Raw genomic sequence first — 144,179 nt, forward strand, 5'->3', positions numbered from 1 at the left:
TCAGCATTTAGTAATGCATTATTAAAATCACATGTTGTATTTGTTAACATTAGTTAATGCACTGTGAACAATGTGTTAACTAACATAAACAAACAATATTGTATTTTCTGACTGTATTTTTACAGTAAATTATTATTAATAGTGTAATAAATAGTGTAAAAAATCTATTGTTAGTTAAGTTAACACATTAACTGATCTTAACAAATGACACCTTATTATAAAATGTTACTGATTTTTAAAATGTATTTGAAAGAAGCCTCTTCTGCTCACCAATACTGGATTTATTTGATAAAAAATACAGTAAAATCAATAATATTCTGAAATATTATTACAATTTAAATGATGTGTGTTCTATTGTAATATATATTAAAATTTAATTTATTTATTTATTAATTTATTGTAATATGCTGATTTGCTGCTCAAGAAAAATTAATGCTACTTTATTATATATATATATATATGAAGGGTTTATTTGCAAAACAGATAAGATAACAGATAATGCCATTTTTAACAGTTTCCAAAAAGCATTCCAATTAATCTCAGTTAAACTGCGGTTGGGTTTTTTGATTTAAGTAAAAATAACTAAAAGAAAAATACAGCTAACTAACACAATAAAGCACTGTAAAAAACATGACTTTTGTTAAATATATTTAAAATATGTATATATATATATATATATATATATATATATATATATATATATATATATATATATATATAATCAAAATTATAAACAGTATTATTTCAAATATATTTGGTCATAATTTTGATTAAGCATTTCAGACTTTTGACTTTTTATGTGATAATTAAGATTTACTACAGTATAATTTTATTATGGGCTTCCATTGTTATAACTATAAGATTTAAGTTTTTTTTTAATTTGGTTATGCACACCTAGAAAATATTATGTCAAATTTATGTCAATAGTTGTCATAAGTCAAATTATTCCATAATTAAAACATTTAATAATAATTGTACATAATTGTAACAGTTTAGTTGTGCCACTTAATTTTGTTAAGTTATAATTATGAATTACATCAATTTTTGTCTTCATTATTTTGTTTTTTTTTTGTCATAATTTTAATTAAGCATTTCATAATTTTGATTTTTATGTGATAATTAAGATTTACCAAAGCATGATTTTATTATGGGCTTCCATTGTTATAACTATAACATTGAAGATTTTTTTATATTTGCTTATGCACACCAAGAAAACATTATGTTAAATTGATATCAATAATTATGCCGTAAATCAAATTATGCCATAATTATAAGAGCTAATAATAATTGTACATAACTGTAATAGTTTAGTTGTACTGCTTAATATTGTTGTGGAAACTGATATTTCTGTTGATTCTTTAAAGAATAAAAAGTTCAAAATAACAGCATTTATTTGAAATAGAAATTTTGCTTGCACTTTATTTTACAGTATGTGTACTTGTTAAAAAGAATATCCCAAATATTTAAATGTTGGAGTCTATTATTTCAGAATTTTTATAAGATATTCTATATACCAAATGCTTACATTTTGTTTCGAATCACAGTTTCTCAAAGTGGTCTCAAATCTCACTGTGTATGTACATTATTTATTACATTGGATATATAACTTTGTACACTGTGAAAAAAACTTAAAATAATTTGTTACTCTGCTGCATTAAAATTTTAAGCTCAGTCAACTCAACATATTTGAGTTGATACTTAGATATTTGAGTTGACTTAACAAAATTTTGGTTTGTTAAACTTAAAAGCTGGGTAAGTTACTCAGCAGCCTTAAAATTTTAAGTTGAATCAACTCAAATATCTAAGTTGTCACTTAGTACAACTTAACATTTCAAGTTGACGAAACTTTTTTGAGTTGACTGAACTTAAAATTTTAAGGCAGCAGCATAACAAATTATTTTAATTTGACTCAACAAATTGTGTTTTACAGTGTGCTGGACATTTTTAGTAGAAATTCAAATCCGAATTTTATTTTTATGTTCTTTACATTCTATCTGTTAACTATGTAGTTAACATTTTACAGTAAGGTTCATTAATTAACATTAGTTAACATGAACTAAGAATGAACAGTACTTCTAAAGCATTTATTCATTTTAGTTAATGTTAATTTCAGCATTTACTAATGCATTATTAAAATCACAAGTAGTGTTTGTTAACATTAGTTAATGCACTGTGAACTAACATGGACAAACAATGAACGACTGTATTTTTAATAACATTAACAAAGATTAATAAATACTGTAATTATTGTATTGTTCATTGTTCGATAACTTTTGTGACCCTGGACCACAAAATCAGTCTTAAGTTGCACAGTCAAAATTATCGATTTTTCTTTTATGCCAAAAATCATTAGGATATTAAGTAAAGATCATGTTCCATGAAGATATTTTGTAAATTTTCTACCGGAAATATATCAAAACTTAATTTTTTATTAGTAATATGCACTGCTAAAAACTTCATTTGTGCAACTTTAAAGGTGATTTTCTCGATATTTAGATTTTTTTGCACCCTCAGATTCGATTTTCAAATAGTCGTATCTCAGCCAAATATTTTTCTATTCTAACAAACCATACATCAATGGAAAATGTATTTATTCAGCTTTCAGATAACGTATAAATCTCAGTTTCGAAAAATTGGCACTTATGACTGGTTTTGTGGTCCATTTGTTAACAAATGGCTCCTTATTGTAAAGTGTTATCACAATATTACATAAGTAAGAAAAGGAAAGTAAGTAATGGGGTAATGGTATGATTTTGTAAACCTGCAAATTAAAGAGTTTATCAGCATGTCTAAAGATGTTGTTTTTGTAGAAAAGGAATTTGAATCTGGTGGAGAGTGTGGGAAATACAGTCGTAATGCACCATCTGGGACTGTGTTTAACCACAAAAACATACAAAGAGATAACAGGCTTCAAAAAGGGGAAAATCAAAACCAGGATAAATGAGATTTGTAGACTATTTCATAGCAGTGCAGTTACAAATGAGTTCTACATGTGTAGCTTTCACATCAAAACAAATGGCCTTCGAAATATGTGAAGTTCTTTGCTAATAAAACATTCCGCCGAAGCTTGTTTGCACTGCAGTGACATAGCCAATAATCTCAAACAGGCACAGCGGGGACAGGCAGGGTTTGATGTCACATGGGGAGGAACAGGGCAGCTGAGATTGGCTTTTACATGTCCATCAAAGAAAATGCTCACCCTTCTAAAACAAAATGGCTGCCAGTGAGGCTATGCCCAAATGCCCTCCTCATCATCCTATTGGTTAAGAGATGGCAGGGTTTTAGCCAAGTGCAGCATGGGAAAAAAGATCAGGTTAGTATGCGAATATATCCAAGTAGAAGCGACCCGTAAGCGCAGACGCAGGATCAGCTTTCAGCGGCACTGATGCGAGATACTGCGTTATGAGGTTTAAAGGCAACTGATCCTGGATCTGCGCTTAGGGGCGATTTCTACAGTCATGAATAATAGAAATCCATAGGGTTATGATCAATATGAAGGCAGTAAGAGGAAATGATGGCGTCTGCGTTGGAGATGAGGGCAGCTTCATTTCAATTACGACGCGACTGCAGTGGAAATGGATGACGGAGCGTCCGTTTCCAATTCAGTTTCTAATATGAATATTTTAGTAACAAGTAATGAAACTGGCCACACCTCCAATTTGTCTTTCTTTGGCTTGCTGTTAAGATTAAGCTCCTATGAATATGAGATAAGCAAAATACAGCAACGGTACAATTACTGAATATTCAGCCATATTGAATTTCCACTGAAGAAAACAAAAAAAGCTGATGACTAACAAATTTAAAGAGACAGTTCACCCAAAAATGATGATTTGGGGGTGGACTGTCTCTTTAACGCATGTGCTGATGTTTGCAGGAGCGGATTGTGACCTGATCGGGTGATTTTGGAGGTTTGTGGTTGGTCTGGTCAGGTGGCGTTTTCAAGTATCCGTCGTCGTAATTATCCGCCATGAGCTTCATACGGTTCTGTGTCTAGGAAAAAAGAGGAGGCGCAGATTTAAGGAAAGATTGAGGGGTAGAGAAGGATGAAGACAAAAGGTTGGGGCGGGTGGGGGTTGAGAAGAGATCAGTTAAAAGCACATCAATAGAGCTTGTTTGCATTCAGTAAACCCATCAGTCAAAACAAAGATGTTTTTTGTCTAGCCCTTTTAAGTTCTCTGTGATCGCTGATTTAAAGCAAACAAACAACTTGACCTTGATGACAAACAGACATGCCCGGTCGGAGCTTCGTGACGCAGTCCGTACCTGCTGCTTGAGCTGCTGCACCAAACGGTCCTTCTCCCTCCGCAGCTGGGCCACTTCCTCTTGTGTCTTCTTTTTTTTGGACGAAGACAGCTCCAGCAGGGCTATGTTAGCATCTTTCTCACTTATGGCTGCCAGCAGAGCCTCCTGTCTGTGAGTTACAATTGTTGAAATCAAATTATGTAACATTATTTTTGTTAGCTAAATTAAAAACATTTATATAACAACAACAACAACAATAACAATAATAATAATATTAATAATAATAATTATTATTATTATTACTATTATTATTATTATTATTAATAATTAATAATTTAATAACTATTTAAAATGTAAAAATAGAACAAAATTAAATGATAAAATGATAAAAACTAATAACTCTGGTTTAAATTATTATAACCCTAATCATTATTTAAGTCAACCGCCAATGTCAAACTGAATTTATTATTATTATTATTATTATTATTATTATTTGGACACTATCAAAATAATTACAATTAAAAATATATATATAATTACATTTGCAAAACTATATTAACCTTGGCTGAAATGAGTAGAACTCAACAACAAATGTCAAGCAGCATTTATCATAATGATGATAATAATAATAATTATTATTATCATTATTACTATTATTAAAACAATTAAAAAAAATAGATAAAACAAAAATAAATTGTTAAAACTATAATAACCCTGGTATAAATTATTAAAAGTCAGTGTCAAACTGAATTTATTATTATTATTATTATTATTATTATTATTATTAGGACATAATAAAACTAGTTACAAGTAAGAACAAAAAACAAAAAAATATTATTTTTAAAACTATGTTAACCTTAGCTGAAATGAGTAGAAGTCAACAACAAAAGTCCAAAGCCAAACAGCACTTACTATTATTATTATTATTATTATTATTATTATTAACTATAATCATAATAATTATTGCAGATTATTAAAGGTAATTAAATTAAAATTTAATTACATTTAAAACTATAATAATCCTAGTTTAAATGATTAGAAATCCAATCCATTATTATTATTATTATTATTATTATTATTATTATTAAAACTATTTAAAATGGAGAAGAAAAAAAATTACATTATCAAAACCCAGGTTTAAATTATTACAAGTTAACTGCCAATGCCAATTTATTATTATTATTATTATTATTATTATTATTAATTATAATCATAATAATAATTGCAGATTATTAAAGTGATTTAAATTTAAAATTTAATTATATTCAAAACTAAAATAACCCTAGTTGAAATAAGTCCAGAGTCCAATGCTAAACAGCATTTATTTATTATGATTATTAATATTAAAACTATTAAAAAATTATATATAATAAATAATTAGAAGTCAAAAGCCCATGTCAAACAGAATTTATTATTATTATTATTATTATCATCACTATTATTATTATTTGCATATATTATATTATTAATAATAACAATAATAATATTAATAATGCTAATAATAATAATTATTATTATTATTGTTATTATTGCACACTATTGAAACTAATTAAAAGTAAGAACAAAAAATAAAATGAAATTGCATTTTCAAACCTATAATCATCCTACCTGAACTGATTAGAAGTCGAAGCTTAATGTCAACAGCACATTATTATTATTATTTTTATTATTAATTGTGCACTATTAAAACTCATTAGTAGAGAACAAAAATAGCCAAAAATAAAATAAAACACATTTTTCAAAACTATAATATCACTGGTTGAAATTATTAAAAGTCCAAGCCTAGTGTCAAAAAGCATTTGACTATTAGTAGTAGTAATGGTGGTGGTGGTGGTAGTTATTGCACACTATTAAAACTACTTCAAATTAAGAACAAAAATGCAAAAATAAAACAAAAGTTTCAAAACCGTAATAGCCCTGTTTGAACTGATTAGTAGTCTAAGCTTGATGTCAAACAGCACTTTACAGAAGTACTGTGGAAGTGCTCTTCAAAGTGATTGACCTCACTGACAATGACCAGGAGTCTTCCAACACTCAGCGGAGCAGGTTAAGGGATGTTTGCTTTCACAAGTACAAAACATCTCAGGGGAATATGGATTTTGTCAAAATGATTGTGCATAATTGTCTCGGTAAGACTGAAATAGCTAGCTTATTCTCGGTGTTTCGACAGATTCCCAGGAGCAGGGCTGAAGTGTGGAGACAGAAATAGCAAACAGAACGAGCCACGTGCAGAATGAATCATCCTCTGCATTTATTATCTGCACAAATACATGACACTGGCACCAAAACATATACCGAGTTAAAGTTTTACAGCCTATTTTTCTGTCAAGATGTTTATCCCCGTTTGCTCTCTATTAATTGATTTATATCAACTACAGCCTGCCAAAATGACCTCAGAATGAGCTTTCTTGTGAAAAACGGTTATTTTAATGATTTAAATATGTCATCTGAAAAAACTATTTATTTAGATCTTAAATTCATTATATAACACAAAGCAAATGTGTCTCCTGCACAAAATGTCATTTGAAGATGAAATATATTTTAATGCATGTTGTTGATGTTTGACGCATGACACTAAGGGACTGCATGTGTTCAAATAATGAATAAGTAATGAAGATTATGATTGCAACTAATTCTGTTAATTACAAATAGGTCAAATTCCACTGTATCAATTTAACAGAGCACTAATTTTCAATGTAGATGCTCCAACATCCTATATAAATAAATATATATATATATATACTGCAAGTGAGCAACACAACAAAACTAGAAAATATGTTGTAAATAAGAGATTTATTATTAATTATTCTGCATTGTCAGCAGCTTTATTGATTATAATGGAAGAAATCTGAGTACGGACAGTCAACGAGCTCATGCTGTACACAGATGCATGAAACTATGTAAGCTAGCAGTGACAGCTTCATTTATTATAACAGAATGGAAGCACTCTTCTATTGTTATGTTGCCCGCTTTCTGTATATCATTTGTTTAAAATCTGAATAACACTTTTGTTTTTCATGCTGCTGTGAAGGCCAACGCGAAGTCGGTCGTTTAGTCACCGCCTTGATTTATTAAAGGGGTCCTATTATGCTCTTTTACAAAGTCTTGATTGTGTTTTTGGGGTGTACTAGAACGTGCTCTCAAAAACACATTATTTTCACACAATTTACATTATTGCAATACCTTTTTCCCAAGCCTGGCACAAATGGCTCGTTTAGTTCCGGGTTTAATGAAGCCCCGCCTTCCAAAAAACGAAATGTATTGTGATTTGTTAGCCGTCCCAGTGCGTTGTGATTGGCGAACAGCTTAGACGGTGACCGTTTCTCAGTATGCGTTCTTGTCTGTACTTTTGTTCTGGTGGACTTGTGAAACGTCATCAGTTGTCGCCCAAGTACTGTTTCAATTCAAAGTTCACATCTACCCAAGTACAGTTCAAATCCCTGGATGTGTTCTTGCTCCACCCTTTTATCAAGGATGCATCAAGAGGTGACTTGTGCGAACTTGAGGCAGCCAGGTATCCCAGAATGCATTTCACACCAACCAGCGAGCGCTAATGACGGAGGAGAAAACCCGCATAATTTTAAAATATTACCATTATTGAGTCACGAAATGTAGTTTTAAGAGTATTTCAGGCAAGAATTTAGTTGTTTAAATGACAGCGCCTATTTGTAAATGTGCTTTGCCGATTTCGGAGATCCAGGCGATCACCAGATGCTTAGTGCTTATCTATCTGCCAAGAGCTTCTGACCTCGACTAGTCCTTCTGAGATTTGCCGCTGGCTCTGATGTGTCTGTAGTGGTGAAACATGAGGTACAATTCATTTTGGGTCATTTTTGGTCTTGTAAATCTATTATTTGTTCCAGGTCATATTGTTTTGGTTGAGGACAAAACTATGTTTCATAAATGATTTATTTATCGAACTACCAAGGACGCAAGTCCGAACTTTGCGTTCTTGGTATTGAGAAACGGCTACAGTACTACCACGCCCCTTGCCAAAGCATCAAGTTCTGTGTACAACTGTTAGCGCAAGCTAGATTAAAGTGATTCTTACGTTTTAAATATAGATATTTTTCTCAATTCGCTACAGGAGGCCTTTATGGACCCCTCCGGAGCTGTGTGAGGCACTTTATTATATGGATGCACTTTATTGGACTTGTTTTGGACTGATGAAGAGAAACACCCATCTATGACGTTCTAAAGATTGGGAGTGCCAGGATAATTTGTAATATAACTCTGATTGCATTTGTCTGATAGAAGGAAGTCATATAGGGTGCATGGAGGTTGAGTAAATAATACACTACAGTAGTGTTGGGTCCTATCATCAGCCTACAAGATCGCCAAAACATGATATTATCGTGCTAATTTATTTAATTATTTTCATACTTAGTTTCATTGCCCGAAACCAGCTCCAACATAAGGCTACAAACAGTCTAATGTTTTTTTATTATGACTTAATTTGTATTTAACATGACAACAATTGAATAAAAACATTGTAAGTTCCTAATTATAATGCTTACATTTCCTTAGTTATTCAAAAAGCAGCTACAGAAAATGCGCGAAGAATATCATCACTGATTAGCCTAGTCTAGTGCAAGTTTATGCATTTTAAAAAAACACTTGCGTTATAAGTGAAGCTATCTACACTGTATGATGAATAAATCTCTTACCACACACTGCACACACTGACACGGCCATCGGAGCAGATCACGAGCACTGGAGTCAATGCTTGTGTTTATACCCGCTGCCCTGCGGCTCGCTGAAGCATCCCAGAAGTGGCTCTCCGTGCCGCATCACTAAAGTTAGTCTAATCCCCCACCTCGTCCCTACCCACCCCCCAACCATTTGAATTTCTGTAGGCGGGATTTATTTTAATCATATTCTAATGTGACATGCGTTGTGAATATCCGAGAAAACAAATGCTGTAGACCAAATGAGCCATTTGTTGTAGTTCTTGAAAAGGTTTTTTTTAAAAAACAAAATATCTCCCTTTGGAGTGGACTTTGAGATTTGTAACTTTGTAGATCTTTTTTATGCCCAAACATACACAACCACACACTGACTAAAATTCAAAAAGTTAAAAAGCATAATAGTACCCCTTTAATGTATAAAACAGGATAAAATAATTCAGGAACAGTTTGTTTTAAATTTACAACCTACATATGGAATATGGCCTGCAGATTCCCCTTGCAAAATAATTTTACAAATCATCCTTTTAGTCTCCATTTGGTTTCTTTGTGAGCACTGTTATGATAAGATGTACAAAGAGAGTTCATAACGTACTTCATCTCCAGCACCTCCTCCAGGTGTCGCCTCCTCTCAGCCCTCAATGTGGTCAGATGGGCTTCTTTCTCTGCCAGAGACTGCTGGGTGGACGACATCTTGGCCTTCATGGACTCAAGCTCCAGCTTCACTTTCTCCATGGCTCCCAACAGCTCTTCCATCTTTTTAAGACATAAACAGAAGGTAACTTATGCATTACAGTTTATTCTGTACTTTGTTTATTGTGATACTCTCCATAATGGAGGCAGAGGGTGATGCAGAAGAGAAGAATTGTTGAATAAAGACTTTATTTTTGTTTTCTTCGCACACAAAAAGTATTCTCGTAGCTTCATAAAATTAACCACTGATGTCACATGGACTAATTTAACGATGTCTTTACTACCTTCCTGGGCCTTGAACGTGTCGGTTGCAAGCTCTCGGATTTCATCAAAAATATCTTTTTTTGTGTTGTGAAGATGAATAAAGCTCTTATGGGTTTGGAACGACATGAGGGTGAGTAATTAATGACAGAATTTAATTTTAGTGTTGTTTAGCAGGTGCCAGAAACTAATTCTAAACATTTTGATAAGAACTCTGATAAATTCTACTGGAAAATTCAGGTATAACTGGATTCTGATGGTATTTTAGCTGGTCCAAGCTGGTCTAGATGGTCCACTAGCTAGTGGGGCAGAGTTCAACCTGGTTTAGCATCTTGCTCAAGCTGGTTAGTCCTGGTAGACTACCTTCGACCAACAAGAAACTGACTACCATGTCCAAAAAAGCAGCTTGACCAACTTACCGTGGTATGAGCTGCTTTTAACAGTAGAGAAATACAAGTATGAATGACCACTTTTATTTTTCTAGTCTTGATATTTTTTGCATGCTAGCACAGGGGTTCTCAACTATTTTTGACTCTAAGGCTGCATTTACACTAGTGTGTTTTCATTTTAAAACGTTTTCGACCCCTAAAAACAGAGACTTTCAGAAACGCTGCAGACCCCGTACTAGTTTGAAAACTCTGGGTTTGCGTTTCAGTGTAAATGGACCAAAACGGAGACTTTTGAAAATGATGACATGGCTGCCCACATTCACTCTGCGTATCCTTGACAACCGTGTAAAAAATAACATCATGCTCATTATTCCTGCATTAATGATCATGTGACATGCGTTTTCGGTTGTGTAGTGTGGACAGAGTTCGTTTAAACTCAGTTAAAATGCCAGTGTAGACAAGGATCGGTTACATTTTAAAATGCCGTTTTTGAAATGAAAACACACTAGTGTAAACACTGCAAAAAATGCTTTTCTTACTTAGATTTTTTGTCTTGTTTCCAGCCAAAATATCTAAAAATTCCTAAATCAAGAAGGATTTTCTAGACAAGCAAAAATTATTGTGTTGTTTTCAGAAAAAAGACATAAAATTTAAGTGAGTTTTTGCTTGGAACAAGCAAAATAATCTTATTTCAAGCAGAAAACAAGATTATTTTGCTTACCCCATTGGCAGATTATTTCGCTTGTTTCAAGCAAAAACTCACTTAATTTTGACTTGTTTTTTTCTGAAAACAAGACAATAATTTTTGCTTGTCTAGAAAATCTGTCTTGATTTTAGAATTTTTTTTATATTTAGGCTGGAAACAAGAAAAAAAAAATCTAAATAAGAAAAGGATTTTTTTTGCAGTGAACAGGGCCTAAGGCCCTGCATTGTCCACAACATAATTTGAAAACCCTGTGGCTTTTCTAGTTTCCTGCTATTAACTGGAAAATGATTAAAAGTATTACAAATATTTTTACTTACAATTTGTTCCCAATAAAAAAGAGATCATAAAATCATCATAAAAATTTTATTAATTTACTTTTATTATGTAGACTAAAATTTGGCTTTATTATATATTCAGGTTTTTCAAGACTGTGGGAATCCTGGTTCTTCAAAGAAAAATAAAATATCTTGATTTTTAGTTGTTTTGTTGCACTTTAATACTCGTTTTGTCTTATTTTAAAGTATAGTTCACCCAAAAATTTAAATTCTGTCATTATTTACTTACCCTCATGTCGTTCCAAACCCGTAAGACCTTTGTTTATCTTCAGAACACAAATTAAGATATTTTGGATGAAATCCGAGAGGTTTTATCAAAAATATCTTAATTTGTGTTCTGCATAGACAGCAACACAACTGACATGTTTAAGGCCCAGAAAGGTAGTAAGGACATTGTTAAAATAGTCCATGTGACATCAGTGGTTCAACTTTAATGTTATAAAGCTACAAGAATACTTTTTGTGTGCAAAGAAAGAAAAAATATTGACTTTACTCAACAATTTCTTCTCTTCCATGTCAGTCTTCATACTTTGTGAAGACACATTGAAAACTGACCCAGAAGAGAAGAAATTGTTGAATAGAGTTGTTATTTTTGTTTTCTCTGTCCATTGTGTATTCTCATAGCTTTATAACATTACAGTTGAACCACTGATATCAGATGGACTGTTCTATCGATGTCCTTACTGCCTTTCTGGGCCTTGAACATGTCAGTTGCATTGCTGTCTATGCAGGGTCAGAAAGCTGTCAGATTTCATCAAAAATATCTTAATTTGTGTTCCAGGGTGAGTAATTAATGACAAAATTTTCCATTTTTGGGTGAACTAACCCTTTAAATCATATGAAGTCATCTTGGAAGTTTGCTTTTAGACAGTTTTTACAGTAAACCACTCTCTAAATTCATGCCCTTAAAAGAACTATCACCACATAAACATGGAGACAGGCGTCTTTGACAACTACGTCACGACTGTTATTTTGAGCATCTTGTGTCAAGAACATTTTTAGGGTGCCATATCAGTTTTTGTAGATGCATCGAATAGTCACCTCACTGAATAGTTGATTCTGAAATACTAAGTCTTGTAGTATTGACCTGTTTCTCCTGATGATTTCGTGCGGCCTCCTCCTGCGCCAGCACCATCTCCCTCTCGGCAGTGATTTGAACGCTCTCTCTGAGAGCCTCCTCCAGCTCCTCGATGCGCTCTGCCTTCTGCCGCAGGGACTCCTGAGGTAGACGGGGCTCAGCTCATCATTCGCACCCCGGCACAGTTTGACAATGTTTAAATACACAGCGATCTGTCAGAACAGAGGAGCTTATGACAAAGCTGTCATAACTATCTCTCTGTACGTCTCACCTGCTGTGGGCCGTCATTGACATTTCTGCCCTTCCCCGACGGCTCCTTGTGTTTGCCAGAGGACTTCTTACTCTGCTCTTTTATTTGCCTGAAACATAAACATGAAGCACTTGTGAGGGGAACTCTCTGGGGTTTAATAGTTAAATAAAGAGTTTAAGAGATTCGGGGTGAAGGGGATTATTCAACAGCTGGAAAAAGAGCTGGTTTTATTATTGGTTAATAAATATCACCAAGATGATCACATCAATAATAGCTTCCTTGTGCTAGTCATAAAGCTAAAACAGCGAAGAAAAATACATTCCCTTTCTTTCTTTTTATTTACAACCCCATGAAATCAATTGACGAAAACGTGTTTCTGTGGGACATAACAAAGGGCTGATTTTTGTTTGTTATTTTTTTTATTACCTTTTTTTTATAGACAGTGTCAGGTGGGATTAGGGGGCGGGACAATCTTATTCTAGAGAGACTGTGATCGGACGAAATGGATGCAATAGATACCATATCGGTTAATAGACTTGTTTTATTTATTTAATTTCAGATAAATTATCAAATATGTAATTTTATTGTATAATGTAATAAATATATATTTTAATATTAATAATCATTCATATATAATTTTTTTTTGGCTGTCACCTAAAACTAATTTAAAGTTGTTGTTGTTGTTTTGACCAATAATTTAGTAACACTGTTAAATACAATCTTTAGCAAATCTCAAAATGAACAGCAAAGTATATATTTTTTGTTTTTTACTTTTAAATTATTTTGGAAATACACTGTAGATCAGTTATTGGCCATAAGATAAAAAATAATTAATGGGCAGAATTTTAATATTGGTGCATCCCCAGAAAAATTACCTACTTCAGGATGTGTCATTAATATTTTTGGCCAGTTTTCCTGGAAGAAAAAGACTGTACATTTTAAATGCACGTCCTTAAAAATAGTTTTCGTCTTTTTTAACTTTTGAGTATACACTAGAATAAAGATGACTAAAAGCTACACAACATTGATTATAATAAATATAATTTTTTAATATCAATATTAATTTCTATACTTTTTTCATGATTGTTTTCTTTTTCTTTATATATATATATATATATATATATATTTTTTTTTTTTTTTTTTTGTAAAACAGTGTAGAATTTATCAGTTATTGGCAATAAAATGAAAATAATTATTGGCCAGAATTTTAATATTGGTGCATCCCCAGAAAAATGATCTACTTTACAATGTGGTGTTAATATTTTTGGCCAGTTTTCCTGTAAGAGAAAGACCGTAAATTTTAAATGAACATCCTTAAACAGTTATTTTTGTCTTTTTTCAATTTTATGTTTTCTCAACTTTTTAAGTATACACAAAACTTTGATTATAATAAATATCATTTTTTATATTAAAATTAATTTAGATTACTTGTTTTCCTTATTTTTATATTTATATTTAAAACTCGTTTGAAGTTAATCTTTAAAAAACACTTAATCATTTAGTAACACTGTTAATTATAATCTTTTAGCAAATCGCAAAATAGCAATTTTCATATTGTACATTATATTGTTGGGATGCCTAACTTCACTTGTAGCATTTAAGAATATTTATTTAAATTGGTAGTAATTTCTATTAGTATATATTCTTTAGTTTTTTACTTTTAATTTATTTTGTGAAGAATATATCAGATATTGGTCATAAGATGAAAATAATTAGTGGCCAGAATTTTAATATTGTTGCATCCCCAGAAAAATGATCTACTTCAAGATGTGTTGGTAATATTTTGGGCAATTTTCCTGGAAAAGACAGACTGTAAATTTTACATGCATGTCTTTAAAAGTTATTTTGTTTATTTATTTGTAAATTAACTTTTAGGTCTTTTTAACTTTTAAGTATTCAGTAGTATAAAGATGACTAAAAGATACACAACTTTGATTATAATAAATATAAACATAATAAACATACATTTTATTACTAATATTAATTTATATTCCTTTTCCTGCTTGTTTTCCTTATTTTTATATTTAGATAATTTTTGCCCTCACCTAAAACTCATTCGAAGTTAATCTTTAAAAAACACTAAAAATGTAATAACACTGTTAAGTATTAATCTTCAGCAAATCTCAAAATGAACATATATTGTATATTATATTGCTGGGATGCCTAACTTCACTCGTAGCATTTAAAATTAATTCTTTAAATTTTTTGTAATAATTTTTTATTAGTATTTTTTTTTTTGGCAAAATAGTGTGGAATTTAGAATTTGTTGGGATGCCTAACTTCACTTGTAGCATTTAAGATTATTTATTTAAAATGTTAGTATATAGTAAAAATATAGTAAATTTTTAGTTTTTTACTTTTAATTTATTTTAGCAAAATAGTGTAGAATTTATCAGTTAGGTCATTTCAGCTTTTAAGTATCCACTAGTATAAAGATGACTAAAAGCTACATACTTTGATTATAAATAAATATAAAATATAAATACAATAAGCATACATTTTATTATTAATATTAATTTAGATATTTTTTCATGATCATTTTCCTTATTTTTATATTTAACTTTTGCTATCACCTAAAACTCATCTGAAGCTAATCTTTAAAAAACACTAATAATTTAATAACCCTGTTAAGTATAATCTTGAAATAAATAGCAATTTTTCATATTATACATAAATTGTTGGGATGCCTAACTTGTAGCATTTAAAATGATTTATTTTAATTATTTTAGTATACTTTTTTGTTTTAATTATTTTAGTATACTTTTTAGTTTACTTTTAATTTATTTAGACAAAATAGTGTAGAATTTATCAGTTATTGGCCATAAGATGAAAATAATTATTGGCCAGAATATTAATATTAGTGCATCCCCAAAAAAATGATATAGTTCAGGATGTGTTGGTAATATTTTGGGCAGTGTTCCTGGAACAGAAAGACTGTACATTTTAAAGGCACGTCTTAAAAAAGTTATTTTTGTCTTTTTAATTTTTAGGTCTAAGTATACACTAGTATAAAGATGACTAAAAGCTACAAAAATTTGATTTCATGAGGTCTTTAACAGATTTTAGTTCTTGAAGACTCCATTTATGTGTGTGGAAGTACACATGTATTTACTAACCTGGAAGCCACACTAGGTACACATTTCCAGGTGAAAAAGTGAAAAGAGGGAGACAAAAAGCAGAAGTTCAAAGGCCACTCAGCGTGAGAAAAAAACACTTGATCTGTGCTTCAAAGCAAAACTCAAAGGGAGGGGAAAGAAGCCCAGTCAAAACATTGACCTTGTCAAACGCAGACAGTCAAAACGTTTTGACGGTGATGCTTAAACACGGCAGCAAAAATGGATAAAGACGTAACACGCTTGTACTGCTTCACCAACGAGACAAACAACCACGATTTTAAAAGAGGGGACACCAAGTCAAGCTGACTGACCTCTCCAGCTCACTGATTTTTCTGTCCTTGTCATTCTTCTCATTCTCCATCTGACGCAGGATGTCCAGTAAACGATCAACTTCAGCCTGGGCTTTGGCCGAATCTTCTCTGTGTCTGGCCACATCAGCTTCAAGTGAAGAAATCCTCTCGGATATCTCTGCGTTGGCCTGTGCATTGGCTGCGGCACTCTGGACCTAATAGTTTGCCATGATAAAAGCACACACACACACACATACATACACAAACTCACATATGTTCAGCTTTGCTTATACTCCCATTTGTTTTTTGTCTTCGCAGTTTATAATAGCTACTCACTGGTTTCCATTCCAGTTTCCCGAATCATGGTAAATTAATTGGATTTCTGTTTGTATATAAGGTACTAATCTTTTGGATAAATATGCTCTTGCTCACCTTCTTCAGTTGGTTCTCAAGTTTAATGCATTCCTCCCTCCTCTGCTCAAGGGCGATCTCTAGGCTTTTCAGTTTGGAGTCCTTCTTCAGGCCAGATGAGGCCAGCGACGATGCATGCTCTTTGAGGTCCAGCAGAGAAGTCTGAAACCAAACTTAGCATTGAGGTCTCGGGTATACAGCCAACAAACACCCGTTTCGAGGTTGTTCACCTTACGTGTCTTCATGAGCAGATTTCTTTTTTTAAATTTCTCCAAAGTATTTTATTATACATGTTAGAAAAAAAAAATGGAATATACAACAAATCATTTTCTTAATCAGTATTTTGTCTCTTGTTCCAGTAAAAACAAAAAATCTAAATAACCTTAAGAGAATTTAGCATGTTTAGTATTGTTACCTAAAACCATTAAAATAATTTTGTCAGTTGAAATATTTAAATCTAAAAAATATAAAACATAACATAAAGCACATAAAATTACTAAAAACTTAAACTAAAATTAAAATGAAAGCTGAAAACAGAAAAGACTATTTAAAATATTAATAAAAACTATAAATAATCCTAATATAACACTCCAGCATAGATTAACTTGAAATGCAAAACTGTGATGACTTGTTTCAGATATCTTGAAAATATCTGAGTTTTATTTTATTTTTTGAATATCTTTAATATTCATATTTTAAGATTTACTTAAGGGCAAAAATGTATTAGATATGAAATGTTTGGAATAAGTAACAAAAAATAAAACAAATAAAAATGAAGTAAAAAAAAATAATAGCACATAACAAAATCAAACTAAAACTTAAACTAAAATTAAAATGAAAGCTGAAAACAGAAAAGACTATTTAAAATATTAATAAAAACTATAAATAATCCTTAAATAACACTCCAACATAGATTAACTTAAAATGCAAAACTGTGATGAGGTAGCTTGAAAATATCTGTTTTTTTTAATTATGTTAAATATTAATATTTTATATTTAATTGAGAGCAAAATTGCATAAGATATTAAAACGTGCTTTCAGAGAATCTTTATAATTAAGTTTTATAGAGAACATGAATATGAATAGTTGAGTCATCATATCTATTTTTATTCATTTATTTATTTTCTTTGTTTTATTAATATTAGTTTTAGCAGTAGTAGCAGAAGGAATTGTTTCTCTATTTCTCTATTTTATTTTATTTTATAAATATTTTTTCAGTTTTATTTTATATATTCTTGTTATTGTTGGTGTATGTTTGTTTGTTATATATATATATATATATATATATATATATAATTACTTGTGTGTGTGTGTATGTATATATATATATATATATATATATATATATATCAATGTCTGATTTACATCCTTATCATTAGTTTAACTGTACTAAATATTAATTAGGTTCTCACAGATGCATATTTTATGTACAGCATGTTTTTTTTAAATAAAAATTAATAAAACAAAATAAATTGTACTATTTAACAAATAATAATAATAAAAAGCACATAACAAAATTACTAAAAATTACTTACAATTAAAATTGAAATGAAATCTGAAAATATAGAAAACATTTCAAATTATTAATAAAAAAAACTATTAAAAAAACCTAATCCTAAAATAACACTGCATTATAGAAGTTAACTTGAAATGCAAAACTGTGATGAGACTTGTTTCAGATATCCTGACAATATCTGATTTTTTATGTTTAATATTAATATTTTAGATTTATTTGAGAGCAAAATTGCTGAAGATATTAAAATTTGTTTTCAAAGCATCTTTATAATTTTCTAAACTTATAAATAAGGTTATTTATCTCAAGCTCATTGGCCAATAGTACGTTCTTATTCTTATTTTTACTTCTTTATCTATCTACCTATCTATTTATTGAACAAAAGACAAAATACATTATTCTGAGTAGTGTATTTTGCACAGATAATTTGACTAAACATTTATCTATAGCTGAAAATATTTTCATAATCTTGTTATGTGCTTTTAATGGTGTTTCCAGTCATCCTTCAGGACTGTTTGGTGATCTCTAACCTCTCGGTCTGACAGATCTCCCTGCAGCATGCTGACTTTCTCCTTTAACTCCCTCAGCTCTTTTTTACTGTTGTCCAGCTCCTCTGCCTTCTCTCGCTCCTCGCGGTCACGTTGCTCTTTCAGGCGCTCAATAATACGTTCCTGTTTACAAGTGGACACATTAACACGGTGCCAGAAAGAAAGCATATACAACGAACATGAGATGTTTATAACTAAGAACAGACATTTCGACTCCAAGATACGACCATGCTGATGCCATTTGGAAGTGCACCAGCGATTGGTCCTGTAGTCCGGTGGTGTAGCGTCCTCTAGAGGTGATGCTCACCTTCTCAGCCAGTGAGTCCTCCAGTGTAGTGAGGGCCGTGTCTGTATTAGACGTGTCTGTCTGCAGGGACTTCACCCGCTCTCTAAGGCTGCTCATCTGCTTCTCTTTATCCCTCAGCTGCTCCTGCAGGTTTTCAATCTGACACACAGGAGTTGATATAAGATTTATGTGAATTGACCTTTTCTTACAAATATTCATGAAATGTAGTGAATGTTCAACATTTTCTAAGAGTGCTTTTAATAGTATTTCTTGCATTTGAAGAAAAACAGTTATTAGCATTTTGGGAAAATACATTCTAATAATTCTTTAAGATAATTAAGTGTTAATTTTGACAGCCATTTTTAATTTAGTCTTAGTCTTTTGAATTAGTCTTAGTCCTGTGTCACTTTTTAGTTATTATCATATTTAGTCAAACTTGTCCTGTTTTTGTATAGTCAAGTTTTAGTCAACTAAATATCTATACATTTTAATTAATAAAATTTTATTCATGAAAATCATATGAATACTTTTTTGTCATGCTGTATAATGGTTAAACTAATTATAAAATATATATATACATATATATTAATAATCGTAATGATTGTTGTCATTTGAGAAATTTATTTTTGGGTATCAGGTATTGCACTTAACTAATTACCTAAATACTAATATTTTGTGTCCTTTTTTATTTTAGTTCATTTTGCGACAAAAATAAAAATAGGTTTTGGTAAAGATTTTAGTTTCGTCTTTTATCATCAACGATATTGCATGGTGATAAAATCACAGTTATCGTTTATTACTACCTTACTGTTTTCTCGTCATCGTCTCGTTTTAGTCATGGGAAAAAAGCTTGTCAACTCACATTATTCGTCATTGTTTTAGCTAATGAAATGAACACTAAGATACTTCATAATAAATATTAGTATTTAATTGACATCATACTTTTATACTTTTCTGGATCGTTTTAATTTAAAACTAGTATTTTAATAGTTAAAAAACTGCTATTCTGGACGCGTCCATATCAAATTCCAGAATGGTAATAGTTAGTTTCTGCTAAAATACCATGAATAATTTTTTGTTGTATAAAAAAGCCCAATATTAATTTACTTTGGATTCACAATAGCAATAACTGTAGTTTGTGAGAAATTGTATTGGTAAACATCCAAATATCATTTTACTCAGGATTGCTGTCTTTATTATTTTCATTCTTTGTTCATGCTTAAAGTTATATGGGGAACATGAATATGTATAAGTTGTAGTAGTCATAATTTGTATTTTTATTCTTTTTTTTTATTAGCTATTTTTTACGTTTGTTTTGTTTATTTTTGTTTTTAGCAGCAGTAGAATTACTAGCAGCAGTAATAGTATTATTAATATTAATATTATTATTTGCAGTAGTATTGTTGTGTTTATTTATTATTATTTTTTATCTATCTATCTATCTATCTATCTATCCTTTTCTATTTTATTTTATATATTTTTGTTATTGTGGTGGTATGTTTATTTATTTATAACTACTATATATATAATTTTTATCATTTGTCTATAATCTCTAAATCACTATCTGTCTGATTTATGGCTTTATCATTAATTTACCAATATTAATTATTTGTTATTAATTTTTTTATGACATGCATGACTTTCGCACCTTCAATATTTTTAAAGGGTAAGTTCACACAAAAATTAAAAATCTCTCATTAATTACTCACCCTCTTGTCACTCCAAACCCATAAGAACTTCGTTCATTTTCAGAACACAAATTAAGATATTTTTAATGAAATCCGAGAGAGAAATTGTTGAATAAAGTCATTATTTTTTGTTCTTTGCACACAAAAAGTTCTCTCATAGCTTAATTTTAATAATGTCCTTATTATCTTTTTGGGCCTTGAACGTGTCAGTTGCGTTGCTGTCTATGCAGGGTCACAAAGCTCTCGGATTTCATCAAAAATATCTTAATTTGTGTTCTGAAAATGAACGAACGTCTCATGGGTTTGGAACGACATTAAGGCAACATGAGTAATTAATGACAGGATTTTCATTTTTTGGATGAACTGTCTCTTTAAGGATAGTGGATATGGTGACTAAATTCTGACAAATGTAATAAAAGAACATTTCTTTCATTGTTATCAACAGTTCCATGTAATGAAAAGTAAAATAAAAAATAAATAAATCACTGTATTGCTGAAATCCAGTCCTCACTTTTTTCTGAAGTACGTTGACTTTACGTTCCTTGACCTCCAGCATGTCCTTCAGATCATGGATTTCTCCATTGAGTGTGCTCTTTTCTTCGGACATCTCCTGGATTTGCTTACTCTTTTTGTTTAACATGGTCTCCTTCTCCTCCAGACGCAACCTCAGAGCGTCCACCTGCAAAACAATTGTATGCAACGCTCAGAGAATCTGCTAGTGTGATGGGTGAAGCCCAACCACTGGCCTGATCTCCTACCTCTGTCTGTAGAATAGCAGCACGTTGTTCTTTGGCAGTCAGAGACTCCTTGAGCACCTCAATATGCTGTTTGCTGTCAGAGAACTGGTTAGTCAGGGTCTCAAGCTTGGTCTGCAAGCCAAGGAGCTGGGTGTCCTTCCTGGAAAGGTCTTGCTTGACTTGGTCCATCTACATAACAGAATTATTCAAGATTTGTTTATACATATTCACATATAAATCTAATTCGGATGTGTTCTTCTAAAGCAGTACCTTGTTCTTCATGAACTTGGTGTGGTTGCGGTAGACCTCCATCTGCTTGGCCTCCTCCTGCCGTTCCTCACAGCTAAGCATGCTACTGGAGCGGAGCATCATGACCTGGTCCTCCAGCTCTCTGAGGCCCCGCTCTAGAGAACTGATCTGAGAATCCTGAGAGACGCATCAAAAATATGATGTTAGACATTATTGGTGTCTATGTCAGACATCATTGGTGTCTACCTTCCTTGTCTGGGGGTGGATTGGGCTGTTCAATGAACGTCTAGTGAGAACATCCCTGCTAACACCTTACCAACACCACCCGCATCACCTGAACTATCTATGTTTAGGCTATGGTGCAATTTTGGGGGCAGACATGGCCTAATGGTTAGAGAGTCAGGCTTTTTATTTTATTTTTGAGGAAATTTTTGAGGAAATCCGAGAGCCTTCTGACCCTGCATAGACAGCAACAACTGACACATTTAAGATGGGTGAGAAAGCTCTCGGATTTCCTCAAAAATATCTTAATTTGTGTTTTGAAGATGACCGGAGGTCTTACGGGTTTGGAACGACATGAGGGTGAGTAATTAATGACAGAATTTTCATTTTTTGGTGAACCTTTCAAAGCATATTATTTCCGTAATAAGCACTACCTTCATCTCAATTACAGTCTGAAGAGCTTTGGTTTTCGTAGTCTCTGGCGTCCCCTCGAGGCGACGATGCAGCTCCTGGAAATTAAAGACACATGGTTGGCACTTCCTTCACACCAGAGCCAGAAATAGAGCTCTCAGATATTTCATCATACCTTGAGGGAGAGCAGCGCTGTTTAGTTTTGGCTGAATTCTCTATTACATTGCAGGAGCTGTACTCTATTATAGGTACAAATAGGGTCTCCTGCTATCTAGTTCAATTAAGTATCCTAGTTTTTTGTACTTCGAGGAGAATGGCTGTGGTCATTATGCGACTGAATGTGGTCTAATGGACCATGAAGAGAGAATAGTCTTTCTGCTTTAATTCACTGCAGTCGGTTGATTGTATATGGCACTTATCACAAATAGGGCCTGAAACTTTTTTAAAAATGTCTTTTTTATGTCTTTTTTGTTCAGTGAAAGGAGGTGCTTAACCTTCAGAAAATGTTGCTTGTCAACCTCAGGAGGTCATAGTTAATATTGAATGAGCTGTTTTATTTCCTATTCATTTTATATGAGGTTTGTCATTTCAGCAACCATTACCCAAGTTATTCAAACTCTATTATCTTAAAATACAGTTTAAACATTTAACTTATTATAATACACTGCCCTCCAAAAGTTCGGAAACACCCCTGGCAAATTGTGGTTTTGGACGATATCAGCATAAATCCTTAGCATTTTTTGGTGCAAATACATTAAAGTAACTTGACATTATCATTGAAGACCAGCAATAATAATTTTCATTTTGATTACATAATAATGGCAATATATACATGTCAAAGTCAGACATGGCTCTTTGCCAGCTGTGATGTCTGGTTACTGGTTTAAACTTAGCCCATGTTTTTAAAAGATTTTTGGGTCGGCACACCTTAATAGCTTCAACAATCGATTGGCAATTAAGTTTAGTATACAATGAATTTAGGCCCAGATTATGCAGAGCTGTAATAGCTGCTAATGGTGAATGTTTTGATGAATCAAAAATGTAAGTTTTTTCTATGTATAAACTGTTTCTGTAATAAAATATGTTTTCGTAGTTTGTGTTGTCCCTTATCAGTGCAAAATTATCACAAATTAAAAAGGATTTATGCAAATATTGTCCAAAACCCCTTTTCTAGGGTGTTACCGAACATTTGGAGGGCAGTGTATATATATATATATATATATATATATATATATTATATATTATTTTTCACATATATTTTTTAATTTAATAAAACATTACCCTACTACTACATAGAGTAATATATGTAATATAAAATATATATAAATATATACACTACCAGTCAAAAGTTATTTTAAGATTTTAAATGTTTTTTAAAGAAGCCTCTTCTGCTCACCAAGCCTGCATTTATTTGACCCAAAGTACAGCAAAAAAATTGAAATATTTTTATTATTTAATTTAATTAATTTAATTTATTCTGTGATTCAAAGCTGAATTTTTACCATCATTACTCCAGTCACATGATCCTTCAGAAAAAAAAAAAAAACAACACACATGTAGTATTATTATTATTTGAAAAACAGCTGTGTATAATTTTTTCAGGATTCTTTGATGAATAGAAAGTTCGGAAGAACAGCATTTGTCTTAAATATAAATCTTCTGTAACATTATAAATGTCTTTATCATCACTTTTGATCAATTTAAAGCATCCTTGCTAAATAAAAGTATGAATTTCTGTAATTTCTTTCTCAAAAAAAAGAAAAAATTGAACTGACTCAAAGCTTTTGCATGGTATATAGTGTATAATGTTACGAAAGCTTTTTATTTCAGATAAATGCTGATCTTTCTATTCATCAAAGAATCCTGAAAAAATGTACTCAATTGTTTTAAATATTGATAAAAAATAATAATAAATGTTTCTTCAACAGCAGATTTCTGATGGATCGTGACACTGAAGGCTGGAGTAATAATGCTGAAAATTTAGCTTTGATTACAGGAGTAAATTACATTTTAAAATATATTCAGATAGAAAGCAGTTATTTTAAATAGTAAAAATACTTCACAATATTACTGCTTTTGCATCAAATAAATGCAGGCTTGGTGAGCAGAAAAGACTTCTTTAAAAAAAAACAAAAAAAATTTTACTGTTCAAAAACTTTTGACTGGTAGTGTATATACAATATTACCCTATTTACATTTATTTATATTTTAGCTTATTTGTGCACCATGCAACACTGTTTGTAGCATATTATATCATTTAATTCATTTATATTTCAAACTAGCTAGCACACACCTCTCTCAAAGCCGCTAGCTCTTTATCACGCTGTTCTAGAAGGTTCTCCAGGTGGTGTGCGTGCATCTCTGCATCTGCGAGGCGACGTGTGCGCTCATGATCCTCTTCGCTCGCTTTAGTGGAGGGTCCCTTGCTGTGCAACATCTCCAGGAGCTTTTTGACTGACTCATCGCGAGCAACTAGCGTCTGCCGCTGGGTCTCCAGGCGAACCTCCATCTCCTCCAGGGTACGGCGGAGCAAGAATACCTCTCGAGCCTGCCGCTCCTGCTCCTCGCTAGGCTCGCAGGCCAGTGGCTCCCCAGGTGGCTGGAGTAGCTGGTTCAAGTCGCGCTGGATACGCAGTTCGGCCTGCAGCGCCTGCACGGTTGTCTGCAAGTGCTACGATGGATAGAAGAGAATAATATGTAATATTACTCACAATGCCTTCAGAAATGAAGTGGATCATTCAGAGTCCTTTGAAGCTGCATTTAAACTGCATTTTGGACGTTCAAACTCACGGACACCATTGAAGTCCACTATATGGAGAGAAATCCTGAAATGGTTTTCTCAAAAAACATAATTTCTTTACAAATGAAGAAAGAAAGACATGAACATCTTGGATGACAAGGGGGTGAGTAAATTATCTGTCAATTTTTGTTCTGGAAGTGAACAGCCAAGAAGTTTCACATGATAGTTTATCAGCTGTGATGCTATTATTTATAATGGCATCTCATAGAAAGCTTCTCTTTATTCATCAGTGAACACAGTTCAATCTAAAGCATCATCTTTCATAGAAGCAGTAATACGAGTAAGTACTGAGAACAGTTATAATGTAAACATCTCATTTGTAACTACTACTACTACTACTTTTTCAGCAAATAACAGTTTATATTTCAATCAGTTATTCACATAAAGCAATCATATGGCTTCAGAAGAGTTTTTCAAGTCATATATTCTTATATTTAGCTTAAAGTGACAGTTCACCCAAAAATAAAAATGACCCCATGATTTATTCACCCTCAAGCCCATCATAGGTGTATATGACTTTCTTCTTTCAGACAAACACAGTTGGAGTTCTATTAAAAATGTCCTGGCTCTTCCAAGCTTTATAATGCCAGTGAATGGCTGTTGAGATTTTGAAGCCCAAAAAAGTGCATCCATCCATCATAAAAGTACTCCACACAGCTCCAGGGGGTTAATAAGGGCCTTTTAAAGTGAATCGATGCATTTTTGCAAGAAAAATGTCCATATTTTAAACTTAGTAAACCATAATCTATAGCTTCCGCTAACTGTTGTATATTTTTACACAAATGCGTCAATTTGCTTGGATGAAATATAACTTTTCCTTTTGGGTTCAGGTTTCCAACAACAACAAAAGTGAATAAATAATGGCTGAAATTTTCATTTTGTGGTGAATTGTGCCTTTAAAGGAGAAGCTCACTTCCAGAGCAATATAATATACTCACCCCTTGTTATCCAAGATATTCATGCCTTTCTTTCTTCAGTCGTAAAGAAATTATGTCTTTTGAGGAAAACATTTCAGGATTTTTCTCCATATAGTGGACTTCTATGGTGCCCTGAGTTTGAACTTCCAAAATGCAGTTTAAATGCGGCTTCAAATGCAGTTGTAAATGATCCCAGTCGAGGAAGAAAGGTCTTATCTAGCAAAACGATCGGTTATTTTCCTAAAAAAATAACATTTGTATACTTTTTAATGTCAAACGCTCGTCTTGTCTTACTCTGCCTGAACTCTGTTTTTTTCCGGTTCATCACAGTTAGGGTGTGTCAAAAAACTCCCATCTCATGTCCTCCCGCAACTTCAAAATCATCCTACATCGCTGTTTTACGTTTTTTTTAAGGGTGTTTGATCTTCGGTACTGGGTTGGTACTTCTGTAGCGATGTAGGATGATTTTGAAATAATACGTTGAGGGAGAAAATACACTGGGAGTTTTTCAACATACCTTAACTGTCTTGAACCAGAATACACAGAGTTCAGGCAGACCAAGACAAGACGAGCGTTTGAGGTTAAAAAAGTATTTAAATTGTATTTTTTTAATTAAAATAACCGATCGTTTCGTTAGATAAGACCCTTCTTCCTCGGCTGGGATCGCTTACGACCGTATTTGAGATTGTTTGAAGCTCATTTAAACTGCATTTTGGAAGTTCACAATCGGGGCACCATACCAGTCCATTATATGGAGAAAAATGCTGAAATGTTTTCCTCAAAAAGCATAATTTCTTTACGACTGAAGAAAGAAAGACATTAATATCTTGGATGACAAGGGGGTGAGTACATTATCTGTAAGTTTTTGTTCTGGAAGTGAACTTCTCCTTTAAGAAGCTTTTTATCTACAGTCCATTACACATTTGTCCTGAGCACCAGTTGTAAATTTGGCAAAGACAAAAATACATGTGTGCTAAGACTCAAACTTTCTATATTCTAAATTCATCCTTTCAGATGTGACTACTATGCTCCAAACTTGATGTCAGCCAAAAGGCGACTGAACAACAATAATTATACATTTTCTTAATCATACACACACACATACTCAACTGTGCCATAATTAATGGTAAGGTCTCATTAAGCCCAACAGGCACAAAACGACTTGCCAAGAATCACCAAATAACACATACAGAATCAGAGCTCTCTGATGATTCGCGTGTTAATTTCAATCTCGAGCGAACGGTGTGAGGAGCGTGATAATGCTGATTATGCTTAGAGTGAATAACCAAGCCGTCATTAGCTTAGTGCTGTACGCCCCTTCGTCTGGAAATCTGTCATGACAGCCATGTTGCAGTGAATCACAGTTTGAAGCTAATCATTCAAATAAGGGATGGAAAATAGATGGAGGACACCACTGTCACTGCTATCAAAACTCATCCCAGTATATTTAAAAGAGCAGTTGAATATCAGAAAACAGAGTTTCATCCTTAATTAGCTCAGACGTATTGCACATTGAACATATTGTGGCTTGCAGGAATTCAGGCAGTCAACTCAGCAGTGAGCCGCACGCAGCAGGACCAGGATGTCCATTTCGGGATTGGCCATTAGCGTCACCTCACAGCGGAGGTAGACTTTTCCTTCTCGTCTGAAGATGAGCTGGTTCTTTAATCACGCAATTCTCACTCCTAGAAATCTATGAAAATGCAGTGATGCAGTGAAAATGTGATGATTATATCATCGTTGTCTATAAATAGTTAGCAGCACCCAATTTAAGATGGTTTGCAGGTTTTAGCTGGTTTAGGCTGGTCTAGATGGCCAGTTCTACCTGACACATGCATATCAGGATCAGAATTAAATACTATTATATTAATTACTAAACACTGTTTACCAGTATACTTCTTACTATTAAATTAATATCAAGTTATCATCTCCATTTTTTTCATCTTGAATAGTTATCAAAAAGATGAAAAATATTTGTGATTTCACAGATATTACACTACCCAACACAGTGTGCTCTGTATAATACATATTTTACATATTACATATTGCACAAGTAGTATGAGTAGTGTAGTAGTGTCCATTTCAAACAAAGCCCAGGTCAAGATTCTATTTATGTGCTGATAAGTTGAATAAGATGTGTCCCAAATATTTTACTGTACACTATACATTATGCACTGTGTCATCTACTGTACTTTATGAGTAGTTAATTGAACATTTAGCTTTCTTATTATACAAAGGTGTTTGAATTTTTAGACTTGAAAGAAATGCATCTGATGTGCAATGCTATTTTGTTCTTAGCTATTTTGGTATATATTATAGATATATTATAGTATTATAGTTTTTGATTTTTATGTGCTTTTGTCTTTTTTTTATTTCCTTTTTTAAAGGGGTCATAGGATGCCCATTTTCCACAAGTTGATATGATTCTTTAGGGTCTTAATGAAAAGTCTATAATGTACTTTGGTTAAAAATTCTCAATGATTGTGTAAAACAACACCCTTTTTACCTTGCCAAAATCAGCTCTGCAAAAATCATCTCATTCTGGTCGAGGCTGCTTTAAATGCAAATGAGCACTGTTTGCCCCGCCCCTCTCTTCTCTCTGTGGAGTGACGAGCCTGTTTACTTTAGATGCATTTAGCCGCTAAACTTGCTAACTAGCACATTATTAGTAAAGACAATCGCAAAGATTCATAAAAAAAAAACCTATATACTCACTTCTGCTGTAAGTGAAGCTGGATCAGGAATGATTTGCGCAAACATAGACGGATATATGTAGATCGGGAGGCGCATTCCCTTCACAAACAAACGTAATCTACTGCATCTTCAGCAGCTCGGATGTAAATGATTCAGCTCGGATTCAGCAGATCGGGAGTAAATGACGACCACTATGTTCATTATTACATTCAACACCTCAATCGCTCAATCGGAGATGTTCTTGTCTAATTTACATCACTGCTCCGGCATTGAAACAAAGAAGGCAGACTGTTAAGTTATAATATTGTGCATCCCTAATAATTTGCATATATATGACATATGGCATAGCAAAAGTAGTACAGCCATTTAAAGTCAGATTCTGATTGGCTGTTAATTGATGTCAATGTTTTTATCGTTCACCTGCTTGGGTGGAAAAATAAAATGTTTTGGAACTGGTTTCAATGTCATTGTTCTTTTGTGTCATTATCGTTACAGTTGAGATGTGGACTTTCATATGCTAAAAAAAAAATGTATAGTTACCCTCCTTGCTGTGAACAGGCCTTACATCTAATTCTAGACAGAAGTACACTTTCATAGATATACAGTGCCTTTTAGTACTTATCTAGGATCCTAATTTAAAACTAGATTCCTTTAAGCACACGCTTTAATCCTAAATCCCATTGAAACCACAAAACAGCTCTCCGACCAGCAATAAACGTCCACTTATACTTAAAAAACAAGCATATCCTGCCAGATTTACCCACCTGTGTCTCGTCTTGCACAGCGCGGTACTGCTCCTTCCACACTACTATTTTGGACGCCTCGTCCTTGCGCAGCGCACGTTCCTTCTTCAGCTCCGGGCTCCAGAAGCTTTTGATGGAGCTCATAGAGGAGCTGAGCTTGCTCTCCTTCACCTCGATCTCTTTCCGAAGGAGCTCGTTCTCCCTCAGCAACTCTTTGAGCTGGGCTTGGAGCTCCATAATGGTGTTGTCCCTCGCCTGGCGTAGCGAGTGAGGGACGGTTGACGCCGCGTGGATCTCCCCTCCAAAGCCCATGGAGTCGGTGGACACCGCTGGCACCATGGCCATGTCCGGCGTGCTGCCCGTAACCGTTCCTCTGACCCCGTAAGGAATGCTGCCTCCAAAGCGTCCCGTCGCTACACCGCTTTTAGGGAGGTCAGAGGAGGTGCCAATCGCGACCTCGTTGTCGCTCATGTACATCGGGCCTGATGTGGCGTAGGCGGCATTGAGAGATTGAATGTTCTCCATGGACAACGTCTTGCCTCCAGAGCCGCCTGGGCCTCCACCGCTGCCCCCCATGCTGTTGGTGCGCCGGTGGCCCATACGGGGTGAACGAGGCAGCCGTGGCGAGCGTCCAGAGTTGCCCTGGTTGTTTCGACCGCCACCGTGATTACTGTCCATTTTGCTCACCGAGCGTGAACTTCCATACATATTGGCAGGCTTAGAGTGCAAGCAAGGGAACCCACCAAAAATTTTATGTGAAGGAATGTGCTAATAAACAGGCCAGGTCATCTTCGTCTCAAGTGTAAGGAATGTGTCTTGTCAAGCAAAGGCGGGTCTTCTCTATCTTTCTGTCAAACAGAGCAACTATGGTGGCCTGTAAAATGAAATAAAAAGGCAAAACACACAATAATACTATAATCACATAAGAGATGATGTGACAGTCTCTGCCATACGACATACATCATTTTGAAGCTAAAAATTGCACCAAACATTTAAAATGTGGGTGTATTCGAACATTTTGAATTCATTACATCTACTGTTTGATATATTTAGACATTACCAGTCAAAAGTTTTTGAACAGTAAGATTTTTAATGTTTTTTAAAAAAACTCTTCTGCTCACCAAAGTAAAGCAAAAACAGTAAACTTTAAATATTTTACAGCTTTCTATTTAAATATATTTTAAAATGTAATTTATTCCTGCGATTTCAAAACTGAATTTTTAGCATCATTACTCCAGTCACATGACCCTTCAGAAATCATTATAATATTCTGATTTGCTGCTCAAAAAACATACATTATGTTGAAAACAGCAAAGTAGGTTTTTTTCAGGTTTCTTTGATGAATAGAACGTTCAAGAAGAACAGCATTTATCTATCTAAAAAAAAGGTTTTTTTAACATTATAAATGTCTTTATCATCACTTTTGATCAATTTAAAGCATCCTTGCTAAATAAAAGTATTAATTTCTATAATTATCTGAAAAAAAAATGATACTGACTTTAAGCTTTTGAATGGTATAGTATATAATGTTACAAAAGCTTTTTATTTCAGATAAATGCTGATCTTTGGATCTTTCTTTTCATCGAAGAATCCTAAAAAAATGTACTCAACTGTTTTAAATATTGCTAATAATAATAATCATTAAAAAAACAGCAAATCAGCATATTAAAATGATTTCTGAAGGATCATGTGACACTGGAGAATGGAGTAATGATGCTGAAAATTTAGCTTTGTCACAGGAATAAATTACATTTTAAAATATATATTTAAGCAGTTATTGTAAATAGTAAAAATATCTCACAATATTACTGCTTTTGCTGTATTTTGGATCAAATAAATGCAGGCTTGGCGAACAGAATTCTTTAGAAAACATTAAAAATCTTTTGACTCGTAGTGTATTTTATTCCAGGCCTATCTGAAATGGATTTAGTGGCTAAACAAACCCCAAAATGACCTGTACCTGTCAGATATCTGTCTCAGATGTCAGTTTTGAAGTCTTTTTGATTAGAAACACTAAATTCTAAGATGATAAGTTCTGCAAAAGGTGAATGTTACTAGAAATCTAGAAACTAGATGGTAGACTGTACTGTGTATTTGAATACAGTATTAATGTTTATTGGTATCTTGGGCATAATTTACGAATATGTAATGCTAATTTGATTTAGTAGGTATACTTACAGCTATAATTGTTCATTTTGAGGCCTGCCATGTTTAAAAATGTTTTTAAAAGCCAGCAAATGAAGTAAATCCTTAACACTGATTTTAACAATAAGCAAAACAGCTATATGTTCAGTCAGTCACTATAACATTACTATTGTTCGTAATAGAAATCTGGCTCCTGCTATAGACAATTCCTCTCATATACAAAAATAATTCACAAGCTTGATAATGTAATAAGGCTTCTCCCATTTACACACCGAAAGAGTGAATCGAAGGAAAGGTGGGATTTTATTGTAGGCTCACACTCCAAGGTTATCAAACATCTAATGTCAACGGCTAAGCCAACGTTATAATGGGATACTCAGTAGATGATATATATTTTAAGACAACAGATATTCAGTGTTCATCGCTGTCGATTTAATAATGCTGTGTATTTAGGTGAAGGCTATTCACAGCGCTGACAATCCAACCAGAAGCGTCGGCATTTCCCACACACCTCGTCAATAAGACTTGCAAATGCGCAAAATTACAGCCTACAATTTCTATATCAGTACAATTTAGATTACGGATATACTAAACCTAATGTTCCGTAAAATTCAGCCCTGCAATCGCTCAGCCACAATCCTGAGCATCCTCCCTCAATGTCCTTCTTCTCCACCATTGCATGGCTTAACACATTTGCCTTCTCTTTTGTTAGTAATAGCTGTCCAGCAAATGCGACAGTAAATGAGAGGCGCTATTTGAATATCACTATATGTATATGTTGAATAACCGTAACATATACGAGCATTTACTATTTTATTATAAACCACAATAGGGTTTTTTCCAAAAAGAAATCTTTTTACCTTGTGCAGCTGGTCTGTTTCATCCAATATGTAACGACCGTCTGTCCACTAGATGTCTGATAGAGAGGAAGCGGCCTATTTTTCTTTGTATTGCTTTATGATTTTATTATTTGCAGACACACACCAGCATCTTCCCAGAGCTGGAGGACTTCAGTGACGTAACGCCTACGCTGCGCGCTCACAACACTCGCCTCTGAAATGCCAACGCCATGCTACGAAGGTCATTTTGTTTAAAAAAAAATCGTAAAATACTTAATCTCACAAAAATTACGTTAAACTGCGATATTCTTTATGTAGTGTACATTTTCAGAACTTGTATTATTTAAATATTTTTAAACAAATATGTTCGATTTCTTATATGCAATTCGTCTAAATTTGACAAAATGTGTATAGTTAATTAAAAATAAATAAATAAGTCAGTTTCATGCATATGCCATGCTATGCCCTATAGGCTTATGATATTATCTTTGTTTGCATCTCTGAATAGTCATCCTGCTCTGAACCATGTAAATTTCTAAGCCACACTTTATCACCTCCCAGTCAGTTTATAGATAAAGAACCGAGATAAACGCCAGTTGGTGGGGTTTGATCCCTCTTAAAGGGACAGTTCACACAAAATGGACATTCTGTCGTCATTTACTCACACTTATGCTAGGTGTAGTTATATGCTCCCATGTGTTTTATTCAACCATGTACTTTAATTTAAATCACAACACACTTCCATGCTTAACATAAGTCTACTGTATCGTAACTTAAAGTTCTATTTTCATTTGGCTTCTTAACCCTGTAAAGCCAAACAAACAAAATGGAATATTTTATCAAACATTTTACAAAAAAAAAAATAATAATATTTGAATATGTGTTGTGTTTTGTTTCATATTTGATACATTAAGCTTTTATGACTCATATAGTATCCTGAGAATACTAAGGAGGAAAAAACACATCAGTTTTATGCTGAGATTATGATCGCTTGTAATATGAATCAATGATTTTTATATAACAGACTACTTACATAAAATGCACAATATCACTTGCACATAAATACCAATAATAAATGCTTGGTTTTATGATCAAAGCTCTGTAGTTTTTATAGTGAGGGCAATAGAATGCAATAGAATACATTATAACATGTTTTTGTAAAAAAAAAAAACAAGAAAAAGAAATAATGATGCATTTATGTTTCAGAATATTGTATATATTAATATATATGCATAAAAGTAAACAAATAATAATAATAAAAAATTTCTAAGATTTTTAAGATTTTATTTTTTTTTAATGTCTCTTCTGCTCACCAAGCCTGGTTTATTTGATCCAAAGTACAGCAAAAACAGTAAAATTTTAAAATATTTTTACTATTTAAAATAACTGATTTCTATTTGAATATATTTTAAAATGTAATTTATTCCTGTGATTTCAAAGCTGAATTTTTAGATTTGCAAATTTATATTTATTAATTTTTAGCAAATTTACTCCAGTCACATGATTCTTCAGAAATCATTTTAATAATCTAATTTGCTGCTCAAAAACATTTATTATTATTATTATTTTGAAAAGAGCTGAGTAGATTTTTTTCAAGTTTCTTTGATGAATAAAAAGTTCAGAAGAACAGCATTTACCTGAAATAGAAATCTTTTGTAACATTATAAATGTCTTTATCATCATTTTCGATTTCTTTAAAAAAAAAAATTATACTGACTCCAAACTTCTGAATGTTACAAAAGCTTTTTATTTCAGATAAATGCTGATCTTTGGATCTTTCTATTCATCAAAGAATCCTGAAATAAATGTACTCAACTGTTTTAAAATATTATTAATAATAAAAATTTCGTGAACAGCAAAAAAAAAAAAAAAATCATAGAAACTGGCATATCAAATATGATGGGCTTTATTGGGTTAATATAAAAATAAAATGCTTTAAAATAAAATATTTTATCTGATTACTTTACAATTTCTTTTTTTCCTAGCAAGCTAGAAGCTTACATATTCACTTCCAAAAAGGTGAATAAAATAATAAAACCTGTTCTTTTAGCAATGACATTAGTTAGGGCAAAGTGACCAGGTTCCAAATGACCTTTTAAGAAGTTATCATGACATGTACACTGAGATTAAAAACAGTCACTTTCATTTTATGAAAAAGGATGCAGTGAAAGTGAATGGTGTCTGAGGCTTGCATTCTGTCTGACTTCTCCTTTTGTGTTCCACGGAAGAAATAAAATAATGCAAGCTGAGTAAATGTTAACAGAATTGTTATTTTAAAGTGAACTGTTCCTTTAAAACACAGTAGGAACATACATGCGGTCGATGTTTCAGCAGGCGGCGCTATGTTCTAACTGTAAGACATTACTCGGATAAAGACTAGCAGGGGGGAGTGGACAGAGTCCGGGGTTATTGTTGATCACGAAACCGGTTTGTTGTGTAGCATGTATTTCTGCAATGGCGAAAATGTAGGGAATCGATGGCATGCAGATTACGTAGCCTTGAACCCTGCGCCTGCAAATCGTCTACATCTGTTCGGGATCTTTCGCTGTCAACAATAGACCCACAAAGCGCTCGGGAGCGCGCTGCACCCAACGCCAAGTTTCGCGTCGGTATAAATGCATATAGTCTCAAAGCTTAATTTCAGATGTTGTTTTGCATCCTGTTGAAGTAAGTACTGTAACGTCAACTTGATCGGCATCTTTTGCACGCACGACGTCATGCAGGAGATGAGTGTACAAGGAAGATGAATCGAGGTCAGTTGAAAGGGAATAACAAAGAGAACCTGCTCTGCAGTCTCGCTAGCAACCATTAGCGGAAGCGGCACGTTGTTGTAGTGTTTGACATTCGAACTTCGCAGTTTCGCTCCGGACGGTTGAGAGCGCAGACACGGTAACCGACGTTTAGCCATTTTGTCCGACTTTTACTGGATACAAATTACGTTAAGCGACAGACGTTGGGCTTTTCATTTGCTTCGCGCCGGATAAACGTTATTTCAAATACTGAGCACGCGCGTTTGGGGAATTACCGGTTAAACCTGGAGTTGGCCGTTGGTTATTCACCGATAACTGAAGAAGATGACGACGACACACAACATTATGGTAAGTTTTGTCCTAAATGTGGCGACAAAATGGTTAATAGTGAATCTAAACGGATTCGTGACTAATATTTATTTATTTAGAAGTAGTTAACCTTGGTTGTAGCTTCTTTATGGTTAACCAGGTATTATAAGTGGAAAGAGATTCATTTAAAGGGATAGTTCATCTAAAAACTATATTCATTTACTCACTATGTCTCTCCAACCAATACAAAAGAAAGATACTGGGAAAGAAATCAATTTCGTCCTTTTCCATGATTGTGAATGGGGACGGAGTCTTTCAAGCTTACAAATGACGCGAGTTACCATGAAAGTCATAAAATCATAAAACTAACGTTAATCCACAAACGAACAAAACTTATTACATATTCACATTCAAAATGTGATTAAAATAAAATAAAACCTGTTCTTTTAGTTTAAGAAACTGACTTTGACGTGAAAATCACTTTGACATCTCAAATCATTCCTTCTCACTATATGAGAGAAAAGTCGTCGGATTCTTTAGCGTTTTACTTTTTCATTTTCTTGAAAGATAAACTATATAATACTATTGTTTAAAATGTTTTTCTTTTTATTATTTGAAAGCTTAGACTATTTTGTGTTCACACATGGCAGGGACAAATCTAATTTACTAATCCCTCAACATATGTTCACTGTCCTAAAGACCTATACTGTTTCTTAAGAGCATAGATGTATTGTAAATTACTTTGTTATTTGTTTAAATTGGATTAGAGTTCTATAAATTATGAAAAGTCAAACCAAAAATTACTCGGATACCAGATATATTTTTACTAGTGGGTGCATTTAAGTGAGAATAGCCAATCATTGGGACCAAAAATGATTCAGAAACTTTGACCTGAACATGTTTTGCTTAAGTGTTTATTCTTTAATTGCTAGTGCAATTATAATGTAACCTTTTTACACCACAGACTGAACAAAATTAAGCATTGTTTGGAAGTTGATAGTTCTGTAAATATTGTCGTACTAACACTTGTCTGAATTTTTGGTTGATTGTAATCTACTACATACCTTTCTATTAAAGTTATTTGACATTATCAAGATAAATTTGTTCTGACACAGTTTAACTCTGATTTCTTGTCATATTTTTCTTGTTATATTTTAAACTGGGATAATGTGGAAAATGTTGAAGGTGTCTGAATAAATTTTGGTTTGGAAATTGTTTTGAATTTGCCTTGAGAAAAAAAAATCAAAGAGTTACTTCCTCCTACTTGGTCTTTATCTAAAAGTTTCAGTATGACTGGTCTATTTTTACAATAATAAAAAGTTACATGTTGTCTTTTTAGTGAGTGATAGTAAACTCTTATTAACCCCTTTTGATAAGGTTAATATTTGCCAGGATGTGGAAAAGCTGTTGTCTTGTGTACATGCAGCCATTTACGTTGAGTGTGGCTAACCACCTTGGTTAAATTATATTTTGTGTCTCTTTCAGTGAATCAGACGCACAGTTAAACTTTGTGCTCTGGCACGACCTTGGGATTGAAAGTGATCATTACGTTTATCAGCAGGCTACCGCCCTGCCCCCTCAGGAGACCCCCTATGTGGATTGAATTGAAAACAACCTACAGTTTCACACAGGATGGATGATCTGGATGTAAGGTCTCCTTTTTGTCATCATCATCAGCAACAACATATTTTGATTTGTGCATGGATCCTGCGGTACTTTTATCACCAAGCACTTCCTGTGCTGATCTCCAACACTTTAGTTTGTAAGAGTATTGACTTTATCTGAACTGCTGTTTTGAGAGGAGAGAGGTTTTGCAAGTTTTAACTTGGTTTGAAGCAACCTTTTCTCGTTATCACATATTTATCCTGCTTTTTTTTCCATGCATGGATAGCATATAAGCTTTGACCCGACTTCTTGCTCCACTCTGTGGTGAAATGTCAGAAAATCTCAACGACAATATGGTCAAGTTCCTTTCCCCCCCTTCGAAGAACATCAACGGCTCCAGCTCAGACACGCTGGTGAGCGAGCGGCTGGGTGTCGAGGTCCGCCGTCGCCACCACACCATGGAGCGTGATCTGCTGAAGGGCGAGCATCGTTTCTTCCGTCGCAGCGTCATCAACGATTCCAATGCTACGGCGTTGGAGCTTGCTCTTGTTTGTGAACCTCCTGTCTTGGAAACCAAAGCCGCTTCAGTGCCCATACAATCTGAAGGATTGGTTGCACCAGAAAAGAAGGAGGATGTCGAGACAGCTGTAGAGTCAGTGCAGGTGTCGATTGTGAATACCGCACATCTTCTTTCTGCAGAAGCACCACGTTTGGTTGTGGAGTTGAAGTGTGGAGATAGCCTTGATGGAAAACGAGAGGATGAGAAAGAGGAGGATGAAGAAGGTAAAGAGAAGGCACGGGTTAAGGCAGAACTGCGGGATGCAAAGGCAGAGCCGGAGGACAATGAGGAAGTTGAGACAAATGCTGTCGGGACGTCACCGGATGGCCGTTTCTTAAAGTTTGACATTGAGATTGGACGTGGCTCTTTTAAGACGGTCTACAAGGGTCTGGATACAGAAACCACAGTGGAGGTGGCATGGTGCGAGTTGCAGGTACGTTTCTTGTATTTTGTAGCTGCTTTTTTACTGACTTTTTTCGGTCCATGTTAAAGCATTAGAGGCCATGAACCAAGCCAACAAGTTACACATTATAAACTTTTATTTAAGCAAAAAAAATTTAAATATTGGACCAGTAGACAAATGTAAACACTATGTCCTTGATGACTTTGAGGAAAATAACTACAAAAACTACATATTTAAGTATCTTGACAACATCGCAAGCTTTGATTGCACCATTTGTGGTAATTCATTCTATACAGCATCATGGGTAATTTCATTTTTCACTGGCGAAATGAAACGTTGAAATAATGCAACGTAGTCTCATGATGAAAACGTACCTGTGGAAACTTTTTCGCAAGAAGTGAAATACTTACTAAGAAGTACATATCACTGCAGTTTCCAACAGAAATGAACACTAGAGCCAGTAAAACAGCACTTACAATCATTTTCGTACAAAGTTATGATTGCAGCTCCATATGTTTGGCTTTCCGGATGTTACAAGCTTGCTTGATAGCTCAGCCTGCATGTTATTGGACAGCGAAATCCCGTACGAATCCTGTGAAAAACATGACTCACAATGAAATAGCGGATAGATGACAGATTAAAAAAAAACAAAAAAAAAACACTAAAACGGCATGCTTGCTATTATGTTTTTACGTCAAATTCGCTTTTGTTCATGCTATTAGGTAGGTTTAGGTGTAGTGCTGATGGTAACGTTATTTTAAAACGTCACGGAGCATTGGAGTTATACCGCCACTCAATGGACATTTCATTTCAGAATTGCGGTAAAACGCACAAACCCAACGTTACAAAAATCTGTTTCGGGGAAAAAACTGAATACTTTTTTAGCACCATTTCAGATAATTTAATTTCACATCGAATATGTGACGAAACATACGTGGCGATACGTATTTTGCATCTTGCGAAAACGTTTCCACAGGTACATTTTCGTCATGAAATCAGGCTCAATAATGTGAGCAGATGGCTTTAACCGCCACAAATAGATTCACAGAAATTTCTCCAAAACTCATGTGAGAATCGCAACATGGCAGGATTAAACTTCAAAAAGCTATGATTTTGTGGAATAATAGCATTTATGCCGATGTCTCTCTGAAGGTAACCAACTGTCTTCAGAAAAGTATCGATGGTTGATAAAGGTTTATTTGTGAGCGCAGCGCTGCTTTGTGTACAGCCGTTATTGAAGAAAACGCTGAATTTCTGCCATTCCAGAAGTGCCACCTACTGGCAGAGAATGAATTAGCATTTTTAATCAGCTTGTCTGCTATTTTTGTGTAGAGCAGTGTGAAAATCGACACATATTTTTAAGCAGCAAACACACAGTTGTAAATGTGAACCAGTAGATAGCTAATATCCCCTAATATAAAAATCCAACCAAGACAATTAAGATTTGTTTATGTTTGAATTAATATCATCGATGCTTTGACTTCATCCTTTTTCTCCAAAATGGTTAAAAGGCTAAAATGTGAGGTTTTTATAGATGTGAAGAAGGTTTTTGTTAACTTTTTTTTAAACTTTCAATGACTGCTCCTTCGATCCAGTTGAACATTAAGAAACATTTTACAAGAATTTTTTTTTTTCGGAAAGCTCCCTAAAATAACATGTTCAAACATAGGGTGGTAAATGTTCTATAAAAAGTAGAGATGTTGTGTGGTGGAGATGTTTGATTATGTTTTTAAAGGTTTATGAGTTATCATTACATTTCCCTATGGAGAAAATAAACAGGTTTTGCTTCTGAAACCCGAATGTTACGCTTTATGAGTAGGATTTCACAACTTTTGACAGCTTGGATAACAAAGTGCAACATTTGACGTTGTTTGCACTCTTGATCTGTCCGCTGACAGTGATAAATCAGTATCTGATCTGCTTATTTAGGGCTAAAGTAAATATCTAATTCTCTGAAACCTACAACCCTGTCTTGAGGCCTTTCCGGTACAGCACCTTTTAATGACAGTCTTATGAGTAGTCAGTTTGATTTTAACTTCAATGCCCCACCTACAGCTTTCCAAGTGATGTATCATCTGCTCGTGTTGTTCATGTTTAATTTATCTGTATAATCTCTTTAGAAAAAGGAAACACTTTTTCTAGTCCTTCTGTCACACCTTTGCAGCGTCTCACCTCTGAAGCGTTTCAATACACACCCCTGACACTTTACTCACCTGGCATTTGGCCAGTGTTTTTGTAGCTGTTGTCATCTTTGGCCGCAGCCTCGGCATTGTAGTATTAGCATCCTCGAATAGAAAATCTTCATTTCCTAATTTGTTTATTTTAGACCACCAGGTGTGTATTGAAAGATGTGTGGTATATGCAGTAAATCATAGATAGTGTTTATTTAAGGCATATTTTGAGACCATCTAATTCCTGTAAGAGTGGGGAAACAAGATCATAATTTGCATAATTTTAGATTTTACAGTGATTTACACTACTGTTCAAAGGTTTAGGGTTGGTAAGATTTTTAAATGTTTTTTTTTAACAAATCTCATGTGCTCACAAAGGCTGCATTTACTTGGTTTAAAAACAGTGTATCATATAGTTTTTATATATATATATATATATATATTAGTAAGAAGTAATACAAATAAATACTTTAATTTAGCAAAGTAGTAATTAGTGCATTTGTAACAGTTTTTCTGAAATTTCTATTCATCAAAGAAACATGAAAAAATCTTCTAAGCTGTTTTCAACGTAATAATAATTTATAATAAATGTTTTTTTGAGCAGCAAATTAGAATATTAGAATGATTTCTGAAGGAATGTGCTAAAAATCAGCTTTGAAATCAGGATTAAATTACATTTTAAAATGTATTCAAATAGAAAATGTTTATTTTAAATAGTAAAAATATTTCAAAATTTTACAGTTTTTGCTGTACTTTGAATCATATAAATGCAGCTTGGTGAGCAGAAGAGACTTCTTTAAAAAAAAAAAAAAAACATTAAAAATTATACTGTTCAAAAACTTTTGACTGGTAGTCTATTTTATTTTTTTATTTTGTGACAGGCTTTTATGAATTGCTGTCTTCAGCCATTTACATTTTTTCTTCTTATTATTAAAAATTGATTTTTGATAGTTTATGAACTGTGAGAACCATGAGCTTTTGCACTGGTTCCACTTTTATTGGTTTATGATATGATAAAGGCATGAGTAATGAGGTGTGCTTGCACAGAGAGTATGCTGACGCTGGCTAACTACATAGCAACAGCATTTCTATTGGAAAATCACTGGCTCATAAGTTGTGTGGCCCACTTCTAAGAAGTCTGTTTGCATACAAAAGAAGAGACGTTCTTCATTTTGTTTTCAACCTGTAAATGAAATTTTTTTTTATGTACCGTTGTGCCACAGAGGTGCGATTTCAAAAGTAGGTCAAGTTCAACCACCAAAGCGATTGTAATCTCCTGTGTGGAGTTTGGTGAGCTGGTTTGCCAAGGCTTGACTCGGCTGCTGCTCTTCTCCACCCCCTGCTGCTATTTCTTTTTGCAGAGCGATGACGAGGCAGCACCACGTGAGCTGCAGTGCTGCTGCTCATGCCCCTCAGGCGTAGCCAGCTCATGCACTGAACTGAAACAAAAGCCTCGTTCTAGCTCTTTCTTTTTTTTTTTTCATTTCATGTCTCACTGTCCCCTATTTTTGTCTCCCGGCCTGTCTTGTGTGATACAACGGCATGTGTTATAAGCTGCAAGTTCGCACTGCTGCAGAAAAGGGAAGGGCCTGTGTATCTCCCCCACAAGGCCATCTGTCTTCAGTGCCTTATGTTAGACTGGGATATTCCCCTCCCACATTTCTCTCCTTTCCTTTCTCACATGCTAAACACATTTGAACAATATGTAGGTCACCACAAAAAGAAAATGAAAATGGATCTCAGATGCTTCTGTTTTCTACAGAAGTTCCCTCTGCGTATGCGTCCAACTTAATAAACCACATTAAATACTCCGATTAAACTGTTCGTCCAGATAATTGAGTCATCGTTGCGAGTGCATACCACTGACTTTCAAGCAACTGCTTGAGTTTCATTCCAGTTGTCCTGCATTTGCCTTTTGCCCTGCATTTGATCCCTTTAACAGACCCCTGTAAATCCATTTAATCTTCTGCAGTAACTTTAAACTACTTAAAGATTTCTTTTCCCAGTTGACACAATTTGTTCTGGGTAACTTTTTAGGGTAAATGATTCTTTTTTTAGAAACTGTTTTATTTTAAAAAATATATATACGCTGTTAGTCAAAAGTTTTTGAACAGTAAGATCTTAATGTTTTTAAAGAAGTCTCTTCTGCTCACCAAGCCTGCATTTATTTTATCCAAAGTACAGCAAAAACAGTACAATTTTGAAACATTTTGCTATTTAAAATAACTGTTTTCTATTTTAATACATTTTAAAAGCTCAATTTATAGCTTCATTGCTCGAGTCACATGATCCTTACATAATATAACAAAATAACAAAGAAAGACGAAATATTCCAAGGCACTCGTGTAGGAAAAAAAGCCTTTAATAGACTGGGCTCAATCATTAAAACAATTAGAAGTGCAGATCTACGCACGTTTTTTATTATTATTATGTTGAAAACAGCCGAGTAGAATTTTTCAGGTTTCTTTGATGAAAAGAAAGTTCAGAAGAACAGCATTTATCTCAAATAGAAATCTTTTGCAACATTATACATGTCTTTATCATCCCATTTGATCAAGTGTATAATGTTACAAAAGCTTTGTATTTCAGATAAATGCTGATCTTTGGATTTTTCTATTAATCAAAGAATCCTGAAAAAATGTACAGTTTTAAATATTGATAATAATAATAAATGTTTCTTGAACAGCAAATCTTGTGACACTGAAGACTGGAGTAATTTTGCTTTGATCACAGGAATAAATTGCATTTAAAAAAAATATATTCAAATAGAAAGTTATTTTAAAATAGTAAACATATTTCACAAAATAAAATAGAAAAGAGTTTGTTTAATTGTAATAATATTTCACAATATTACTGTATATCTGATGACATAAAGGCAGCATTGATGAGCATAAGACACTTACATGTGTCATTTTAGTTAGGAAATAGGTCACACAGATCTTCACCAAAAACATTCACAAAGCATGTGACCTCCATGTGTTCACTGATTAATGTAACTGACTGATAGATGAGCATATGAATGTCCAAACTACCCTTATAACCACCAAGACCGTTGCACTCTATCCCAAAACTACATTTGCCAGTTTTTGATTAATTGTTAAACGTATTTCTAGGTAATTTGTGTTTCAGATCCTCTCCCTAATCCTAATGCCTTATCTCCCGTCTGAAGTGGTATGTGCCCTCACACGTGAGCCGGATTCATGCCAGCAGCTTTATCCTCATACTGGAGTTCAGTGTGCGGGCCGCCCCTCCTTTAGGGAAACGCTCCCACGCTTCCCTGGCCTGGTCCCGTAGGCCACAGAGTGCACCGCATATTTGGAATAGTCAAAGAGGAAAGGAGAGAAAGTAGGTCTGTTGTAGGGTGGGGTGCAATGCAGAGTCCCCTTTCCTGTAACCCACATCATTCAACACTGAAATTGCTTTCTACAGGGTTTCTCTCTGTTAAGGCATTGTGCTAAAGACCACTAATTGTGTTAATTGTACACATGTGAGCAATTCTGGAAGTTTTAACCCTAACTTACGGTGAATGCCAACCCTCGCTGGGCTTGGCAAAGGCAAACTCATGGCTAAATGTTTCTCATTCCAGAGATGGCAACTGACCGCACCAAATGTAGGTCAAGTATGAATCTCCAGTTGGAGTGAGTGACTGTCCGACTGTAGTCGGACCCGCACAGTAAAACGGTCACACTGCTGGATTGGGTAGGAGCCAAGTGCTTTGTAGTTTCATTGTAGATGATATTATTAGTGCTGCACCATCTACTTTGATTGCAAATTAGGTTTTTTTGCAAGCAGCAGTGTTTCCCCCTTGATGAAACCACAATTTAGCACGTGCATTTTTTTTTTGTTGTTGTTTTGTCACGGTGCTGAAAGCAGTTGGGTGAGTGGGTGTTTTGTAAGAAAGGTGACTAAATAAAGTTAAAGCATTCTAGTTGAGTGTAGCATCTACTTTTGATTATATAAATTAAATAAAGAAGAAAAACATTACTTCTCTTATCAAGTTACCAAGTTTAGCAGAGATGGCAGTTTTCTTGGCCATTTTTTTTTTTGTATGTGTGAACTGCCAATACTGATTTTTGCAGATTCTAATTTTCTTAGAACTACTTAGAATTCTTAAATCTCTTAAGAAACAAAATATCATATAACGGCATATACAAACAAAAATCTACTGCAAATAAAATTATGTACATAAAATAGTTCATTAAACATTACAGTTTCCCCTATCTGGACTAAGTTACAGATGTTCTCTCACTTAAAGAACTCTCAAAATAAAGTGTTCTGTGACTGGAATGTCACATCCCACATTTTTTCATTACTTTATTAAATGTGTCATCTTTCGCATCAAATTTCTTATATTGTTTCAATTAAGTCAGTTAGAATAATAAGAAACTGTAGAGTTGGTCCCATTCAAATGAAATTGGTATCAACAAACTCGATCTTTCCACTGCAGAGGAAACTGAATTGGCATATCAAGTGGTATTAGATGTGTTAACACAGACTGTTTCGTGAAGATGAGATACCATTGATGTAATGAAAAGTAATGTCATGAGATTATTTTTTTTATATCTTCGGTTTTGAACATACAAATAAGAAATGTTGGAAAAATCCAAGGATGTTTTTAAATATGAAACCAAACCACCAGTAGGTGGCGGCAAAATGAGTGAGTGAGTCATTTAGTTGTTCATTCAACGTTGTTTAAATGACTGATTCATACAGAAGAGAGACAAGTGACTGTCTTTATATGTGAGTCACTGAATCACTGACTCACTCGATTTGTACAAAAACATGAATTCATTCTGTAACAAAAGGCCATTTTTGTTTTGCTTAGAAACACACAATTGTTGTGGCTTTGATTTTGCCCGTGTCGAGTAATCAGCAAAATATCAGAAGTCCTGCATTCTACATATAAAACCCATATAAAAATCATAAGACATAATGCTATTAAGAATTCACAAATGCTAAGAGTCAATTAAATAAATATTTGCGATTTCAGGTTTAATATATGCGCTTTATTTACATGCATGTAGGTTACGTATGTGCATCTCAGAGCGGCTGATAGTAAATGCTGCTACGCAAACTGTTACCATTTACATGTCTGGAGCGTCTCAAACTCCATCTCTGCATGTTGTTGTGAGTTTGGGTTTATTATAACGTTCATCTGGGAACCCAATATGCGCTATTTCATCAGATTTGTAAGGTAAATAATTTATAAGCCTACGCAAAGGAGAATACATCAGTATCTTTCTTAGTATGCTCACTGTTCATCAAAATTTCAAAATAAAAATTTCACTTCACATGTTTTGATGTCCACATCTATAAGAAATTACAGTGGCTTTCTATCAGAGAAATGGCCATATATTAAAGATTAAGTTAACATTTGAATTAAATGTTTAGTCAATATTAAACAAAGGTTTAATGTTGAATAATATTGACTAAGGTAATTACTCGCTTTTGATAGTTTATTTAAACTAATTATTATTGCCTCGTTATATATGTATTCATATTCGTAAATAGTTCAGTTAGGTCTGTTTTTATTACTACAAAAAAACCCCATAATTATTCGATTACTCGGTTAATCATCAGAGTAATTGACGGATTACTCAATTACCAAAATAATTGTTAGTGACAGCAAAAACAGTCAACATTGTGTCTAAATTATGAGTCACAAAATTTAAACTTCTTGTTTTTTGAACTGTTATTGTATAAATTCAGTGTCACGTTGTAATCATGCTGATACTTGGGGAAACATTTTGATTGTGAAGCCTAATGTTGCTTCCCTGTATCATGTATTATAAATATAGAGTTTTTCTACCGCAATATGCTTTTGTAACTTTGCATGAGTTACTTTGTGTGCTGTTGCACTCATTTATTTTGATTTCTGCATTGTCTCTCTCTCTCTTTCTCTCTCTCTCTCTCACACACACTTGAATTCAGTTTCAATTCAAGTGAGCTTTAATGGCATGACTTACACAGTATTGCCAAAGCATTGACTATAACAGTATATGAACAAAGAACAAATGTGACCATGAACCACAAAACCTTGAGTAGCACAGGTATGTTTGTAACAAAAGCCAAAAATACATTGTATGGGTTTCTAATTTCTGATTTTCTTTTATGCTGAAAATCATTAGGATATTAAGTAATGATCATGTTCCATGAAGATATTTTGTAAATTTCCTACCATAAATATATCAAAACTTAATTTTTGATTAGTAATATGCATTGCTAAGAACTTCAGACAACTTTAAAGGCGATTTTTCTCAGGATTTAGATTTTTTTTGTACCCTCAGGTTCCAGATTTTCAAATAGTTTTGTCTCGGCGAAATACTGTCCTATCCTTACACGTCAGTGGAAAACGTATTTATTCAGCTTTCAGATGATGTATACATCTAAATATAATTTAAAAAATTGAGCTTGATGACTGGTTTTGTGGTCCAATAATGATTATATAATACACAAACAATAGAAGAATAGATTTATACATGCATATATACATAAGAACATGAATAATTTTTTTCTACAAACAAGAAAATAGTTAAAACCTTTTTAAAGGAAAAAAAATGCTTTAGTTTTGTCCACTGGCTAACCCTCTTAGTTTGTGACATGCTGATACATATTTTTCTGCTGTTGCGATCATGCTGGAATTTTCTCCTAAAATATTACATTTTCTGCATTTGGTAGTGCCATAAAATTTGGTTGTATTTCTTGGAATTTAGTGAAGTATACTCACTAACTCACTCACTCACTCAAACAGGCTGCGCGAGCCTGATCTGGCACAATATCAATACATTATCAGTTGCCGTTTACACTGAATGCAATAAAATCGCAATCATTCTTGCGATGACATTTACATACGGATGTGAGCGTAGCTGTGACGTCAAAACAGACCAGCTCGGAATCAGCAAAACAAAATATTGATTGGCTGGCCAGTCGGTCCTCGGTCCGGGCTGATCATACAGAAAATCAGCTGATTCTGGTCCCTGTGCAGTTGATCGATCTCTAAAATTTTAAAGTTTACTAAACTGATCATAAAAAAATGATTTAAGACCATTTTCATTTAAAAAAAAGTGAATGAAATGAATGGGGCTTTTATATTGGAATCAAAATTACGCGAATTTAGCACCTTGACCAACAGACTGCTGTTTGTTTTGAAGGTGATTTCTGTGTGAGCTGTGGTTCTTTTTTTTTTGCTTACAAAGTCTATTGTCTCATCTTTTTCAGGATCGCAAGTTGTCCAAGTCAGAGCGGCAGCGTTTTAAAGAGGAAGCCGGAATGCTGAAGGGTCTTCAGCATCCCAACATAGTACGCTTCTACGACTCCTGGGAGTCATCCTTGAAAGGGAGGAAGTGTATTGTTCTGGTGACTGAACTCATGACATCTGGAACACTCAAGACGTAAGTGCTCTTATACTTTTTTTAAACCATGTTTGTCATTGAGGCCACCTGCTATGATTGACTTGTTTTCGATGCCCTTGTAGGTATCTAAAACGGTTTAAGGAGATGAAGATCAAAGTCTTGCGAAGCTGGTGCCGGCAGATTCTGAAGGGGCTGCATTTCCTCCATACCAGGTCGCCTCCGATCATCCACCGGGACCTCAAGTGCGACAACATCTTCATCACCGGACCTACCGGATCTGTCAAGATTGGAGACTTGGGCCTGGCTACCCTCAAGAGGGCCTCCTTTGCCAAGAGCGTCATAGGTACGGCTAAGTATTTGCAACTGCATAACCGCCTCCAAATCGAAATCCAATCCATTCGAATTGTCCGACTCAGATTTGTGGTTGGGGGAAAAGCGAATCCTTCATTCCATGTTTCTTTTTCAAGTTTCTTTTCTTCCTCTGCTTCTTTTCAAAGCGTGTTTTAATGACAGTGGCGAGAAAGCAGACCACAGCGTTTCCCTGAGCGCTCGAACCGCAGCAAACCAGGGCTCCCGCTTTATGGAAGTTTAGTTCAAACGTAGCTTTTGTCTTTTCTTCTGTCCTCATTGCCACAATTTCAGGTACCCACAGACAGTAAGTAGTTGCGGAGCCGTTGTAGGTATTTTGTGACTCGTCTGCAGGGAAACCTGATCTGATCATGGGATAACACTAGAGCTAGAGCTGAGCCCTGGGCTGGCAGGTACCGTGAGTGATCTTTTGCTCTGGTTCGGAAATTTGTGGTCTGTTTCTTCAGTCAACCATGATTTAATGATGATGATGCTAATGAATCTGTTCATTTTTTCCCCCCACAAGGAAATGCTTGTTTTCTTTCAGTGTGTCAGTGTCTGGAGCTCAAAGCCTTAAACTCTCTGCTCATCTCCCTTGTACTTTTAGCTTTAAGATCTTTGTGTTTTTTTTGTTTTGGAAGCCTTAGGCTCTAATTTCAGGTCTCCCCTTATTCTACTTTAAGGATTATTTAGTGTACTGCAGTAGAGACAGTAAGTACGCAGAAATGAGCCTGGTAAGTCCACCAGTATTATGTGACACATATCAGACTGAATCATTACCAATATGGGAAGTTTGTCCGTGTGAGACCTTTGTCAATGGGTAACTTGGTTACTAGTTCTGCTGGTGCACAGAACATCACTTTTCTGTAAGCTATGGAGGATTTGAATTGCTCAACCTTTTCTCTTCACAGGTTATCCCAAAGGTAGGACTTTTGAAAGGTTTGTTTTCCATAGCTAGTGCTTCGGTTTGGTCTTGTGATAAAAGCATCAGGCCCTCTGACCATGGACTTGTTTTAAACGTGCTATTTGGGCTAACAACTACAAAATTCAGTTGTTATATTCAGTAAGTCATATTGTTTAGAGTCATGTGGTCAGTCCAGGCCTTCAAGTGAGTACTGTGCACCAGTCTGGTTTTTCACATACATAGTCCTGCCCTTGAAGGTCTTACACAGAGAAACTTGGGCTTCTTATCATTGCAGTCTAACTGAGGGCAGTTTCCCCTTCCTCTTTTTTTTTTTTTTTTTTTTTTTTTTTTTTTTTACTTTCTATCCCCTTTTTGCTCTCCTTCCCTCTACCCTCTCTCTTTTCTCGCAGGTTGAGCCCGAGCAGTCTTCAGCGACAGCATCATCTTCCTCTCACCTCTTCACTGAGAGGGTGTAATAGGGTACTGAGAGAGTTCTGAACCATTCTTTTAATTTAAGGTACCCCTGAGTTCATGGCGCCTGAGATGTATGAGGAGAAGTATGACGAGTCGGTGGATGTGTATGCCTTTGGGATGTGTATGCTGGAGATGGCTACTTCTGAGTACCCGTACTCCGAGTGTCAGAATGCAGCTCAGATCTATCGCAGAGTCACCAGCGTAAGTCCACACTTCACTGGTGGAGGAGAGAGTCCCCGTGCACTCATCCTCCCACTATTTTAGTCTTTTTACCCCTCTGTGGGGGTGTTTCCTTTCTGCTTTTTTCTCACACAGTGGTAAGTTGGTTTTTTACCTCTACCAGTAAATGCTGAAGCCTCTCACAAAACTACTGATATCAGACAGTTATAGATACAAACTTAAGCCTGAATAACTCAAAATATAGTATTTTTAAGAAAGTCCAGCCCCAAGTTAAAGCCAGCTCTGCTTTCTACATGTATGATTTGTTTCCTGTGCTGTGTTTATAGGGGGTGAAGCCTGGCAGTTTCGACAAAGTGGCTATTCCTGAAGTGAAAGAGATCATTGAGGGTTGCATACGTCAGAATAAAGACGAGAGGTGGGCTGACATTCACCATGCATTGTTGTTTATCTTAAGGTCTAATTTTCACAACCTGTTTTTCTTCTTGTCCACTGGAAATTTATGGTAGGGAATTTTCAGTTCTTACACCACAGTTTGATACTGAAAAGCTATGCAGTGTTTTTTGACTTCGGTCTATGTTATTATCACACAGTTAATCCATCCAGTTTTTAATCACATTTAATATGTATTAATAAAAATGTCTTTTACATGCATGTTCTTAACCTGATAATGCTTAAAGGGATAGTTCACCCAAAAATGAAAATTCTGTCATTAATTTCTCACCCTCTTCAGAACACAAATTAAGATATTTTTGATGAAATCCAAAAGCTCTCTGACCTTGCATAGACAGCAATGCAACTGACACGTTTAAGTCCCAGAAAAGTAGCAAGGATATCATGAAAATAGTCCATGTGACATCAGTGGTTCAGCCGTAATGTTATAAAGCTACGAGAATACTTTTTGTGGACGACGAAAACAAAAATAACGGCTTTATTCAACAATTTCTTCTCTTCTGCATGCGTCGTGGTATTCTCGTAAAGACGTTGAGTAAAGTCATTATTTTTGTTTTCTATGCGCACAAAAATATTCTCATAGCTTCATAAAAGTATGGTTGAACCACTGATTTCACATTTCCACTGACTGTATTAAAAAGCAGGTCATATGGTATGTTAAAGTGTCGTAATATTGTGCTGAAGTCCCCTACAACAGGTTTAAATGCATTTAAGGTCAGAAAACATTGTACTTTCCTCAGAATATACGTTTAATATTGGAATGATTTTGAAACTATTCGTTCAAAGCAGTTCTGAGCTTAAAGGAGAAGTCCACTTCCAGAACAACAATTTACAGATAATGTACAATATACAGATAATGTACTCTTTCATGGACAAGCGTTTAGTGAATCCTGCGTTGAACTAGCCAAGATTAGAGAAGCGGTCCTCTGTAAAATGAATAGCACACAACAAAAGGCTTGAATTGTATTGATGTGGTATCTTAGAAAAGGTGAATTTGAACCACTTCACAGCATCATCTTTCGGCAATGAAAACAAAAACTTGCTTTCACAGAACAGAACACAATCTTCTCGAAATGATGTAAACACTAACTAGTAGAAGTGTTTGTGGGCAGGTCAGAGTGTTCGTATTTCGCGGGCAGGCAGAAGATTCGAAAATGTGATGACTTTTTAAGGTGGTACAGAGTCGAATCTTTCTTTTCAAAGACAATATCTTTATGTATAATACACATTTTTTGATTAACAACTTTGCAGACTGTTTACATTAAAGAATAGCTACGTTACAAACTGCAAAAAATATATTTTTCGAAGACCGATAAGACCTGCTGTTTAACATCCTTACTACCTTTCTGGGCCTATAATGTGTCAGCTAAGTTGCTGTCTATGCAGGGTCAGAAAGCTCTGATTTCATCAAAAATCTTTTGCCTTCTAAAAATAAACAAAGGTCTTAGGGGTTTGGAACGACAATGCATGTGGTTATGTGGTTACGTCAGAATGAGAGGAGAAAATGAGTTTGAACAAGTTCCCTATGACATTTTGCATGCTTTATTTAACATTCAGTACCCCTGAGTAAGATACACAAATAATTAAGTTTTGGTGTCATTACTGAAGAATAAACTGATTTTTCAAAACATTGCTTTATTATTGGTTTGTATGTAAACCAGTAAAACTGACTCATTGTAATTAAATTTGGGCATGGACAAACAGGAGTTGCAATCAGGGCCTAAAGTAATTATTAAAATTTAAAAGGCTATAATTTACTTAATTTGTGTATTTCACATTTCAGAATAAAAACACAGCATATATTGTACGGGCTTGCAGCTTCAGAGCAGTTTGCCATCAATGAGCAATTTACAGCACATTTATACTGAACAGTTGAGTTTTTTGGATAATGGCAGTGTTTACTTCTTGATTTTTATTTTAGAATGTTCTAGAATAGATGATGTAAGAGTGCATATTACATTTTCATATTTAATGAGCATTTGGAATAGTAGCAGACCTTGTGTATTTTGTGCCTTTTTATAAGTAAAAGTCCGGCTGTAGGCATACAATTGTGTATCTGCTTATTGTTGGTCTACTGTCTCTTTTAATTTCACAATAAGCTGTGTTAGGCTTTTAATTGGAAGTAAACTCTTGTGGCTTCTCTCTGTGTTGCTCCATCACAGGAAGGAAAGACTAAGAATATTATTTAACGTTCAGTAGATAGATTCACTAGATGGGCACAATATTCTGTTTATTATCTTTCTTTTATCAATAAATGTTCTCATTAATATATTGGTACATGTCTTAATTTCATTTCTTTATTATTTTTTTTTTTAGGTATTGCATCAAGGACCTCCTAAGTCATGCCTTTTTCCAAGAGGAGACTGGGGTTCGTGTGGAGCTGGCTGAGGAGGATGATGGAGAGCTGGTGGCCATAAAGTTGTTGCTGCGAATTGAGGATGTCAAGAAACTTAAAGGGAAATACAAAGAGAATGAAGCCATTGAGTTTTCCTTTGACTTAAATAAAGACGTCCCAGATGATGTTGCGCAAGAAATGGTAAAGATACTCACATTTCTGCTCTGTTACCCAACTATCCACCTTTTTCTTCAATGTGGAAGTAAGCCTATGGGTGAGGCTTCCAGTTCATTAGCCGCTGTGATTCGCAATACGCACTTCGAAGTCCCGATCAAAATCAAATGATTTGTTATATGTTTCGATCTCAGTCAAATGATTTGCAGTCGACGCGCCGAGTCCTGATCTGAAATGATGGTTTGCGAATCGGGACTTCGGAGCATGGATCGCAAGTCATTTGATTTGGATCGGAACTTTGGAGTGGGTTTGCCAATCATTTGACTTGGATTGGGACTTCAAATCGCATAGAGTGAATCATTTGATTTAGATCGGGACTTCGGAGCACGCATTGCAAATCATTTGATTTAGATCGGAACGGGTTCATGAATCATTTCGCGAATTGAATGATTCAAATCAAATGCTTTTCGATATGCGATTTGAAGTCGCGATCAAAATCATTTATTCAGATTAGAACTTCGAAGCATGGATCGTGAGTCATTTGAATTGGAACTTTGGAGCGGGTTTGCGAATCATTTGACTTAGATTGGGACTTCAAATCATGTATTGCAAATAATTTCATTTAAACCAGGATTTCGGAGCACGTATTGCAAATCATTTGATTTGGATCGGAACAGTTTCAAATTGAATGATTCAAATTGAATGATTCGTGATACGCAAAGTTCTGATCTGAGCCAAATGATTCGCAATCCATGCTCCAAGTCCTGATCTGAAATGATGATTGACGAATCATTATTCAGATTGGGACTTTGAAGCGTGGATCGTGAGTCGTTTGATTTAGATCGGAACTTTGGAGCGGGTTCGCAAATCTTTTGATTTAGATCAGTACTTCGGAGCATATATGGGGAATCATTTTCGCTGAATTTTTTTTTTTTAAACCTTGGTAGAAATCATCAAAAAATTAAGGCAGTACACAGTTATAAAAACAAAACAAAGGAAGAAGAAAGTATACACATGCATACAAATCTCCTCAGAAAATTAACCATGGTTTTACTATAGTAAAAGTGTAGTATACTTTGTAATACTTTAGTAATAGTACGTTGCATGTGCTTCACTTTATTTTTGCCAGTTTGTATTATTAGTATATTTTTATTCATCTGTTTATCTTCTTTTAGAATTTGAAAGAGAAGACACTGTTTGATAAGTGAGATCTCTGGTTGAAGTCCCAAAAAAAGTAGTGCTTGAAAAATCCTTAAAAGTTCTGGAATTTTATTTTACAGTATCTGTTCGAACCCTGAGAATAACAGAATGCAGTTAACAGTAAAACTGTGTGCACTACAAACCAATTAAGATCATACATTAAAATGACATTGTTAGACACACCAATTTGCAATATCAAGCACCAAAACAAGCTGTTTTGTACAGTTAAAAATAGCTTAACGTGGATGAAACCAAAAGCGAGACCCATAAAAAATTACAAATGGCCACGCCCTCTCTTACGGGAAGAAAAAGGTGAATAGATTCAAATTGTTGATGTTTTAAATCTTTAATTGGCCTTCTTAATCAAGTTAAATTCTGAGTAATCTTTTTTCACAAGGTTGATTCGGGTTATGTTTGCGAGGGTGACCACAAGACCATCGCAAAGGCCATAAAAGACAGAGTGTCCCTGATTTCTCGTAAGAGAGAGCAGAGAAAACTTGTGAGAGAGGAACAAGAAAAGAGGAAGATGGTACAGGAGACGGACCCCTCACAGCCACATACCAACACCACAGTCAAACCCTCTGGTCCCGCTCAGGCCTCAGTTATTATGGAGTCTGAAGAACATGAAGGAGACCAGCACCAGCAACAACAGCAGCCTGGAGCCTCTGCTTCCAGTTAGTGTTGCAAAACAAATTGTTTTGCTCAAATAAGATACAAAAAATCCAATTGCTTGATGTTCTTTATGGGAAAACGCTCTGAAAGTCTTATTGTCTCACAGCTGTAGGTTTTGTGGATGCTCAAGGTTCAGCGTCCGTCCCTGAGACTCACCCTGCCCAGCCAGGCACGTCTTTCAACACCGTACAGTCTGATGCACAACCACAGCACATCATGACCCATCCACAAAGCATGGTGAGTCATTTCCTTTGTATTAACCTGTCACGTTAATCTGAAGAAAAAAAAAAAAAAACACTTGCTTCTTGGCTTTCTCTGCTAAAATGCTTTTCCTCAACAGTCACAGCACCCAGCCCAGGCCCCTTTGCAGCAGCAGCCGAGCAGTACTTTGACCCCAGGTCCCATCGCCCAGACTGCAACTGCGGCCACACCCCAGGTACACTTCATGTGATCCATAACATAAAGACAAAACATCTTGCTGTATAGATCTGTTGTTTGTTAAACATAAACCAGAGTTAAACATAAACAAGAGTATGAATTCCCCCTCTTAGGTGATGGGTCAGACTGCGACTCTGCCCTCTGCTGTTCAACCTACCGTCCCCTTGCAGTACCATCAGCCGCCTCAGGATGGCAGCGCTCCCCCTCCGGGCCCTCAAGTCTTACAGGTACAGTATGAAGAGTGCCCTCTGGTGGCTGAGCTTGCATCTTCCATTGGCCTGCCTGTTGCTTGATGAATGTTGTGTGTGCTTTACGCACAACATTCAACTTCTTGGCTGTTCATACGTTAATCCTACTGTTCTTTGCTTCTCCATTTCTTCCTTGCATGCTGGCTGCTCTTACATGCTTGTCAGATATGGGCATGTCAACTCAGCCCTCCTGTTTTCTCACCACCTCCAAATGCAGAACAGCTCTATTTTCTATATCAGGCCTGTCAGGTACTAGTCGTGCCTAACACTGTGGTGTGTGAATTAGCAGTTCGCCATGTGGGGTTTTAGTGCAGATAATATCTACAGTGCTTATGCCTTGCATATAAAATATGTGTTTTTAAAAATATAGTTTGTAATGGTAAACAAGAATTGATCAATTTAATACCAGATTTTCTTAAAATTAATTTATAATGCGAAACAACAAAAAAAATAATACTGACAAGTATACATTTTTAATAAATGTTATGCAAAATGTTCTTTTATTGTCAGTAATTTCAGTAAAAAAAATTTTGGCTGTTTTATGGCTATTTTGTATGATTAAAAATACAGTAAAATCAGAATAATTAATTTTAACAGATGTTTTTCTATTTGATTGCCAGACGCATGGTTTCGTTACTACAGTATGTGTGACACTCGCTGTATTTTCAGCCTCTACCGCCTCAATATACAAGTACATAAACGCATAAACAATATTTCAAACTTCATGAACATCTGAACAAAACTATTGTCATGTCATATACAAACAGAAATTTAAAGATGTTTACAGCAGCCTGTCAAAATAAAAGTTAAATTTAACTTGAACTTTTACCAGAATTTTTTTAACATAATTTATTTATCAGTAAAATGTAAAAAAAAAAAAAAAAAAAAAAAAAAAAACAGTATTTCTTAAAAAAAAAAAAAGTATTTTTGATTAATAATAGTAATAAATTCATGAAAAAAATCTATTAATTTGACATGCCTTTGGTTATTAAAATTTAATGAAATCATGAAAATCTAATCTAGAAAATGAATTGACAATGCAGAATTTGGTAAAAAATAAAACAGAATCTGAGGAAAAATGCAATTTTTGTTTAACTCGTATAAGTTTCATGATTTAAATTAATTAGACATGCTTTTTGATAAATATTTCTTAATTTTAAAAAGTTCACTTCCAGAACAAAAATTTACAGATAATTTACTCACCCCTTGTCATACAAGATGTTCTTGTCTTTTCTTTCTTCAGTCGATAAGAAATTGTTTTTTGAGGAAAACATTTCCGGATTTCTCTCCATATAATGTATAACTGTATTGAACCGGAATACACAGAGTTCATACAGAACTAGCCAAGAAGAGCATTTGGGGTTGAAAAGTATATAAATTGTAAATGATTTTCAAAATAACCGATTGTTTTTGCTATATAAGACCCTTCTTCCTTGGCTGGGATTGCTTAGTGCCCTTTAAAGCTGCATTTAAACTGAATTTTGGAAGTTCAAATTCGTGGGCACCATTGAAGTTCACTATATGGAAAGAAATCCTGAAATGTTTTCGTCTTTACGACTGAGGAAAGAAAGACATGAACATATTAAATGACAAGGGGCTTAAAGGAGTAAATTATCTGTAAATCTTTGTTCTGAAAGTGAACTTCTCCTTTAACCATAAAAACAAAGTCTAGAAAATTTAAAAAGAAAAAAACTGATTTGGAAAAAAATTTAAACTGAATTGGGGAAAAATATTAAACTGATTTCATAGGGCCCTACAATGCCTTTTTGTCTGACCAAAGAACCACTTCTCCCTGTTATTGTGTGTGTAGATGATTGTGATTAGGAGTCACTGGAATGAAAATGTTCTGAAATTCCAAATCAATTCTCTATTACAGGGACCAGTGAGTGTGTCCCAACCGCAGCCGGTAGAGCAGTCACAACCTCAAACATCTCTGGTTCCAGCCTCCACAGAAAGGTGAAAAATCTTTTTTGTAATTTGTGTTTATTAATATTAACATTCCATTAGAGAGAAGTTTAACCACTGATGTTTTTGCTGCCCTCAGTGGTCACTCCGATGCTGCTTCTGGTCAGAGCGATGGTAACGATGGCAGGCACGAGGGGCGCTCTACGAAGCGACCCCAGAGCCGCTCTGTACGCAGCCGCTCACGCCACGAAAAGATGGCCAAGCCCAAGCTCAAGCTTAATGTGCTGAATGTAAGTTCTGCTCAAATCTAATTTGATTTGTTTTTAATAGTGGCATTACATTACATTTTGATGTGTATTTTACTATAATAATAGTTTCATCATAATTACTTTCATGGGGTTGTTGATCTGTTTGTTTTTGTAGATTTCTAATATTGGGGACAGAGTCGCTGAATGCCAGCTGGAAACCCACAACAGGAAAATGGTCACATTCAAGTTTGATTTGGATGGAGATAATCCTGTTGAAATTGCTCAAATTATGGTACACCCTTTCTCTTACTTTCACCTTTTTCAGTAGAGTGAATTGATTGCCAGAGACCTCTTCATTTGAAATTACAACTATATTTATTACAATATGTATTGGGTTTTTTTTTTTTTGCATTTAGCATTTTATGCATTAAACAGGGTTCGTACAAGGTGCTTAAAGTGCTTGAAGTACTTGAATTTGACTTTTTGAAATGTAAGGCCAGGAAACCCCTTGAAAATATCAATATTCCTGAAGAGAAACTGTATCAATGACAATGTATCAATGAAATAAGTGTTTAATTTTTTCAATGAGCACATATTCACACAATTCAAAAAACATACGTCATGCATCATAAAACTAGCGAGCTAAGCAAGTAGTAGTGCTGACAATGTCGTGTAAACATGGCTGAAGACGTGAAAGAGGAACAGATGAATCAAAGCAATTGAGTGAGTCATTTACACTGGAACCGCTCAGATTAATTCAAACTTGTGACTTCGATCATTCTAAGCGATTCAAGCGATTCAGTAGCAAGATTAAATTTAAAGAGCCGTTCATTTTTGAATTTTGACGTAGCTTGTAATGATTAGAAAAAACAAGTATAGTGATATATGTGAAACAGAGCTTTTTAAAACTCAGAATCTGTTATACCAATGCATCACGAAACTATTTACGAAGCAAAGTGTTTTGAAACTCTCCAATCGGATCACGTATCGTGAATCATTTGTTTCAGATCGGGAATCACGTGAATCATTTGATTTAGAGTGGAACTTCGCATATGGCAGATCATTTGATAAATATTTTTATTTATCTGTTTATCTTTTTTAAAATTTGAAAGACATTGTTTGATAAGCGAGGTAAAAAAAAAAGTGCTTAAAGTCCTTTAAAGTCCTGGAATGTCATTTTATAGTATCTGTACGAACCCTGATTAAATGAGTAGTTCACCCAAAAATATAAATTCTGTCATTCATTACTAACCGTCGTGTCGTTTCAAACCCGTAAGACCTTCTTCATCTTCAGAACACAAATTAAGATATTTTTGATGAAATCCGAGAGCTTTCTGACCTTGCATAAACAGCAACACAACTACCACGTTCAAGGCCCAGAAAGGTAGTTAAGACATCTTTAAAATAGTCCATGTGACATCAGTGGTTCAACCACACTGTTATGAAGCTACGAGAATACTTCTTGTGTGTGCGAAAACCAAAATAATGACTTTATTCAAAAATGTCTTCTCTTCTGTGTTCACGAGAGTAACCAGATGCACACACGTTGTGCTGCTGACGCAGGAGAAGCGAAAAGAGAAGAAATTGTTATTAATACATTTTCATTTTTGGGTGAACTATCCCTTTAACATTTTGGCTCTCAATATCCAGGATGTTCAACTTCTTTAAATATTTAATAAAATTCAATTGTAATTCTGAGTGTGTATCTTTGTTTCAAGATCCAAAGTGATTTTATCTTGGAGAGCGAGCGGGAGTCCTTCATAGTACAGGTTCGAGAGGTCATTCAGATGGCAGATCAGAAAGGAAAAGCTCAGAAAAATAGCCAAAATCAGGTATGTTTGTTTTTGTTTTTTTTGTTTTTTCAGACCTTAAGAGCAAATATGAGAAATGATTCAAAGACTACAAATGAAATTTTCTCCTTAACACATGTTACTTCAGGTGAGCAGTAATTTGGACCAAGTACCTGAAATTTCAACATCCAGTGTGCCTGGTAAGTGTACTTCGTGGTGATTTTCTTACATTTCATCCGGCCTTATCTTGCAGCTTGTATCATTTGACATATATGACATGTATTTAACAGGTGTGCCACCTAGCGTAGCAGCACAGGTTGTACATTCAGCAGGCCGGCGATTCATAGTTAGCCCAGTGCCTGAAGCAAGACTTCGAGAACCATTTTATGGACCTCCTTCTGCAAACACATCATTTGAAGACTCGACACCAGGTCTGTTATACACATCCTCAGAAAAAAAGTGCTTTAAAATATACACAGTGCCTTGCAAAAGTATTCATACCCCTTCATTTTTTCACATTTTGTTATGTTGCTGCCTTATTTTAAACTGCTTTAAATTGCTTTTTCCCCCCACATCATTTTACACTCCATATACCATAATGGCAAAGCAAAAAAACAAAACCGATTTTTAACATCATTGCAAATTTATTAAAAATAAAAAAACTAAATGATTCAATTGCATAAGTATTCATACCCTTATCTGCAACATAAAACATGAAAAATATGAAGGGGTATGAATACTTTTGCAAGGCACTGTATCAAGTATTTATGATATTATCATGTTTAATTTGTATCTGCCGAGTAATAGCTGACATTAAGACTGATTCCGTGTGTTCTCATATCCAGCATCTGATCCCACATCAGCCAGCAGTGTTCAGCAGGACCAAGCTAGCTTTGCCCCAGGCTCAACCCAGATTTCTGTGGTACCACCCACACCTGGAGGTCTTGCCCCAGAGAGCTGTCTCCCTCCTACTTCTCAGTCCTTATACCAGAGTCCCGTCCCAACAGCCACTGCAACTCTTACAACAGTCACCACTCAAGTAACCACTCCTACACCATCAACCACTCAGCAGACCAGAACAGGGAGGATGTCTCCTTCTCCAGCCCCAACTGAATCACCAGCACCACGTCGACTGTCACTTCCAACCCCTTCCCAGATTCCCCAAAACATTGTGGCTGAGAGCAATGGGTCGGATCAAGCTCAAGCCGGCATTCAGCAGGTGCAAGTCGGCCCCTCGTCTGTTCCTGTGACGCAGGTGTCTGTGACGGGAGATGGTGAGAGTGATGTACAGGGGAAGCCACCTGGAATTGAAGACATCCATGCTTTGGACCAGAAGCTGCGTTCCCTTTTCAAAGACTCCTCCCAGAGCTCCTCTAACCAACTTGATGGATCTGGAGAGACGTCTGCATCCTCCCCACCCAGCACTATCGGCACTATCTCTGGTGTCACGCCTTCCAGTTTATCTCTCAGTTCCAGTGGGAACTTTGCACCTGGTGCTTTTGCCTCACTTGGGACACCTACAAGCTATGCCCAGACACCAACTGCAGAGCCGTCCCCACAAAGGCCACAGGTGGGGGAAAGTTACTAATTTGCTGATTTGGTGTCTAATTTTTATTTTTAAATAGAAATCTTTTGTAACAATATAAACTACAATTTAAAACTTTGTGACCTGTAAATTTCTTCTTTTTTGAAAGAAATTAATACTTTTATTCACCAAGGATGTGTTAAATTGATAAAAAGTGATAGCAAAGACTTTTATTGTTAGAAAGATTTCTATTTTGAAGAAAAATGCTTTTTATTCACCAAAGAATCCTGAAAAAAAACAATCACAGGTTCCAAAAAAATATTAAGCAGCACAACTGTTTCCAACATTGATAATAAAAGTAATATATTTGCATATTAGAATGATTTCTGAAGGATCATGTGACACTGAAAACTGGAGTAATGGCTGATTAAAATTCAGCTTTGCGTCACAGGAGTAAATTATATTTTCAAATATATTAAATAGAAAACTATTATTTTAAACTGTAATATTTATTTTTCATCAAATAAATGCAGCCTTGATGAGCATAAGAGAATTCTTTAAAAAACATTATAAATCTTACTGATCCCAAACTTTTGAACAGCAGTGTAATAAAATGACAAAAGCACAAAATAAAAACCTATACTAAAATTATTAAAAAAAAAAAAAACTTTAAAATTATTATAATTGTATATAAATAGTACTAAAATAACTATACATGACTTCCATACACCTCTTCTGTTTTTTTTTTGTATTTTACTAAAAATATATATACTTTTTGTCGTTAACAAAAACAAAAAACAAAACATGGTTCAGCCAAGAACATGGTTCTTTTCCCACCTTGTTTCTGAGGAATATAATGTAGTTATCTAGTATCTAGGTTATTAGGAAAAATCGCAGGAAAGTGTTGACAACGAGTTTATGTGTGTCCAAAGCAATCTACAATCTCTCTCTCTCTGTGTGAGTGATGTGTGTTGGTTATTGTGCATCAATTAAAGCAGCACATTAATATAGAACGGTGATTAAACGGACTTAGAACTACCTGTGCATTAAACGGTTTTACTGCATACCTGTCAGCCAATGTGAATCCAGTATTGAGACAGACCATAGAATAATTGTCATTAACCTTTTAAAACTGTACATTGTATTTCACACTTATTCATATTTATACACACACTCTCTTTTACAGACCTCCGTAGGTGTAACTCTACCAGATGGACAGACCAGCACTGAGGAGAAAGAGCCAGCAGCATCACCACCTGAGAAAGCTTTCAAACTTGGCCGATTTCAGGTAGCCTTATAAATTTCTCAGTGTGCATTTTGTACAGATTTGTACAGCAAGTTCATTCACATCCTCGTTCTACATTTCAGGTTTCAGTGGCGAGTGATGAAGTCCCAAGCACTGCTCAAGATGCAACAGTCATAGTCTCATCTTCCTCCATCACCCCATCTTCAACAACATCATCATCATCATCATCATCATCATCATCATCCTCCTCTTCCTCTTCCTCATCATCACCGTCTTCACTCTCTAGCCCTGAAAACACTGTTCATAAATCTCAAACTCCTCCCAGGATCAGCCCTGAACCCGTCCCGTCTACTACTACAGTCGGCCGCTTTCAGGTGACCTCCAGCACTGACATCAAAGTGGGCCGCTTCTCAGTGACTCCAGCAGAAGGGAAGAGCTCCTCCGTAAGCTCTGCTGAGGGACCAGACTCTGCTAAACCGACCCCTTCCAGCGTGTCCATCACAAATCACTACCTCAGCAGTGACAACGACTCGGAACCAGAAGATGAGGGCTTTAAACGAGAGATGAACAAGCTCAGGGAGAGGTACCTTTGTTTTCTATGAGCTCATCCATGATAACTGTGTATTATGTGTGTAATGCATCACCTATTAAACTTGAATTTCTTTTTGCAGACATGTGGTCGAGATCCAGGCATTACAGAATAAGCAGAAAAAGGAAATTGAGGAACTCTATACACGTCTGGGCAAAACGCCGCCCTCTGTGGTGGTCCCTCCCACCGTGGCCATTGCGGCTGGCAGACGGAGACCTGTTAAGGGCAAGGGGACCAGGTCAAGAAGTGGTAGCGGCACTGGTTCTTTTCAACAAGGTATCAGAGCTTAGTGATTCACATTCAACTGTAACTGGCTTGTGAATAAAAAATGGCTTAAAATGTTGTTTGGTTTTGTCTAGGGAACAAACAAGCTGTACAGAGTGGACAAAGTTCAGTCAATCTGTCAGCCACTGGAAAGACTGAAACCATATCAGGCTCAAACGTTCATGTGCAAGGTAGGACTTCCACCATTTCTTGAGTTTGCCATGTAAACGTCCATATATGATTTTGTTTTCTTTAGTCTCAAAATGCTCAAGTTTTTCTCATTGGCATGTATTAATTGTAACCTACAGGTACCACAAGTCCAGTAAGAGAAGAGAATGGACAGAGCCATGACCAGGACCAAGCACCTGCTGCTAATCTGCAACATAAGGGCACATTCACAGCTGAACTCCATCAGCTGGTTGACAACTGGGCCAGGGATGCCAAGAACAAGATGCCACATGTCAAGAAAGGCTCCAGAAAGAATGCGCAAGCCCATGACGTACGTTAACTCCTTACTTTGCCAGAGAAACCCAAAAACGAAAATTACCCCATGATTTAATCACCTTCAAGCCATCCTAGGTGTATATGACTTTCTTCTTTTAGATGAGTACAATCAATTATATTAAAAATGTCCTGACCTTAATAATGGCAGTGAATGGGTGTTGAGATTTTGAAGCAAAATAAAGTGTATAAATCCATCATAAAAAGTACTCCACATAGCTCCGGGGGTTAATAAAGGCCTTCTGAAGATAAGCAATGTGTTTGTATAAGGAAAATATAAATTTGTACAACTTTATAAATCGTAATCTCTTAGCTTCCGCTAAGTGTTGTACTCACGTTCACGAGAGCATGGCGTTTCAGTGGATGACGTAAGCGTAGCGTATGCTCCGGTGAGAATATACTAGTCTAACGAGAACCAAGTTTTGCTTACAGCAAAGGAGAACCAGTCCCCCCTTGGCTTATATCAAAATCCTACAACATTTTTTTTTCTCCTCGTTTTGTACGTCTACATTCGTGACCGGTGTTTTGTTTTGCTCTCTTCTCTGCACGTTCGCATTCGCCTACGTCATCTGCTGGAACGCCACTCTGTCGTGAACATGTACAACAGTTAGCGGAAGCTAGAAATTGCAGTTTATAAATTTTCTTACAAAAAAACATTTATTCTTTTCAGAAGGCCTTTATTAACCTGTAAATGTAGTTTTAAAAACATATTTTCCCCTATTTTTTAAGCATTTTTATGCTTATTAGAGTATCATGCTGTTAGCTTAGCAACATGCTAATATCACACTATTGAAATCAACTGGGAGTCAGACCTTAGCAGGTTTTGGTACAGAGCTTAAGTCTCTAACATAAATCTACCAGTGTTAAAGCTGGCATGAAATGAAAATTCTGTCATTTTTATAAATGCTTATTAGAATTTCTATTGTGAATGATTCATGAATGCAAGTGTTTAATTAAACAAAATGAAATCAGTATTAATTAAAACTCAATCTGGTGACCTATGCTAGCCTTCTCCAATGAGTCTGATTAAACCCCACTCCTATACTATCGACTTCAAGCTTGTATTCATTTTTGAGTGCAGTGAATTAAACCAAGTCTCTGCCCTATACTATTTTTATATTCTATAATGCTCTCAGATGTGTGACAGTACAGATAAAAAAAGATCTGTCGCTACTTCCGTTTCATCGCAACTTTAGCAGCTGGCCGACAAAGTGATACACACAGTAATTCACTGTATTATGGTGTTACTTAGCGTGGTTGGAACCAGAGCTGCTAGTAACTGATTACTTGTAATCTGGATTATGTAATCAGAAAATAACCAAAAAGTACACTTTAAAATACTCCCAGACTACAGTTACTTTATGGATTACATATTATTCACACAGTAGAAATAAATTATTCATAACTTATTGATACTCTCTAATTCCTTTTTTTTAATCTTTTAAATGTTCATTTCTGAAATAGCCGATTGCTTTTTGACACCCAGAAATTGTTCCAGTTTCGTGGACATACAAAAACTAGTCACTAGTCAAAAAATAGTGCAGTTTAAACGATTAATTGCGTCCCAAACAAGTTTTTGCTTATATGTGTGTACAGTGTATATTAATTATGTGTATATGTGACCCTGGACCACAAAAAATCTTATTTATTCAGCTTTTTTAGATGATGTATAAATCTCAATTTCGAAAAAATTTACCCTTATGACTGGTTTTGTGGTCCAGGGTCACATATATAAATACACACACACATACAATATATATTTTGAAAATATTTACATGTATAAATTCATATAATTTATATTACATATAAATGTTTAATATGTAAACATTTTTCTTAAAAATATACATGCATGTGTGTATTTATATATTGAGGAATATACACAATATACGCACATATTATGTACACACAAACTTTTATTTTGGATGCGTCGCCGAGCACTAAAGTAATCTAAAAGGTAGTTTAATTACGTAAAATGTAATGGATTACATTGCAAACTACTAACTTGGAGATAGTAACAGACTACAGTTTATAAGTCATCTACCCAGCTCTGTAACATTGTATTGACCAATCAAGATTACTTAAATTAGTACTAATTAAACCCAACTCTCTTCTTCCACAGATGATGCCGCGTAAATACTCTGCACCAGGTCAGCTTTGTTCCATGGGTGGTCACATTCCAGCCGCCGTCAACCCCACGGCCGGACGGAAGGGTTCACTATGTCTAACCAATCAGCAGTACAGCTACACCTGCCCCACCTACAGCATGCCCCAGTGGACTCAGGCAGGCCCGCTGTCATCCACCGCTCCCCCTGCAGGACTACAGCAGGGCTTTCTAATACCCTCTGGAGCTCACCAGTCTGGAAACAACTGCGGGTCAACCAATCTACGGACCACTCAGGCGAGCTAAAACCACAGGGTTGGTACAAGGAAGGGAAGAGCGGTGCCTCACGGGGTTGAGATTATCGGACCTAGTCCGTTACATGGACATGTTTACATGGCAAAGACTTTCAGGTCCATATAATGTGACTCGGGTTATTCGAATCTGATCTAACCTGCTATTTAAAATGATTGACTGATAGATGAATGTGTACATTTGATAAAGAGGCACAGGAAGGGTTAAACATCATATATATAGCCTTATAGTAGATACCGTAATAAAGTCAGGCAGTGAAATACAATGGTGTTGCAGTTTACCTACAGACATGGATGGAGAGATGGAAAGAGAGACTCCACCACCAACACAAGCCTGAACGAGTGAGTGTATCCTACATACCAGTCTAGATTGTTGCAAGATGGATAAAGAAGGTAGGTAGGAAGGAAGGGATGTTGGGAGTAACAGCATTTTAGAGACAAGTATTGAGGGACTTTTGTCTTTAGTTTGAGTTTGAACGAAAAGAAAGAGGATGTGCAATTGAGGGAGGTTTAAGCAGGGTTCTATAGCTCTTTGTACTTGCACGTATTTCATAGCATTGTTCATTCGTGACTTTTGTTTTTTATATCATTTATGATGAACTTACAGTAATACAGTGTATCTTATATAGACAGTCACCACTACTCCCTGTCCACACCATCTTTTTTTTTGTATGTAAGTGGATAGAAGGCTTATTTTGGATAAGGATGAGCATCCTGAAAGCGTACTTCTTCATCCAGTCACATGTTGCTTTCAGTTTGAACGAAGCTAGCCTTAAACCACAGGATTATGTCTTCCCCTGTCTTTGAAATGTCACAACCATCAAAGCCCATGCAGATGTGCTGTAGTAAATGAAATACTTGATTTTGGGAAGTGACCAGCCTTGTGCATTTGACTGCAGCGACGTAGAAGTACAGTATTAAACTACAGCACCTCATAACCAGTTTGTTGATATCACTCCCCCAAACCATTTTTTCTATACCACAAATTGAGTGCCAATTGTTTGCGGAAGTGACATGCCGTCACCTCGAAAATGATTCGCTTGACTTCTCTAGAGAAGGTAAATGTTACTGCAATGCAGAAAACGCGCCATTTAAAGGTTTAACCGACCGGGGAGGTTTTATTTGTTACTTTTGATACTTGAGTCCTTTGTAATTGACCAGAACCACATTCAGACACAGTAAAACTGTTGAAATACCACTAATCACAGTCACATGCTTCCTTCGCATAACTGAAATTCTGAAAACAATCCATAACTCACTTGTTCCCATAGAAAACAGCATTAAATTTGTGGGGTCAAAAATTGCTGCTGATGTTTTCTTTCAATATTTTTCCATCCAGGGTCCTTTTGGTGATTATCTATGGTTTTGTGTTTTAAAAAAAAAAAATGTATATAAATATATATATTCAAAAGCTTAATAAAACCTTTTGGACTTTTGCTCCTCCCACTACATTGTGCTATTTCTTAAGTGTTTTCCAGAATTTTACCTTTAGCAGCAGTCGTACAGATACTGTAAAATGAAATTCCAGAACTTTCAAGAATTTTTTGATTTTCAAGGACTTCAATCAGAGATCTTGCTTGTCTTCTCTTTCAATTACTTTAAGATAAATAGATAAAAATATACTAATAAAACAAAATATATATAAATAATGTGACGCACATGCATGTATTATACTACACTTTTACTACAGTAAAACCATGGTTAATTTTTGTTTCTTTTCTTAATTTGTACTTCTGTATACTTGTTTTTTTTTAATAACTATACTGCCTTAATTGTTTGAGGTTTTCTACTGTTTAAGATAAAAAAAAAAAAAAAAAAAAAATTTTTAAAAATTCACGGAACCACTCCAAAATCCTGGAAACAAATGATTCGCCATACGCGCTCCGAAGTGCGAAATGAATCAAATGACGCACAAATCCGCATTTTCAATCCAGGACTTTAAATTGCAAATCATTTGATTTAGATCAGAATGGGTCCATGAATCATTTTGCACATTGGATAACTGAAGTCCCGATCAAAAGCAAATGATTCAAATCAAAAGTTTCGATGGAAGTCAAATGATGGTTTGCGAATTTTTATTCAGATTGGGACTTTTTAGCATTCATTGTGAGTCATTTGATTTAGATTTGAACTTCGGAGCGTGGATCGTGAATCATTTAGATCGGGACTTCAAATCGCATAGCACAAATCCTTTGATTTGAATCGTCCAATTTGCGAAATGATTCATGAACCCATTCCAATCTAATTCAAATGATTTGTGAAACTGCTCCAAAGTCCTGATCTAAAACAAATGATTTGCGATTGAAGTCCCTATCCAAGTCACTTTTACTATAGTAAAACCACCGCTTTTTTTAATGACTATACTGCCTTAATTGTTTGATGTATTCTACTGTTTGAGATTTAAAAAAAATAAATAATAATTCAGAAAAGATTCACGAACTGCTCCAAAATCCTGGAAACAAATGATTTGCCATTGCGCACCAAAATGAATCAAATGATACATGAACCTGCACCAAAGTCCCGATCTGAATCAAATGATTCGCACTACACTCTCCAGTGTAAAGCAAAAGATTTGTGAATGCTCCAAAGTTCCGATCTAAATCAAATGACTCACAATCCACGCTCCAAAGTCCTGATCTGAATAATGATTCGTGAACCATCATTTCAGTTCAGGACTCATCACGAATCATTTGACTTAGATTGGAACTTCGCTTATCGCAGCTCATTTGATTTAGATCCTAATGGGTTCATGAATCGAGTTGAGTGATTCAATGATTCACAAATAGAATGACTCAAATGATTTGTCTTACACGTTTTGAATCAAATGATTTGCGATATGCAAAGTTCTGATCTAAGTGAAATGATTCACGACCCACGCTCCTAATCCTGATCTGAAATGATGTTTCGCAAACTATTCAGATTAGGACTCGGAGTGCAGATCGTGAATCATTTGACATAGATCAGAACGTTGTGAATCATCCCACTCCAAAGCGCAGATCTGAATAATGATTTGCTAACCATAATTTCAGATCAGGACTCTGAGTGCGGATTGTGAATCATTTAGATGGGAACTTTCAATCATTTAATTAGATCGGGACTTAAGTTCACAAAATGATTCATGTACCTGTTCTGATCTAAATCAAATGATTCGCAATATGCGACATGAAGTCCCAATCTAAGTCAAATGATTCAGGTACCTGCTCCAAAGTCCCAAAATCAAATGATTCGCGATACGCAATTTGAATTCCGGATCTGAAACAAATGATTTGCGATATGCAATCTGAATGGAGCTCTTTGAAACAGTGAATCATTTTGTGACGCAATGGTTTTATGGATTCAGTGTGATGAAAGCTCCGTTTCATCACCATGTGTTTGTTAAAATCATTACAAGCGATGTAGAAATTCGAAAATGTAATTTTTTTTATCTGGCTTTTGCTAGTTAATCGCTTGAAATGAATGATTAAAGTCACGAGTTTGTATCAATCCGAGCGGTCCCAGCATAAATGACTCAATTGTTTTGGTTCATCTGTTCCTTTTTACAAATCTTCAGCCATGTTTACACGACACTGTCAGTACTACTGCTGACTTAGCTTGCTAGGTTTATGACATTAACTTAAATATGCGGGAAAAAAGTTTTTTTTTTTAATTGTATGAATTTTGTGTGAAAAGATATGACTTGTTGAAGAAAAAAAAAAGTAGCCATTGCATAGGTACATTGTCTTTCAATAATTCAAGCACTTTTCAAATACCTCTTTAGGGATATTGCTATTTTCAAGGATTTTCCAGGCCTTAAATTTCAAAAAGTCAAGTACTTGAAGAACTTTATGCACCTTGTATGAACCCTGTTTTACATAGTTATTCACACCCCCTGCCATCAGCTATTAATAAAAATAAAATGTGGTAAAATAACCCAGGCAGAAATAGTTTCAATCCATTCCACAGATTTTTATTCTCCAAAAATCAGAAATAATATTAAAAATAGTCCTGCTTATGCTTTGATTTTATATTACAAATTAGGAGACCAACACAAACGTATTAGCTTTCCATATTTACAAATTAGTATTAAAAAAACAAATCTATATAAAATATTTTCTAAAAGAAAACAATAAATAGTTAAATTCTTTACGTGTCCAGTCTTCGTTTCTTCATCATCTGGCCGTGTCTGTATGGGCTCTGTGGTCCACCTTCATTAACAAATTACAACATCATTACCATAGGTTCGTATTTAAAAAGAAGCTAACGTTATTTCCTCTTAATGAACAGGCGAAGTCAACAAGCACAGGCTTGTTATGAATTGTGGGCCACAGCCTGCCAGCTCTGAGAGTGTTAAGTCCCTGGCTATTTATATTAATGGGGACGTGAGATGTATGCATGAGTACAGAGGCAAAACCAGAACTCTGAGCATGTATATACTTGCCTGTTTGCAATGTGTGTGTTTTTTTTTTGTTTTTTGTTTTTTTTAAATGAGCATGTATTTATTTTGCGAACATGTCAGACTGTACCTGTAGTTCTCATGTCAGAGGATCTGTACTGGCCATATCCTCCCTGGCCTTGAGGAACAGCATGCCCCTGGGGTTGAGCTGGCGGTCTCAAGTACTGGACTCTCTGTGGGGTCTTGCTGCGCGTCATCATCTTGTGCTGGCTCGGTGTCGTGGGACGGGGAGGTTCTGCGGAGCCTGCTGCAGGATCGTCGAGCATATCGATGCCGTCCAGAGTGAAGTCCCACAATTCCGGGTCATCTGAGCAGAAGTGAGAAGTGTTTATGTATTTCACCTTACAATCTAATAGCCTTTTCTTGTATTAGTTTAAAGGAAAGTTTAAATTCCAGAATGAAAACTTCCTGATAATTTAATCACCCCCATGTTATCAAGATGTTCATGTCTTTCTTTCTTCAGTTGAAAAAAATTGAGGTTTCGAGGAAAACATTCTTTTTTTCCTCCATATAGTAGACATCAATGGTGGCCAACAGGTTGAAGGCCCATACATAATGCATGAGTGCAAGCTAGTGCAAGAGGAGCATTTGTGGTTAAAAAGTATATAATTAGTTTTTTTTAAGCTAGATAAGACCCTTATTCCTCTCTAGGATCATGAAGAGTCCTTTGAAGCTACACTGAAACTGCATTTGGACTTTCAACCCGTTGATCCCCATTGAAGTCCACTATATGGACAAAAATCCTGGAATGTTTTTCCTCAGACATTAACATCTTGGATGACATAAGGGTGAGTAAATTATCAGGAAATTTTTTATTCTAGAAGTGAACTAATGCTGTAAAACTTCACTCAACAAAAATGGTTACACCAGATTAGTGAGACCTATAAAAGGGTGCAAGAAATTCTGTCCTTTTGTCATTTTAAAGACATTTTTAATGTAACAAAATTAGAAATTCATGGATTCTTGCTTTTCCATGGAATCACAATAAAAGAGAACAGGACTTTCAAGCTTCAAAAAATCTATTTGTAATAAAAGAATTATTGGTTTTTATTTAATATCTCTTTAAAGGAGGACTTTCAAACTTGATGCCCCAAATATGACAATTCCCTTGCAAATGACCCCCTTCTTCAAAACATAAAAGGCAGGCAAATATTTTAATATGCAATTTTACTGATTTTATAGAGACATTTTTTTTTTTGCAAATTTAATAACTGCTTTTTATATAGTCACTATTACATAGTCACTATACTAAAACCAAATCATAATATTATATGAAATTTTTTATTATTATTATTATTATTATTATTATTATTATGCCATGTACCTTGTGGTGCTTCTGTGAATGCGTGTAGAAAACTGACACAAGAGAGAAGAAATTGTTTTTGTTTTCCTTGCACACGAAAAGCATTCGCGTAGCTTCATGAAATTATGGTTGAACCACTGATGTCACATAAACTATTTTATTGATGTCCTTACTAATTTTCCTGGCCTTGAGCGTGTCAGTTGCATTGCTGTCTATGCAGGGTCACAGATCTCTCAGATTTTTTTAAAAATATCTTAATTTGTGTTTAAAAGATGAATGAAGGTCTTACAGGTTTGGAACGACATTAGGGTGAGTAATTAATGACAGAATTTTTATTTTTGGGTGAATGATCCCGTTATTATTTTGTTGCCACTGGCAGCCATTAAAATGTTTAATATTTTTCATGAACACCCTAGGATAGTGGTTCACAACCAGTGGCCAGAAAAGACCTGCTTTAAAGCAGCCAGTATTTACCACCATCACTGTCTAATCAGTGGCAAAGCTGATCATTTATTATAGTATATGTTCCCAGTGCATATATATCATGTCTACACCTTTCTTAAAAATACTCCTTACCAGCCAGATACTCCTCCTGCTTAGCGGTCACCAGGTGTCCATTTGGTGTACTGTGGTTAACAGGACCTACAGCCTGTCCTAAAACGATAAACCCACCGATGGAGAGCACTACACACCTGACACTCCTGCAGGCAAAGGCTTGAATCTTTTATACTCATGGCTAAAACATGAACCCTTAAATTTTCCATCACACCTTGCTTAGACTGCAGCTTTGGCTCAGTGGAAGCGTTAGACTGCTGGGGTTTCTGCTCCTGTAGCAGCTTCTTAGCCTCCATTTCCTGTCTGAACTTTTGCTGCAGCTGCTGCTGTCTCAGCTTCCTCTGCTGCTTGGAGTCCAGCGGAGGATCAGACGAGGACAGGTCAGCCATGTCAGCTGCTGACCTAAGAACACGGAGAGAAGCAGATTTATCATAAGTGCAGCTGGCTAGTGTTGTAGTTGAAGTTAGCACCAAATAAACTCACCTTGAGGTGTTGCTGGGCCTGTTTTCAGAGTCCTGGTGAGCTGACGTGTTGCCAGAATGTGCTGCCGTGTTTGTCAATGAAGTCCTGGAACCAGTGCCGCTCTCATGCCCTCCTTGTACAGGGTGACTTCCTATCCGCTCTAAAGGGATGTTGGCTGGTTCTTTTTGTTTGATAAATTCCCTGCTGTTGGCTCGGGCCAGGCTGTCAAACCTGGCCTTCTCAACAGACGGCTCGCCATCACTGCGTTTGGTTTTGTCTAGGTCTAACGGAGGAGGTGGCTGAGATAACAGAAAATAAACTGTATTTCAGGTATAGAAAATAATCCTGGGTATTAAGACCTGTATGGCTTAATATAACAAACAATGTCTCTTACTAAAATATGTAGTAGAAAACCCATTCATGATTTATATTATTTATAAAAATCCACATTGTTTATACATATTTTGGACTGTGGGGGCACCATTATTATTATGACGTAAAATGGTTGCACTCAGTGCTACTGGCACTACCTGTTGCTATTTTTACCACAACACAACTCGGAAAAATAAAATACTGATTCGAAGACCACAGCTACTGAAAGAGCTTACAGTGGCGATGGATATAAGCGTAGGCTTAAACCAAATGCCGTACCATCATTTGTTCCCCCACAAGGTGTCTAAACACCCTTGATATCCAGTTCATCTCTGCATGTTTACGTCCTGCCAGGATGGCATCTAGCATTTCTTGTCTCTTCAGTTTGTAAGCTCTTTCAGTAGCTGTGGTCTACTTAAAGCCTCAAAGGCATCAGGGCTAAAGTGGAGAAAACAAAGACGCTGGTCTTTAAGAAGTTTTATTTTTCCACAGACATCTTTAGACATACTTTTCTCCTCTTATCACTAGAAAACCATTGAAGACTTACTTTGCTTCTCCTGTTGCCCTTGCGACTGAAAATTACAACGAAGAGCTGTACACCGTGACATCATACCAGTATTTTATTTTCCGAGTTGTGCTACGGTAAAAATATGAACAGGTAGCGCTAGTACCTCACTGAGTGCAACCATTTGACATCATCAAAATAATGGCACCCCATAGTCCAAAATATGTATAAAACAATAAGGATTTTTTTAAGTAACGTAAATCTTTCATAGGTTTTCTACTAGATATTTCAATAAGAGACATGATTTACATTTTTAAGCCATACAAGTTAACAGCTTAATAGCCAGGTTTCCCTTTAAAAGAAATAAAGATATCAAGATCGGCACAAATGTTAATAGGATTACTTCTTACCTGCTTTGGTATTTTATTGATCGCTATGAGGTACTCCTTATTCAAAATACAATTTCCAAGTGCATTTCCAAAACACCTTAGGAAGTAAAATTGAAATTATTAAAATCAATAACAATTATATAATGTATTGAATAATGTATAGTAGGCCAGTCGCTAGCTAAATTAATCTTGACAGATAATCAAAAACTTTTTGTATTTTGTGATAATAATTAGTTGACTATATATTACCCTTTTTAATATATGGCTTATATTAGTTTGGGCTGCATTTATTTGATTTATTTGACAAATACAGTAAAAGCATCAATATAGAGTGTTTTCACGTTACGTCATCAATCTGGAAAACGGCCATTCTGGCAGTACTGAAGGTAAACAACTTCAATTAAATGAATGGAGCTCGTGCATGGGCTTGGCATAAAAAGAAAAAGAAACAAAAAAAGAAAGAAAGTAATTCACGTCAGGATTAAGAAAAAGAAGGAAGAATTGTTGGGTCATCAGTCCACAACAAAGGAGGCAGTTCGTATGGATATTTACCACCTATTACAGGGCTCGACAATATGGACTTCCCTATGGACCAGTGCATTCATGTTCCAAAATGTTACTTGTGTGGAAAAAATTAATAATTATATTATATTTATTCTGTAAAAGGCTGTTAACAGAGGCCAGAAACACTGAAGACGGACATGAAAAGGAGAAAATACTGTAGCAGGCAGATCAGTCTCACTGTTCACAATATCTAAATAATGAATTGGAGGTAGGATTTTATATGAATGTATCTCTGAGGGGAACTGCCTGTTTTCAGAAAAGTTTACATGGCGTTTTCTTTGTATCTACCATCTGTATAATGTATTATAAAACAGTGTTAATAAGCATAGCGCAGCTTTGTGTACAGCAGTAACCCTGTATTGACTTTAATTTGTTAAAATATAACGCCCTTTCCTGCTTAACAAATCCTGCTCTATAAGACTGAGCAGCTTCCACATGTTTTTTCCATGGTTTAGACATCATAAATTAGTAGAACGACATCTTCAGTGGTACATTAACCATGCAAGCTATGCTGCTGTTTACATGCGAGTATCGTCGTAATGGCAGCGCATCTGGGTAACTGACCAAAACGTGATGTAGCAAACCCTCTATTATGACATTTTATGAATTATTATTACAATTTAAAATGTTTTCTATTTAATTAGGTATTTCAATTTAAGTACTGTAATTTATTCCTGTGATCAAAGCTACATTTTCAGCATCATTTTGTCTTCAGTGTCACATAATCCTATAGAAATCATTCTAATATGCTGATTTGCTGCTCTAGAAATATTTCTAATTATCATTACTCAGTGGAAATAGAAATCTTTTGTAGCATTATGTTTCTACAGTCACTCGTTCAAATGAATGCATCCTTGCTAAATAGTTTTATTCCTTAAAAAATATAATAAATAAATCAATACATTTTATTACAACAAAAAAACACTGACCACATAATGCCACAACTGACCAATCAGAATCAGGTATGCGTAAACAGCAGAAATAATTACTTGAGTGCTCTTTTCAGTCCATCTGTGACGGCTTCTTTTCTTGCTTTTTCCAGTGACAGAGCTTTGGATTTGAGGCCTTCGCTCACCCCATATCCTACATCCTCGTGATATGAGCCATCCTACGGAAAAGACACTTGAGAAATGGTACGCTCCTCAGAATGCTGTGTGTCTTGTCAAGTGCTCTTACCTTTAACTGGACCTTCACAAAGGCACTGACTCCAACATAAAACTTTCCATTGATAAGGTCCACAAAGTCTGAAACAAGATTTACCACACGTCTTTTTAAAATAAGCAACCTGCATGTGAATGGAGCATAAATGGGCATGTTTGACAATCTGTGCCTGTCATGATAAGAAACATTATGTGCTTACCAACATTTTGCTGAGATATGGAGTGCGACCATCCATTATAACCAAACATTTCATTGGCCAGACTTATGACTCTGTGACCTTCAATATAGCACACCTGCAAAAAACAAAAAAGACAAAGACAAAGGTTTAATAATCTGGAAAACAATAAGATAATCAACTGTATATTAGATCAGCAAGGTTTAATATTGATAGTGTACACGAAGTACATTAATTCTCACCTTTTGTCCTCCTCCAGCCTGTCTGGTGCTGATATATTCAGGTCCGAGTTTCTGTCGTAGAGCATTCTGGACTGCCTGATACTCCTCTGCGGTATATGCATACTACAACAAACATAAACTCTTATGAATAACTCTTGAAATATTATTAATACATCGTATATTATAAATCGTATGTTTCTGCTATTAACATGCCTGCCCAAAACATGTGCTTGTTGTATGAGGTTTTCTCTCCTCTTGCCTCCCACTGCAATAATCCATGTGTGTTTCCTGATCGCTAAGTCTCAAAAGCCGTCAATGTTCTCTTTTAAACGCCGCTGGATGTGTATAATGTGAGCGGAGATCGCTAAACTGTAACAGGATGTCTGAAACAACATTACGCGCTAATTTACGCCCATAGTGCGTTACCATCTACCCCGCTTTCTGCTAAAAAGACAGACTAAACCGGTCAGCGGTCAGTTAAGGTTACTATAGCAAGGTTACTGGTATAAAACTGATATAAAAAAAAATCGGACGCCTAGCAGCAGAATGAGCGTTTGTATATTCCCGCGTCGGAACGTTTGCGTCGGAACGTTTACGTCGCCCCGCCCACTCACTCGTGCGTATTACGTCACTACATCAGTTTAAAAATTCACTTTTTTTGTTCTTTAATATCCGTTTGTCCCAAATAAAAATTAAGGTGTTCTCCGCGTTCACAATCACGAATGAAAATAAAAATCATGATAGAAAAACATGAACATACTACCAAGATAAAAAGCGGAATTTATTTAAAATCCAGACTAGTGATTGTCTAATGTATAAATGGTTGTGCTGTTAAATCGATGAATCCCATCCAGAATAAATATTTGTGTTTACATATGTGTATACTGTGTATATTTATACATACATACACATACATGTTTATATTTAAGAAATATTTACATGATTTATATTATACATAAATATAAATATATATTAGATATATTTCTTAAATATATGTGACCGTGGATCACAAAACCAGTCATAAGGGTCAGTTTTTCAAAATTGAGTTTTATACATCATCTGAAAGTTTTCCATTGATGTATGGTTTGTTAGGATAGGACAATATTTGGTCGAGATACAACTATTTGAAAACCTGGAATCTCAGGGTGCAAAAAAATCAAAATATTGAGAAAATCACCTTTATAGTTGTCCAAATGAAGTTGTTAACAATGTATATTGCTAATCAAAAATTAAGTTTTCATATATTTACAGTAGGAATTTTACAAAATATCTTCAGGGAACATGATCTTTACTTAATTTCCTAATGATTTTTGCCATAAAAGAAAAATCAATTATTTTGACCCATACAATGTATTTTTGGCTATTGCTACAAATATACCCCAGCGACTTAAGACTGGTTTTGATGTCCAGGATCACATATATACATGTATGTACACTACCAATCAAAAATTTTTTTAATGTTTTTAAAGAATTGTCTTCTGCTCACCAAGCCTGCTTTTATTTTAACCAAATATTTTTACTATTTAAAATATGTTTTTTATTTGAATATATTTTAAAATGTAAATTATTCCTGTAATCAAAGCTGAATTTTCAGCATCATTACTCCAGCCTTCAGTGTCACATGACCCTTCAGAAATCATTCTAATATGCTGATTTGGTGTTTTTACAGAATTATAGAAATTAATACTTTTATTTAGCAAGGATGCTTTAAATTGATCAAAAGTGATAAAGATATAAAATGATAAAGACCTGTAGAAACCTATAGAAATTCCACTCAGCTGTTTTCAACATAATAATAACAATAATGCTTTTTGAGCAGCAAATCGGAATATTAGAAAGATTTCTGAAGGATCATGTGACTGGAGTAATGATTCAGCACTGAAATCACAGGAATAAATTACATTTTAAAATATATTCAAATAGAAAACAGTTATTTTAGATGGCAAAAATATTTTAAAATTTGAGTCTTTTGCTGTACTTTGGATCAAATAAGTCCAGACTTGGTGAGCAGTAGAGACTTCTTTAATAAATCTTACACATCTTACTATTCAAAAACTTTTGACTAGTGGTGTATGTATATTTATATATACTTATACACAATACACACATATATTATGTAAACACAAACACACTTTCGATGCGATTAATCGTGATTAATTGATTTGACAGCACTATAGAGATTTGGATTATTCTCAGAGACACGCACCTTCTAAAGTCGGCATGAAATAAAAAATTACCCATGTATATATTCTAAATGCATGTTATAGAATTTATTGTGAATGATTGTTCCATGCACGTTTCATAAAAAAATATCTAGTAACGTTTAATCAGAATTCCATAACTGATTTATGTTGGTAAACATAACACTTAACAATAATCTGCTTCTCTCTGGTGACATATGCATGACTTCTCCGATAATTTAACCAGTTTAAACCCCGCCCCTGCAATATTACATTAATCTATCAGCATTTTAAGAGCCACGCCCACTTCTCAAAATCCAGTCAACTACTGATGCATAGAAACAAGTCCCTGCCCTTCATATTTTTTCTTTCCAATAATCAGTTACACTCAAATGTAAGTCACAATATGGAATAAAAGAGCTGATGCTACTTCCATGTAATCGTGACTATAAAAAGATTTGTTCACAGATTCCTTTAGTGGAAATTTTTAGTTGCTGCATTGTGCCAACATGGGGTGACAAATGAATGTATTTTTGTATAGTAATAGTAGCACTGTAAAAAAACAATTTGTTGAGTCAACTTAAAATAATTTGTAACCTGGCTGCCTTAAAATTTTAAGTTCAGTCAACTCAAAAAAAGTTTATTCAACTTGAAATGTTAAATTATACTGACAACTTAGATCTTAAAATTTTAAGACAGGGTTACTTACCCATCTATTAAGTTTAGCAAACACAAATATCTAAGTTGTTACTTGGTTAACATTTCAAGTTGACTAAACTTATTTTAGTTGACTGAACTTTTATTATTTTAAGGCAGCAGGGTAACAAATTATTTTAAGCTGACTCAACAAATTGTGTTTTTTTATTTTTTACAGTGCGTAGTATGTTGTCGTTGTTTTTTAATATTTTTAAAATACAAATTCTATGACAAATTATCCTTCCGTTTTGGCCTATAATTTAAAGCAGTGTCTGTACATATTTATTCACCTTATTTTTGTGTAAGAGTGGGTGTGGCCATTTGTATATTTTATCAGTCTGGCTTCTGGTCTTATCCTTGACATTGCAAATTGGTGTCTAACCATATAATTTTAATGTATTATCTTAATTATAAACGCACGTTTTACCTTTTACTGCACGTCGTTATTCTTCTGCAACTTCCCTATAAGGAACCGGAAGTCTCGCCCATAGGCTTATTTCCACGTTAAAGAAGAAGGTGGATAGCAAAATAAAAACCATAATCAAATCCAATTTATTTGAATTGTGCTCCGCCTCTTTAAGATAAACCGCTGATGTGCTAAATAATATCCCTGTCACGGTCAACTCAGCAGGGATTATCTAAATCTAAATTAGGCATCCAAATAAAGATTGCAGGCTGGTTATTGGATTGAATATGGATTTTATTACATATGGCTTCCTGCTGGGCTCATGAAGCGAAACGTAACATCATTTCCTTTATTAAATGTTAGCATATCAAGCATTAATTTCATTTAGTCTCAAGCATATCTTGACCCTTTGCACAATGGCGCGCGCGCACGTGTTGGGGCGTGAACGCGCCCACAGTCTGGACTCCCGTCTGGTCAGACAGTCTGCAACTCGCGAAGCAAATAGGAGGGGCGAGGATTGGGGATGCCACAGGAATGATCCATTAACCCCGCACAACCCACATCCGCATTTATGGATTAGTTTCTCCTGAAGTGTAAGCCGTCATACCTACTGTTTTTGTCATCATTGAACTTACTTAAATATCCCCGACTGCTCATATTCACTTTGCAAGCGGAGCACATGACGGTGAGTTGAAACATTGTTACGATGCACTACTGTTTGTGTGGAGTCTTAGAACAGGGAGTTTGATGCTAAACTGCGTTTTCACCCTGGATGAATGGTGCATTGTTGCGCTGTTTGTAAATAACAAACGTTCCATGATCACCATAAGGTACATTGAGTACCCAGTGCGTCAATCCCGCCATGAATAACTTATATAGCTTAATAAGCTACTGATGGAACATGTAACCAATAGAAAATGATGCATTGAAACACGGCCGGCGGGGTTGTTTGATTCGTATCGAGTTTTAATAGAACAGTCAAGCGAGGTCTGTCAGTCCAGAATGGGAAGTGATGCCCTTCCCCTCAGATAGCCTTCTCAGGTTTACACAGACGTCGTCGTTTTACCGTTGCGTTTACCTGTCTGCACTTTAGAAAGGGAAATGGACTCCTCCTGCTCCTGTAATACATCGTGGCTCGTGTCCTGGCACGTTCACTGAACAAAGGGAAACTGACATGAGGCTTTAGGGAAAGTGGAACATAAAGCAAAGTCACATATTTAGGTCGAGGCTGTTGAGATGCGTTTGTGTGTTTTTTCGGAGTGCCCATAAAAAGCTTTTACGCCCGCGTGGGCAAATGATGACAGACTGATGCAAGACAAGTCTTTTGTTGTAGTAGCCTATTTCTTTGGCGAAGCTTCCCGGATGGTCCGGTAGGGGGCGCGGGATGAATTGTGTTGCTGAGGAACACATGGAGAACGAATAACGTAAACAAGCACATCGATCCTCTTTCACAGCAGGCGAAATGAATGAAATTGACGTGTGTGAATCTAAGGCGGTTAGAATAGAGTTTTTAAACTGTGCTTCGTTTATGTAAATGGGTTGTAGCATGACTGTATAATCTAGACTGTTTACCAAACGCTTGCATCAGGGAGTTGTGAAATTTAAAGGGATAGTTCACCCAAAATCGAAAGTTCTGTTATCATTACACTCCCTCATGTCGTTCCAAACCTTTATGAAGTAAAATCAGACATCTTGAAGAATGCGTTGATCTCTATTTTCTGTAATTACAATGAATGCAGATGGAATCGTCAAAATGAATTTGAGAACCGCATCAGTTTAATTCGAGAACAAATCATTCAGATAGATCTTCCGATTCACTGTAGGTTAGTTAAAAAGATGCTCACCCACTTCTGTTATGAACATTAAAGAGATAGTTCACCCAAAAATGAAAATTATCCCATGATTTACTCACCCTCAGGACATCCTAGGCGTAAATCACTTTCGTCTTTCAGACGAATGCAATTGGAGTTATATTAAAAAATATCCTGGCTCTTCCAAGCTTTATAATTGCAGTGAATGGGTGTTGAGATTTTGAAGTCTAATAAAGTGCATCCATCCATCATAAAAGTACTCCACACAGCTCCGAAGGGCTAATAAAGGCTTTCTGAAACAAATCGTTGCATTTGTGTAAGAAAAATATCCATATTTAAAACTTTATAAACCGTAATTTCTAGCTTCCGCTAACTGTCGTACGTGCATTAACGAGAGAGTGTTGTTCCAGGGGATGATGTAGGATGTAGGCGTAGCGTAACACCGTGTCTACACCGGACGCAAGTGACACGGCGCGATGCAACAAAATACAGTAGAACCCATTATAATCATTGATGCTATCTACACTGGATGCAGCACGGCGTTGCATGACACGACAAATCCCCGACAGTAAACTGCAACCGCATTCTATAGACCATTTCGCTAGATGTAAACAACACTGGTCCAGAAGCACTTCCTGTTTTTTTGTTTTTTTTATTTATTTTTTATTTCACATATACAAATACATCTTAAAGGTGCTAATGTAACATTTTCATCCAGTCAAATGTTATGTTGGTTGTTATTTTTTTGTGATGTTTATGTAAAGTTAAAAAAAAAAGAAACAGGAAGTGTATCAGGACCAGTATGTTTACATCTGACGAAATGGTCTATTTATGATGCGCTCACACAAAGTTTAAATGATTTGTAATGGTCGCTTTGTTGCGACAGTGTAAGCTCTCGCAGAATATGCTAGTCTAACTTTTGTTTACAGCAAAGGAAAACCAGTCGTCTTTTGGATTATATCGAAATCCTCCGACAATTTTTCTTCCAAATCCTTGTTTTGTACTTCAAATTTGTGACAGGTGTTTTGTTTTGCATTGGCCTATGTCCTACTTCACCCACTGAAACACCACTCTCGTGAACAGAGTTGCCAGATTTTCACAACAAAACCCGCACAATTGTTACTCAGAACTATCCCAAAAGTAGCCCAATCGCATTTTGAGGGGTCCCCCATTAAAAATCACTTTCGGGTAAAATACACATGTTTTTGGCAAGAATTAGCATTAAACACATGTGCTAAATATTACATTATTTGGGTCACTTCAACCCACGGACATGAAAAACAACCCGTGGCAATAGTGTTAAAGTAGCCCAATTCTGGCAACACTGCTCGTGAACGTGCATACGACAGTTAGCAGAAGCTAGAGATTACGGTTTATAAAGTTTTAAATATGGTTATTTTTCTTACACAAACACATCGATTTGCTTTAAAGAGGCCTTTATTAACCCCCTGGAGCCATGTGGGGTACTTTTTCATTCTCAGATGCCTGTCGGTGTGCCGTCACACCAACAGAGGCTGCTCCCACAATAGTTGATTGACATGAGTGTTTTACCTCAGACCAGCTGTCACAGTCCAGTAACTTTCCTTGTTTCGATGCCGGAGCAGGGATGTAAGTTAGACAAGAATATCTCCGATTGAGCGACTGAGGTGTTGTGTTGCTGGATGTAATAATGAACATAGTGGTCGTCATTTACTCCCGACATCTGAGCTGCTGAAGATGCAGTGAATTACGTTTGTTTGTGAATGGAGTGCGCCTCCCAATCTAGATATATCCGTTCGCACGAATCATTCGTGATCCAGCTTCACTTACAGCAGATGTGAGTATAAGGGTTTTTTATGAATCTTTGCGATCACCTTTCCTTATAACGTGGTAGTTAGGAAGTTTAGTAGCTAAACGCGGCTAAAGTAAACAGGCTCATCACTCCACAGAGAGAAGAGAGGGGCGGGGCAAACAGAGCTCATTTGCATTTAAAGGAACAACCCCTTAGAATGAGATGATTTTTGCAGAGCTGATTTTGGCAAAGTAAAAAGGGTGTTGTTTTACAAAACCATTGAGAATTTTTAATCAAAGTATATTAGAGACTTTTCATTAAGACCCTAAAGAATCATATCAACTTGTGGAAAATGGGCATCCGATGACCCCTTTAACAGCTCACCGAAGGGGAAGATTTATCAGTAAAAGACTACTTAAATTTCAGTCTGTTTCTTACACAAAGTAATTGTAATTAAGACAACTAGGAATATGGTCCACGAGTTGTGTGAAGCTCTTTTATTGTCACGTTCACAAGGCAGCGGAATATGGTTGTCAGCCCTGTATTTTGAGTCCTTAATACGGTTACGTTCACGCACAGTACGGTTATTTAAGGGTGTGACAAACACATTCTATAGACCATTTCGCTAGATGTAAACAACACTGGTCCAGAAGCACTTCCTGTGTTTTTTTTATTTATTTTTTTTTATTTTTTTTATTTCACATATACAAATACATCTTAAAGGTGCTAATGTAACATTTTCATCCAGTCAAATGTTATGTTGGTTGTATTTTTTTGTGATGTTTGTGTAAAGTTAAAAAAGAAACAGGAAGTGTATCGGGACCAGTATGTTTACATCTGACGAAATGGTCTATAACCGAACTCACACCCGTAAATATTCAACCGCATTCTCGGAACACACGCGTTGTGTGAACGGAACAAGACTGGACAACTAGTTGTCCATCACGTCATTCAGTGCGGGAGAGCCGCTCTGCCACACGAACGCGCGTCTACCGTGTGCTACATGCTTTCATTTGTGGTTTCGGTAATTCACAGCGACGGAGAAATGACCTGTGTGTCATCCGAAAGTTTTACATCCAGTCTCCACCGGAGCCGCTGGCGTTAATTTTGTGTTCCGCGCGCGACTCAAATGCTCCGCTCTCCACCATATAAAAGCTTTTGTCGGTTAATGACAGTTTGATGGATGAACTCAGCTGGACTCTTGTCGTGTCAGAAAGTGATAAGGCTTTCAGTTCTATGGACGTCGCCATCTTTGATATTACTTTTATCACTGTCGCTATGGTTACTAATAAGGTATACTGGCTTGACTCCCGTTGCACGCTCATACAGACATATTGGACTTTAAGCAGCAGCCACGGATAGAAAGTCGCGCGTTAACCGGTTGCGCGTTCACGATTTTAACTGCCACTTCTTGACGTTCTACTGTAGCCTCTACTACGGGAGAACAGCTGGTTTGCCGTAGTCTTTACAACGTCACAGATTAGGTAGATAAATGTTACATTTTATAGTATATACCACTGTAATTCTACCATTAGTCTTTCATTTAATCTGTAATGATATGTTGTAAACTTAAGCCAATTTTAACGATGTTTTAATTTCTACAAAGATATGTCTGCTGTTGGCATCAGCACCTAGTTGCTTAATGATTTTTACGTTCTCGGCTACGGCGGGGTTACAGCTACTTCCGGTCATCGTAGCCGTTCCATTGCGCATTCGAGACTCTACTGTAAGCTGCTGTATGAATGGGACATTTCGAGACTCACACCTGTAAGGAAATGCAGTTGTCAGTCCCAAAAATTGACAGTGTGAACATAGCCTATAATTCAATTTTTAATTAAAGAAAGAACAACCAGTACATTTTTTCATTATTAAAAGTAGTAGTAGTTGTAAATAAGTCATACAGGTTTGGAACAAGATGAGGGAGAGTCAATGATGACAGAACGTGATCTAATTCCCGATGCATTTATGATGTACAGTAGCAGCAGCTACTACAACACATTCTCATTTTGTGACTTTCTTCATTCTTTTGTGTTATCAGAAGGACCAGAGATGTTCTGAATGAAAGGAGGAACTGGCAGCCTTTCGATAACAATGCTGGAGAACTTGAGCGGAGCCCACATTGATCGACCCGCCCCTAGATCATCCGCGTTCAGCTTCTCTGCCCTGTTTGCTCTGCCACACCACCTTCACATGGATGGGAGCAGTCATCCATTCAGGAGGTAAAACTGAACGGAACTATTAACACGCTCACATCCTGCTATACATACTCGTATCCTGTTATTTGTTTGCGATGTCCTTTGTTTTCCTGTATACCCTAAATAAGCCATTTTCCCAAATTTTCTCACAATGTGTGACATTCCTCAGTTTAGCACCTGCTGAGGGACCCACTTTGTGTACATTTCTTTAATATCAGTGGGATGCCACAGGAGACATGACAAAACATAGATTACTCAGTTCCAAGTACCAAAATGGGTTAATCAATATTAATGTAAATTCAATGAGTGGCGACAGGACCGGTGGGAAATGGATCAGAATTTTCCAGGGTAAAATCAATAAAAAAGTACAGTCACCACTGCAGCCTATACATGCATGAAATAGTTTGCAATATTTTTTTTACTCTTATATAAAAGTAATAAATATTTATAAAAGTTTTTTTTTTTTTTATCTTGAAAAAATACAAATATATGTCTTATATAAAATGTAATATAAATATAATAATGAAAAACATCATTCTTATTTTTATATGTAAAATAACAAAAAAATATTATTATTATTATTATTATTATTATTATATAAAATAATAATATACAATGTTAAAAGTTTATCCCTCTCTCTCTCTCTCTCTCTCTATAGTTCTATAAATGTATAAAATAATTATATATGAAAGAAAATGTATATCTTATGTTAAAATGTTACATTTTTTATTGTTATTACGATCAGTAATGTATAAAAAATGTAATTAATATAATAATACTAGTCATATTTTTATTTACTTTTGTACAACATTAAATAAAAACTGTAAAAACATTTATGTAATATGTATATAATTATATAAATATAATAAATCTAATTAAATTAAAAATTTGTATAAATAGAAATGTAATTAATATAATAAGTATTGCAATAAGTATTAAGTAATATCTTTATTTATATATACACACACACACACATACATACACACACACACATACATATATATATATATATATATATATATAAATTAATATTATATAATCATTTTTGTGTATATAGTAATATAACTGTTAATATAAAATAATTGTTACAAATTAAAAATTAATATAATATAAATTATAAAACTATAATATAAATTATAATATAAATTATAAACTATAATATAAATTGTAAAAATATTAATTATCATATTAAATATAATTATCATATTAAATATATATATATATATATTTAATATAATAATTTAATAAAATAATTAATATAGTTTTATAATTTATATGATACAAGTCATATTATTATTTACTTTTGTACAATCTTAAATAAAAACTGTAAAAACATTTTATTTTATAATAATATATATATTATATTATTTTTATGTGTTATTAAAAAATATATTGTTATTGTATGTGTAGTAATTACTGTGTGTGTAAAAAATTACAGGTTTTAGTGTTTTGAAAAGTAAGCGTATTTAACTCCAGCTCATATCACACGGGAGGAGCAGGTAGTCACTCCCTTACACTGGGAGTGTGAAAGGAAGGGAATTTTTGTGTTGCATAACTATTAAAGGAGATCGGTTTATCTTTGTGGGTGTGCGTGTGTGTTTGACAGAGAGAGACTAAGGAAAGGATGGGAATGTAATGTTAGGAGGAAGGAAATTGGTTTCTCAACAATAAAACAGTAGTTTCCTCCCCTTCACGTCTCTAGCTGCATCTTTCCAGCTCCTCCCCTTCTCTCACTTGTTGTTGCTGCTCTGGACTAACTGAAGTGTGTTTTTATCCCTCTGTTTGAACCATGAGGACTCTGTACCGGTTGAAGTTGGTAAGTTCTCCAAATCTGAGTCAGCTGGGCAAAAATGAAAAAGCTTCACTGGAGGAGAGAGGATCAGGTCCTAATGCCACATGGAACAGGTTAGTGTGTTTTTTTTTTTTGTGCGCAGCATGTGTCAATAAGTGTCATAAACTGAGATGTAATTTCACGTCTGTGCAATTTATTGCAGCATTCACAATGCAGTTATTGCTGTATTCCAAAAGAAAGGACTGGCAGACAACGAACTCTATACGCTCAATGAAGGCGTAAGGTGAGGGGTTTTTTAATGCGTTTTTATGGTCTTTTGTTTATTGTATAAAAATTGAGGGTAGGTTTGTGAGTTATTAATTTTACTATAATGGTAACCGCTAGCAGTGTATAAAATGTAAACGTTGGCAGCTGTGTATGCTTCACATTATCAGCACAGAACAGTTGTGAGAGGACGCAGAGCCTCAGTCCACTATTATGTAACTGTTACCAGAAAAATGAAGCAATAACATCCCAACTAAGAAAAACATACCCACATCATATTTCAACCCAAAATCAAATGTAAAAAATACAAAATTATTATTAGCTTATCTCTTACCAATAAGATTATGTTGTATTGTGATATTATTATTTTCTTCGTAATTAAGCACATTTTCCTCTGTATATCATGTATGATGCACTAATGAAAATCCTTCTGAACACAGTGAATAAAAAACATAACCTGCATATAATTGAATATAGTAATGATAATAGAACTCTTTGATTTACAAATAATTGCATAAATAATGTTTTTTTTTTTTTTTTTTTTTTTTATCTAATATTTTATTTAGTATTTTTTTATTTTACCTTTTTTTTAATAAGAATTGGGGGGAAAATGTTCTTAATTCTAAAAAAAAAAGTGCAAAAGTGTACAATTTCAGGCATTTTCATCCAAAATGTATTAGAATTAGTTGTAAATCATTTGTGGTTGGAAAGATTTGTTGTTGTATTTTAAGAAAAATTAATATTTTTTTCCACAAGAGTGTATTAAATTGTTAAAAGCTGACAATTAAAGACAACTATAATTACTTTTCAAATAAATGCTGTTCTTTTCATTCATCAAAGAATTCTAAAAAAAAAACAACAAAAAAAAACATATCACTGTTTCCAGAAAAATATTAAGCAGCAGAACTGTTTTCAACATTGATAAAAAAAAAAAAAAAGTAATACATGTTTCTTGAGTAATAAATCAGCATATTGGAATGATTTCTGAAGGATTACGTGACGCTGAAGACTGGAGTAATGATGCTGAAAAGTAGCTTTGCATCACAGGAATGAATTACAATTTGAAAAGTATATAACAATAAAAAATGGTATTTTAAATTGAAATAATATTTAACAATATTGCTGTTTTTTTTAAATCGAATAAATGCAGTCTTGGTGAGCTTAAGAGACTTCTTAAACACATTTTAAAAATCACGACCCCAAATGTTTGAATGGTATTACTGTATATAAATTATAATATATAATTATAAATTATAATTATAATAATTTATAATAATTTGAACATTTTCTTGTCAGTCATTTTAAGTCGAATTTCTCCTATATGTAGGTATAATGATTTCTCTTCTGAAACATATTTTAATGAATATTAGAAAATATCCTAATATTTTATTTTTATTTTATTATTCCAGGCAGCTATTGAAAACTGAACTGGGCTCGTTCTTTACAGAATACCTCCAGGTAAGATTTTTTTTTCTTTTTCCAGAGTTTCCAGAGATGTGTTTGTTCTAATAAGTACATTAAAAAAAACAAAAAACGTTTTTTCTCTCTTTACCTCATTGTCAGAATCAGCTTTTAACTAAAGGCATGGTCATTTTACGGGACAAAATAAGATTTTATGAAGGTATGCTCTGACATTTTAAAAACAAAACACATTCCTTAAAATGTTTTTAATTTTCATGTCATTACACAGTATTTCATACGAAAGCCCATTTCCGCCACTGAGTAAAACAAAATGTTATTGCAACTTTTCATCTCACAATTCAGAATTTTTTCTCAGAATTGCAAGAAATAAATTGCGAGAACTAACAAAGTTATTAAGTCACAATTCTAACTTGTTTTCTCACAAATGTGAGTATCTGGCAATTCTGACTTTTTTCTTGCAATTCTGAGTTTCTCAGAATTGTAAGATATAAACTCAATTGCAAGCCATAGAGTCAGAATTGTGTGATATAAACTCAGAATTATGAGATATAAAGTCTCAGTTCTGACTTTTTTCTCAGAATTGCATGATATAAACTCAGTTGCGAGAAATAAAGTCATAAACTTTTTTTGATCGCAAATGCGAGTTTGTATCTCGTAAATGTGAGTCTGTATCCCACATTTCAAACTTCTCGCAATTCTGAGAAAAATATAAACTAGGAATTGTGAGTCATAAAGTCGGAATTCCACGATAAAAACTCGCAGTTCTGACCTTTTTTTCTCAGAATTGTGAGATATAAACTCACAGTTGCGAGTTATAAAGTCAGAATTGCGTGATGTAAACTCCAAATTGTGAATTAAAGTTGAAATTCCAAGATAAAAACTTGAAATTCTGACTTTTTTCTTACAAATTAAAATTTGTATCTCGCAATTCTGACTTTTTTTCTCAGAATTGTGAGATATAAACTCACAATTGCGAGTTATAAAGTCAGAAATGCGTGATACAAACTCCGAATTGTGAGTTAAAGTTGGAATTCCAAGATAAAAAAATCGCAATTCTGACCTTTTTTTCCTCACAAATGCAAGTTTGTATCTCACAATTCTGACTTTTTTTCTCGCAATTCTGACTTTTTCTTAAAATTATGAGATATATTATTAGTTTCTATAGCCTGGTGGTTAACGCACTGACATATATTAGCACAACTGTGCTTCCAACCAACCTGGGTTCGACTCTCAACCCAGGTACCTTTGCCGATCCCTCTCCACCAAACACTTTCCTGTCAGTCTCTACTGTCCTGTCATCTAAAAAAAGCACAAAAAGGCCAAAAGAAAATGTGTGAGATGTAAACTCGCAATTGCGAGTTATAAAATCCAATTTTGAGAGGATGAAAAAATACTGATATGTTCTCCGAATTGCCAGTTTATATCTAACAATTCTGACTTAATAATTTGCAATTGCATTTTAAAGTCAGAATTGCGAGACATAAACTCCCAAATCTGAGAAAAAAAGTCACAGTTGGGAGTTATAAACTATATAAACTATATATCACTATATATAAACTATATATCATATATCGAGTTTATATCACGCAATTCTGACTTAATTTCTCTGAATTGTTAGTTTATATCTCACAAACCTGGGAAAAAAGTCAGAATTGAAAGATGTAAAAAAGAAAAAAGTCAGAACTGTGAGATAAAAAGTCACTGTTACCTTTTTATATTTATTATTCAATAGCGGAAACGGGCTTCCATAATTTCGCTTGTACACAAACAAAACAAACCGTTTTTCTTCTGGCTGAAAACAGGTCAGAAGTTACTGGACTCTTTGGCTGAGACATGGGACTTTTTCTTTTGTGATGTTCTTACTATGCTTCAAGCCATCTTCCACCCCGTCCAGGTACAGTCTAGTCATCCTGTGAAATAAGTGCTCAGACATCAATTACAGCAGTGGTGTGTGAATCCGTGTGTATGTTCATGGCATCTCAGGGGAAAGAGCCGTCTGTGCGTCAGCTGGCCCTGCTGCACTTCCGAAACACCATCACCCTTAACGTGAAGCTGGAGGAGGCTCTGTCCAGACCGCGAGCCCGTGTCCCTCCCTCCATCGTCCAGATGCTTTTGGTGCTACAGGTACACACAGACTTAGATCATGTGAAAGATCCAGCCATACTGTCATGAGCTGCACCCAGGGATTATACCATAGTGACTTCAAGACGGCTCATTTGCGATGATTTCAGCAGTTGTGTCATATTGAGTGAGACATTAATCATAGGCCTTGTGCGTCTCGACTGAAATGACTGTAATTAATAGTTCAAAAGGGATAGAGGCAAAGTGAAACTCCTAAATATGTCATCTTCACATCTTATAGGGGGTTCATGAATCTAAAGGTGTGAGTGAAGAATACCTGAAGCTGGAGTCTCTTATTCAGAAGGTGGTGTCGCCGTATCTGGGCACGCAGGGACTGTGTTCACATGAGTGTGGCGCCTCTCAGTGCTCCTGTGTTATCGGTGAGAGAAGCAATAAACCAGCATTTTCAAAACCAAAAGTTTCAGTTATGAAAAGAAAGAACTTAAAGGGATAGTTCACACATTTAAATGGCAGCTGTATATTAAGAAATAATAAATGAATGAATATAATATTCAGTTTTAACTAAATCTAGATAGTGAAAAAAAAAGAAAAGAAGACAAATTCTACTGATCAAATGTTTGGGGTCAGTAAGTTTGAATTTATTTAAATGTAAATATACAAGAGTAATGTGAGAGATTATTACAATTAAAAATAACCATTTTTTATTGTAATATATTTTAAAATGCCATTTATTTGATTGCAAAGCTGAATTGCAGTCAGTCTTATATGCTGATTTTGCTGCTTCAGAAATTTTTCTGATTATTATCAATGTTGAAAACAGTTGTGCTGCATAGTATTTTTGCTGTTTATTTATTTATTTTTAGGATTCTGTTATGAATAGAAAGTAGAACGTTTAAAAGAACGCCATTTATTTAAAATACAAACCATTTTATACATTTTCTTTTTATATACATCTTATACACAATCTTTTTATATACATTATAAATGTTTTTACGGTCACTTTTATTCATTTTATAGCTGAAAAAAACTTTATATAAAATAAAAATAATCAGAAAATAAAATCTTACTGATCAAAAAAGAAATAAATAAATAGTGTGTGTCTCTCTCTATATTTTTAAATTAAATTTTATTATTATTATTATTATTATTATTATTACGATTATTTATATATATATATATATATATATATATATATATATAATATATATATACTTTTTTTTTTTTTGGTCAGTAAGACCTTTTTCTGATTATTATTTTTATTTTAGATTAAGTTAGTTAGTTTATATAAATATATAATCGTAATAATAATAATAAAATTAAATTAAAAAATATATACAGAGAGAGACACACACTATTTATTTATTTATTTATATATTATATATATATATATATATATATACATTTTCTTTAAAAAAGCATGCATTATATAAATACTGAATTATTATAAAAACAAAATTATTATAAAAACAATAAGGTTTGGGAAAAAGTATGTTTTATACATTACCATTAACAGTAACATTATAAATGTCTTTACTGTCACTTTCTTTCAATTTAATGTGTTGTTGCTGAAAAAAATATAATACAAGCGATTTTACTGAATGAATAAATAATAAATAAATAATAGAATCACATTTAAAAAAATATGCATTGAGAAAAAAAATACACTTGATATAAAAACACTTGATATGTTTCCCAATTGGAATAATATCTGGAAAATATTCACTTTGCATCTTTTATTTACTTTTCTAATGCATTTTTTGTTAATATCTTTTCACCATAAATAATATCATTAACAAATACACAAAAACAGATTATGTCTCAAGAAATAACCTGTCACAAGGGAAGAGAGATAAACATTAAGAAATACTGATTTATTTGTTACTGTTAAAAATTAAAGCTGTCAGTTGTATAAAATTGAAAAAAGGCAGAATAAAACAATAACAATATCAAATTTATGTGTTAAACTTGCATGTAATAAATAGATGAACTGTCCCTTTAAAGATCTTGCAAGGTTGTTCTCCGCCATAAACATGTACTGCTTTAATCATGTGTGATTTAGTCACTGATATCGAAGGTTTGTCTGAACTGTACTTCTACTGCTAATAAAATGGAGTTAATCATTATTCATTTCTTAAAAATCTTTCCAGAGAGGCGTTTGCAGTATTGCTGGTCCAAATCTGCAGACCTGCCCTCCACTAATCCGGTAGTGCGCTCCAAGAGTTACAACATCCCCATGCTGACCCCCGTGGCCGAGTACGACTCCGAGGTGAGCTCTGTGGGCAGCGTCGGCATCCGGCGTCACTCTGCATGTGATGTCACTTCCTGCATAGAGCCCCAGGGCTATTCGGCCCTGTCTGTGGGAATAGAGACCAGCTCGACCCCCAGACTCTCACTGGATCACGACCTCACCCTGTCCGGTGTGATGCGAGGGGCCACGGGACAGCCCGCTCTGATTTCTCCGCCCGTCTTCATCCACACCTCCGCAGGGTGTCTGCACGCAGCGGACGCCCCGATGGCTTCGTCTGAGGCGGACAAGGCCCATTCGTCTCCCCCGAGCTGCTCCTCCAGTCCAGAGACGATTGTAATGCAGGGCCTGGACTCACTGGAATCAGATCCTGATGGAATCTTCATCGACTTTTCCCACTGCCGCTCCGATTCTTTTGGAACGAGTAGGAAAACTAGCTGATGTGAGGAATGCATTTCAAATGTTTATGAGTATAAACTACCACTATTTTCTGTGAACTTGTGAAGTAGCTATGTACGTTGTGATTTTGAAAACTGGAATCTCATTCCTGCTTTGCGCAAAAGCCAAGGCTGCTTTGTGGGAAAAAATGGGAGAAGACTCGATTTAAAGTGATTGTTTTCATAATGTTCTAAACCTGTGGATGAATTTTTGAATTTTTCTAGTTTTTCATAGACAATAGACATGGAATGTCTCCATTTTAATTATTACACATTTTACTGTCTCTCATTTATGGAAGCTTATTTCCGCCACGGAATAAATCTTACGATTTTGAGTTTGGATCTCACAATTCAGACTTTTTTCCCAGTACTGTGAGATATAAACTCAGAATTGCTCGCTGTTAATTCACAATTGCAGGAGAAAAGTTGAAATTACATTTGTTTTTTGTTGTTTTGTTTTGTTTTTTTGGCCACAAAAAACACCCAAAAAACCTGGAATTGTGAGAGATATCAGAAAAAAGTCAGAATTCTTAAAAAAAAAAAAAAAAGTTTAAAACTCTCAATTCTGAGGAAAAAAGTTAGTTGCGAGTTTATAATTTGAAATTGTGAGATATCAAAAAAAAGTCAGAATTCTAAAAAAGGTTTAAAACTCACAGTTCTGTGGGAAAAAGCTCTGTTGTTTTGTTTTGTTTTGTTTGGTGGCCAAAAAAAAAAACGGAATTGTGAGATATCCGGAAAAAAAAAAGTCAGTTGCACGATATAACCCGCAATTACGAGTTTAGAATTTGAAATGATGAGATATAAACTCGCCCCCAAAGCAATTACAATATATTCGAGAAAAAAAAAACGTTAAAATTCTAAAAAAGTTTAAAACTCACAATTCTGAGAAAAAAGGCAGTTTTGAGTTGTAACTCGCAATTATGAGTCTATAATTTCAAGTTGTGAATTCACAGCAAGTAAAAGAAAAATATCCCAATTACCTTTGTTTTGTGTTGTTTTGTTTTGTGGCCAAAAAGTTGTGAGATATCAAAAATAAAGTTTATAATTTAAAATTGTGAGATATAAACTTAGAATTGCTCACTGTTAATTCACAATTGCAAGAAAAATGTCATAGTTAAAATTTTTTTTTTTTTTTTTTTTTTTTTTTCATGGCAAAAAAAGAAATTGTGGGATATCCAACAAAAAGTCAAAATTATTTAAAAAAAATAGTTAAAATCACACAGTTCTGAGAAAAAAGTCTGTTGTGAGTTGTAACTCACAGTTACGAGTTTAAAATTTTAAATTCAGAATTGCTTGCTGTTTATTCACAGTTGCTAGAAAAGAAGTCGCAATTACTGTTTTGTTTGTTCTGTTTGTTTGTTTTTTTTGTGGCCAAAAAAAATGGAATTGTAAAATTTTAGAAAAAATGGCAAAAAAAAAAAAAAAAAAATGAAATTGTGGGACATCAGAAAAAAAGTCTGAAATTAAAATATTCGAAAAAAAACGTTAAAATTCTAAAAAAGTTTAAAACTCACAATTCTGAGGAAAAAAAGCCAGTTATGAGATGTAATATGCAATTACGAGATTATAGTTTGAAACTATGAGAAATAAACTCAGAATTGCTCACTGTTAATTCAAGAAAAGTTGCAGTTACTGTTTTGTTTATTCTGTTTTTTTTTTTCTTGTGGCCAAAAAAGTAGAATTGTAAAATTTTAGAAAAAATGGACAAAAAAAATTGTGAGATTTCAAAAAAAAGTCAAAATTCTAAAAAAAAAAAAAAAAAAAAAAAAAAAGAAAATGTAAGTCTCACAATTCTGAGAAAAAAATCAGTTGTGAGTTGTAACTCACAATTACGAGTTCATAATTTTAAATTGTAAGTTGTAAACTTATAATTGCTTACTGTTAATTCACAATAGCAAGAAAAAAAGTCATAATTATTTTTGTTTTTTTGGTTTTGTTTCTTGGCAAAAAAAAAATGAAATTGTGGGACATCAGGAAAAAAAGTCTGAATTCTAAAAAAGTTTAAAACTCGCAATTCTGAGGAAAAAAGCCAGCTGTGAGATGCAGTTACGAGTTTATAGTTTGAAATTGTGAGAAACAAACTCAGAACTGCTTGCTCGCTGTTAATTCACAATTGCAAGTTGTTTGTTTGGTTTTTTGTTTTGTTTTGTGGCCAAATTACGAGTTTACAATTTAAGGTTGTGAGATATAAACTCAGAATTCTGTTTTGTTTTGATTTGTTCCCGAAAAAGGGAAATATCAAAAAAAAAGGCAGACTTCTTAAAAAAAAAAAAAAAAAGTTACAATTCTGAGGAAAAAAAGTCAGTTGTGAGATGTAACTCATAATTATGAGTTTATAATTTAAATTGTGATATATAAACTCAGAATTGCTCACTGTTATTTCATAACAAGAAAAAAGTCACAATTACATTTTGTTTTTTGTTTTGTTTTGTGGCAAAAAAAATTGTTGTAAGAAAAAAGTCAGCATTCTAAAAAAAAAAAAGTTAAAAACAATTCTGAGGAAAAAAGTCAGTTGCAAGATGTAACTTGCAATTATGAGTTTATAGTTTGAAAATGTGAGATATAAACTCAGAATTGCTCGCTGTAAATTCACAATTGCAAGAAAATCACAATTATGTTAATTTTTGTTTCGCAGACAAAAAACAAACAAAACTGAATTGTGAGATATCAGAAAGATATTTAAAACTTACAATTCTAAGGAAAAAAGTTAGTAATGACTTGTAAATCGCAATTATGAGTTAATAATTTGAAATTGTAAGAGCTAAACTCATAATCGCTCACTGTTAATTAACAATTGCAAAAAAAAAAAAAAAGTCGCAATTACGTTTGTTTTGTGGCCAAAAAACCCTGAATTGTGAGGGGAAAAAGTCAAAATTCCACAAAAAAAGTTTAAAAATGTAAAACTCACAAAAAGTCAGGTGAGATATAAACTTGCAATTGTGAGATTATAAGAAAAAAGTCTACATTTCCATGGCAGAATGGCAGAAATAAGCTTCCATACTCATTTTATGTTTAAAAGTGTCGCATTTACTGTTTCGCAGGGCGAAATCCAATTGTTTCAATAGGAATTCACTCGATTAAGGATTTCGCAATGCATTCATCAAGTTGGTCACATGGATTCCCCACGTCAACCAGCAGAAAGCTGATTGGTTTATGAGTTACTTTTGTGTGAGCTCTGCTTTATACATCAAAACACAATCAACAATAGACAACTGGCAAAATTGTGAGTGCACCTTAAATGAGCTTCATGTATCGTAATGTGTTATGAGACGACAGTATGCCTATTCTCTTAACTGTAGAAATCTCTTCCATTATTGTCATTCTTGATCTCATGCACTATTTATTGTCATAGGGCTTTAAACAAACTACATTTAGTGCTTTTTAATCATTGCCAAGCTAACCTGCACTCTTAATGGTATGAAAAGAAAATAGTCTCTTAATCTGTGAGAATAACAGTCGCTAATGATAATATTGTACGTCTTGAACATGCTGTTTGTTTCTCAAGCTTGTTGCTTTTTTATGATGGTAATGAGCTGAGTGAAAGTTTAACAGGGTTTGCTAATTGAATGTGTTAACAAAAACTCCCTCTTAGTTCAAACTAAAATACAAAATTTCACTTATTGACTATGAAAAGCTATATTATAAGAAGGTATTTGTTCATTTAAAAAGACTATTATCTGGGTTTTTTAATTTAAGAGTTAATTTAGTTGGTAAATACCCGTATAATTGGATAAATATATAAGTATATTCCAGAATATGAAATTAAAATGATGCATAAAGACCCCGTTGTATGAAAAAATTATAAGGTACTTTAAAGATTTTTTTTGTGATTGTTGTTTCTTTTTTCTATGTATGTAAGCTTTTGATTTAGGTTATAAAATGGTGAATTGCTCTGTAGTTTTATAGAAAGAGATTGAGCATAACTTGCATAGATTTTTACACGAGCGACATTTTTAGAAATGTAAAAAGTTTACAGTGGTACTTTAATACCTTGCACTGTCATTTCTGAAGTCTGTGCTTTGTTTAATACTGAATTTGTTAACAGCTTTCATGTGTGCTGCTGTGGACAACCTCAACAAGACTGAATTTGTAGTAAAATACTTTTATGCTTCACGTTTATGCGTGTTTCAAAGGTTGTGTGTGAACAAATAGGCTGGGTTTTATATTGATCAGGCTCGTATTGTATTCTATGCTTTGCTAGATTTCTTTATAATCTTCTTTGGTAACTCAATCGGTAAGATTGCACAATGAGAAGGAAGCGTAAAAACCCTCACGTTTGATTTCGTATTCAAAGATAACTGTGGAGCTTATTTGTCACAAATCACCAGTGACGTTGAGCCGGAAGTAAAGTTCGATTCGTGAATGATTCGTTCATTTGAACCGAGTCTTTTAATAAGTTAGTTCACTAAAGCTTGGCAAAAGCGATTCTCACGGTTCGTTCACGAATAAGATCAAACGACTCAACGATTCACTGAACCGAGACCAGCTTCTTTCGAAATGAACCGATAAACGAGCATTTACAATGAAACGAGGATTTTACTCAAAGTAAGTTACTTTAAGACTCTAATATCAGAAAGTTTATAAAGAATGACTTATTAGAAATACATTTACGACCTAACAGATGTGCTTTTGAAAAATATGCTTACAACTTTGCTATTAAAACGTGGCAACTTTTTATTTATTATTGTAAAATTATATATATATATGTATGTATATATATGTGTATGTATGTATATATATATATACATACATGTGTGTGTGTGTGTGTGTGTGTGTATATATATATATATGTATATATGTATATATATATATGTGTGTGTGTGTGTATATATATATATGTATATGTATGTATTTTTTTGTTATATATGCATAAAAATAGACAACATAGAACGACATGAGAAAAGAAAATTAAGAGAGAAAAATAAATACAGAAATAAATAAATACTGAAATAAAAAAAAACAATTAAAGGGGGCCTAATCATCAAAAAATACCTTTAAAAGATTGCATAGTTTATAAAGTGTTTTTTTTTTTTATGACGCATGAATCTTTCTGAAACAGTAAGAAGGGGGTTATTGCAGAATCTGCATTTAAGTAATTTGCCAAAATCGCATTATTATCAAGCAAAAATTTAATTCACAATTCCGACAAAAGGACAAAATGTTTTACAGTTTTAAAACCAAAGTCACGTCTTACATATTTCAAACCGAGTCGATTTTATGAATATTTAAATAGGACGATTTTAGAAGGCTCACCTACGAGTATCTGCGTCATGACGTAAAGATTCACGTTTCGTGAACCAATTCTTTAAAACTGTTCAAAAGAACCGACTCGCGCAAACGAGTCGCACGTCCCATCACTAACACGGGGGGGTTGTTGTTGTTTTTAAAAACACAATTTAGATTCACTCGAGCAAATGTAATACTTAATACGTTTTAAAAAGAAAAACAACCACTTTTGAGGTACACTTCAAACCTTTTGAACACAAACACACGGCTTTTTTAATGTAATAAACCCAGTCTGCTAAACAATCCCCCTCCCCGTTTTGAATAGACGAAGACAAAGGCTACCGGAAACCGGACTCCATAGTTTTCGTCAAATGGCTGATTTGTATTCACGCGAAATCGTTTGTTTTCCCCAAGCGTTTACATTCAGTTTTTTTAAGTCGTTTCTGCGAGATTATTCATGGATATCTATTTATGTTTGCTAAACATGCGTCGCGATTTGGAAACAGTCGTTGCGAAGACCTGGCGGTGCAAATACAGCGACGTAAGCTGGTTATTCCAAGCTAATGAGTTTTAAAAGCAACAAAGCGCGTTTGTTTTTTTATTTTCGTTGTGCGTTTGCTTCCATTCCTCACGGCATTTGTTGTACATGCGGTTCACGAAGACCAGACCAGACTAGTAACTTCGCTAAGCTAACGAGCCGCGCTTAGAAATGGAGATCCACATCTCGAGCCTCTTCCCGGAGATCTTAGCGATGATCTTCAACTACCTGGACGTTAAAGGCAAAGGCAGAGTGGCGCAAGTATGCACGGCGTGGAGAGACGCCTCGTACCACAAATCCGTGTGGAGAGGAGTGGAAGCCAAACTCCATCTGAGAAGAGCAAACCCATCGCTGTTCCCCAGCCTGCAAACCAGAGGCATCAAGAAAGTCCAGATCCTCAGCCTGAGGCGCAGCCTCAGCTATGTAATCCAGGGCATGCCCAACATCGAGAGCCTTAACTTAAGCGGATGCTACAACCTAACGGACAACGGGCTCGGACACGCATTCGTGCAGGACATCCTGTCACTGAGGATACTCAACCTGAGCCTGTGCAAACAGATCACCGATTCCAGTTTGGGCAGGATTGCGCAGTATCTGAAGAACCTGGAGCTGTTGGATCTGGGCGGGTGTAGTAATATCACCAACACGGGCTTGTTGCTTATCGCCTGGGGCCTTCATAATCTCAAAAGCCTGAATTTGAGAAGCTGCAGACACGTTTCGGATGTAGGCATCGGACACCTGGCCGGCATGACGCGCAGCGCCGCGGAGGGCTGCTTGAGTTTGGAGCACCTCACGTTGCAGGACTGTCAGAAACTGACCGACTTGTCGCTCAAGCACATTTCTAAGGGCCTAAACAAGCTGAAAGTCCTCAACCTGAGCTTTTGCGGGGGCATATCCGACGCTGGCATGATCCACCTGTCGCATATGACCCAACTCTGGACTCTTAACTTGCGCTCCTGCGACAACATAAGCGATACGGGGATTATGCATCTCTCCATGGGCGCTTTGAGGCTGTACGGGCTGGATGTGTCGTTTTGCGACAAGGTGGGCGACCAGAGCCTGGCTTATATCGCGCAGGGCTTGTACCAGCTCAAATCCCTGTCTCTTTGCTCGTGCCACATCAGCGATGACGGGATCAACCGGATGGTCCGGCAGATGCACGAACTCAAGACGCTGAACATCGGCCAGTGCGTGCGGATCACGGACAAGGGCCTGGAGCTCATAGCGGACCACCTGACGCAGCTGACCGGGATAGACCTGTACGGCTGTACCAAAATAACAAAAAGAGGACTGGAGAGAATCACCCAGCTGCCCTGCCTTAAGGTGCTGAACTTGGGACTTTGGCAAATGACCGAGGTCAAGGGTTTAGGAGACGCGTCTGAGATCCTGCCCTGCTACACCTCGTAACTACCTCAGCGATGTCTTTCTTGCTTTTCTAAAGACGTGTCTCATGTACTTTGTTACGAAGCCTGTTTTCGGAAAAGAGGCTTGATGTAGTTCAAATTGAATCAGCAATAAAACACTGAACAGCCTTCCTTAATGGTATATAGAGTCTGAATTCTGACGGTTCCCTTGAATGCCTTTTGTGTTTTTTTTTTTTCTGTACTTTGTTTTAGAGCTTCATATTGAGGTAAAATGACTTTTATTCTCATTTCCACTGACAAACACATTTTGTCACTGCCTTTAAGTATTTATCCTGAAATACCAGCATTATACTGTAAATTGATGAGAAAAAATGTTTACCATGTGCGTGGACACGGACGGAAATCTTGCTTGTTGGTTTTATGTGATTCCTCCCTGGTAAAACGGAACATATGCAATTTAAACTTTGTTTAAAAAAAGGCCAGTTTGCTTGTTAAAGACCTACAAGATGTTTGTTTATTTTCCTATGATAAATGATTAAAGCTAAATTGTTTTTAACTAAATTGTTTTATTCCTGGTATTTTTTTAAAAATACTTTGTATTCTCCAGTTCAGTAGGACAGTCATTACTTTGACATTCTGTTACTATTTTATACTACACATACTAAACTCAAAAAACAAGCCTAATTAACTTAACAGTGCAGATAACATAATAATTGAATATGCAATTTTTTTTTTTTTTTTTTTTTTTTTTTGCAAATATATTACATTTAATTATATAAATATATTGTATATATAATACAGTGATGGCAATTTGCTGGAACAGCCACAGAAATTTATCAAAAATACAGAAATATTAAATGTGTATGTATATTTTTTATTAATTATTATGTAATTATTAATTTAAAAAAATCACTGATGAGAAATTGCTGGAACAGGCATTATGTAAATATAAACAAACTATATGTGCATATATATATATATATATATATAAATACAGAAATATTTTACAATTCAATTATTTATTTATATGATTATTGTCACATTTTAAAAAAGTTTTTTTTTTTAAATCTCTGATGACAAGTTGCTGGAACAGACAAGTAAATGTATAAAAAATACAGAAATATTTTACAATTTTTTATTTATATGATTATTATTATCACATTTTAAAAAGTTTTTTTGTTTTTAAAAATCTCTGATGACAAATTGCTGGAACAGACAAGTAAATGTATAAAAAATACAGAAATATTTTACAATTATTTAATTATATCATTATTATTATCACATTTTAAAAAGTTTTTTTTTTTTAAATCTCTGATGACATTGCTGGAACAGGCAAATAAACGTATAAAAATACAGAAATATTTTACAATTATTTATTTATATCATTATCATTGTTATTATTATAATCACATTTTAAAAATTTGATTATAATTGCTGGAACAGGCACAGAAATGTATAAAAAATACAGAAATATATTACAATTATTTAATACTATCAATATATTATTATTATATTATATAAATATAAATAAACATAATTATATATATATATATATATATATATATATATATATATATTTTTTTTTTTTTTTTATCAGTGATGACAAATTCCTGGAACAGCCACAGAAATGTGACTGTAATCTGTAATCAAAAATACAGAAATATTTTACAATCATTTAATTATATCAATATATTATTATTATTATTATTATTATTATTATTATTATTATTATTATTTTAACCTTTTTTGGACTTTTTTTTAATCAGTGATGACAAATTGCTGGAACAGTCACAGAAATTTAGCCAAAATTTGGGAACGTGGAGAAATGCATGTGATTATCTTACCAAATTTAAGGATTTATTCATAGATTAATAAAAACAAGCCAAAATAACTAAAAGGTATAGACAGCATGATAATAATTATGCAACATCATGCAACAAGATAATAACTTTTTATAAATTTTTTTTAGTAAAAATACTTAAATATATTACATTTATTTTATTATATAAATATTAACTACATAATCACATGCTATATGCCATATATATCAGATATATAATCAGTGAAGACAAATAGCTGGAACAGCCACAGAAATGTACCAAACATGCATAAATAAATACATAAATACATTACATGAATCATATAAATATATAAGTACATAATCACATGCTATGAATATATATAGAGAGAGAGAGAGAGAGAGATTAGTATATATAATAATAAAATACCATTATTGGCTTAATTACTTTAGGAAAATTACATTTAATCACATTGAAATGTGGAGAAATACATTCGATTCTGTTATCATGTTGGATTTATTTCTTTGCATTATTAAATGGAGATCTTTTTGATTAAAACATGCAGTAAACTCAGTAATATTGTAAAATATTATTTACATTTAAAGGTAACACTTTTTTTATTGTAATATGTTTAAAATTGTAATTTATTCCTGTGGTGTAATGCTGAATTTTCAGCATCATTACTCCAGTCGTCAGTGTCACATGATCCTCCAGAAATCATTCTAATATGCTGATTTGTTGCTCAAAAAAACATTTATTTTCATTGTTGATAGTGGTGCTTGATATTTTTATAAAAAACATTTTTTCAGGAAAGAGAAAAAAGAACATTTATAAAATCAGCATTTATTTGAAACACAAATCATAAATTATAAATGTCCTAATATATCACACAAAATTAAACTGATAAATTCTGATAAATTTCATGCATCCAAAAATGTTACTGACCCCCAATGTTGTATTATAATTTTCATCAATAAGCTTGGAAGGACACTGATGAAAATGACTAACATTTGCACTTCAATAATGCAAAGAAATAAAACAATATTAAACTGTCCATGCTACTTTTCAGTGGTCCTCTTCATAATTTGGCTGCTGAAATGTCATTTGGACAAGCGTGGTAAGCGTGGATCCAAACCAGCAGACTCTGGATTTTATCAGTGAAGCTGTTTGTAAGTGCACATAGAGCTTTGCCCCACAGTCTTAATGTTTTCTGCTGGCATGAATATTCCTGTATTTGCATGTCAGCAGCTGTTTGAAGGTGTTCTTGAAGGTGACATTGCACAGGGCATAGCAGGCTGGGTTCACTGTACTGTTTATATAGCAGAGCCAGTAGCCAAAAATCCACATCGTGTTTGGAATACAGGCTGAGCAGAACGTGTTGATGAGTACCATGACATTGTAGGGCGTCCATGTGGCTGCAAACGCCACCAGAATAGCCATAATGGTCCTTGTGACTTTCTTCTCCCGTGAGGATAAACTCTTCCTCTTCTGGTAACGTGGCATTAAAACCTTCTGTGACACCAGACTCAGCCTTTCCTTCCCGTTGGTCATCTCCTGACCTCTGTTGTTGGGTTTATAGGTGTTTTGCAGGTCCTTTTGGGATGTTGTTTTGAAGCAAGTAAATTTGACCCAACTTCCTGTGGCCAGTGGAGCTGATTGGGTCTGACGGCTTCTGATGTCACTGTTAGTGCTTATGGATACGGCCTCCTCATCCCTCTGATTTGAAGAAGCGAGCACACTTCCGGATATAGAGTCGTTCTCACTCTCTCTGTCTTCTCCTGCAGGTGGGTACAACACATTTTCAGTGAGATTTTGTTGATGATGATAAGATTTAACTATACAGTTGAGGTCAAAAGTTTTCACACACCTTGAAAAATCTGCAAAATATTAATTATTTTACCCAAAATAAGAGGGATCATACAAAATGCATGTTATTTTTTATTTAGTACTGACCTGAATGAGATATTTCAGTCCACAAGAGAAAATAATAGTTGCATTTAAAAAAAGGACCCTGTTCAAAAGTTTACATACACTTGATTCTTAATACTGTGTTGTTACCTGAATGATCCACAGCTGTGTTTTTGAGATCCATCTTTTCACAGTAAGGACACCTGACAACTCATATGCAACTATCACAGAAGGTTCAAACACTCATAACACTCGAAACACTCTGATGAAGACTCAATGCATTAAGAGACGAGGGTGAAAACTTTTGAATCTGAAGATCAGGATAGATTTAACTTATTTTGTCTTCTGGGAAACATATAAGTGTCTTCTGTAGCTTCTGAAGGGCATGATATTTAAGCAAAATAAGAAAATTATACATCTTCATTCTGTTCAAAAGTTTTCACCCTTCAGCTGGAAAGGGTTCAAAAACACAGAAATGCTGAAAAAACAGAATTTGTGGGACCTAAAGGATTTTTCTAAAGAACAGCAGGCAGTTTAACTGTTCGGGACGAACAAGGGACTCATGAACAACTATCACTAAACAAAAAAACACAGCTGTGGATCATTCAGGTAACAACAGTATTTAGAATCAAGTGTATATAAACCTTTTAACATGGTAATTTTTATAAATTCAACTATTACTTTCTAAAAAATAACATGCATTTTGTATGATCCCTCTTATTTTGGTAAAATAATTAACATTTTGCAGATTCTGCAAGGTATATGTAAACTTTTCAGACCTTAACTGTTTTTGATTCAGCAAACTGGAAAAAAGAGAACATATTAAGCTCTTAAGAAGTATAATAAATGTAGTTAATTTGTCTTATCAGCTACAGTTTCAACTTTTTTGTCACCTAAAGCTATCAGAAGACTTACATAGAGAAGGCTTACGTATATATTCCTTATTTCCAACCTATTTTGGGTTCATTTTAAGCAAGAAATATAGTCATTTAAGCAATAGTTGAGTTAAATAAAACTACCCAGAAGGCTGGGTTAAACATTTAACCCAACTCCTGGGTTGAAACAACCCAATAGCTGGGTTTGTCCATATTTCACCCAGCATTTTTAGAGTGCATTTTATGTTGTTTCAGCTTTATTTCAATGAAACAGTTTTCATCTACTGAAACGTTGTGAAACGTTAGATTCGCCTTACTGCGCAAGTGTAAAACCTCATAAAAGCTCGCTGAGATGATATAGACGGAACAGACATACGTTTTCACGCAATTCTTCTGGCAGAATCATTTTATTTACGAAAATATTCCATCATGCACTGATGCGTCCAGGTTGCGCTCACTCACTATTGTTTGATCTAAAATGCAACTGCTCTCACGTTTTGCCACAGGACAGCAATTGTGAGTACATTTTCTGTCATCTTTGCTGGACTGTAATATGAAGAGTGTACAAAGTAACATATCTTTAGCAACAGTTTGAAAATAGTAAATCAGAGTCACATATGGGTAAAAACATAGATACAGTTGAGGTCAAAAGTTTACATACACCTTCTGCAATAATGTATTATCTTAATTATGAGCACATAGTTATGTGACACATATTGTACCAATTGATACAGCTGAAGTCAAAAGTTTACATACACCTTACAGAATCTGCAAAATGTTAATTATTTTACCAAAATAAGAGGGATTATATAAAGTGCATGTTATTTTTTATTTAGTACTGACCTGAATAAGATATTTCACATAAAAGACGTTTACATATAGTCCACAAGAGAAAGTAATAGTTAAATTTATTACCTGAATATAGGAACCTGAATGATCCACAGCTGTGTTTTTTCTGATAGGGATAGTTATCCCTTTCCAGCATTGACCGTAAGATTTTGAGATTCATCTTTTGACACTGAGGACAACTGAGAGACTCATATACAACTACTACAGAAGGTTCAAACGCTCACTGATGCTCCAGAAGGAAAAATGATGCATCAAGAGCTGGGGAGTGAAAACTTTTGAACTGAATGAGGATGTTTCTTGTTTTGCTTAAATATCATATTTTTTTCATTTAGTACTGCCCTTCAGCAGCTAACTACAGAAGATACTTGCATGCCCCAGATGACAAAATATGTTAAATTTACTGTGATCTTCAAATTCCAAAAGTTTTCACCCCCCGGCTCTCAATGCATCACGTTTCTTTCTGAAGCATCAGTGAGTGTTTGAACCTTCTGTAATAGTTGCATATGAGTCTGTCAGCTGTCCTCAGTGTGAAAAGATGGATCTCAAAATCATATAGTCATTGTTGGAAAAGGTCAAAATACACAAAAATGCTGAAACCCCAAAGAATTTGTGGGACCTTAAGGATTTTTCTGAAGAACAGTTAAACAGCAAACAGTTAAACTTCAGGACTAACAAGGGACTCATGAACAACTATCAATGAACAAAAAACACAGCTGTGGGTCATTCAGGTAACAACACAGTGTTAAGAATCAAGTGTATTTAAACTTCTGAACTGGGTAATTTTTATAAATTCAACTATTATTTTCTCTTGTAGATATGTAAACATCTGTTATGTGAAATATCTTATTCAGGTCATTACTGACCTTTATTTTGGTAAAATAATTAACATTTTGTAGATTTCGCAAGGTGTGTGTAAACTTTTGACTTCAACTGTATCAATTGGTACAATATGTGTCACATAACTATGTGTTCATAATAAAGATAATACATTAAAATAACATGGTAAGACACACCAATTTACAATATCAAGCAGCAAAACAAGCTGTTTTGTACAGCTAAAAATATGCAGATGAGCCTGGAAGCCAGAACCATAAAATTTACAAATGACTGTGCTCGCTCTTATGGGAAAAATAATGTGGATATGTTTTGTTTAAGGTGCTATTTCTTTAACACACGTACCTGTAGTGGCATCTGAAGCACTTTGCTTGCGTAGAGCCATTTCCTCTCCTCCTTGGATGGACTTCCTCTCTGTATTGTTCCCAGTTGTGGCTCCACTCTGTCCTCCATCATTACTGACTCTAGATACTCTCCGATTGTCTCTGCCTCGGACACGGCTGCGGCTAGCTTTGGAGATCTGCCAGTATAGTACACTCATAATGATGACCGGCAGGTAGAAGGCAGCGATGGCTGTGCCGAAGGTGACCACGGCATTGGAGAAAAACTGGATGTAGCACTCGCCCTCGGGAACCGTCCGGCTGCCCGTGATGAACTGCCAGAACAGGATGGCCGGAGCCCAGAGGATGAACGACAGGATCCAAGCGGCGGCGATCATCATGCCTGCCATCTTGTGGGTCCTTTTGACCGGGTAGCTGAGTGGTTTAGTGACGCAGAAATATCGGTCAAAGCTGATGATGAGGAGATTCATGACGGAGGCGTTACTCACCACGTAGTCCAGAGCCAACCAGAGGTCACACACCAAAGCTCCTAAAGGCCAGTGGCCTGTCACAATGTACACAGTGTACAGGTTCATGGAGAAAACACCAATGAACAAGTCCGCACATGCTAGGCTGAACAGGAAGTAGTTGTTGACTGTCTGGAGGTTCCTGTTGACCTTGATGGAGAGCATGACCAGCACGTTGCCGATAATGGTGATCAGGCTTAAAGTGCTCAGGCCGAGAATGATGAGAATGAGCTCGACGAGTGTGAATGGACTTTCTGGGGAAAAGTTGGTCTTGTTAACGTGGCTGGAGTTTGGAGAAAGAGTGAGGTTGGAGGTCTCCATCTTTCCTCATCACAGGAGATCACATCAGAGTCTAAGGGATAAGAAAGGAATATCATTACTTACATTTACAGAATGGGGTCAGTAAGCAACCACCTAAAAATGGCCTAAAGCACCCTAGCAACTGGATAAAAGCCATTTAGAGCACCTTAGCAAAAGAATATCAAACCAAGCTACGTCTGAAAACAAATTTTCAGGTCTTTTCTCAAAGCCATTTTGTATCCAGGGTACGGTTTTTGTAGTTTTTAATTTTTATTTTAATTGTTTTTTTTGTTTTGTTTTTTTTGCTTTGTCTTTTGAATTTTCTATATATTTTGTATCTAAAACTAAAACAAAAAAATTGTAACATTTATTTTTCCAATTATATTATTTTTTTTATTTTATTTATGTTTATTTTTGTCTTTTTTATTGTTGTTGTTCTTAAATATTTCTGTTTAGTTTTAATTTTTTTTTTGGCAAGGCAACATTTCTTACATTTGTATATTCTTCATCTAATATTTATATTTTATTTCAGCTTTATTTTAATTAAGGAAACATTTTTTAATTAAATTATTATTTTATTTAAAATACATTATAGTTGACAATAATACTTGTCTTTTAAATTTTCAGTATATTTTGTATTAATAACTAAAACTACAAATGTATAATTTATTTTGAAATAATGTTTCAAATTTTTCCAAATATATTATTTTTTTTATTCCTTTTTTGTCATTTTGTTTTGTTCTAAAATATGCAACATTTTTTTACATGTTTCATCTAATATTTATATTTTATTTCAACTCTATTTCAACACTAAATAAAAAGTTTTCAGTATATTTTGTATATATATATATATATATATATATATATATTTTTTTTTTTTTTTTTTTTTTTTCAGTTTTCAGTGTATTTTGTATCAAAAAGTAAAACTAAAAATACGTTTTTTGAGACATGAAAAGAATTTTATTTTGGTTCCAGTTTTTCCAATTATATTATTTTTTATATTTGTCTTTTTTTCCCAAAATATATTTCTGATTAGCTTTAATATAATTTGATTTTATTTGACAAGTAAACATTTCTAGTTTTCTAAGTTTTTGCATTTTTCATTTAATATTTAGATTTTATTTCAGCGTTATTACAAATATTTAAAAGTTTTTAAATTAATTACATTTTTAAAATTAATTTTAGTTAACAATAACAGCACTAAATCAAACATTGTTTAGTTTGTCTGTTCAATTTTCAATAGATTTTGTATCAAAAAGTAAAACTAAGAATGTATTTTGAACTCATATAATGCATTTTATTTTGGTTCCAGTTTTTCCAACTATATTATTATTATTTATTTATTTATTTATTTTCCCCCTAAAATATTTCTGTTTAGTTTTAATATGATTTAATTTTATCTGGCAAGGCAACAATTCTAGTTTTTAAGTTTTTACATTTTCCATCTAATATTTATGTTTTATTTCGGATTAATTTCAATTAATGAATTAATTTCATTTTTAAATTAACTTTGGTTAACTATTACAACACTAAATCAAAGTTTTCATTTTGTCCTTTCAATTTTCAATATATTTTGTATCAAAAACTAAAACTAACAATTTATTGCATTTTATTTTGGTTCCAGTTTTTCCAATTACATTTATTTTTATTTTGGTAAATTATTATTATATTTTAATTTTTAATTCATCTAGTTTTGGTAACAATAGTTAAAATACTTTTTGGGACCACTGTATATTTCTTGCATCTTTTACCACATTAAAAATATAATTAATCAGTGAACATCAAAGCTTTCTTTAAAGTGCACAAAAACACTGCAAAAAGCCACTCTTGTTTTTATTACTGAGAATATTACAGCTCATACGGTGTGGAGAGTGAGCTAGCGTGCATGTGTGCGGATGGAGTCTGTTTGCCAAACATCGTTCTCAAACAGAAAGTACATCTGTATTGTTTTGTTGGGCTCTCTGCTGCCAGATTTCCATTAAGGCACAGGAGAAGAGGCTTACATTGATGGGAGTGATAATACTGCAGGGGAAACATGACTAGCTGTGATATTATCACACTGGGTTTAATGTAGCTGGATGGCAGAAAGGACTCTGATAGCATATGTCTTATTTACTGTAGCCAAGACGGCCTCTGAGGAGCAATAAGCGCATTAGCTTTAGCAGGACAGCATGTACTGTACGCTTCAGCTTGGATCATCACCAAAAACTGCATTTTCAACAAGATTTCACAGGTTTTAAAGAAACTGGTGCTAGTGTGTGTATAAAAAAACCCTCCTAAACCAGCCTAAGATGGTTGACTGGTTTAAGCTGGAAGTAGCTGGTTTTAGCTGGTGTCTCAGTCTGACCAGTTAAGACCAGCCAAAAAAGTAGTCAAAACCCCTCTAAAACCAGAATGCAAACCAGCCATGACTAGCTATGACCAGGCCAGCTAAAACCAGCCAACCCAAGTGTTTTAGAGGGTGTTCTGCTAGAGTGTTCTGGGTGTTTTTTTTTTTTTATCATGTTTTATCATGTGGTTGCTGAGGTATTCTTGTCTGAAACTGCTTCCTATCCACTATATAGTGCACTATATCGGGTGTATCAGCCTTTTTGTAGTGCTGTCCGAATTCCGAGTGAACAACTTCATTCCCTTCATTCGTTCACTACTTGTTCACTACTACTTGGCATCACACCGACAGAGGCCGCTCCCACGATAGACGTGAGCGTCTTACCTCAGATCAGCTGTAACAGTCCCACCTCCATGTTTTGATGCCGGAGCAGGGATGTAAGTTAGACAAGAATTGAGCGATTGAGGTGTTTGTGTTGCTGGATGTAATAATGAACATAGTGGTCGTCATTCACCCCCGACATATGAGACGCTGAAGATGCAGTAGATTACGTTTGTTTGTGAAGAGAATGCGCTTCCCCATCTACATATATCTGTCTATGTTTGCACGAATCATTCGTGAGCCAAGTTCACTTACAGCAGAAGTGAGTATAAAGGGTTTTTTTAATGAATCTTTGCGATCGCCTTTGCTAATAACGTGCTAGTTAGCAAGTTTAGCGGCTAAATGCAGCTAAATGCGGCTAAAGTAAACAGGCTCGTCACTCCACAGAGAGAAGAGAGGGGGCGGGGTGAACAGAGCTCATTTGCATTTAAAGCAGCCTCGACCAGAATGGGATGTTTTTGCAAAGCTGATTTTAATGAGGTAAAAAGGGTGTTGTTTTACACAACCATTGAGAATTTTTAACCAAAGTATATTATTTTATATAGTATATTTTTTATTACGCTGCTCAGGGAGAGTTTTATTATACTACAAACAATAAATACATAACATTTTGAACGTGTTAATGTGTGTTTATTTTTGTTGACAGTATTTTAATAGTATTTAATGATTATGAACTTATAAGCATTACAAAACAAATTAAAACCATGAATGAAATCATAAAGCTGACACGGAGGTATGTAAAATTACAACGTAAAGTCATTTGAAGTGTTATTGCTATTAATATTATTTTCTGAAATGAGGTACATGTAATATAAAAGTACAGATGTTTTTGTGTAACGTACGTCATCGTCCGAAAACGTTCACTTCATTTCGTTCACTCCTGATATAGTTCACTCAATGGCCATTCACTATATAGGGATTGGAGAAAGAGTGAACGAGTGAGCGGTTTCGGACATGGCTTTGGTGATTTTAACATGTAACTATGCTGCTGAGTGTTCTGAATAGTTGCTAAGGATTTGCTTGGTGTTACTATGTGGTTGCTGGGGTGTTGCTATGTAACCGGTTACTAGGATGTTCTAACAATATTTGTTAGCGTGTTTTGTGTGGTTTGTCTGTTACTGTACAGTTACTGGGGTGATCAGGATGGTTGCTCTGGCCTTTTGGGTGGTTAGTCTGTTACTGTACAGTTTCTGGGGTGTTTAGGATGATTGTTAGCTACAGCGTTGCTAGGGTGTTTTGGGTGGGTAATCTGTTACTATATAGTTTCTGGGGTGTTCAGAATGGTTGCTAGGGCGTTGCTAGGGTATTTTGGGAGGTTAGTCTGTTATTATAGAGTTTTTGGAGTGTTCAGGGTGGTTGCTAGGGCATTGCTAGGGTGCTTAGTCTGTTACTATACAGTTGCTGGGGTGTTCAGGATGGTTGCTAGGGTGTTGCTATGGTGTTTTGGGTGGTTAGTCTGTTACTATACAGTTGCTGGGGTGTTCAGGATGGTTGCTAGGGTGTTTTGGGTGGTTAGTCTGTTACTATACAGTTTTTGGGGTGTTCAGGGTGGTTGCTAGGGCATTGATAGGGTGGTTAGTCTGTTACTATACAGTTGCTGGGGTGTTCAGGATGGTTGCTAGGGTGTTGCTAGGGTGTTTTGGGAGGTTAGTCTGTTACTTTACAGTTTTTGGGGTGTTCAGGGTGGTTGCTAGGGCGTTGCTAGGGTGGTTAGTCTGTTACTGTACAGATGCTGGGGTGTTCAGAATGGTTGCTAGGGTGTTGCTATGGTGTTTTGGGTGGTTAGTCTGTTACTATACAGTTGCTGGGGTGTTCAGGATGGTTGCTAGGGTGTTTTGGGTGGTTAGTCTGTTACTATACAGTTGCTGGGGTGTTCAGGATGGCTGCTAGGGTGTTTTGGGTGGTTAGTCTGTTACTATACAGTTTTTGGGGTGTTCAGGGTGGTTGCTAGGGCATTGATAGGGTGGTTAGTCTGTTACTATACAGTTGCTGGGGTGTTCAGGATGGTTGCTAGGGTGTTGCTAGGGTGTTTTGGGAGGTTAGTCTGTTACTTTACAGTTTTTGGGGTGTTCAGGGTGGTTGCTAGGGCGTTGCTAGGGTGGTTAGTCTGTTACTGTACAGATGCTGGGGTGTTCAGAATGGTTGCTAGGGTGTTGCTATGGTGTTTTGGGTGGTTAGTCTGTTACTATACAGTTGCTGGGGTGTTCAGGATGGTTGCTAGGGTGTTTTGGGTGGTTAGTCTGTTACTATGCAGTTTTTGGGGTGTTCAGGGTGGTTGCTAGGGCGTTGATAGGGTGGTTAGTCTGTTACTATACAGCTGCTAGGGTGTTTTGGGTGGTTAGGCTGTTACTATATAGTTTTTGGGGTGTTCAGGGTGGTTGTTAGGGCGTTTTGGATGGTGTTACCAAACAGTTGCTGGGGTGTAGCTAAGGTATTCTGATAGGTTGTTATTGTGTTTCTGTGTGGTTGCTAAGGTCAGCATGCCTTATCTATTACTGCTAATTAAGCACGTCTTTGTAAAGTCATCTGGGGGGCTGTATGTGATTGAATATAATGCAAACAGATGGCGTATGTTCTTCATATAGATGAGCTCCTGAGCAAATATGTACTCTGTTAATGAGAGTTTGAGGTTTTGTTTTTACTACTGTGCTCAAAAGTAAATGGCCTTTGAATGGTTATCCTGTTTGTTAAGTGCAGATATAGTGGGGTCTGGTCATCATCCCCCAGGATAAAGAATAAAGCTGAGGATGCTGCTGGTATGTTTCATATTCTCTTTGAAGTATAAATGACATTATGAGCTAATCTAATATGAATAATGTTAATATGGTACAACATTACCAAAGCTCTTGGTATTTGTCTGCTGTTGTAAGTGAGACTAATAATAGCACTACTGTGCTGTCACATTCACTAACTTCTACAAAAACCAGTTTCATGATGTTGTTAAGAAAAACAATGTGAACAGAGCAAAATATCAAGATGAAAGGTATTAAATTGTGAAAACATAAATATTCTTTATCTTAAGATTGTACTGCCTTCAGTCACCCGTCTTCATCTTTTCAGCTTGTGCCACAAGTTCTTGTTAGAAAGCTAGGGGCAATACAGCACAGCCAAGTGGGAAATATCTCAGCGCTGTGACAAAGAACAGCAATCTTAGCACCGGTGATAAAATTTGTACCTTGGATTAGTTTGTGTGTATATTTATGTGTGCTTCTGAGATTCTTTACATATTTGTTTTATAGTGTAGGGCAGCACGGGGCTTAGGTGTCACACTTGTTACTCTAGTGAATAAATCACATGGTAGGTTAGTTATGAAAAACAGCTTCTGCATAGGCACATGCACCATTATTGCACAGGCAATATTCAGATTTAATTATTAAAAAAAGTTTTGTGACAACATGCCCCAATAGAGAATACATATAGGGGTAAGTTGTCACAATGGAACCTGTTATAGACTTTTTCAGCTATATTTAAATAGTAACACAATTATAAAACATCAACATTTTCACCATTATTGTCTAGAAAAAAAAACAGTGAAACACTGTTGTAGACTTTTACTTAATTTTAAACAAAAAAAGTAAAAGGTAACAGAAATATTGCTTAAGCATACGTTGTGGTCATAAATTATGTAAATAATATAACATTTAAAACACATGACAGCATGTGACCTCATGTTGCACTCCTTCAGCACAGCTCAACTTATGTAAATCATAAAAAATAAAAACCAACAACAACAAAAACTAATGTTGAATACCTTATTTCTGCAGTCAGATGTCCTTCATCATCCAATCATACTCCTACGGGTGCAGATGATTGTCAGTAGCATCCGTCTTGTGTGAGGATCAGGGTGAGCTGTGTGTCTGTCTGTGTGTGTGTTGTTCTCTGTGCCAGTGCCTGTAAATGAGCTCTGTGAGTGTGTAAACGTGAGGGCCCAGAGGGTGGGCTCTAAACACACCTACATGGGAGGTCAGTGAACCATAAGCAATGTGGTAGAGCTTAAACATGAATGTTAGATATTGTTAGTCTTCAGGACCAGGGACAGCATGTCACAAATGCAAGTATTTTGGCAAATATTGTTTCCACACTATTTTTGTTATGATTTTGCTTTTAAAGGGATAGTTCACCCAAAAAGAAAAAATACTGTCATTAAGTACTCTCCCTCATGTCGTTTCAAAAAGAAACTCAGAAAAGTAGTACAGACATTGTTAAAATAGTCCAAATAGTCCTCGTTCATGAGAGTATCATGACACTAGGGCTGCAATATTAATCGAAATCCAGTTGAAATCAATATTAAATCATCTGGTTTAGCATGATTATGAAATCGATAAAATTGGTGTGTGATTATGAAAGTGGTTATGCGCAGCTTGTCAGTGAAGTACAGCTCTGTAAATCCTGCTCCATCTAAAAGTTTGAGTCACTTACAACATATCTTTACAAACATGTGAAACATTTATGAAACTCTCGCCCAAAACAATACCACATTTAATAACATGTTACTTCAAAATCACTGTGAGATGATGCAGCTTCTTACACAGAATAAGTTATGCAACATACAGATGCATCTCAATAAATTAGAATGTCATGGAAAAGTTCATTTATTTCATTGTGAATTGTGAAACTCAAATTCAGTGCACACAGACTGAAGTAATTTAAGTCTTTGGTTCTTTTAATTGTGATGATTTTGGCTCACATTTAACAAAAACCCACCAATTCACTATCGAATACTTCATAAGACCAATAAAAAACATTTTAAGTGAACTGTTGGCTTTCTGGAAAGTATGTTCATTTACTGAATATGCACTCAATACTTGGGCTATGAGCTTCTCCACCCTTCCTCCAGACTCTAGGACTGTGGTTTCCAAATGAAATACAAAACTTGCTCTCATCTGAAAAGAGGACTTTGGACCACTGGGCAACAGTCCATTTCTTCTTCTCCTTAGCCCAGATAAGATGCCTCTGACATTGTCTGTGGTTCAGGAGTGGCTTAACAAGAGGAATACGACAACTGTAGACAAACGTCTGTGTGTGGTGTGTGTTGATGCCTTGACCCCAGCCTCAGTCCATTCCTTGTGAAGTTCACCCAAATTCTTGAATCAATTTTGTTTGACAAGCCTCTCAAGGCTGTGTTTCTCTCGGTTGGTTGTGCTTCTTTTTCTTCCACACTTTTTCCTTCCACTCAACTTTCTGTTAACATGCTTGGATGCAGCACTCTGTGAACAGCCAGCTTCTTTGGCAATGAATGTTTGTGGCTTACCCTCCTTGTGAAGGGTGTCAATAATTGTCTTCTGGACAACTGTTAGATCAGCAGTCTTCCCCATGATTGTGTAGCCTAGTGAACCAAACTGAGAGACCGTTTTGAAGGCTCAGGAAACCTTTGCAGGTGTCTTGAGTTGATTAACTGATTGGCATGTCACCATATTCTAATTTGTTGAGAGAGTGAATTGGTGGGTTTTTGTTAAATGTGAGCCAAATTCATCACAATTAAATGAACCAAAGACTTAAACTACTTCAGTCTGTGTGTACTGAGTTTATTTACACGAGTTTCACAATTTGAGTTGAAGCACTGAAATAAATTAACTTTTCCATGACATGATAATTTACTGTGAAAGCTGTTTTTTCTCCAGTACATCACCAAGTGTAAGCTTCATGGTGAAAACTTCTACATCACTCTTGTCAACATAGTCCATAGTTACAAAAAAAAAATGTGTCTTGATTTTATCTTGTGGTTATTTTGTGAAAAACAGTAGAGCGGCGTTTTACCCTATTTAATAATATCTACAGCTGTGTGGCCCCATTTAACCCTAACTGCTAGTCTATCTATCTATCTATCTATCTATCTATTTATCTATCTAGCCATCTGTCTAGCTATCATGTTGTCTGTCTGCCTCCATCTGTGTATTTGTTTAACAACAGTAATAGGCTGGAGGGAAAAATAAATCCCTTCTTTCACAGAACCGCTCTTGCTCTTTTGATAGTTTTCTACAGAATCATCTGGGTTCAGGCTGCTGTGAGCAGTTACAGCTGCCCAGTGGAAACATTCGCTGTCAGAACGTGCTGTCAAACATCTTCTCACAAGTACCAAGAGACAAAACCCAGTCCTGTCCTGTTAATACTGTAAATTCTCCAGTGCCACCAGACCATAGGAAGACAGTGAGTTATTAATCTACTGTCCCACTGACACTGTTGATGAAACACCGCTATCTGTCCGTCTATCTATCTATCTATCGTTGCATGGTTCTATCATTCTATGGGCCATTCCACCGAATGGGTGCCATTTCTGTCCCCAGGACAAAACATGTACAAATATGCATAAAAAATAACTATGAAATACATTTTTTATTAAGCAAAGTGGCACATTAATCTTACTACATATTTAAAATATTTTATTTTAAAAATGATTAAAAACTACCTAAAACACTCAAAATATAGCATTTATGCATGTGCCCAGTGTCTAACGCTACATTTTAACATGAAATATAAAGTTTAAAATCCATCAGAAATCATTTTTATTTTGCATTTGTGTGTACCTCCATATCCCATCTGTGATTTAAAAACGTGTATTTCAAAATAAATTTATAATAGTTTAGATAAAATACACATTTTAGTCGGTTTTTGCTCAGTCCTGTTACCCTAACATATTCCTTCCTCTAAAAAACTGGGAACATTCCACAAGGCACATTTTCAACAACATCTGGATCTTCTGAAGGCAATGAAATGACCGAAAGCATGTGGTCTTATTTTCTTTTCTGTATATTTGATGATATTGTAACTGTGGCAGGGAGCGTCATTATAAATACTCCTGTTACCCAAATTATTTCTCCTCATAATATTAGTTTGTCCTCATAATATTAGTTTGTATATGTGACTATATTTGATGTATTTGCTAATTTTATCCAAAAATCTCAGTCCTGTTACTTTCAGTCCTGTTACTCATATACTCATATATTCTATACTCATCTATAGTAACTAAGTAATAGCAACAGGAATGAGTGTTTTATTAATGTAAATATTAGGCTACATCCATATTAATCTAGATACATTTAAAGATGCATCTTTTTCTCAATGTTTTGGCATTTTATCCACACTAAGACAATGTTTTTGCCCAGAGAAAACTTGTATATCTCAAATCCCGTCCTCTACCCCTAAACATAACCCTAACAAAAACCTCTGCAGACTACTAGATTTAAATGATTTGGCCTTTTTTTTTTTTAGCAGTGAGGTCAGCTTACTAGTCAGTGTTTAACATTCTTCACTATATCAGTGCAAAGAGTAATACCTCACATATGCAGTTAAACTTATATAGTAATATAATGGATATTCATTACTGTTACCCAGTTTCATTCCTGTTACTATTCATTTTTTCTTAAAACAATTAATTTATCTGCACCAATAGGCTTGTGGTTAGTGCGCCGACATATAGCACAACTGTGCTTGCGGCAACCCGAGTTTGAATCCCGTCTCGAGGTCCTTTGCCGATCCCGCTCCCCTCTCTCCACCCAGTACTTTCCTGTCATCTCTCTACTGTCCTGTCCATTAAAGGCCCAAAAAAGCCATATAACTAAAAAAAAAAAAGTTAAACCACTATTTTTTAAATTAAGTTTGGTCCATCATGTGTCCCATTGTTTAATAAATTGTATCACAAAAAAATTGATAAACTTGAGGTTTGAGTCACCTTTAACCCTGTCCCTCCCATTTTTGAACACAGACATAAAATTTAAAAATGAATTGACTTAAAATTTTATAATTCATGAATGAAAACATTTTGTAATATGATTTTGATGTATATTTTCTGTGGTAATGCAAAGTCTGATTTTAAAAATGCCTTTCAAAGGATGATTTTTGAGATTTTAAGTTTTGAACTGATATATAATTTCTTATGATTTCTAAAACGTGAAGAAAGTCTTTTTGTGACAAATGTCAGAACCCATGTTATAATGCAGATTTTTTTAAGTTGCACTCTTGAGATATATTAATCTATTACTTTTCCTACATAATTTGTAACACAAAAGTATGGTAAAATATCTATTTAGGAGTCTTAGACCTTCCCAACGATGTATAGTCTGTCATGATTAGATTAGGATTTATTTGTAATATGGTGAAGAAAACCAGGGGACGGTGACAGTTAAAGGGTTAAAATGAAAAAATGGGTTTGTGTACTTTCGAAAAATACACCTTGTGTAGATAAATAGTTTTTTTATGATAAATATTTTTTTTTTTGACCATGAAACCAACAATTTCTTTCAAATAAACACCTGCCTGAGGGGAAAATAACGGAATTTGTTTGATATTTTTAAACATGTTTTTTAAAAAGACATAAGAGTTTTGGTAACAGGACTGAAAAAAATCTATCCATCTTCCACTGTTCTTTCTAGATAAAGTTGTAAACTTTATCAGCGCTTTCTCTGTTATTATCTCTGCACTGTTACACTACCTTGTCAACATGTACACCATAGAAGAGAAGTATTCAGGTCATTGTGTGTATGGATTAGTGGCTTGAATGATTCTGAATTATTTATTTGTTTCTGAGTTATCCATGCTATTCCATCGATCAGCCGCATGGTGGTACTGCAGAGCAGGGTAACACTGAATACTCCCTGTCTCGTCTGGCGTTTAAAATAAATCTCAATTACTGTAAAATCTCTTTCCAGAGTTAGCTTTCTGAGACACGAGATTAAAGATAATTCAGCTAAATGCCAACAAAACGACCATGAAGCTTGGAATTAGTGTATAAACGCGCCATTCATTTAAATATAATAGACTGCAAAGATAAGCAAACCCTACCCCACCTTCAAAATAATCACAAACACTCACATACGCACGGGTATCCCCTCAGGTCCTGTTTCAGCAGTGTTTCTACATTCAAGCAGCACAGCAAGCAATCAGTACACATGCTTAACAAGTCTCACCACGCTGGAGAAACAACAATTATCCCTATTGTCTCATCTCACTTTATCATCTAAGCATCATTAAGTGCATCACATTTCTAGTGCAAAACATGTGTATGATTATGTCACTTTATTCTTTAAAATGAAATTTAAATAGATTGTAGTAATAATACAATAATACATAATACATATGAAAGTCACCCAAGGCAGACATTTATGTCTTTCTGTTTTTAGACGAATAACCCTATACAGTAAAAAACAAGACTTTTCCAGGGGTCAACTTACTAGGAGTAAGTTTCAAGAGTGAGTTTTGCCTAAATCTAGTCTGTAATTCAATGTGTATTTTAAAGTCATAACAATGAATGACACTATAAATCAGTGTAATGAATGTTCAGTCGCCATGATTACCCTCTTTTTAAATGGGTTGAATGCTCCCTGCCTTCCATTGTGGTTCTTTAGGAAAATACACCAGTCACGGATATGTGGGGAGACTATGCGCGATGGTTTGCATGCTCATGACATTTGAAATTTAAATAGTATGTAAAATAATAAGGCTGGCTATGATAATATTTCTAAAGCTTATGTATGAGCTCATCTTTTGATTTTTCTTATGGTTATGTGTCACCTATAAGAAAATCGCTTTTGAATCCATTTGAATGTGGTTAGACCTGTGACCCGACCGACCAGATGTGGCCTCATTTATCTCACCAAATGGAGCCATTTCCTCCATAAATTATTCACCAATCTATGCAGACACTAATGTAAAAAGAAAAAAAAAAAAAAAAAAACATATTGTGAAACAATACTGTACAATACAAAATAATGCAGAGTTGAAACACTATTGTGATGATATTAACTGACATCATTTTTTTTTTTTTAATTAATTAAATTTTATTTGTTTGTCATCATTGACCACCACTACCATAATTTAATTTCATTAGTAATTATGATAGTCCATAGTTAAATTGGGGGAAAATGTATAATAAACAATTATTAATATATAATAATGTACTTTAAATACATAAAAAAACAATAAATAATTTATATATATATATATAATTATTACTATATAAATAATGTAAATAACTTTCAAATAAATCAAAATGATTAAATTCGAAATAAATTAAATATTATGTATTTTATTAAGTATTTTATTAATGTATATTATGAAATATTTTAAAACATTGACCTTTCCAGAAAGTGAATTAAATAATGTATAACTATTAGTGTAAAAATTGTTAATAAAGTAAGAATATACAAATAAATTAAAAATGAAATCATGAATAAGCCTTTTAAAGTGTTAAATTGTGGAAGATTTTATTTTATTTAATAATATGTAAATATGTATACATATAAAAATGAAATTAAAAATGACAAAAACAAAAATTATGAACCAGTATTTTAAAACATTGACATTTCCAGAAAGTTAATTCAATAATATATAACTATTAATATAAAACTAATGTTAATAAAGTAAGAATATACAAAATTTTATTTACTAATATGTAAATATTAATATATAAAAATGTAAATTAAAATGACAAATGAACAAAAATTATGAACTAGTATTTTATATTATGACATATTATGCTTTTTTAAAAGAAATGTAGTTAAATAATATACAAGCAGTAATACATACATAATGTAAATACAACACAAATAACAAATAATTTATATAAATAATAATACATTTAAAACGTCCAGATAAGTAAAATGAAATATTATGAAAATAATTAGTATTTTGAAAGCACATTAAGCTTTTCAGAAATTCAACTAAAATTTATTTTTATTCTTCTCTGAATTGTTAAACAGTCAACTCAACACTAAATAACAATACATTAGTATTACAAGTGAAATAAAATATAAACATATTTTTATAAAATATTTTGAAAACGTAAGCTTTTCTTTTCTACTTCGAATTTGTTAAACAGTCAAATCAACACTAAATCTGCTTTCAGAACGACTTGGGTTTAATATGCGCGCACACACCCTCGCGTGCACGGCCAGCGGGAGCGTGCATTCCAGGCGCGCGGGCGCGGAGGGGGGATTTATGTATGAAAAGAAACAGGAAACTCCACCGATCTGTTCGCCACTTCAACAGCAGTGGAAGAAGCGGAGTGTGAGACTAGGCGCTAATGACTCAATTTTCACCTTATTTTTAATCAACCATGGCGGTCAAGGCACTCGACTGATTATTGTCACCTTCCGTGTTTGTTTTTTTTAAACTTTAGACACTCCAGCGCTTGGAAAACGCAAGTTTGAAGAGCCCGTGTGCGTGCGTGAAAGAGTTGGGCGTGAGACGTCGGGGTGGCTCCCTCACTTAAACCACTTGTGCATGATATTTCTTTCTTGCTCGCATTTTTAGCTTCTTTTATCGTCCGAAAGCGTTTAAAACTCCAGGAAAATGGGGTGCACCCTGAGCTCGGACGACAAGAGCGCCCAGGAGAGGAGTAAAATGATTGACAAAAACCTGAGGGATGATGGAGAGAAAGCGTCGAGAGAGGTCAAGCTGCTGCTGCTGGGTGAGTTAGCCGCTCCGCTAGTCAATTAAAGCTCGTTAAAGTTCACTTAACAGCAGACGTAATACACTTAACCACTGGATTTAATATTTCAATAAGCTATAAGTGAAGAATAAAGAAGTTAATTGCATATTTATGGACGTTGGAAACTTTTCTGTCTGTAGTTACTGCGATAGTGTCTCGGCTAGCATGTGAAGCTAATCCACTCCGTATTAAGTTTAATCACTCGAATCATTCAACACTGCGTTTAATAGTCTACATTTTTCTTTTTTACGTTTATGTACAGCACAAACGAAATTATTAAGTTATTTTGTCTGTTTTCAGTCGTTTATTTTGGCCTTGACCTCTTTAAAGTACCGGTTTGCATATTTGCCAAACGGCCGGTTAGACGCAAACGGCTCACAGCTAACGTTAATCCAGCCAACAAAAGACTAGTTTAATCTAATCTAATCCGAACTGCCTGATTTACTGAGATAGATCTGATGGATTACCCTAAACCTCATCCAATTATGATAAATGAGCTTGTGCATATGGAGGGTCCTGCTGGGTGCTTGGAGTAAACTGGAGAGGATGATGCTAGATGGGCTTAAAAAGTGGTCTTGGTGGTTTTACAGATATCATGAGTCTGGAAAGTCTTAAACTTTAATGTATGACTCATTTGAATTATTACTTTCCAACAACAGCTCTTAAATAATTTAGTAGAGGCATAAAAACTCCTTGTAGTCTGGTAAAATATTCATATGACTTTCAGATTATACATAATATGTGTAAAGTAGTTCAGTTTGTTTGTTTTTTCCTTATTACCTTAAAGCAGTAAACTTGTAAATTCAGTGTGATTTACATAGAGGCCACTTGTTTCTCAGTTTCCGATTCCTGTTTTGCATATGTTTCTTCTGTACTTTTCCAGCATTTGTGTGCAAGCATTTTTTGGGACATTGAGTAATGAACCCAAACAATTTTTTTTTAAGCATTTGACACCCTGGACCACAAAATCAGTCATAGGTCGCTTGGGTATATTTGTAGCAATAGCCAGAAATAAATTTTATGCGTCAAAATTATCGTATTTACTTTTATGCTAAAAATAATTAGGATATTAAGTAAAGATCATGTTCCATGAAGATATTTAGCTAATTTCTTACTGTAAATATATATCAAAACTTAATTTTTGATTAGTGATATGTATTGCTAAGAACTTCATTTGGACAACTTTAAAGGAGATTTTCTCAATATTTATTTATTTATTTATTTTTACACCCTCAGATTCCAGATTTTCAAATAGTTGTATCTCGACCAAATATTGTCCTATCCTAACATACCATACAATGGAAAGCGTTTTTATTCAGCTTTCTTTGTAAATCTCAATTTCAAAAAATTGACCCTTATGACTGATCTTGTGGTCCAGGGTCACATTTGTTTGATTTCTTGATCATCGATGGTGTGTACAGCTTTATCATAATGTTTGTTTTACAGGAAATGTCACAAACTCCCTAAAGACAAACACTTGGTGCCGTTTACGTGCAGTTTTATTCATTTTGAAGAGCTGCAGAGTTTAGAGTGTCAGTTTCCTTGCAAACGATCATGCATCTGGCAATTTAATTATCCACTTGTTGTCCATCTTCCCATCAGACCCTTCTTTAAATTATTAGAAGACATAAAACCTCCACTTATGCCATCAAACTTTAGGGAATTGGCAACTAATTATCTAGTTAACTGGATTCCCCCTATGTGCTGATTCATACGCCTTCTGCCTGCCTCCTTCTTGGGTTTGTTTGCTTTTTGGCGTTGTGGATCAACAACATATGTCCCTACGCCTGCTATAAAACAGGCTGGAGTTCCTGTTTAGACTATAGAAGGAACAAATGTTGACCGCCAGGGTTGTTACTAAGAATAAATCCACTGCTGTGAAGAGAAAGTACCTTCATGGGTGGTTATTCAAAGAATTTTGTGTCACAAAAGCCAATGAGTGTCACAAATGCTTATCAAAATGTAATAACTCAGTGAAGATGAGCACGTCTTTACGGTTTACAGCATGTCGATCGTGCGTTGCAGGCAGTTGTTGCTGGTTTCCCAGGAACCAAGAGCCAGTTCAAATTACAGCATCATAAACGCAGCCGCAGGAGACCAAACAAAAGGAGAAACCAGTGCTTTGGGAGTCAAGTTCAATGTGTGGCATCAGAAATTTGGATTGGTGCATTTTAGAATAAAGCAAGCATCAATATAATTACAATGCTTATGATTAAAGAGGGAGTTCATTCAAAAATGAAAATTTTGTCGTTACTTACCATCATGTCGTTCCAAACCCGTAAGACCTTCATTCATCTTCAGAACACAAATAAAAAATATTTTTGATGAAATCCGAGTGCTTTCTGACTCTGCATAGACAGCAACGCAACTGACACGTTCAAGGCCCAGAAAGGTAGTAAGGACCTAGATAAAATAGTCCATGTGACATCAGTGGTTCAACCGTAATTACATGAAGCTACGGGAATACTATTTGTGAGCAAAGAAAGCAAAAACAAAGACTATTCAACAATTTCTTCTCGGATTTCTTAAAAAAAAAAAATTCTTAATTTGTGTTCTGAAGATGAACAAAGGCCTTATGGGTTTGGAACAACATGAAGGCGAGTAATTAATGACAGAATTTTCAGAATATTTAACTTTCAATGGTTATTATTGAAGTAAGGACTGGAATATTATATTGATGTAGGCTACTTTGGTCTGGGGGCTTTAAGAAACCACCCAAAACACCCTGTCAACCTCATAGCAACACCCTGGTGTTGTTGCAACTAGTTTGGCCTGCATTGCAGTTTTCTAGCTTTAGTTTGAAAGGCTCTGCAAAATTTTGCGGGCATTATTTTAAAATATAATTTGTACGATTTGGAATTTTGTGTAAATGTGAAACATTTACACAAAACGTTTAAATACTCAGAAGTTTAAATACTCAGAAGTTTTTAAACTTTTTTTTATTTTATTTTTTTTTATTGGCAAAATCATTGCATTGACAAACCGATGCATTTATTGCCACAATTTGGACAGTGAACATTTATTTTTAAATGGTGCTTTTTGGCATTTTTGTTTTTATGATTATATGACAGTATAGAGATGACAGAAAGCAATTCTGGGAGAGAGAGAGAGAGAGGGGGTGAGCGGTCCTCAAGTCAGGATTCGAATTTGGGACGCCTGTAACGCAGCAACGCTATATGTCAGTGCCCCACCTACAAGGCTATCAGCGTCTACGAACAATGATTTTATGAAGGCAAAATTTTACTGAAATTTGCAGAATGTAGTGATTTGTGAAGTACAGTGCACATAGTTGTTGCTCAGTGTCACACATTTGCACGAAAACTTAACCCAATGTGAAATCTGTGTGTAAATGTCTTTGCACAAAATTCCCAATTTTTTAATTAAAATGACTGGATTTCACTTGCAAAGTTCTTTGACAACTGTAACTGTTGATTATGTGTTACGAACATTTTGTTTGCTTCTCAGGAACCATTTTGGCCTTTGTTGTAAGACGATTAATAGTGTAGATGAACATTAAGTGCCACAAGACTTTCATCAACTCTTGTGGGAGGTTTGTGGGGGTCTCTGGGGTAAATGCAGCACTCTTGTGTTCAGTCTCCTCGCAGTAGTGTTTGAATCTGTGTGAGAGATGCTGATGTGGCCTAATTGCTGTGTTTGTGCTTTGGGACTGAGAGTAAGAGACGTCCTCCCTCAGGGACGTCCTCAACCACAACTGAGATGGTTAATTGAAACGTTTGCTCGGTGAACGGATGAACTCTAGTATCACGGAAGGCGGAGATTTGTATGAGAGTATTGAGATTTTCCTAACCGTACGTAAATTAAAGACCAGTTAGTCTGAAATGAGTCTGAAATTACTAAATTTTAATTTGAAAACACTAAGGTGGTGATTTTCATTTTTTTTTTTTTTTTTTTTTCCCAAATAAAAATGATGGCTAAGTATTTCGATATATAGAAATATAAAGACACAATTTATATATAATTTAATAAAATTGCACTAAAAAATAATTAATTTGTATTGCAAATCAGCATATTAAATTGATTTCTGAAGGATCATGTGATACTGAGGACTGGAGTAAATGATGCTGAAAACTCAGCTGTGTGTCACAGGAATGAATTATAAATATTAAAATGATATTATAAATTGTATAATTTATAACCATTTTAATGATAATGTTAATATTAGTAGGTTATTAATGATAAATTATTAATAACAAGTCATTGCAAATTAGTAATGTCTATTATTATTATTATTATTGTCTATTATTATTATTATTAACGTCACACAGTATTCACAATATTATTGTTTTTACTGCATCCTTATTATTAATATAATATACTATTATAAAAATCCCCTGCTTTAATCGTTTCTAAAGATTTTGATCCTTATATTTGCTCTCTATCGCCTGCACTCAATCCTGCGCTGCCATACTTATCTAGACGTATAGCTAATATTTACAAAAGCCTGTCGGTAATCTCATTACAGTGAGGTGATGTTTAATTAATCTGTTAAGATTAACACCTACATACTTCCACACATCACTACTGACTGTTAAAGCCGGTTGCTTTTATTCCCCTTGTTAACATACAGGGGAGAGAAGTATACACTTAATGGGCCTCATTCATGAACACTAGCAGAATGAATTTTTGTGTAAATCGTTCGTAAAACCGTTTTGATGTAAACTTCATGAATTCATGAAAATGCTCATGCTCAAGCTGTTTTGGGAGGGGAGGGGGGGGACTGATAAGCTGTCGGACACGGGCCGGGGCCGGGCTGGGCTAGGGCCTAAATTAGCAGAGCTGTTGTCTACACTGCACAACACAACCAAAAACGCATGTCACTTGACCATTCAGATGCATGCGTCATCAAGGATGTCTTATTAATGAGAAATAATAAAATGGACTTATTCCTTGGGGTGTAAAAATACTGTAATTTCTTTTTTTACTTTGCAATTTAACCATTACTTTTCTTACACGAGCCTCCGAAATGACATGCAACAAATGAGCATGATGTTATTGTTTACATGGTCATCAGAGATATGGAGAGTAAATGTGGGCAGCCACACCAAAAAAGTCTCCTTTTTGGTCTGTTTACACTGAAACGCAACCCCAGGGTTTTCAATCTAAAACAGGGTCTGCAGCGTTTTCGAAAGTCTCCGTTTTCGAGGGTTGGAAATGCTGGAGTAGTGTGTACACAACCATAGCAAACGTTGCGTGTTTTACAACAAAAATGCACTAGTGTAAACGTAGCTTGAGAAGGGAGTCCAGAATATTCCGCTGTGTTTCTGGATACGCAACTTACATAGTTGTAGTTCATAGGCGGGATTATGCTTGTGCCCCATTTATAAATGATTGGAATTCATTAACATAACACTTTTAACTATCAAATCTGATGTTTGCGAAACGTTTGTCAATCTGGAGGAGAGATTTCGTAAAAGTCTAAGTGTGCAAATTACTCCAAATTTATTTTTATCCTTGAAAACTGGGACCCTGTTTTAGTTTGAAAACTCCAGGGGTTGTGTTTCAGTGTAAACGGGCCAAAACACTTTTGAAGACTGGCTGCCAACATTCGTTCTGCGTATTCTTGACGTATCCTTGATGACGTATGCATCTGAATGGTCATGTGACATGCGTTTTTTCTTGTGTAGTGTAGACTGAGATTGTTTCTGAAATGCAGAAATGTTGTTGATTGGGCCATTTCCAGTGACATCAGCTTTTCCCCCACTTCCCTTTATTTTTAAATCACTTGTTTATCATCATATGAGTGGCAAGGATGCAATGTGACAATATAATTTCAAGGTTTACGTTGATAAGGCCTTCTCCCCACCCAGTTATTACTTGTGGTGAAATCAAAGCAAGGGAAATAAGATGAACCTCCCACTCAATCTGATACTAACAAATACTTTTGCTGAGCTGGCAGAAGCCGCGAATGCTTGATCGTTCAGAGTCAGATCCTCGTACTCTAATTGAGCAGGGAAGGATCTGGAATGTTTGGGTGTGTGTCCATCTGGCTAACACACTCTTTCTTTCTTTCCCCTTTCTTTTTCTCTTACAGGGGCTGGTGAATCTGGAAAGAGTACAATTGTCAAACAGATGAAGTAAGTTTCAACCCCTATTATGTCATCCTAATTTGTCATAATAGTTTCGCAATAGTTAGAAATCATGCAGGATGTAAGCGATAGCAGTGTTTATTTAAATCAAATGTGAATTGCATAATCATTCCATTATGGAGATGACTTATTAAGGGACTTCCCTGCATTTGTCAGGCTTTTATAACTTTTAAAAAATTTTGATCAGCCTCAGTGGCATTAGAATTATACAGCAGGGCAAATGTAGTGATATATCTTCACATTTAACATTTTATATTAATGTTATTGTGTTTTCTCCACAGAATCATCCATGAAGCAGGCTACTCAGAGGAAGAGTGCAAACAGTACAGAGCTGTGGTCTACAGCAACACAATCCAGTCCATCATCGCCATCATAAGGGCCATGGGCCGCCTGAAGATTGACTTTGCAGATCCCGGACGAGCTGTAAGTGCTGCCGTCATAATGTAAACGGGGTTAATGCAGGCTACTCATTTATGTAATACTAAAGTAACAAAAGGAACTCAAGATGCGTTCGATTGGCTGTGTTGCAGGATGACGCAAGGCAGCTGTTTGTGCTGGCTGGCTCGGCGGATGAGGGATACATGACGAGCGAGCTGTCAGGAATCATCCAGCGGCTGTGGAAGGATGGTGGCGTTCAGGCTTGTTTCAGTCGCTCCAGAGAGTACCAGCTCAATGACTCTGCCTCATAGTGAGTGTCCTTTAACCTTTTTGGTATTTATGTTTTCCGCTACGCAGCCCGTTTCCCACATAATGACTTTTGTGCTCCCCACCTAATCCGGCGCCATTTCCATTGTGGCTGCTGATCACGTCAGTGGTTTGTGTGCTGCGTGTGGACGTTTATTTTACATTGAGTTATTATTGACATTATTCCATCCATTATGGCCCATGATTCAAATATGCTTTATGCAAACTTTTCAAAAATGCAAATTTGTCCTGTGCTCTCGAAGCATGCTCTGAACCCTTACCTTTTGCATACAACCCAGATGAATAAGACGTATTCACAATAAACAATTCTATGGAGTAATAAAAATGTAGAGGTGTCTACAATTATTTTTTTTTTTTTTTTTTTTTTTGGTGAATGTTTTTGAAAGAAGTCTACATTCATTTACATATAAATACAGATGGAACAGAAATATTCTGAAAAATTATAATTTAAAAATGTCAATTATTCCTGTGATGGCAAAGCTGAATTTTCAGCATCATTGCTCCAGTCTTCAGTGTGACGTGATCCTTCAGAAATCATTCACATATGCAGCTCAGGAAACATTCTTATGTATTATTAATTATAATTAATCATTAATTATTATCAATGTTGGTAACAGTTGTGCTGCTTAATTTTTGGAAACTGCTACTTTTTTTTCAGGATTATAATGAATCTGATCATTCATGATGAATAGAAAGTTCAAAATAGCAGCATTTGATTGAAATGGAATTCTAATCAATTTAATGCACCCATGATGAAAAGTTTAACTTTGAATCTTAAAATTTGAGAAAACACAAAAGTGGTTTTTGCACTGGGAGAACCTTTTTAAAGTTTCTAGAGCTATTGGCAGAAGTACTCGCTTTTTTAGTGTGTTCGCACCGCAGGAACTAGGAACGTATCTAGTTCTAGGAACTCTGTTTGGGGGAACTAAATTGCCTCCTACTTCAGAGTAGGGTCTAAAACAGTGCTATAGGAGCTACCAGTGACATAAGTAAATGCTGATTGACCAAACGCGTACGAAACACCGGCTTCCCAGCCGTGTAAAAATATTTACACCACGGACATGGAAAACTGCAATAATAATAGCATTTAGCTACCTGTTGTCTGTAGCATTGTGTTCATTTTTCAGCCTTGATGATGTGCAACTTGCAGTGATGGATTTAGATTTTCATTAATCACGCAAATTGTGCGTTTACACACACACACACAAAATCAGCTCAGATCTAGGGCTGAAAAGATTAGTCAATGTTATCGACAACATGAATAATAATAAAAAAGTCGACAAATGTTTTGTCGAGTAGTCGTTTGAACCCATCTGACCTAATTGAAGAGCCTGCAGTAATGTGGTTTGACCAGTGTGGCACTGTGGTGCAAGACTAATTCAGGCCTCCTGAACACAATTCAAGAGAAGACACACACAGTGCTTCACAGCACACGCAGCCAAACCTGAGTGACGTTTGGATGAATATGAAAATATGCTGTGCGCTTACCTCTCAATAACAAAATGAACACGACAAAAGCTGTCAGAGGTGTGAAAGCAGCATTTCAGAACACGTCTGATTTCAGCATTGTGGACGTTTGCACAAGCAGTTCGGTACTCCAGTAAAGCAGTCACGTCATGTTTATTTATGTAGTACTTTATGTAATACCCTCAAATCAAGCTGTTTTACAGTATTATACATTAAAAACCAGTCTGTGTTACTTTCAGTTAGAATTACAAGCTCTCCAGTGTGGAGCTAGCTAATGATAAAATCTTTTTATTAGTGGAAAAAATGTATTTCATTAAAGTGCTAGTTTGGCTGCAGAGATCAAAGCTTGAACTAGCTCAGGACTATTGTGATTATCATAACCCTATAAGGTATTTTAACTCTTTGCCCACCAGTGTTTTTGAGGAAAGTTGCCAGCCACCACCAGCATTTTTGAGGATTTTCCCTAAAATTTCATAGCCCCCAGAACAGACCCTTTACTTTTAAACAAAAAAAATCTGTTTTGTGCTAGCTTCAAGCATTCTTTTTTTTATAAATACTTGAATGTAGGTAAGTTTCAGGAAAAAGCAACATTTTGAGCAAAAAGCTTAAAAAATCGCATTACATCTGGATCATATTCAATACTATTATTAAAGCAGAGATGCAGTAGATTGCACAGTCCTTTACCACTTTCCTAGATTGCCATTTCACTCGATAACATTAGGCATTTTTCATTTTTGTGCTGTTTGTTGATTGCATTACTGTTCATATGCATATGCTTACATATGAGATCGTTCGTGTCTGTCTTCCTCATTCATGTTTTTGAATATGATTTTCAAAAGCTGAAGTGATTACCTTTATTTGTTAAAATATGTATAACTCAGTATTTTATCTACATGCAAAAGCTGAACAATAGATCAAAGTCTTCGAATTACTAATAGATGAAATAATAGATTAGTCGTTTAATCGTTCTAATAATCATTAGATAAACTGATAATCAAAATAATCATTTGTTGCAGCCCTACTCCGGTTACAGCGTCCACCATTCATTGGTTGTTGATGTCGACGTGTAAATGCTGTGAATAAAGACATCACTGTTGGCTGCTTTAGAGTTCCTGCTGCTGGTGCAAAGGGGGAAATTGGTTCTCTAGGAACCACCAAGGAGAACACACACTGTTTTTATTTGTGCAAGTGACATCCTGCGAGTAATGTAGAGCAAGTAATGCAGTATGAATATTTGCTTCGTTTTTAGTGTGAACACACCATTAAAGTCATTAAATAGATTTTGAATAATCTTTTAATGAACTGAACTCTGTATTTTCCGTCTCTAGCTACCTGAATGACCTAGACAGAATATCCAGTCCTTCCTATGTCCCAACTCAGCAAGATGTCCTGAGGACCAGAGTGAAGACCACCGGTATTGTGGAGACCCACTTCACTTTCAAGGACCTTCACTTCAAGTGAGTATTGCAATTGTAATGCAAACACTGAAACTGATGGGGGGAAAAAGTGATTTTTGAGACCTGAGAGTGTGAACTGTGTTTCAACTGTTTGTGTGCATGATTCATGTGCCCGGTTTCAGTTGAGTCATCTGTTTATGCACTATTTTTATCTTAGTCTTTTCTGATCAAACTCCTTTGTGATCACATATATTAAACCAGTATTTACCACAATTCCTAGTAAAAGTCATTGTGTTCAGCGAGAGTGCGTCTCACCACCCACATCTCCTACTTTCAGAATGTTTGATGTGGGCGGCCAGAGATCTGAGAGGAAGAAATGGATCCACTGTTTTGAGGGAGTGACCGCAATCATCTTCTGCGTGTCTCTCAGCGACTATGACCTCGTCCTGGCTGAAGATGAGGAAATGGTGAGCGCTCAAACAAGATCTCTTTTAGTCTCAGCATCACGTGTGTATCGAAACAGAAACTTTGCCTTTTAAAGTTCCTCTCAAACAGTGCTTGATTTCTCCTCTTGTAGAACCGAATGCATGAGAGCATGAAGCTGTTCGACAGCATCTGCAACAACAAGTGGTTCACGGACACTTCCATCATCCTGTTTCTCAACAAGAAGGATCTGTTTGACGACAAGATCAAAAGAAGCCCGCTTACTATTTGTTTCCCTGAGTATACTGGTATGAACAGCTTAAAATTAATTTTTTAAAAGTACAATTTCTGTAGGATTATTTTATTTTGTATTGTATACAAATAAGATTAAGAAAAGAAAAAAAAAATCACAGGTAATCACAGGTGCCAATATACAGAGGTATCGCATGGCTACAAGTGTGATATGTTTATAACGTTCAATGGCATGTGTGTATATACGTAAGAAACGACAACGGAGTGTCTTTAAAAAACTTCTTTTGTGCAAAGCACTTCCTTTTGCCACTGATTCAAAACTGAAGTTGACAGTTTAACAACTAGGAAAGGCTGCTGTCACCATTGATGCCATGGACCTCACATCTCCAAAAACATTAAAGTAAAAATCCACTTCCAAAACAAAGATTTACATATAATGTACTCACCCCCTTGTCATCCAAGATGTCATGTCTTTCTTCAGTCGCAAATAAATTGTTTTTTGAGGAAAACATTTTAGCCTTTTTCTCCATATAATGGACGGATATGGTCCTTGATTTTGAACGTCCAAAATGCAGTTTAAATGCGGCTTCAAATGATCCCAAATGCAGGTGTAAACGATCCAAGCCCAGTCTTATCTAGCAACACGATCGGTTATTTTCATATAAATAATACTATTTATATACTTTTTGATCTCAAATGCTCGTCTTGTCTTGCTTTGCCTGGACTTTTTCCAGTTCATGACAGTTAGGTGTGTCAAAAAACTCCCACCTCATGTTCTCCCTCAACTTCAAAATCGTCCTATATCGCTGTTTTACCTTTTTTGTTAAGGGTGTTTGATCTTCTTTAAATATTAACTTTGCAAACACTGGGTCGGTACTTCTGCAGCGACATAGGATGATTTTGAAATAATTTTTGAAGTTGAGGGAGAAAATTTTTCCGGCATACCCTAACTGTCATGAGCCAGAATACACAGATCAACAATAATCAATAGTTTCACTAGATAAGATCTTTCTTCCTCGGCTGGGATCGTTTGAAGCCGTATTTAAACTGCATTTTGGAAGTTCAAACTCGGGGCACCATATCAGTCCATTATATGGAGAAAAATCCTGAAATGCTTTGCTCAAAAAACATAATTTCTTTATGACTGAAGAAAGAAAGACATCAACATCTTGGATGACAAAGGGGTGAGTACATTATCTGTAAATTTTCATTACGGAAGTGGACTTCTCCTTTAATGCAAGTTTTTAAATGGATCTTATTTTTATTAACATTTATATATTATATTATTAACTGCATATTTGAAGTCTAAATGAGTGCATTCTCACCTAAAAACTTAAAACTACAGTTTGTGACTCAAAAACTGTTTTATTTATGAAATTATAGTGGATTTGGGTGTTTGGCATGACACTCATTGTGAGAAATGCCGCAAGAGGAGTGATACAAACAGTAAAACAGTTGGAGTGCCGATATCACTGGAATATTGCATTGCTAGAAAGAACTGTTGTTTTTAAAAAATTAAAAATAAAAAAACTACTAAAATGATAAAACAACAAAAATTTCTAAAACTTCAAAATGAAAATGAAAACAAAAAGAAAGCATAAAAATAAAATATCTATAATAAAAACAAATATAATATCTCAACGATACAAAAATAACACATGCCTACAATAATATATAAATCTATAATATATACTAGTGTTATTTTAATATCATTGAAACTGTTAATATTTTTAATCTGTGTTTAATATAGAAATGGCATAGAAAGTGAATGATACCAGTTAAAAGTTTTTGGACAGTAAGATGATGATGATGATATTATTATTATTATTATTATTATTATTATTATTATTATTATTAATTTTTTTTTTTTTTTTTTTTTTTTTTTTTAAAGAAGTCTCTTCTGCTCACCAAGCCTACATTTATTTGATCCACTGCAAAAGCAGTAATATTGTCAAATATTTTTACTATTAAAAGTAACTGTTTACATTTTTAAATCTATTTAAATAGAAATTTATTCCTGTGGTCAAAGCTACATTTTTAGCATCATTACTCCAGTCTTCAGTGTCACATGATCCTTCAGAAATCATTCTAATATGCTGATTTTCTGTTTAAGAAACGTTTATTATTAATATTATTATCAATATTTAAAGCAGTTGAGTACTTGAGTAGTTGTTTGTTTGTTTTTTTTTTTTTTTTTTTTTTTGAGTCAGTGATATTTTTTTGGAAAAGAAATTATAAAAATTAGTACTTTTATTTAGCAAGGATGCTTTAAATTGATCAAAACTGATGATAAAGACATTTATAATGTTACAAAAGATTTCTATTTCAAATAAATGCTGCTCTTCTGAGCTCTATTAATCAAAGAAACCTATTTTTAGCATAATGTTTTTTTTTTTTTTTTAAGCATCAAATCAGAATGTTAGAATGATTTCTGTAGGAGCATGTGACAAGTAGTGATGCTAAAAATTCACAGGAATAAATGACACTTTAAAATATATTCAAATAGAAAACAATTATTTAAAATGGTAAAAATATTTCAGAATTGGACTTTTTACTGTACTTTGGATCAAATAAATGCAGGCTTTGTGAGCAAAAGAGACTTCTTTAAAAACATTAAAAATCTTGCTGTTCAAAAACTTTTGACTAGTGTATATTACAGAAAATGTAATGCATTTCCCTATAATATTATGAAATATTCTCCATATTAATGTGTGAAACTCTCTACAAGGATCCAGCACGTATGAGGACGCAGCCGCTTACATTCAGTGTCAGTTTGAGGACCTGAATAAGAGGAAGGACACCAAGGAGATCTACTCCCACTTCACCTGCGCCACCGACACCAAGAACGTGCAGTTCGTCTTTGACGCCGTCACTGACGTCATCATCAAAAACAACCTTAAGGACTGTGGGCTCTTCTAAAACAAACCATCTGACTGGTGAGCAGAAGCACAACATCTTCATTTTTAATTAATTTATTGGTATGATTTTCATGAATCTGTTATTTTGTTTTTAGTGTGACGGCGAGTGGGCTGATGTGAAATCTTTGGGAGAACCGGAGCAGGAGAAAGGTCAACCATGAACCTGAATGTTAAATGCGTTACTTAACTTTATATTTATGTTCTCCAAACATTTTAGAATTTTTTAGAGCGTTTTAGGGAAAAAAAGAGCATTTTGTGTAAAATATTTGTACAACTGTAATTGTTGCTGGAGTTTTTCACCGTTTTTAGACTGACTTTACAGGTCCTTTTATAAGGGGATTTTTCATTCAAAGGGATTTTGGGAACATTATTCTGTCTCTTTCTGTCTTTAAGGTCATGTGCCTTGCAGTTATTGTTGCAGTGCTTTTTTCTCACTTCAGCCAAGTTAAATAAGAGCCGGCTGATATTTATCCACACATCTTAGTAGTCTAGACTATGAAAGCAAGATATTTTGAGACCAAACACCTGCGGGTGATCTCAGAGCTGTGAATTCAATGGGGAAAAAAAATCCAAGCATGTCTGAAACTACTCGCAGGGTCAGAATAGTTCAGAAAACCCTTGTGTGATCCGAGCGCAGCCGTAAGTACGAGTGTGCGTGTTGTCAGATTTGCCTGTGTTTTGGAATGATGGAAAAACTGTGGTGAGCCTGATGAAATGTTTCCTCTGCACCTGCAAATCATGAACTGTTTTAATGGAGAGGCTTTTACATGAATAAGCATTTTTTTTATTGATCAAAGGGAACCATTTTTAAATCCATTGAAAGGGACCAAAGAATTTCTCTTCTGAATTCCTATAACACTTTTCTTTTTTTGCACTAGGTCCACATAGCCATGTTACATAACACATGATTTGATAACCTGTACAATGTAATGTCATATAGAAGCCCTTAGTAGGAATCTTTTCTGATAGTAACACGATCAATTAAAATGGTTTCAATTTCACATCCCTTAAATGTAGGTTCTCATTGGATGGGAACAAATGTTGACTAATATTCACTATTTTGCTAATAAAAATGCTGTTGAAATAACAGCATCCTGAAATCAGATTGAGTTTTTCTTTTCACTTTTTGAGCAAGTAGTCCATTTTTATATGTTGTTTGAACATTAATGAGTGTTGGCAGTGTATGTACAAATCTACCCTATAATTATAAAAATCCATACAGTGGTTTTTTAATGAATCTGTCAAAATAATATCCTCTTTTTCAAATCGAGCCGTTCTCAGATGCCTGTCGTTGTGGCGTCACACCCACAGAGGCCGCTCCCACGATAGTTGATTGACATCAGCATCTTACCTCAGATCACCAATAACAGTCCGACCTCCATTGTTTCAATGTAAGTTAGACAAGAATATCTCTGATTGAGCGATTGAGGTGTTGTGTTGCTGGATGTAATAATGAACATAGTGGTCGTCATTTACTCCCGACATCTGAGCTGCTGAAGATGCAGTGGATTACATTTGTTTGTGAAGGGAATGCACCTTCTGATCTACGTAAATGCGTCTATTTTCGTGTGAATCATTCGTGATCCAGCTTCACTTACAGCAGAAGTGAGTATAAGGTAATTATGTGCTAGTTAGCAAGTTTAGCGGCTAAAGTAAACAGGCTCGTCACTCCACAGAGAGAAGAGAGGGGCGGGGCGAGCAGAGCTCATTTGCATTTAAAGCAACCTTGACCAGAACAGGATGATTTTTGCAGAGCTGATTTTGGCAAGGTAAAAAAGGTGTTTTTTGCACTACCGTTGAGAAATTTTAACCAAAGCATGTTATAGACTTTTCATTAAAACTAAAGAATCATTTCAACTTGTGGAAAATGGGCATCCGATGACCCCTTTAAAGGGATAGTTCAACTAAAAATGAAAATTCTGTCATTACTCAGCCTTACGTCATTCCAAACCTGAGACCTTCGGTCATCTTCAAAACATAAATTAAGATATTTTTTAAAAAATCTGTGAGCTTTCTGACCCTGATTAGACAGCAACGTGACTACCATGTTCAAGACCCAGAAAGGTAGTAAGGACATTGATAAAACTGTTCATGTGACATCAGTGGTTCAACCTTAATTTTATGAAGGGATGAGTCTTGCAGGTTGGGAATGATATGAGGGTGAGTAATTAATGACAGAATTTTCATTTTTGGGTGAACTATCCATTTAATCTTCACCCTCATATGAACCCTGAAACCACATTTGAGTGTTTTTCTTTAAACAGAGGTTTTTAAAGTGTTTGAGATGTCTATAAATCAATGTTTTCCCCACAGGAATATTCTGTAAGAGCTCATGCGTCACACAGCGCTGTTGAAAACATGGAAGCACACTGCACTCTTGTGGCGATGACAGGACAAGGCAGAAATTTGTTTCCCATTGGCAGCTGGGTTTCATGGTTTAACAGGCAGGCGAATTATTTGGACACTTTTAAACTGATGGGGAAATTGGCTTAAAAAAATTGGCTTATCCTCTGTCCCTCGAAGCTTTCTTTTTTCTTTCTTTTTTTTTTTTTTTAACTGAAAATCTATATAAAGCAAGGTTATTTTAGTTATCTAAAGACTTAATAAAATAAATACTTTTTTTCTAATTTCTTGAAAAAATAAATAAAAACATAATCACATTTCTCATTTTATAATTTAGTTTAACTTGAAGTACTAACATAGACCAGAAAAAAAAACTATATGGCTATATATATATATATATATATACATATATATATATATATACATATATACATGTATATATATATACATATATACATATATATACATATATATATATATATATATATATATATATATATATATATATAACAAAACATATAAAAGTGATACAATGAAACTTATGACAGTAAGAATTAGTAATATAAAAATGGATTATATAAAATTGAATGTCATAACATTTTTAATTATATGTAAAATAAACCATTTTAATATAAAGAACTACTTTACTATAAAGAACCTTCATAACATTATATAGATTGAATATCACAACAGTATTAATTTGTGTAATATAAAAATATATAGATTATATAGAATTGAATGTCATGTAATTAAAAAATGAAACATATATAAACCATTTTAATATGAAGAAATGTTTTGCTACAGAACCTTCATAAAAATATATAGATTGTCATATTTCTATATAACAATGTATATAACTTCTAAAAGTAATAATTAGTGTAATATAAAAATATATAGATTGTATTAAATTGAATGTCATGTAATTAAAAGAAAAAATATAACCCATTTTAATATAAAGAATTGTTTTACTATAAAGAACCTTCTTAAAAATATATGAATGAACTTGAATGTCATTTTTAATTTATATATAACTTATAGCAGTAATAATTTGTGTGTAATATAAAATATATAGATTATATAAAATTGAATGTCATATAATTAAAAAAAAATTTTTTTTTACTATAACGAACCTTTATAAAATATATAGATTGAATGTCATATTTTAAATGTTTATATATAACAATGTATAACTTATAACAGTAATAGTTTGTGTAATGTAGAAATATTAATTGGAATGCACAATGAAAAAACATGATTTTTGAACATTTTTAAAAACAGTTATCTGTTTTTGCAAATGAACTTCACATATAGAAAAAACATTTTAATATGAGGATTTTTTTACTATATGTAGCAATGTATATAACATTATATATGTTGTATGTTATATATAGTAAAAAAATGTACTATGTATAGCAACAGTAATAATTTGTGTAATTTAAAAATACATAGATTATATAAAATTGAATGTCATGTAATTAAAAAAAAGAAAAATATAAAAGAAAATTATATGATTATCTATCTAAACCATTTCAATATGAAGAAACTTTTTCACAGTAAAGATCCTTGTTTCATGAATGTTAATAGTTCTTCATAAAAGCATAAAGAATGAAGTTTTAGTGCGGAGAAACTTAATTTTTAATTCTCACCTTGTTGTTAATTTATCTCTTGGATGACTTCCAGTTTGAAAAGCTGGCTTAAACTGTTTTAAATTAAATTCTGTGCACTAAATCTGGATTCACATTTTGTGACACACCCTCCAATAAAGTGTAAAACCACACAGTACCGATCTCCATCCTAAACCACAGCTGACTCACACCATTAGATCATCCACATGTCCATGTGGCCCGTGCAGGCTCTATTTTAGGGTAAGTTCGGGATTTAAATGTAAGTGATTTGACTAATCTCTCAAACGGAGATCAAACACACGGCTAATAAAGTGGAAGTTAAGAGGAAAAAGATGGAGAACCTGATCAAAAAAAAAAATCCATACTTTACATCGGACCTCCAGTATCCTGATTGGACAGCTCTGTCTGTTTAATCAACCACACAACAGATGATGTCTGTTCTCGTAACTGTAGTGCTCCAAATGACTGATTATTTAAAAAGTCCTGTGAGACATTACAGATGAGCCAGACTATTTTAGCAACTTTAATCCACTCTGTGTACTTTGTAGATGGTGTAATTACTTTTGCATATTACATATGCCAAGGCACAATAGCTTTTAGGATCGATTTATGGCCATTTATGTGTTGCTGAATATATCAAGTTGTCTTGTGTGGTTGTAATATTTTTTAAAGGATTTGAACAAATGATGTAAATTGAAAATGTACATTTTATTATTGCTCTTATATTCTAACTGTAAAATATGTGCCCATAAAACAGCTATAAGTAATATAAAAGTAGCAATAAATATAGACCTTTTTATAGTTAGAAATAGAAAAGCTGTGTAATCCTAATCCAAACAATATTGAATGAACATTATCCACTTTAATGGATATATGAGATTCATGGATTCAATAGTGCGAAAGACATTTGGTATTGGCGGCTGTCTAGAGAGCTAGAAAGCATTTTTGCTGCCTTGGTAGAAATCTCAGTAGGATTTTAATACTCTCTCGTATGCTTTATGAGTTTAAAATGAGTTTAAACTTCATTAAAACTCTTCTAAATTAGCTAGTACTAGGGTTAATGAGTCGATTCCTCACAGAACCGATTCTTTCATTCCCTCAAAGGTCTGACCGCGGGTTACTGTGTTTATAGTTGATACTTTATTCATCCAAACAAGTCGAATCTTTTGAATCAGGTCACTTAAAAGATTAATTCACTGATTCATTCGGTGACTCTTTCTGTCTGTACAGTAGGTGGCAACCAGTGGGAGTCTTTAGGAGTATTACATGCGAGTGAATCACTCAACAGATTTTGTTAAAAATACTTCATTTTAGAAAGCATTTTTGGCCAAAACTGCTGCTTTGTTAGAAATCTCACTAGGTTTTGAGACTCTGTCGTATTATCTATGAGTTGAAACTTCACTAAATCTGTTCTAAATGAGACTGCTAGGGTTATGAGCTGATTAATAACCGATTCTTTAATAACCGAATCTTTGAGAAGTGAATTGAGAGTCGACTTGAGAGTTAATTCCTCAAAAGTCTGACATATCCGGCCGTGAGATAACTAGTACTGTCTTCGTTACCTTTATTACACACCATATAGGAGTGATCATCGATACTTTAATCATTCAAATAATTTGAATCTTTTAAATCATTCACTTAAAAGATTAATTCACTGATTCATTCGGTGATTCTTTCTGTCAGTACACAAGTAGGTGGCGACCAGTGAGAGTCTACATGCGAGTGAATGACTCATTAGCCTATACTTAATTTATACAGATTTAGAAAGTGTTAAGATGTTGCCAACTACCAAACATAATCATTTAATTTATACTTACATGTGAGTCAGTCAACAGACTTTAAAAAAAGAAGAAACTTAGATTTATGTTTTAAAACAAATGTGAGATTCTTGCCAGTCATACCACCAAAAATAATTAAGTTATAACTTATTAAAACACATAAAGGATCAATTATGCTATTTTTCTTATGAATCAAGATGTCTGTTTTTAAATCAAATCTTGAAATCAACTCAACCAATTCTGTAATCTTGGAATTTAAAAATCCTGCAATCAAACCATCATAATTTACATAAAAAACAAACAAACAAACACACACAGGACCAAATTATACTTTACACGTTTGTCTTATGAATCAATATATCAGTCTTTATTCAAATCTTGGATTCGACTTGATTAATTCCATAAATTTGGGAATCAAAAATCAACCTGCGATCGAACAACATGACATTTATTGAAATAAAAGGTTACACATAGGATCATGTGACCCTGGACCACAAAACCAGTCTTAAGCCAAAAATACATTGTATGAGCCAAAATATTGATTTTTCTTTTATGGCAAAAATCATGTTCCATGAAGATATTTTGTACAATTCCTACTGTTACTATATCAAAACTTAATTTATGATTAGTAATATACATTGTTAAAAACTTTATTTGGACAACTTCAAAGGCAATTTTCTCAATATTTAGATTTTTTGCACCCTCAGATTCCAGGTTTTCAAATAGTTGCAACTGGACAATATACATCAATGGAAAGCTTATTTATTCAGCTTTCAGATTATGTATAAATCTCAATTTTGGAAAAATTGACCCTTATGACTGGTTTTGTGATCCAGGGTCACATATTATACTCAGCACATTTTTCTTATAAATCAATATATCAGTCTTGATTCAAATCTTGGATTCGACTTGATTAATTCCATAAACTTGGAAATCAAAAATCCTGCAATCGAACAGCATGATAGTTTATATGTAGAAAAAAAAAAGAAAAAAAGTCAGACATATGATCAAATTATACTTTGCACGTCTTTCTTATAAATCAATATAACTGTCTTGATTTAAATCTTGGATTGGACTCGATTCCATAAACTTGGGAATCTAAAAAAAACCGTTTGAGGCAGCTGTGGTCGCGCACCTTCCTTCCTTCCCTTTTCGTCCGAGGCTCACTTTTCCGTGCAGCCCGTTTTGAGGAATGCACGCTCGTCTTGCACTAGCATTCCTGCCTCCTCCTAGACATCACATCCGGGTCACTCGGCAGTCAGCGTGTAAGCGAGCGTGCTCCTCTATACAGTTGCGTACTGCTGCTGCAGCTCTCAGCGCAACTCCACTGCATGCAACATGGACACTACGAGCAGCGGCCAGCCGCGGAGGATCTGAGCGCGCCTCGGGAGCGCTGCTGACACGCGATACGCCGCACTGGGGCAGGGATGAGGTGCCATCCAGCAGCCGCACACTGGTAGGCGAGTCGTCAATTGTCAGCGATGTCAAAGAGTCTGAAGAAGAAGAACCACTGGACGAACAAAGTCCACGAAGCGGTGCTCACCAGGAATAAGGAGGGCGAGCTGGGGTTCGACTTGAAAGGGGGCGCCGAGAACGGCAATTTCCCTTATTTTGGGGAAGTGAAGCAGGGTAAGGTGGCCATCCAGAGCGGCAAGCTGTCCCAGGACGAGCTGCTCTTGGAGGTCAACGATACACCGGTGGCAGGGCTCACCATCAGGGATGTGCTGGCCGTGATCAAGCACTGCAAAGACCCGTTCCGGCTGAAGTGCGTGAAGCAAGGTGAGGATAAACATCAGCGCGCCGCCGCCGTCTCTACGTGTGAACGAGAGAGCGACCCCTCCGCTGTCTGGGGCTGCTGTCTGCCCATTATTCCCGCACAAATCCTGTTTACACACAAAGGTGCATTTCAGATCCCGCGCCCGTTGGTGTGCTTTATCGATTAAAGCCGCGAACGTTCCATCGTCGCTCGTGGCAACTGAAGTTACAATGTGGCGGATTGTCACATAAACATGTCAATGAAATTTGAGCTTTGTTTGGATTCTAAGGACCGTGGTATCATGCGCGAGGGGGCGGGGGTGTTCCGCCCCGTGTCTGAGATATTTTGGCCCGCGGGTCCGCCATGGGCGAACTGGCCGAATATTTGAAGGCAATTTCATTGATCTCGTAAATTGCACGGTGTCTGTGGCAAGCCGTGTTAACATTGATTTCTTAGCACTACTAACTAGTAGCTATTGTTACTAGTATTCATACTGATAGTATAACGTCACATTAGCAGTATTTTACTAGTACTCGCTCTAGTGAATGAGGCTTAATTAAAAAAATCAATAGCAACTATTCAGTAGATTCTTATGGAAGAAAATTTCCGCCACTGAATAAAAAATTTAAAGATCGTTGAGACTTTTTATCTCACAATTGTGACCTTTTTTCAAGCAATTGCCAGCACATCTCAGAATTGCATGATATAAATCCACGGTTGCAAGTACTAAATTCACAATTACACCATGTGAACTCACAATTGTGAGAAATAAAATTGCAATTCTGAGAAATAAAGTCAGAATTGCTAGGTATAAACTCGGAATTCTGCCATTTTTCTCAGAATTGCAAATTTATCTCTTGCAGTTGTGACTTTAAAAACAGAATTGTGAGATAAGTTGCAATTCTGAGAACATATCAGTCTTTTTTCCATTCAGATTTGGACTTTATAACTCACAACTGTGATGTATAAGCTCACATTCGCAAGAAAAAAGTTAGAATTTCGAGATACAAACTTGCATTTGTGAGAAAAAGTCAATTTCTCGCAATTGCAAGTTTATATTCCACAATTTTGACTATATATCTCGCTATTTGACTTTATAACTCATAATTGTGATTTTTATATCTCACAAATCTGGGAAAAAGTCAGAATTGTGAGATGTAAACTTGCAATTGCGAGAAAAAAATGTCAGAATTGTGAGAAGTCGCAATTACTTTTTTTTTTTTTTTTTTTTTTTTAATTCAGTGGTAAAAACGGGCTTCCACAGATACTGTTCCAACAATGGCTCATATTTGTTCAGTTGTTCACTAATATTTACACATTCTAGTACTTTTTCTAGCAGTCACTATCACTATAGTGACAATTAATTAGTCCACTGTTACACTGTAACCAATCCTTAGCACTAGCTAGTAGACATTAAGTTACTAGTAGTAATATACATTAGCAGTATGTTACTAGTGCTGATTTTTTTTAATGAATAAGTAATCCAGTGCTTACTAGTATCACAAGACATTTTAGTACTTATTCTTTTGTTACTATCACTATAGTGACAATTAACTAGTCCACTGTTGCAGTGTCACTAATCCTTAGCACTAACTAGTAGACATTAAGTTACAAGTACGTATATTAGTAATACACATTAGTAGTATATTACTAGTGCTCTAGTAAGTAATCAAGTGCTTACTAGTATCGCAAGATGTTCTAGTACTTATTATTTTGCCACTAGTCGCTATAACTGTAGTGATAATTAACTAATCCGCTGTCACATTGTCACTATTCTGTAGCACTAAACAGTAGACATTAAGCTACTAGTACTTATATTAGTAATACACATTAACAGTATATAACTAGTGCTGATTTTTAAAAAATGACTAGCAGTAATCAAGTGCTTACTAGTATCACAAGACATTCTAGTACTTATTCTTTTGTTATCAGTCATTGTTAAGTTACTAGTACTTATATTAGTAAAACACATTATCAGTATTTTACTAGTGCT

The 144,179-nt window shown here is 34.8% G+C and overlaps 8 protein-coding genes, 1 long non-coding RNA gene and 1 other non-coding gene across 18 annotated transcripts in view; 7 read left to right on the forward strand and 3 right to left on the reverse strand.

Moving 5' to 3' along the window:
- erc1a (ELKS/RAB6-interacting/CAST family member 1a) overlaps window positions 1-32,769 on the reverse strand; it is a 38,406-nt gene extending 5,637 nt beyond the window's left edge. Inside the window, exons 1-18 of one of the 3 annotated variants that reach the window (XM_051100220.1) lie at window positions 32,270-32,768; window positions 29,286-30,138; window positions 24,404-24,781; window positions 22,134-22,208; window positions 21,499-21,654; window positions 21,250-21,417; window positions 21,003-21,170; window positions 18,825-18,962; window positions 18,500-18,640; window positions 16,478-16,618; window positions 16,067-16,260; window positions 15,756-15,767; window positions 12,661-12,748; window positions 12,399-12,530; window positions 9,523-9,683; window positions 4,264-4,411; window positions 3,889-3,990; window positions 3,200-3,256 (exon numbers count right to left, since the gene is read on the reverse strand). In XM_051100220.1, coding sequence (XP_050956177.1) covers window positions 3,230-3,256; window positions 3,889-3,990; window positions 4,264-4,411; window positions 9,523-9,683; window positions 12,399-12,530; window positions 12,661-12,748; window positions 15,756-15,767; window positions 16,067-16,260; window positions 16,478-16,618; window positions 18,500-18,640; window positions 18,825-18,962; window positions 21,003-21,170; window positions 21,250-21,417; window positions 21,499-21,654; window positions 22,134-22,208; window positions 24,404-24,781; window positions 29,286-29,972 — 2,916 coding nt within the window. In that variant the 5' untranslated portion in view covers window positions 29,973-30,138; window positions 32,270-32,768 and the 3' untranslated portion in view covers window positions 3,200-3,229. Of the gene's footprint in view, window positions 1-3,199; window positions 3,257-3,888; window positions 3,991-4,263; window positions 4,412-9,522; window positions 9,684-12,398; window positions 12,531-12,660; window positions 12,749-15,755; window positions 15,768-16,066; window positions 16,261-16,477; window positions 16,619-18,499; window positions 18,641-18,824; window positions 18,963-21,002; window positions 21,171-21,249; window positions 21,418-21,498; window positions 21,655-22,133; window positions 22,209-24,403; window positions 24,782-29,285; window positions 30,139-32,269 lie in introns of all 3 variants that reach the window. The other 2 variants (XR_007825817.1, XM_051100221.1) reach the window with 2 other exon arrangements.
- Window positions 16,256-17,086, forward strand: LOC127157035 (uncharacterized). The gene is made up of 2 exons (XR_007825820.1): window positions 16,256-16,442; window positions 16,529-17,086. It is a non-coding gene; the product is annotated as an uncharacterized LOC127157035 (long non-coding RNA).
- LOC127157168 (U4atac minor spliceosomal RNA) lies at window positions 21,722-21,853 on the forward strand. Its single transcript, XR_007825850.1, has one exon. It is a non-coding gene; the product is annotated as a U4atac minor spliceosomal RNA (small nuclear RNA).
- Window positions 32,770-34,610: 1,841 nt separating the features above from the next.
- On the forward strand, window positions 34,611-66,636 carry wnk1a (WNK lysine deficient protein kinase 1a). Its single transcript, XM_051100213.1, has 24 exons — window positions 34,611-35,346; window positions 36,793-37,904; window positions 47,264-47,436; window positions 47,520-47,740; window positions 49,167-49,324; window positions 49,630-49,718; window positions 52,070-52,289; window positions 53,860-54,136; window positions 54,241-54,371; window positions 54,475-54,570; window positions 54,686-54,799; window positions 56,697-56,776; window positions 56,865-57,015; window positions 57,149-57,265; window positions 58,692-58,805; window positions 58,912-58,963; window positions 59,054-59,194; window positions 59,609-60,333; window positions 61,475-61,576; window positions 61,657-62,117; window positions 62,206-62,399; window positions 62,483-62,578; window positions 62,696-62,886; window positions 65,008-66,636. Exons 2-24 carry the CDS (start codon window positions 37,242-37,244, stop codon window positions 65,293-65,295), a joined length of 4,854 nt encoding a protein of 1,617 aa, XP_050956170.1. The 5' UTR covers window positions 34,611-35,346; window positions 36,793-37,241; the 3' UTR covers window positions 65,296-66,636.
- Window positions 66,637-69,247: 2,611 nt separating this feature from the next.
- rad52 (RAD52 homolog, DNA repair protein) lies at window positions 69,248-76,033 on the reverse strand. 2 transcript variants are annotated; one of them, XM_051100237.1, is made up of 11 exons: window positions 75,653-76,033; window positions 75,461-75,562; window positions 75,243-75,336; window positions 75,059-75,126; window positions 74,872-74,990; window positions 73,340-73,415; window positions 72,074-72,351; window positions 71,805-71,992; window positions 71,612-71,689; window positions 69,803-70,039; window positions 69,248-69,484 (listed from the first exon to the last, which is right to left on the reverse strand). In XM_051100237.1, the coding sequence occupies exons 1-11, from the start codon at window positions 75,716-75,718 to the stop codon at window positions 69,423-69,425; spliced, it is 1,368 nt and encodes a 455-aa protein (XP_050956194.1). In that variant the 5' UTR covers window positions 75,719-76,033; the 3' UTR covers window positions 69,248-69,422. The 2 variants fall into 2 exon arrangements, with proteins under 2 accessions (XP_050956194.1, XP_050956196.1); XM_051100239.1 differs by lacking the exon at window positions 71,612-71,689.
- A 3,143-nt stretch (window positions 76,034-79,176) lies between these two features.
- Window positions 79,177-94,517, forward strand: prr5a (proline rich 5a (renal)). 4 transcript variants are annotated; one of them, XM_051100233.1, is made up of 10 exons: window positions 79,177-79,406; window positions 84,342-84,522; window positions 86,293-86,403; window positions 86,493-86,573; window positions 87,964-88,012; window positions 88,118-88,175; window positions 89,779-89,870; window positions 89,960-90,100; window positions 90,339-90,477; window positions 92,206-94,517. In XM_051100233.1, the coding sequence occupies exons 2-10, from the start codon at window positions 84,362-84,364 to the stop codon at window positions 92,742-92,744; spliced, it is 1,371 nt and encodes a 456-aa protein (XP_050956190.1). In that variant the 5' UTR covers window positions 79,177-79,406; window positions 84,342-84,361; the 3' UTR covers window positions 92,745-94,517. The 4 variants fall into 4 exon arrangements, with proteins under 4 accessions (XP_050956190.1, XP_050956192.1, XP_050956191.1 ...); XM_051100235.1 differs by having other exon boundaries at window positions 79,178-79,314; XM_051100234.1 differs by lacking the exon at window positions 79,177-79,406 and adding an exon at window positions 83,009-83,596.
- A 3,768-nt stretch (window positions 94,518-98,285) lies between these two features.
- fbxl14a (F-box and leucine-rich repeat protein 14a) lies at window positions 98,286-100,104 on the forward strand. The gene has a single exon (XM_051100243.1). The coding sequence runs from the start codon at window positions 98,676-98,678 to the stop codon at window positions 99,909-99,911; it is 1,236 nt and encodes a 411-aa protein (XP_050956200.1). The 5' UTR covers window positions 98,286-98,675; the 3' UTR covers window positions 99,912-100,104.
- A 2,691-nt stretch (window positions 100,105-102,795) lies between these two features.
- Window positions 102,796-113,878, reverse strand: chrm2b (cholinergic receptor, muscarinic 2b). The gene is made up of 3 exons (XM_051100232.1): window positions 113,742-113,878; window positions 106,479-107,332; window positions 102,796-103,445 (listed from the first exon to the last, which is right to left on the reverse strand). The coding sequence occupies exons 2-3, from the start codon at window positions 107,299-107,301 to the stop codon at window positions 102,868-102,870; spliced, it is 1,401 nt and encodes a 466-aa protein (XP_050956189.1). The 5' UTR covers window positions 107,302-107,332; window positions 113,742-113,878; the 3' UTR covers window positions 102,796-102,867.
- A 7,052-nt stretch (window positions 113,879-120,930) lies between these two features.
- On the forward strand, window positions 120,931-135,787 carry gnaia (guanine nucleotide binding protein (G protein), alpha inhibiting activity polypeptide a). Its single transcript, XM_051100246.1, has 9 exons — window positions 120,931-121,394; window positions 127,468-127,510; window positions 127,804-127,945; window positions 128,053-128,210; window positions 131,023-131,151; window positions 131,429-131,558; window positions 131,669-131,822; window positions 134,495-134,702; window positions 134,780-135,787. The coding sequence occupies exons 1-8, from the start codon at window positions 121,277-121,279 to the stop codon at window positions 134,683-134,685; spliced, it is 1,065 nt and encodes a 354-aa protein (XP_050956203.1). The 5' UTR covers window positions 120,931-121,276; the 3' UTR covers window positions 134,686-134,702; window positions 134,780-135,787.
- A 5,896-nt stretch (window positions 135,788-141,683) lies between these two features.
- The window catches only part of magi2b (membrane associated guanylate kinase, WW and PDZ domain containing 2b), a 131,970-nt gene continuing 129,474 nt past the window's right edge, over window positions 141,684-144,179 (forward strand). For all 3 annotated transcript variants that reach the window (XM_051100216.1, XM_051100218.1, XM_051100217.1), the window contains exon 1: window positions 141,684-142,209. In XM_051100216.1, coding sequence (XP_050956173.1) covers window positions 141,912-142,209 — 298 coding nt within the window. In that variant the 5' untranslated portion in view covers window positions 141,684-141,911. The remainder of the gene's footprint in view (window positions 142,210-144,179) is intronic.

The sequence above is a fragment of the Labeo rohita genome, chromosome 25, assembly GCF_022985175.1.
Source record: "Labeo rohita strain BAU-BD-2019 chromosome 25, IGBB_LRoh.1.0, whole genome shotgun sequence".
Taxonomy (NCBI): Eukaryota; Metazoa; Chordata; class Actinopteri; order Cypriniformes; family Cyprinidae; genus Labeo; species Labeo rohita.

Excerpts from the sequence above, each read along its gene's own strand:
- wnk1a (XM_051100213.1), top strand. The coding sequence starts at position 37,242 with ATGTCAGAAAATCTCAACGACAATATGGTCAAGTTCCTTTCCCCCCCT. Across the intron at positions 62,118-62,205 it reads ATGAACAAGCTCAGGGAGAG|ACATGTGGTCGAGATCCAGG; the intron begins GTACCTTTGTTT and ends TTCTTTTTGCAG. Across the intron at positions 62,887-65,007 it reads AGAATGCGCAAGCCCATGAC|ATGATGCCGCGTAAATACTC; the intron begins GTACGTTAACTC and ends CTTCTTCCACAG.
- rad52 (XM_051100237.1), bottom strand. The coding sequence starts at position 75,718 with ATGGATTATTGCAGTGGGAGGCAAGAGGAGAGAAAACCTCATACAACA. Across the intron at positions 75,127-75,242 it reads CATATCTCAGCAAAATGTTG|ACTTTGTGGACCTTATCAAT; the intron begins GTAAGCACATAA and ends ATCTTGTTTCAG. Across the intron at positions 71,993-72,073 it reads AGGCCCAGCAACACCTCAAG|GTCAGCAGCTGACATGGCTG; the intron begins GTGAGTTTATTT and ends CCGTGTTCTTAG.
- prr5a (XM_051100233.1), top strand. The coding sequence starts at position 84,362 with ATGAAAGGAGGAACTGGCAGCCTTTCGATAACAATGCTGGAGAACTTG. Across the intron at positions 88,176-89,778 it reads CAAAATAAGATTTTATGAAG|GTCAGAAGTTACTGGACTCT; the intron begins GTATGCTCTGAC and ends GGCTGAAAACAG. Across the intron at positions 90,478-92,205 it reads TCAGTGCTCCTGTGTTATCG|AGAGGCGTTTGCAGTATTGC; the intron begins GTGAGAGAAGCA and ends AAATCTTTCCAG.
- fbxl14a (XM_051100243.1), top strand. The coding sequence starts at position 98,676 with ATGGAGATCCACATCTCGAGCCTCTTCCCGGAGATCTTAGCGATGATC.
- chrm2b (XM_051100232.1), bottom strand. The coding sequence starts at position 107,301 with ATGGAGACCTCCAACCTCACTCTTTCTCCAAACTCCAGCCACGTTAAC. Across the intron at positions 103,446-106,478 it reads TGCTTCAGATGCCACTACAG|GAGAAGACAGAGAGAGTGAG; the intron begins GTACGTGTGTTA and ends ACCCACCTGCAG.
- gnaia (XM_051100246.1), top strand. The coding sequence starts at position 121,277 with ATGGGGTGCACCCTGAGCTCGGACGACAAGAGCGCCCAGGAGAGGAGT. Across the intron at positions 121,395-127,467 it reads GGTCAAGCTGCTGCTGCTGG|GGGCTGGTGAATCTGGAAAG; the intron begins GTGAGTTAGCCG and ends TTTCTCTTACAG. Across the intron at positions 128,211-131,022 it reads CTCAATGACTCTGCCTCATA|CTACCTGAATGACCTAGACA; the intron begins GTGAGTGTCCTT and ends TTCCGTCTCTAG.